General features: G+C 37.8%; 6 protein-coding genes across 15 annotated transcripts; 4 read left to right on the forward strand and 2 right to left on the reverse strand.

The window, feature by feature from the left end:
• Positions 1–10,965: 10,965 nt before the first annotated feature.
• LOC113358626 (protein MANNAN SYNTHESIS-RELATED 1-like) lies at positions 10,966–14,722 on the forward strand. 4 transcript variants are annotated; one of them, XM_026602229.1, is made up of 7 exons: positions 10,966–11,268; positions 11,455–11,582; positions 12,298–12,436; positions 12,597–12,661; positions 13,014–13,099; positions 13,237–13,804; positions 14,043–14,722. In XM_026602229.1, the coding sequence occupies exons 2-7, from the start codon at positions 11,472–11,474 to the stop codon at positions 14,331–14,333; spliced, it is 1,260 nt and encodes a 419-aa protein (XP_026458014.1). In that variant the 5' UTR covers positions 10,966–11,268; positions 11,455–11,471; the 3' UTR covers positions 14,334–14,722. The 4 variants fall into 4 exon arrangements, with proteins under 4 accessions (XP_026458014.1, XP_026458013.1, XP_026458015.1 ...); XM_026602228.1 differs by having other exon boundaries at positions 10,966–11,146; XM_026602230.1 differs by having other exon boundaries at positions 11,157–11,273.
• Positions 14,723–15,335: 613 nt separating this feature from the next.
• LOC113358627 (choline monooxygenase, chloroplastic-like) lies at positions 15,336–18,749 on the forward strand. Of its 3 annotated transcripts, none has more exons than XM_026602233.1 (10): positions 15,336–15,844; positions 16,165–16,210; positions 16,488–16,623; positions 16,866–16,940; positions 17,062–17,274; positions 17,404–17,499; positions 17,645–17,772; positions 17,905–18,005; positions 18,121–18,171; positions 18,283–18,301. In XM_026602233.1, exons 1-9 carry the CDS (start codon positions 15,526–15,528, stop codon positions 18,123–18,125), a joined length of 1,119 nt encoding a protein of 372 aa, XP_026458018.1. In that variant the 5' UTR covers positions 15,336–15,525; the 3' UTR covers positions 18,126–18,171; positions 18,283–18,301. The 3 variants fall into 3 exon arrangements, with proteins under 3 accessions (XP_026458018.1, XP_026458019.1, XP_026458017.1); XM_026602232.1 differs by having other exon boundaries at positions 15,340–15,844; positions 17,905–17,998; positions 18,283–18,749; XM_026602234.1 differs by lacking the exon at positions 17,905–18,005 and having other exon boundaries at positions 18,283–18,749.
• Positions 18,750–19,634: 885 nt separating this feature from the next.
• Positions 19,635–20,510, forward strand: LOC113360631 (LOB domain-containing protein 23-like). Its single transcript, XM_026604122.1, has 2 exons — positions 19,635–19,643; positions 20,166–20,510. The coding sequence occupies exons 1-2, from the start codon at positions 19,635–19,637 to the stop codon at positions 20,508–20,510; spliced, it is 354 nt and encodes a 117-aa protein (XP_026459907.1).
• An 8,681-nt stretch (positions 20,511–29,191) lies between these two features.
• On the forward strand, positions 29,192–30,652 carry LOC113360632. The gene is made up of 2 exons (XM_026604123.1): positions 29,192–29,583; positions 29,731–30,652. Exons 1-2 carry the CDS (start codon positions 29,192–29,194, stop codon positions 30,650–30,652), a joined length of 1,314 nt encoding a protein of 437 aa, XP_026459908.1.
• Positions 30,653–36,354: 5,702 nt separating this feature from the next.
• Positions 36,355–48,574, reverse strand: LOC113358629 (calcium-transporting ATPase 10, plasma membrane-type-like). Of its 4 annotated transcripts, none has more exons than XM_026602238.1 (36): positions 48,210–48,574; positions 47,914–48,016; positions 47,568–47,786; positions 46,567–46,683; positions 46,434–46,473; positions 46,187–46,299; positions 45,966–46,097; positions 45,776–45,865; positions 44,921–44,990; positions 44,700–44,770; positions 44,535–44,618; positions 44,371–44,448; positions 44,219–44,290; positions 43,897–43,980; positions 43,713–43,795; positions 43,532–43,628; positions 43,394–43,449; positions 43,166–43,208; positions 42,995–43,078; positions 42,754–42,891; positions 42,245–42,307; positions 42,064–42,162; positions 41,047–41,157; positions 40,642–40,812; positions 39,841–39,900; positions 39,504–39,668; positions 39,297–39,413; positions 38,808–38,906; positions 38,322–38,459; positions 38,142–38,242; positions 37,833–37,878; positions 37,605–37,733; positions 37,397–37,504; positions 37,215–37,306; positions 36,979–37,083; positions 36,355–36,707 (listed from the first exon to the last, which is right to left on the reverse strand). In XM_026602238.1, the coding sequence occupies exons 3-35, from the start codon at positions 47,730–47,732 to the stop codon at positions 36,981–36,983; spliced, it is 3,219 nt and encodes a 1,072-aa protein (XP_026458023.1). In that variant the 5' UTR covers positions 47,733–47,786; positions 47,914–48,016; positions 48,210–48,574; the 3' UTR covers positions 36,355–36,707; positions 36,979–36,980. The 4 variants fall into 4 exon arrangements, with proteins under 4 accessions (XP_026458023.1, XP_026458021.1, XP_026458024.1 ...); XM_026602236.1 differs by having other exon boundaries at positions 47,914–48,064; XM_026602239.1 differs by lacking the exon at positions 48,210–48,574 and having other exon boundaries at positions 47,568–47,756; positions 47,914–48,128.
• A 24,159-nt stretch (positions 48,575–72,733) lies between these two features.
• Positions 72,734–76,276, reverse strand: LOC113358630 (nucleolar and coiled-body phosphoprotein 1-like). Of its 2 annotated transcripts, none has more exons than XM_026602241.1 (7): positions 75,961–76,276; positions 74,860–74,924; positions 74,518–74,555; positions 73,754–74,361; positions 73,394–73,483; positions 73,209–73,270; positions 72,734–73,075 (listed from the first exon to the last, which is right to left on the reverse strand). In XM_026602241.1, the coding sequence occupies exons 1-7, from the start codon at positions 76,237–76,239 to the stop codon at positions 72,970–72,972; spliced, it is 1,248 nt and encodes a 415-aa protein (XP_026458026.1). In that variant the 5' UTR covers positions 76,240–76,276; the 3' UTR covers positions 72,734–72,969. The 2 variants fall into 2 exon arrangements, with proteins under 2 accessions (XP_026458026.1, XP_026458025.1); XM_026602240.1 differs by having other exon boundaries at positions 75,958–76,276.
• Between the last annotated feature and the right edge of the window lie 67,903 nt (positions 76,277–144,179).

Consider the following 144,179-nt stretch of genomic DNA (forward strand, 5'->3'; position numbering starts at 1 on the left):
TTGCTAACCAAACAGTTCCTTAGACGCTTGAAAAAAATCAGAGTGTCCTCACCGAGCTCCCCTAGGGTATAGAAGGCTAGAACACCCAAACCATAGCCATGCGCAACACACCGGTCCAAGTATTTGGTACGTTTACGTGAAACCGCAACAGAAATAGCCCTACCAGGAGCGAAAGAGCGGACACCATCACCAGTGAATGGAGAGACACCTGTAACATCCATGCAGACATCTTGCTCATTTTCCCAGTTAAGGACAAGGATATCAGCAGGTTTTAGATCTTTGCCATCATCCGACTGAAGACCAAGAGAAACCTCCTTGCGCGTAGGAACATTAGCCTTGTAACAAATGTCTATGACAGTATCACGAACAACATTATGGCGAAATTTATATCCAATATCTTTAGCACAATGAAGCACGTGATCTCTAAAAATATCCATAGACTTGTTGCAACTTGGGCATAAACTATTCTCAACAAACAAAGAAATACCCAGACGATAGCAAAGCGCAACTCTAAATTTTCTAGGTCCAAGGAATTGATTAAGCCCACTAATGGGAACCGCCAAAATATAGTATTGAGCATGCTTGACACGGTTACATTTCCATAGGATGGAATCTCTTGCAGACATATGAAATTAGTCTGGGATTTGCTTCTTAACTGCGTCAAGATAAACTACTGCCAAGGAGTGCATGGAAGGGGGGGGGGGGGGGGGGGGAGTATCATCGACACTGTAAGTAGACGGTAATCCACATACCTGGGTGAAGGTCTGAAGAGCCAACTGATAAGTTGAACCTTTGTCCGTTGAGAATAAATTACCAAGGATCACTTTCTGCACTAAAGTAGTCTGGCTTTGAGAAGCAAGATAACAGTAAGCACGAGTATCAGCCATGTTATAAATACCAAATCCACCATCCTTAATAGTTAAGGTAGCTAATATCTTCTGTAAATGACCAAAACCCGCACCATCCCCAGTAATCAGAAGCCTCAAGTACTGATAAAGTTGGTCCTCAAAGAGATCGGTGACAGGTTGTAGAGCAGCCATATTAGTAGTTCGCATAGAAAAATAAAGTCTAGACACGCCAGTGCAGTTGCAAAGTAAAAGCATCTCACTTTGAGGGTCCTTGAGTTTTTTAATCGTGCCCATTAGTTGAACAGTTTTGTGCACCCTCAACAACATGTCGCTAATGAAGCCCATATCTAAACTCAGTGGACCACCCAAAAGTTTAACACCCTTAGAAGTCCTACCAATATCCGGAGGGAAAACACCATCCATCGTACTATTGGGATCAATAGAAGGCCAAAAGACTTCCGTCTTATTTATATTGAGATGTAACCCCCTGCCTGGTCCTTCAGTTTCAATTATTTGCTAAGCCTTAGCCACCTCTAAAGTATCCCCAACTATTGTACCATCATCAAGGTATCAGGAATGCAAGTCGAGTTTGCATCGAGAAGCAATGTTCTTCACTCAGGGCTGAAGTGTCAATGAAAATAACAAGGGCCCGAGAGGATCGCCTTGTTGCACACCAAGAGAAGAAGACAAAATATATTAGGCATAGTAAAGCTCAGCCGGACGTAAGTAACAAAACTCTACCCAGCGAGAAATACCTGGACAATGAAGGCGGACTTCCTTGATGTGCTGAGATCTTCTCACCATGTTGAAAGCATTAGAAAAGTCAATTAGCAACATTGACATATTTTCCGAGTAACCTTTCATTTCTAAAAGGAGATTTACAGCATGTAAAATACCTTACACTCCTACAGGAACACCAACCCCGAATTGGTAATCTCCTAAATAAGAAGTCATGTCCTTTCCAACAGCAAAAACAGCCACCTTAGAAACTAATCTCCGCCAAACTGTACCGACTGCAATAGGCCTAAGACCTCCTCCCGTCTTAAGCAAAGGAGTAAACGGGGCGCTAGCAATGTATTCGCCCAAAACACTAGGGCATTTTCCAGCCAACCAAAGGTTGACAACCCCAGAGATAGATACAAGCAAGTCATCCGCCACTGTTACCGCCGCTCCACTAAGAACATCAACTAAGTGTTGCGCCCGTAGACCATCCCGACCACACGACCTACCTTTAGGGAAACTTTTAATAGCTCCCAAAACAGCCTTGGAATCCACAAAGATGGGATCCACAATGATTTCGTCTGTGGGAACCTCAGGGGAGGATGCTAACGGATGTTTATCTAGAAAGTCTAGATAAGTATTCTCATCGTAAGGGGCAACACCAGATGAAGACAAAACCCGTATAACAGTTGCGAAGTGCCCTGCGTTGATCTTCCATTGACAGGCTACAATAGCTGCCCCAAGTTGTTTGTCATCTATCTTCTTCTCATCAGTTTTCCTAGAGCCCCACTTAACAGGCTGTTGCAGCAGCTTGTGAATCAAAACTGAACACCCATTTGGCTACTTCCAATCCATAAGTGCCTGTAGAATAACTGCCACTTGTAGTCGTTTACTTACCGGACTTCCGTTCAGCGGAGCTCTTCGCTTGATATAAGGACAGAGTACAAATGGGAGAAAAAGCAATCGAAGCCAAACTGATAGATTACCTGGACTTGCAATAATCCGATTGAGACATACCTTAAGAGCCCTGGAAAATGCAAGTCTGCATTTGTGGGGGATGCAAGTGACTGTAGGGATTTGTCGTTGAAGCACGGCATTAAGTAAATCCGTAGATAGAAACTCAACTGCACCACTGTCAATCCCACCTGAACCTGCATCAACCATAGCATCAACAACTTCAACTCTCACGTCCTGCAACACCTCCAGCACCTCTCCTGGCTTGTCCAAATCGTGGATCAAAAAGTCCGCCCCTTCCCCATTACAGGGACCTGGAACGAAATCATGAACAATCCCTTCTCTCCCCTTGCAGGATTTCGACCAAGCATGTAAATACATACATTTGCTGCAAAACCACATTCGAAGGGCGTAGAGAGCCTTCTCCAAATCACGATAAACCTTCAAATCCCTAGCAATCAAATCACGGAAAATGGCCTTACTGGTTTCCGAGAAGAGGTGTTTGTCATAAAGGTGTTTCAGGAATGACCCTTTGACGTAACCTCTTCCATGAACTCCATTAGGACATCCATGGAGGCTCTTGAAAGGGAAATGGCACACGTTGACGGAGACGGCTGCTGCTGAAGAAGGAGAGTAGTCTGTGAAAGTCATGGAAGAGGTAGGGGAAGCTGGGGTGAAGGTGCGCACAAGGAAGCACGAGAAGAAGAACGTGTGATTCTCAGCATGGGAGCAAAAATAAAACCCTAAATGAAGGAAAAACAGCCTGAACCCTTTATAAAAAAACAGTATTAGGGTTTATTATTATTTTTGTATTTTTTTCTTTTCTTTCGGAAAAATATGGTTTGCTCCTTTTTTAGGTGGTCCCAAGTCAATTTGGTCCTTTCAGAAATCACCTTTTCCATTTGGTCCATAATTATTTAAAATATTAAAATATCTAAATTACTCTTTCTCTCTTTTATATCTTTTTTCTCTTTTTTCTCTCTCTTAATAAAAATAAATAAATAAAAACTTAAAACTTAAATATCTTTTGAACCATATGTCCAAAAATGATAAATTTTATATATTCGGAAAGCCCTCGACGATAGCTTTCCAACGAGTACCATTATCGCTATGTTTCAGAGCTTTTAATTTTTGCCTTATTTTTTAGCTATAAAATGAACTATTATACGAGTTCATTCTACAAAATGAATTACTTTAATGGTAGTTCATTCTAGTTCATTCTAAATCTAGCAGTTCATTTCGTAGAATGAATTCATATATACTAGCAAATTATTTTGTAGAATAAAATCATAGTAGTAGTTCAATTTGAAGAATGAAGTCGCAATGGTAGTTCATTATTATAGTTCATATTAAAGAATGGACTCGTGATAGATGTTCTTATGTTCGAATGAACTCATAATAGTTGTTCATATTGCGGGATTAATAATTCGTGTTGTAAAATGAACTCGTAATAATAATTAAGAATGGTAGTTCATATTGTAGAATGAACTCGTAATAGTTGTTCATTATGGTAGTTCATATTGTAAAATGAACTCGTAAACGGTAGTTCATATTGTAGAATGAACCCGTGATAGGTGTTCATATTTTAAAATGAACTCGTAATAATAGTTCATTATACGAATTCATTTTGTAGAATGAAGTCGTACGGTAGTTCGTTTTGTAGAATGAACTCGTATGTTTTCCTAAGAGTTCACTTTTTATAATGAACTAAGTAGTTGATTTTGTAGAATGAACTCGTATAATAGTTCATTAAAGTAGTTCATTTTGTTGAATGAACTTGTATATAGTTCATTTTATAGCTAAAAAATAAGGTAAAAATTAAAAGTTCCGAAACATAGCGACAATGGTACTCGTTAGAAAGCTATCGTCGAGGGCTTTCCGAATATATAAAATTTATCATTTTTGAACATATGGTTCAAAAGATATTTAAATTTTAAGTTTTTATTTATTGATTTTTATTAAGAGAGAGAAAAAAGAGAAAAAAAATATTTTTGCCAGTATTAAAGGACTGTGACATCATTGATGTCATCATCATGCGTGGGTATTGTCCACCCTTGGACCAAACAATAATATATATTTTTAAAAAGGACCAAACAGAAAACTAACTCTAATATATTATTTTTAGGACCAATTGATATTTCCTACTTTCTTTTTGGACATTTTTGACTTTGGGACATTATTTTTATATTTAAAACCCTACGGAAGGGTAATATTGAATATAAACTATTTGCAGAGAAGGAGGACAATTACGATATTGTCTCTGCACCTTGGGTTCGTACACTGACACAGGAGTCGGTGGCCCGAGTCGACTACAACTGGTTCATTCCCCATCTGGAACGGGAGGTAAGATTGTAAACACCCGCGGATCCCTTGTCAGCGGTTCGATTTCCCACCCCATAGTCAACTCAGCTTGGAAAAGAGATGGAATGAGAGGTATGATGCTGCTACCCAAACGTTTCAAGATCCCAGGATTCGAAAGAAATAAGGGTGACCAGCCCTTACCTTCCCTTGCGGGGTCGGGAAGCTGTAGTCGTCCCTTCTTCTTTAAACAAGGATGGAGATGTCTTCTTCATGTCTTCCTTCGTATGCATATTGAAAATGCGGGGGTACAACAACCTCACCCAATATTTTTATTAGCAATCTGTATGGACTAACTCCAATATAATTTCTAGAGAATCAACTAGACAGCCAGACTCAATCTAGAGAAAATTATATCGAGGAGTTAATATCTCTCTCACTTGATTTGATCTTTACTCAAGCAAATAGAAATATGCGAGTCTTTATCAAATACAAGGATAATAACTTGAATGGTACCAAAGACCAATATCCAAGGATCAATAATTTTACAATCAACAACCAAAGGTTGGATTTCACAATTGATCGATACAACGTACAACCTGTGATATTTCAATTATATAACAAAATATAACGCGGAATAGAAATAACACAGATACCAGAAATTTTGTTAACGAGGAAACCGCAAATGCAGAAAAATCCCGGGACCTAGTCCAGATTGAACACCACACTGTCACTAGCCTACTACAAACTACCTTCGGTCTGGACTGTAGTTGAACCCTAATCAATCTCACACTGATTCAAGGTATAGTTGCGCTCCTTACGTCTCTGATCCCAACAGGATACTACACACTTGATTCCCTTAGCTGATCTCACCCACAACTAAGAGTTGCTACGACCCAAAGTCAAAGACTTGATAGACAAATCTGCCTCACATAAAAAAGTCTATAGAATTGAATAAATCTGTCTCCCACAGAAATACCCAATAGTTTTTGTTTTGTCTTTTGATAAATCAAGGTGAACATGAACTAATTGATAATCCGGACTTATATTCCCGAAGAACATCATAGTATTATCAATCACCTCACAATAATCTAAATCGTATGGTAGCGAAACTAGATATTGTGGAATCACAAACGATGAGACGAAGATGTTTGTGATTTCTTTTTATCTTGCCCTGTCGGAGATATAATATCAAGCCAATTATTCAATTGAACTTGTACGATAGAAAATGGCAAGATCAGATCGCTCAACTACAAGAAAAGTAGTTTCGTCTGGCTTCACAATCCCAATGAAGTCTTTCAGTCGTTGACCTACAGGGTCTCGAGAAGAAACCTAAGGTTAAAGGAGAATCGACTCTAGCAAACCAACTAGTATTACACAAGAGGTGTGGGGATTAGTTTTTCCAATTGCTAGATGTTTCCTTTATATAGTTTTCAAATCAGGGTTTGCAATCTAGGTTACCTTGGTAACAAAGCATTCAATATTCACCGTTAGATGAAAAACCTGATTCAACCAAGCTAATATATTTCAACCGTTAGATCGAAACTTAGCTTTTCACACACACAAATGAAATGCATTCATTTAGGTTTGAGTAACCGTACCTAAACGTGTACACTTAGTTGGTTCACAAATAGTTAACCAATGGTTAGCCATATGAGCACTTTCATATTAACCGTATTCATCTTTCTCATAACTACTTCAAATGACTCATAAGAACTAGTTGATAGAGTTGTTCAATTGCTTAGGTCTTTATTCATAGACACAATTGAAATAAAATAGGTTTGATCAACTTGAATCAATTCATGAACAATATAGCCACGGTTTGCAAAGATTGTATTCGTTATAATTTATTGTTTTAAGTTCATGAATTACCGACTTGAGATATCACCAGCTTGAGTACGCGTATCTTAGCTACCAGATTTGAGTTTATAAACTCAGTAGAAATTTTCGGTTCGAAAACTTCCGTGGGTACACGTATGAGTATGTGTACCTTAGGTGACTGGTTTATAAGTTTGCAAACTACAAACTCAGCAGAAATTTTCGGTGGAAAACTTTCCTCCAGTACGCGTACCCAACCTGTCTCCTTCACCAATACCGTATGCACACATATGCACGCACTTGGCTTCCGGTACATGGATTTATACACTAATGTGCGAACACACTATATATGGTTATATCCATAGATGGTAATCTCAACTCTACATTTCAATCATTGAAACATTCTTCTATAATGTTATAACAGTCGTTATTCACGACTATCGTCATCAAAGCTATTTTCAAGATTCAAACGTCATCATGACTTTCGTCACGGGTAAAGATGAAAATGGTTAAAGCAAAAGCTTACCAACACATATTTCGAGAAAAAGATAGGCGAATAAACTCGGCTCGGAATGGCAAATGTGTATGTATGAAAACTATCATACTTAAATGACTTTGTCTCAAGAGTAGGAGATAGAATAGACTTTTGAGTGATAGATAAGTTCAAGTCTCCACATGCCTTTTAGTCGGATGAAGTTCCACCGGTCCTTCGAGTAGTTCTTCGTCTTCATAAGATGATCTCCATGGAGTCTGGAGCTTCAACTACACTTGATTATCCTAGACCGAGACTTAGTCATAAGTAAACTAGAAATCGAGACATATAGTTTTGATCACTAATATTGACAAACGTGCTTGAGATAGCAACGCATGCGGGTTCGTCCGAGCAATGCTCTAACACATATATGTTGAGGACTGAATACAAACATTTATTCTACAAGTAAATGGAAAGGCCAGACCACACAAGATAAGGGTTTGTATTTCATCACCGTTCTCTTCTTGCCCGCCTTAGTAAAACGATACCAAACGTGAACCCAAGCTTAAAATTTTGACTAGAACGAGACCTATAAGGTAACGAGCTTATTGGAAAGTCATGTAGAAGGACTGTATTGGGTATTTCGCCTTAGGAAAACGATACCAAACGCGAACCCAAGCTAAGAATTTTGACTAGAACGAGACCGATAAGGTAACAAGCTTATTGGAAAGTCGTTCAGAAGGAATGTATTGGGTATTTTGTCAGCCCAACTCGAAGTTCAAGATGAGAACTGTAAGTTTAACTCGTCGCCTTGTAACCCAAGGAAACATTTTTGCCAAAGATGTTTGAGTATCAAAACTCCTCTGAGCTTCTCCTACTTCTATTAAACTTACTTTAATTCAAATCATTTTAGAGAGGTTTGCTAAAACTGTACCTATTTGCCTTTCGGAAGATTAGATGCTAGTCTAGAAACAATTTAAGTGGAGCCATCATGCTTTTTGTTTGCAAGAAATCAATAGGTTTGATTTGGTTGAGTCAGCCTTGTTTTGTGATTGCTTAGAATTCTCTTCCATTAAGGAAATTTCTTCTGTATGATTGAACATAGAAGAGACGCTCTGGGTCGATTTATCAGAAAGAAACCTAGTAATTCTAATAATCTTGATTACCTTAATTTAGAAAGTCCTTTTTACAGAAAATCCAGTTTTGAACAACCGTCTTTTACTGAGGAAAGAACCCTTAATACCCCGATAGCGCCAGAAATGGTAAAAGCTTTGTTGAATCCGACTAGGACCACTCATCCCTCGTGTATCAAGTTAGCTGAAACGAAAGAAAATTATGAACTTAAACTTAGGACCATACAGATGCTCCCAATCTTTTTAGGGAAAGAAAATGAAAACCCCCACTTCCATATTATGGATTCTGAGGAAATTTGTAGTATCCTAAGAATTAGAGGCCTTGATGATGATTCACTAAAACTTAGGTTATTCCCCTTCTCCTTGAGAGATAAATCCAAATGGTGACTATATAGTTTGACTTCCGGATCAATCGAAACATATGAACACCTAAGATCTACCTTTTTCAATAGGTTTTTTCCTAGGCACAAAACGTCGTCTATTAGGACGCAAATCTGCACTTTTTTTCAACAAGAGAGAGAATATTTGAATAGGTATTTGGAAAGGTTCAATGATTTGTTAACACAATGTCCACATCATGGTTTGGAAAAGGTTATCAGATCCTTTATGAGGGTTTAGATTATTCCACAACAACCATGGTATAATCTTTGTGTACATGTGGGTTTGAAAACCAACCAGTTGATGCGGTGATGATATTTTTGAATGACATCACCGAAAAGACCCAACAATGTGAAAATAGTGGGGAACCCCAGAAAAAATTCTTCTAGGCAGAGGAAGCGTTAATAGGGTAGAAGGAAGCTTTGAATCAGATACCATAGCAAAAATGTTAGAAGCTTTAGAATTGGGTCACACTGGTAGTCGATTGTAGCCTTTTTGGGAAGGCTAGAATATTGAAGAGCAATCCAATGCTCTTTATAATACCACTAGGTTCGATAACCGTCAAAATTTTGACCCATATTCAGAAACCTATAATCCTGGTTGGAGAAACCATCCGAACCTTTATTGGTCTAAGGTCCAGAGTCAAGGTCAGTTTATTAATTATAATGCTTCCACAGATTTTGGTAAACAACTCAGTTTCAGAATCAGTCAGATAATAAAATCTTAAGTTTAGAGGAATCTCTCACCTTGTTAACTCAGCAAACTGCAAAATTTCAGCTATCAGTAGAACAAAGTCTACAAGCTAGTAACAAGATATAAAAAAATTTCAGCTATAATTTTCAGAGATTTCCCTATTTATTTATATTTAAAAATAGATCATTTATTGAGTCGACTAAGGAAAATTAATTCCATAGGCATTGCCCCAAAAGGGCGTTTGGTCGCTATCTTCCCTAAAGAATGTCTTTTGATATTAGACTGGAAAATACGTTCAAGCACAATAGCCGTTGTTAGTTTTAAAGTGCGTACCAAAACCAGTTTTAAAATGGGAAACAAAGCTCCGTCATTTTCTCCGACGAACTTTCTTCGTACCAGCTGAAAACATTAGTTTCATCATGTGATTGTTAGAAGAGTTTTCTATCTCTTGGTTATTAAAAAAATTATTCTTCTGAGCTGTAAATCTAGCTTCACCGATTCATGTTCCTCCGTAAAGATAGGTGTTACTTTTCTACGACTACGTTTCGATGGTCCGGTGGAGATTCTGACACTGGGGATTTCCCGTTAATTTATTGAAGAAAAAAGATCATTTGTTGAGTCCACCAAGGGCAATTCATTCCACACGAATTGTCCCAAAAGCAGGTTTGGTCGCGAGCTTCACCCAAGAATGTCTTTGATATTAGACTGAAAAAGCATTCGAGCACAATAGCGGTTGTTAGTTTTATAGTGCGTAACAAAACCGGTTTTATGTATCTATTTCTGCACCATAACCAGAAGGTCCAGAACCATTAAATTGTGTCGGTGCAATAAGACAACACAATTTTATGATACTTTTAGCTGACCTGTTGAATTGTGAGGTCAGAAACTGGTCCACAACTATAGGGATTTAGTTGTTCCGGCTATAACTTAAACCTGAGAAAGCACTGGGCTTTAATTCACAAAGATATCTCATTCAGTTTTAATCTTTCATACTTGACAGTCCAAATCCAAGTGCTAACTTTTCATGATCTTCTTGGGGGAAAATATATAGATCGTATCCTCCATGGCGGAGGCTAAAAATGCCAAACAGAAGCTAAACTATATCCGGTTATAGCAATGTTGTTTTTGGGAAAACTCACATTTTTGACGGATTTGCCAACAACATTTGTCATTGTCATGTTGGACTATGTTTTTTTTCTCATCAGCAAAAAATCTTTGAGCTGACGAATTTTGAACTCACGTCACTGATATTATCACCCAGTGACTTCACTGTATTACAATCGAAAGAAAACAGGTATATAATAACCTCAATTCAGTAAAAAAAAATCTAGTTATTTACCGTATGCATACGTAGGCTATAACCGCTGTGGTGGTATCAACAGTTGGTTCACAAGTCTTATTCAGTCAATCGTAGTCGAATATCCGGATCCCACGGAAATTTGTATTAAACAACTTATTTTCACATGAATAAAGTTTGAGACTTGGGAGGAGACCGGAATATGGTATCCAAAAATCGAAAAACCACATGTAAATGTGGTTCCCATTGGACCGGATGTTTGGGGACTCGCTGAAATCGGGTGAAAATAAAGCTCTTTCCTTCCCTACTTGCCATTCAATATAAAAAGGAAAAAGGAAGAAACAATTATATTATTTTGAAGGAAAGAAAATTATACTGCCTTAACTCAAGGAGGAGAAATATACTGTAAAAAAAGAAGAATAATAACAATTATATTATTTTAGGTGCCTGTCTTTCTTTTTTCTCTATGCTTGCTGCAATCTGGACTGGAGTAGTAGTATTGACTAGTGAGCAGCAGCAGCCAGAGATATAGTAGGTAGGAATTTACCGGATTTCTTCTTTTTTATTTATCAAAACTCTTGAATTTAGTTCCCGGAAATCGTGTGTTGGTTTTGTGGATTATTCTTTCTTGTTTCTCTATCAAAATCTCCAGTCCAGGTGAGGTTAGCTGTCATCATTCATTTTTCTACTAGATTTGTCTAAATCTATAAATCTCTTTAGTTTATCCTTTGATTTCTTTCTCTTTTAGAAACTAAAAAGATTTTGTCGGCATTCTTTGGTTTTTAAGTAGTATACAGTGAATGCAGATCTGAAGAACAAATTTATCAATTTTTCTTTCAACAGAAGGAGGAGAAGAGAAAATGGCTATAGATCCGAGACAGATTTTGGGTGGTATTCTTACCTTCACTATGTTTGCAATGCTTGGTAATATGGTCAAGAGAGATCATTTTGATAATCCTATCATTAGTCAGGTATAATTCTCTTTTCTTTTTTCTTTCCAGTTGTTCGATTGAAGTTTCGTTTTCTTTTTCTTTTTTGATGATTTTTGAGAATGAATTGAATCAAATCTGTTTCTAGATAGTCGGATTTGTTTCAATTATGTTTTATAGTTGAGGTACAGCATAATTGAGGTTAAGATATTCTTGAATCTATAGATTTTGAATCTCATTCATTGGGGAGTTATGTTTTTATTGTTTTAAATTATTTGAATTGATTATTTTAATGGTGATAGATTCTTGGCTTGAATACCAGAATTGCAATCTTTATCCTCATCTGCTTTAGTTTTTGGGTCTTGTATGGTCTGTGATTAGGCGATTAGAGCATACGATTAGTCTTCGCATATCGACGAGGCCTGTTAAGTAGTAAACCCCCCACATCCAGGCGGAATCTAGGTGGCTAAATTGTTGACAATATGGGTGCTAGATGTTGACACGGTAAAGTTGGTCCATATATAGTCAGAGGAAGTGGTGCTTGCTTCTATCTGTCTGTTGGCTTATGCAAAGCAGTTGCTATCTCCTCGTTTCAATATGTAGCTGTTCGCTGTAAATTCTAAAAGTTACAGAAGTATTTTGACTTTAAAGTGATGTATTTCTTGTTGTGTTTTGGTTATACTGGTATCTACTGCTTGAGAATGGATGAGTTCTAGTTTGTGTTCTTACCCTCTTAAGTTTCATTAATTTTTATTAGGGGAGAGTTACGGAGTTCCAAGCAGTCGATTTCGAGAAAGTTGAAGTTACAAAGCAAAGTCTTGTTAGTGTCTCTAGAAATGGACCTTGGCAGGAGGCTGGAAACGAGCTTAAGCAGTGCTGGACCAGGCCAGACTCAGGTAAGCTCAACCATGATCTTCTGGAGTTCGATGGTTAAACTCACCATGACTGTTTTCTATTCTTCTCATCTGAAGTTTGTTGGCTAAAAATGCCATGACTGTTTTTTGTGCTTCTCATTTTGTTTCCTTTTCATTATCTTTCGTGGGGTCCTGGTTAAAGTTGAGCACTCCAAGGGCTTCATCACATTCTCGTTGACTAATGGTCCTGAATACCATGTCTCACAGGTATACCGTGCTACCTTAGCTTGATTTTTTGTACAACGATGCAACAATCTTACTTACACGAGTTGGCATAACTTGCCCTGTAACACAGATATTAAAAACAAAAATGGTGACAGATTAGCTATTTTGTGAAACGATTGTAGGGGTTAAACTAGGCTGCTGTCTTAATAGACTTAACTTTACTGCTTCAGGTTCAAAGGATTGGTAAATATTAGATGTCTAAGTTGATTTGATATTAAGTTTGTTTCGTTGGCTGGAGTGAGGATCAAAGATCGCCAATTCATGTGTCCCAGATAATTTTAGAATTGTTTTCTGCCATCTTCACTTTGTCGACTAACTTTGGTTTATCTTCTAGATTGCTGATGCCGTGGCAATTGCCAGATATCTGGGGGCAAAACTTGTACTTCCTGATATCAGAGGAAGCAAAATTGGAGATTCAAGGTAAATTTTGCCTTAACCGTTATGCTTCTTTACTTTCATTCACTTTAATTGCTTTTATTAGTCTAAAATTATAGTTGGCTGCATTCTGTACCTTACTATTCTTGTCATGCTTTGAATTTTGATTGCAATCGCTTCAGGGACTTCGGAGAAATTTACGATGTGGAGAAGTTTGTTGAAAGCCTGGACGGTGTGGTAAAAGTAGTGAAGGAAAAACCTTCTGAAATCTCAAAGTTCGCTGTTATCAGGGTACCCAACATGGTTACTCAAGACTTCATTGCCGAAAACATTAAACCCTTATTTAAAGCAAAGGGTAACATCAGGCTTGCAACTTACTTTCCCTCAGTAAATATGAAAAAGAAGAAAGAAAAAAATGCGTTGGACTCTGTTTCGTGCTTGGCCATGTTTGGGAGTCTAGAGTTGCAACCAGAGGTTCGTGAAGTAGTTGACTCTATGGTGGATAAGCTAAGAACTTTGAGTCGTAAGTCAGATGGTCAGTTCATCGCTGTGGATTTGAGAATGGAAATTTTGGAGAAGACAAATTGTCAAGGTCTTAGTGGAGAGAAAAGTTGTTTCTATCCACAGGACATTGGTTCGTTTTTGAGAAATGTTGGCTTTAACACCGATACTACTATTTACGTGACTCAAAGGAAGTGGCACAAAAGTTTGGATGCTCTCAAGGAAATTTTCCCAAGAACATATACAAAGGTAAGTGACTTTTGCTTCAACTTACATTATCCATAGCATCTCACTGAGTGTTCTTACAAACTGTTTGTAATGCCTCCATGCAAAGTGAGAATAGTACAAACTGTTTTTACTTTTTAGTCCTTTGATGCAAAGGGACGGTGAAATTGCTCAAAGTTAGCTTGTACTTGGTCATGCAGTTCATTACCTCTTCGTATTGCTTATTTAAGTGGTTAACTCTCCTTATTCTGTATATTTGCAGGACAGTATAATTCCTGCAGAAAAGAAAACAAAGTTTCTAAGCTCAGAAAGTTTAGAACTTGAGAAAGCTATCGATTTCCACATTTGCTCGGAAAGTGATGTGTTTGTGCCATCCATCTCTGGTTTGTTTTATGCAAATGTTGCTGGAAAGAGAATTGCTTCAGGGAAAACCCAAATACTTGTTCCAACTGAACGAGACACCTCTTCTCCAACCACAAATTTCATCTCATCGTACATTTCCAAGAAAGACCACTTTGTACATTCATGTTACTGTGAAGTAGGAGCCAGGTAAAAACCTGTCTCTTCATATAGCTAATGAGTCATTCATTGTGTTGCTTTCGGTTTGTCTCTTTCTGCTAGTATCCGTCCTTACACTTCTCGTATCTGGATGAACAAAATTCCATATCCCGCTTTTGTGTACTGGAAGAGAGAAAGGAAAAGAAAAAGTGTAGAGAAAGATCTGTTGTTTGTTAAACTGTGTTGAATGTGTTATAAGTAAAGCTTATAGTCTCTGTTCACCTTTTCTAATGACTTGGTTACCATTTTAAAGCTTAGTTTTCAGTTCACTGTGATGTACTGTTAAATTTTTGTTTTTCTCATGTTTTTCCGGTCAGAGTGATATGTAAATCAATTGGGCTTGAAACCCCAGAATTCTTAATATTATTTAGCTTCATTCCTTGAGTTACTGCCAGTCCTCCGTTAAAATGATACTGGAAATCTGGCATACATTTAGTCAAAATAACAGTATCACTCGTGATGCTGAACATAAGTGACTGATGACTCGAAAGGTTTTTCGATGTTAAATTCCATCCCATTGAAGGCTGGCTAATTACCCCCCGAGTGGATATTAAAAAAAATTAAAATCACACAAGGATCTGATTCGGATTATAAAGAATGGAATTGCTTCGGCTATTTCAGAAAGTTCACAAGTAAATCAGTGCACAACCAAGGAACTCAGATATTTGGTCTCCTCATGGGATGATGATTAAAGACGAATTTTTAACGAAAATGGTAGATGCACCGAAAGCTCTCACCGAGCTGAACCGTGTGAGAGGGGGAGTGGGACCCACTTCTATCCCAATATTGAGAAACATATCCGGACCATTCAATGCCCACTCGGTGCACACCACGGTGTAGCTCCTCGGTGCATCTATCAAAGCCGAATTTTTAATGACTATCCAAGTACTTGGGCTGTCACCCTGTGGCAGTGGCAGTAACAACTATGACTTCATCCAATCGGCCAGTTAGGGATCCCAAGGAGTCACAAACTACATTGTGGTGGAGAAGCAAAAAAAAGAAGTATCCACATAAGCTTGTCGGACATCCATAACTTTCAGTAGCTCCAAGAGTAATCGCACAAAGAAAAGAAAGGAACCAGGTGGCGGATGCACTCAAAAAACTTCAAGAGACAAAACACACATTCTCTGCAATCTCAGTATCAGAAGTGAAGACGGTAGTTTTTGTACTCTACACTTGAGCCACATATGGCAATTCTTAAACCAATATTATTAGGTCTCCGTCTTCCTCATCTCTTAGAAACCCCAAAACTTCAAACAAAATCACCAAAAAAAACCAATTCTTTGTGTTATAATGATCAACGAAATTTCTTACCCAAACGTAGTATGATCATTTGCAACTCATTATCAGCTGATGATGATACTAGAACTCAAAAATTGGTTAAAGAATTTAACCCTGATATTCCAATTGAAAAAGCCATAACACCACCTAGTTCTTGGTATACAGACTCTTCGTTTCTCTCTTTGGAATTTGATCGTGTCTTTTATCGTGGATGGCAAGCCGTAGGTACGTTATCATCGCATTAATCTGCAAACAAAATTTCATCCTGATCAAAAAAGTTCTTCATTTTTTCTTATAGCATAATTAAGTTTTCATTTCCTTGATGTTAAATTGTTAACAAAACGGACGAAATCGATTTGAATTTTGTTACAAATTTTATGGGTATTGCATTTTGCCTATAATTAGAAAGATCAACAATCAGCTTTAGGCCAATCTTTTTGAAATGAGGTGCTTAATCACACCTTATATGAACAATGGTTACTTTGTATTAGGTGTGGGTAGATAATTTTGTGTCAAATATCTCAAGCAGCTGATTTCATTTTCAGGTTATACTGAACAAATAAAAAATCCTTGCGATTTTTTCACCGGAAGGTACTTCCAATCTTCTTGAAAAGAAATGTTGAGCTGGATATATAGATTTCATAGACACTGCAAATTTGGGTTTCTTAGATTTGCATTACCAGATCTTTCAAAAAGGCTAGTTATACCAACAAAAGAGAGACCTGCGTGTTTTTGCCTATCCATGTGCGCTGGATGCATAGGCAAAAACACCTGGTAGAGAAATCAAAGGCCACCATCGGTCGGTCCTTTTTATTGTATTTTTGGTTCTTTAGAAAGGTTAGTAATGCTAGTTCCATGAAAACTGCAGACTGGGAAGTGTACAGTTTGTGATATGTCGAGATACAGATGGTAAAATTCAAGCTTTTCACAATGTTTGTCGGCATCATGCTTCTCTTCTTGCATCTGGAAGTGGGCAAAAGCCTTGCTTCGTATGCCCTTATCACGTGAGTTCTTATATTGTTTCCTGCTTGGTCAAAACTTTCTGTTATTCTATGTCTATGGCTTACCTTGATTCAGGACTCATTAACAGAAATTTAAAAAAAAAGAAAAAAACTCGATATATTTCATGATATGATTGAAGATTAATGTAGCTCAAAAATACATGATATATATATGATTTCTTATGTGTTGTTTCATTGATCTTTAGTCTTATATTATGGCATCTTCAACATTGTTACTCTTTTAGGGCTGGACTTATGGGTTAGATGGTGCACTCCTCAAGGCGACAAAAATAACAGGAATACAAGACTTTAACGTTAACGTATGTGTAGTGCTGATTTTTATCGTCGTATCATTGATTTATTTCCGTTCATCATTATTCTGGAAGTCCTTGGCAGCAACGTTTTATTTCCTATGTTTCCCCTTCCTGACATGGAGAGTAGGAATTTGGGCTAATAGCGTTGCAAGTAGCTACTTGGGGTCCTTTCGTGCTTATCAATTTAGGTGAAAGTATAGTGCAGCCTCAGCTGATGGCTAATAAGACAGTTGGCAACGAATGGCTTGGCAACTGTTCAGAGATATTCAGTGCAAATGGGGTTGATTCATCGCTAAGTTATGTGGCTAGACGTGAATACACCATTGAATGTAACTGGAAGGTTTTCATTCGATCCCATCTCTTTTTCTATTTTTCATTTCAAATAATGCTGTATCTAAAGTTCGAAGTACAATGCGTATATGCGACGTTTCCGTTGAGTGAAAACTTATTTGATTCTTATAAGTGGCAGGTTTTCTGTGATAACTACCTAGATGGTGGTTATCATGTTCCATATGCGCATACAGGTCTTGCATCCGGCCTTAAGCTCGATGCGTACACCACGACAGTATGTTTACTCTCATACCCTTTTTTTGTATATTGAACTATGTAAAAAAAAACTATCATGGTGACAGACATATTATATAACCACGTAATTTTATGACCTTCATGGAGTACCGTTTTTACCGATGTGTGAATTTGGAGTACTTCAGATCTTCGACAAGGTAAGTATTCAAGCATGTGAAAGCAGTACATCTCAGCAACAAGGAGGAGATGATTTTGATAGACTTGGCTCGAAAGCTTTTTATGCTTTTGTGTACCCTAACTTTATGATCAATAGGTACTTACTCTGTCAGATAGAACCTGTTTTCGTCTGGTTTTAAGATTTGTTCTTCTTGCGTTCATTAATTATGGAATGATCTTTCCAATTTCTTATTTATTGGCACCTAATTTGAGAAACCATAATTCTCAGGTATGGTCCGTGGATGGACACTAATTTAGTACTTCCATTAGGACCCAATAAATGTCAAGTAATATTCGATTACTTCCTTGAAGCTTCTTTAAAGGTAGTAGGTATAATAACCTGCATTACCATTATAGGAATCCCATCACTGCATAATGCTGCCTTATTATCTTGCAAATTCATTGGGCATTGATTACCTGTTGTTCTGATTCTTAACGTGTTTAGGATGACAAGGTTTTCGTCAGTCAAAGTCTAGAAGAAAGCGAAAGAGTTCAGGTAAGACGAGGAGCTAGTTTCATTTGTCATTCAGAGAGGGACCTAGTTATTTGTTCTCTTTTAATATAATGCATAAGAGAGAATTTTAAGGGAGCCAGAGATGTTTTGCAGATGGAAGACATCACATTGTGTGAAGGAGTTCAAAAAGGACTTGAATCACCGGCGTATTCTAGTGGAAGATATGCTCCTACTGTTGAGAAGGCAATGCATCATTTCCACTGTCAGCTGTATGAGGACCTCATGAGCAAATGATCTTCATGAGATTGTACATGGAGTATAGTTTTAGGGGGTCTCTTCATATAAGGACGTCTTCATACTTTTTAAAGTGCATTTGATCATTTCCACTGTCAGCTGACCTCGTGAACAAATGATCTTCATGAGATTGTACAGGAAGTATAGTTTTAGGGGTTCTCTTCATATAAGGACGTCTTCATACTTTTTAAAGCGTATTTGTTAGCATAGTGTGGTACTGTTGTGATCAAAATGAAGGAATGCATATACGCTAACTACCATAGAGCAATTCAGTTAATGATTGATAATGTAGCCAGGCTCTCTAAAATGCCTATTTTCAGACTCAAGTATCTTATTGGCGATCGACTTCTGTGGAATTAAGCTAGCTTTGCTGAAACAATACATCTAAATGCAGCCTGCCATTCTGGTTGAAAGTTGTTATCCATATATATCTGACATGACAGACATTTACAGAAAAACCTACAGAATTAGAATCCAAAACCTCTCAGAGCCCAGACCATAGAAAAGAAGAGTCCTCTGCAGTCTTCACATCTCTTCAGTGGCGTCTAATGCTTCAACTTTGTTCAACTAAAACTTCGTACATATAATGGCAAGAAAATATTTAACATACTCCTATTTCAGCTAAAAAGTAATATTTTTATTTTAAATTATTTTTCCTTACATTTCTAGCTCAAGAGCTTCGGATGTGCATGCGTGCACGACCTAAAAAATGTCAAAGCCAGACGCAGCCTCATTTCACAAAACAGAGCGCCGACCAAATGGCTGCTCGATTTAGGACAAACGGCTAGAAAGAGAAGAACCTTAAATAGAACCATTTCTTGGTAATAATATTACTTGCCACCCATGAAAATCTCTATAATTGTAGAAACATTTTCACTAATACAGAACTAACTTGCCATTTACAAATTACAAACTAGCCGTTGTATAGTATTACCATAATTTTGATTCACTCTCTTCACCCACAATGTTAACACAAATCTTTCTCAAATCCCATATCTCTTTATATTTGAGTAGAAAATCTAAGAAGATCATAAAAATAGAGAATAAAGAATCACTAAGATAATATGTCAAATTCAACAAGATGTGCAGCTTGCAAATCTTTAAGAAGAAGATGCGCTGAAGATTGCGTATTAGCTCCCTATTTTCCTTCCACCAATCCTCAAAGATTTTCTTGTGTTCATAAAATCTTTGGTGCTAGTAATATTACTAAAATGTTACAGGTAAATATATTATTTTATACTATTTAGATTCTCATTCTCTTTATTCTTAGATATTATAAAGATAATTTAGATGTTGATAATCATTTTTTAACTTATTAATATATTGCTAATTTGATTTTTAAAACCAACATTTGTAAAGGGAACCCAGTTTTTTCAACTGAATCTTTGATTCGGAGTATATTTTTTATAAATACTTAAGAATATTTAGTTCCTTAATTCTGATTTAGTTATTATTTGTATTATTATATCATTAATTATTAACTTAATTTATAAGTAAATCAACTAAAGTAAAAGAACTACCTATACCCAGACCGGTTAGTTCGTGTTATAGTTTGTCAATCTCCTTAAAAACAATGTTAAAAACGGCATACATTTCGTACCCGGATGACAATGGATTAGTAGTTCTTTTATTGATTTGTTTTATTGGTGAACAAAGAGAGTTTTACCATAGAAGTTGATAAGAATTATATTAAATCATAATCACAACATTTTTCTTAATTTCAATCATAATCTGTTTTGCAGAGGCTTCCAGTGAGTCAACGGTCAGAAGCAGCGGATTGTATGTCTCTGGAGGCCACATGGAGAGTACAAGATCCAGTTTATGGATGTGTAGGCATCATCTCACAGCTGCAGCAGCAAATACTCATGGTCCAAAGTGAACTAGCTAAAACGCAAGGTGAAATTGCATTTCATAATGCTCAGCAGCAACAACAAACACAATTAGCGCAAGAACCAATAATAGGCGGAACTCAATGGCTATTCCAATTTGGCCAACCATCATCGTCGTCCACGAATATCAATGTCAATCAAGAAGACATGATTAGCAACTTGGATCAACAACCGTTTCTTGATTTTCTTAATCGATAGAGAGATTATTTAAGTGGTTTCCCCTTTTAGTATTTTCTTTTGTACCCATTTCTGCGTACACCGCTTATTATTTTGTTCGTTGATCATGTTTTACTTCTTTCATTCGCCGTGATAATTTTAGTAAAAATAACCATCTAGTCTAATCCACCAAGTAGAAAACAAATCTTTTTCCTTGGCGGCCATTTATGTTTTCTTTTATGTTTTATATACCAACAGAGAAATTTGGAGTAGAGTGGCTCATGTCCTTGTTTAAGGCCCTCTTTGTTAAATGGTTCTTACAAATATGACACCAGTCCAGTTTTAAAATGGGGAGAATACTGCTTGTTAAGCCAGTACTGAGTTGAGTTTTGGTGTTAAGCCAGTACTGAGTTGAGTTTTGGAATTGGTCAGTGGGAGCACTGAGTTTATCCAATTCATAGAAAGAATACCATGTCGTCGTTTGACTCATGGTGGAGTGAAGATTGCTACAAGGTTATCACAGCCTTGGACTTTGTAAGGAATTATTTGCTCAGTTCACTGGGTTAAACGAATTCAAAAAGAAAAAGAAAAGAAAAGGGTAATCAAACAGCTTTATAGAGTTTTCTCTTTTTTGAACTCTGCTGCGTCATTGTGATGTATGTAAAAATTTCTCCAGATGCAATTCAGTGTTCATCTTAGCAAGCTCAAATCAATCACTTTTACCTATCTTTACTTATCAATCTTTGGAATTCTAGAGTCATTCACTAAGACTATCATTTGTGTACATATTTACTCTTCTAATTATGTTGCTACTGAAATCAAAAGAACAAGAAAAATAGACAATCAACTTCATACAAAACAAACCAACACCAAGCACAAGTCTAGTATTCCGGGAATCCCAAATATTTACAAGAACAAAACCAGGGTAATTACATTCAAGGGAAGGAAAAACAAGCAACAGATTAATCCTAAACATCCGAAAGTTTTTAAATTTCATTACAACCCTCTTTACACAACCAAAAATCAAGGTTTCAATCTTGCAAATTCTTCTGACAAGAAAAATTCTACCAGTTCTTCGACTGCAACTCCCAAAGCTGCCTTCCAAACCATGCATTTGTCACCAACAGAACCCCAAAATTACAGTATGCATCACAAAACAGAAACCCCTAACACCCTTCAAATAAAAAACCATAAAAGAACTTACCACCAAATGATAGCTATTGAAACCCCCTCTTCTCCAAGCACTTCTTCAGCAACACTAAATATCATCAATTTCCCCACAAATTTTCACGAACATGTTCAAGAGTATTTTTGACTGACAAGTCCAAATATTCTAGTTCAAAGGGAATTGATAGTACCTTCCGGACAATCATTCAGAATCGTCCTCATCATCCTCAGTGTCGCTGATGTAGTTCAACTCATCAAAGATATAATAAGTACCCTTACCATCATCACTGTCTGAAGTTTTATAAGGCCCTTGAAGTTCCTCATCCTCATCATCATCGCCATCTGTGCAGGGATCCATCGCACTAGAAAATACAGGCTCTCCATCATTATCCAATCCAGGAATTTCCTCTCAGTCAGAATCAACATTTAGCGGTTCTGACATGGTCCGAGCAAACTTACGGGGATTGTGTGCCTTTTCTGCAAGATAGTGTTTATACATCTCCTCCTCATACTCATGCCTCTTCCTTTCTTCTTCTCTAATTTTCTTGCTCTCTTTTCCATTTTCTTGGAATCACCACTACTTTCCTCCATTTATTCTTCTTCCCACTCTTTCTTTTCTTCATTTTCACTATCACTTTCAGTCATACTTCGAGTCTTCCCAAATGAAACTTTTCATTCTCCTCTGCGCTGGAGCCTCCTCTTATGTCGTCGTGCATCAACAACATCCAACTTTCTTAACCATAGTTGAAACTCCTCATCATTCTCAATTCTCTGTCTCTCATACTCTTCTCTCTCTTCTTGCTCTTCTTCTTGGTCTTCTCCAATTGCACATGATCTATCAATCTCTCCATCTCCTCACTGGTCAAAGCTTCAACTGCTCCCTTTGCATGTCGCATTTCATCGGAATCAGGTGGTAAGCCTAGATTTCCTCCGCCGGTGGAACTGGATGCAACATTGGCCATTGTCTCCTCTCCTAATCTCTTACCCTCTTTGTTCTTCTCTTTTCCTAATTTGGTATAATACTCGGCTTATTACCCTGCATCTCTTAAATAAAGGTGGTAGATTAGCCATAAATGGTATTTTATGGCATTTGGTCAAGCATCTTGTGGCTTGGATATTCACGCCACTTCAATGCCATGCGCAACCCTTAGATACCATCATTACCCTACTAAACCCTATTTTCAAAGTCTAATTTTAGACGTTTCATTTGCCTTCAATTCTGTTGGAATTACCTTTAAGAGGAATGCAATTAGGCCACATAATCTTGAGCAGTTTATTTGGGTTTTAATTAAAAATATTGGTTTTATGCAGATTCAGAGCAAGCAGCACCTGTTGGGAGGCATTGTTTTTCATTGGGGTACCAACAACAGTTAGATTATTTCTTTCCAGTCCCGGGAAAGCATGCCTCTTCAAGTCATAGAAAAACCTTTTTTTTTTAACACTAGTAAAATCTAATTTTAACCCTAATAAATCTCAACCTCACCATCAACAATTTTTATTTTCACCACCCACAACTACATTTATGACAGTTAGAAGTTTGTACAAAGTTACTCAGGATTGGTATCTATGGCAAGACAAAGTTCTTAAATACTCACCAACCTTCATATCCATCATGCTTACGCTTGAACTTGACGTACAAAGAATAATGTTATGTAATTTGGTGAAGTATACCACTTGCTTGTTTCTTAGTCACAAATACCACGTGACATCCAAGCCAACGTCCCTTTCCATTGCTCTAATAAAGGGTACCAAGTTATATAGTATCTCTGATAAGAGCTCTTTGTTTAAATATAAAAATTGGGAACCTTTCATAAAACCATACCATTCTCCACCTCCCCACTTTTCAGACTTTATTCAACCCTCTCAGAGTTTCCATTTTAAGGATCAGACTGCCTTTAGTGACTCAATCTGGATGTATCTCCAATGTTGCATGAAAGGACCTTATCACTACCATAGCACTGATACAAGAATCTTTTTCTTTCATATCTTTATTTTAGTCCCAAGCCAACTTTTCTTCTCTGATAAAATCATTATTCTCACCATCTCTATTATAATCTATATGGAATTCCCTTCACCTCAGACATCTACTTCATCTGAAAATCTTAAAATTCAAAACCTCACCAAACAAAAGGCAGAAAAACTTACCCTACCCTATTCTCTTGCTGAACCGGTCTTCATAAATAAAACTGTTATATTAGATGAAGATGATAATAGTTGGAAATGGTTCATGGTTGGCTATATTTGTTGTGAAACTCTTATCCCCACCTCTTCTATTCGTTACTATATCTGCAACCAGTGTCCTTTAGCTCAATCCCCTTCTGTCACTACCTTCAATGGTTTGAAAAACAAAGTCCTCATCAGATTCATAGCAGATATTTATTTCATCAGGGTTAATTCTCAGAGACCTTGGTATGCTTGTGGGAATTTAATGTTTCTCAAAGTTGTTCCACCAAATGGCTGGCCTGCAAAGTGCAAATCATCAAATCTTTTTTGTTGAAGAACTATTTTGGCTCATTCTTTGTAACATTACAAAAGAATGTACCGAGTTTGATGATCTCAAGAAACTTATCTCAAGATTGTGAACTGGTAGAAGCTCAACCACCTTATGATAATCATCCTTTGAAGAAAAATGTCAAGGTCTGTATTAGAGTGTGTGTGCAGAAATCTTTACCAACAGGAAGAGTGCAACCTTTCCTAATTGAATGCAGATACTATAAAGTCCCTAAGTACTTCTTGTCGAGTGTTAGATCATAAAGATGCTAACTGCCCAGCTTGGAAGGCTAAACAGGAGCTCATTCAAGAATCAACTGCTCCAAATTCTAAATATGTTCTCCCAGCTGTTTCAAAATTAATGATGCCAAAACAAATGGAGACTCAACATTCTCTACCCACTACCAATTTGGTTATACAAGATACCATCATGTCTCCAGCCGAAGTCGTACAAGAAACTCAAACTGAGGTCATCAATGCTCATGTTAATACTAACGGAAAATCAAAGATTTAGCTCAAGGCACAAAAAATGTGGTTTAAAAAGGTTTAACCAAAAATCTCCAGATGGGTCCCTTTGTTAGTCGTTCTACTGCGCTAAAAATCTTTGATGTTGGGCAATCCAGCAAAGATATTCTCATTTGAACAATGGTCTTCCAGTTATTTTTAAACAAGTTACTACACAGATTGTCACAGTTGGAACCTCAAGTACTCCTTATGAATCTTTGAATCGGGGCCCGATTCGAACAACCAACTCGTCTAGAAGATTCAAAACGGTTGCAGTTCTAACAAGTCATCCTACCATAACTAAAGAAGAAACAATATATGTTGCTACGGAGCATGACGCCCTATCTAATCTTAAGAGAAAGATTAACCCAAGAGCTGATCTGAGAAAGCGTACCAGAACTAGTAATTCTACTCTAGCTAGCATTGTGGTTATTCCAAATGAATCTGAAACTTCGGAACCTGATTACTAAAAGCTTTGTCCCCCTATTACCAATTTAGGAGATCTCCCTGCCATTGAGCTCTCTAAATGTTCTCTCAACACCCATTATCTGGTTGACCCCTATAGTAGTTATAATGTACCTGCTGATGCTACTCCAAGCAATGACAATGTCCGCAATAATTCCTTTCTTGAGGCTGCTTCTCTGAATCTCGATTCTACCCATGAGACTAATCAAATTGATGGTTCTAATAATTATTCTCTTGATGGTGGTTCTGCTTCCACCACTCAGGTAAATTCTAATCCTTCTCACCCTATCATTGATCCCATTAATGTTTCCACCAACTCCAATCCTTTACCTGTTAATAATGTTAATGTGCTTGGCTGGAATATTAGAGGATTGGGAAAGAAGACGGCTAACAAAGAGCTGATCCTTCTATGTAGAAATATTAACCCTGATATAATCTTCTTGTCAGAAACCAAAATGAATAATGATCTGGCTGCTAGAAGACTGAATTTTTTTGGTTATCCCTGTACCTTTAATAAGGGTGCACAGGAACCGAGCCGAAGAACCGCACCTTGCCGAAACCGTTGGAACCGTACCTGGTTTTGTGCCGAACCGAGGAAGGGGGTACGGGTATCGGTTCAAAAACTGAGAACCGTCCTCTTGGGGGTACATGCACACGACCCTATTCATGTCCCATACCGTCCCATCCCGTTTGTACCGAATAATACTGATCATTAGATTTAGGGATTTAATCTGATGGTGGTGTATATAGAAAAATTAGGTCAGAAGAACTCATTTTATTTTTCCTCCTTCTTTGCGGCTCCTCTTTCTCTGAGAAGGAACACCACCTCTTTCTCTCGTATCTTCTATTTATTATTTTATCACCTCTTTCTCTGTACCGTATTTTTTTAAAATATGATGGGCATTTCGTCAGTAAGTTCAGTAAACCTTTCTTACGATACATTAAGTTTCGTTTAAAGGGGAGGAGTACTGCATCTTAAAACCACATTTTTGTAATCAAACAGGCTTCGTCTATGAGAATTTCGGCAGAAAGATTTATAAAATTGAGAGCAATTGGTGCCCCTGCATCCGTCCTTTGTCTAGCTCTCCAGGGCGTCTTTCTTGGTTTTATGGATACGAAGACTCATTTGTTCTATGTAGGCAAGCGTCTTTTGATGTCATCCATCCTTTTAGACTTGCATGTATATCAATTAATCTTTACTACATCCAACATATTTTCGAGTACATACGATACTTCCTTTTCTTGCAGCTAATATTTGATTTATGTGTACGAGTTGGCAATGTTATATCTATATTAATTCTTGTTTCCATTACTGACATATGCGTTTCGCCTGGGTGTAATTGATTCAGTCATTGCCAACGTTTCATCTCAGAATGTCATTTCGTATTTTACTTCGCTAATTATACAACTGTATTCAACATGGAAATGATTTGAAACTTTCTAATTTGTGGTACTTTACAGAAAGAAAATCTATCTGAAATTATGACAGAAAGTATCGACTGGTACCGGAACCGTCTCTGGTACCGTACTTGTCCCGCGTGGTACCAGAACCGAGGAAAGAGGTACAGGTACCGGTCCAAAAACTAAGAACCGAGACTACATAGGTACAGGTACTCAGCCTCGGCAAGAACCGAGCCGAACCGTACCGTGTGCACCCTTAACCTTTAATGTCCCAAGTATTGGTAGAAGTGGGGGTCTTGTTCTTGCTTGGAAAAATTGAAATTCACCTCAATGTTTTATCTTCTAATTTGAGGGGCATCTATGTTACTTCCACTGACATTATCCATTCTAAGTTGTGTCACTTACACTTCGTATATGGTGAGCCAAATAGTAGTCTTAGACAAGCATTTTGGGAAAGTCAGTGTCAATTACCTCTTTTACCTGTAGAAGAACCTTTTTTTTTATAGGTGATTTTAATGCTTTTCTAGGGACTGAGGATAAAAATGGTTGCCTAGAAGTAGATGATTCTGATTTTCTTAACCTTAGAAATTTTTGTGACACCTTTGATTTTCATGATTATGGGTTCTCTGGCCCTAGGTTTACTTGGTATAATATGCAACAAGGTCCTAATCTCATTATTGAACGTCTTGATAGATGTCTTATTAATCCTACTGCTGAAACCTTGTTTCCTAAATTGTGTGTTAATAATTTTCCTAGAGACTCTTCTGATCATTGTCCCATGCATATTGGTTTTAATTATGATGATATTTGTATGCCTAGGCCCTTCCACTTCATGTCTATGTGGATAGAATATCCCACTTGTAGGGATATTATAGCCAATTCTTGGTCTGTTTATGATGTTGGATCTTCTGCTTACAAGCTTAAAGCTAAACTTTTAAATACTAAGAAAGGTCTTAGGGACTGGAACAAATCCTCTTTTGGTAATATTCAAAATAATATTTCTACCACTAGAAAGGAATTAGTTGACTCTCAGACCATCTCTCCTACAGATTGTAAGGCTATTTCTAGACTTAAAACTAGATTGGAATATCTCTACAAACTGGAAGAGCTTTACTGGAAAGATAAATCCAGAGAGGTGTGTCTCTTGGAAGGTGATAGAAATTCACCATATTTTCATAGAATCACCCTATCCAGGATAAAGAGAAATTATATTAGTTGGATCAAAAATGTTGCTGGTACTATTCTAACTAATAGAAACAGTATTGGCACATCCTTTGTTGATTATTTCAAGAATCTATATTCCTCTCACCCCCAACAACTTCAAGATGAGATTCTTCTTGACCTCCCTGTAAAGTTTTCTGAAAATGATAATTCCATCTTAAATTCTCCTCTTTCTGAAGAGGAAATTAAGAATGTTGTTTCTCAAATGGGTGGAAAAAAGGCCCCTGGACCTGATGGTTTTACTGGTCTTTTTTTATAAAAAAACATTGGGAAATTGTGGGAGAAGTTGTTGTTGATATGACCCAAACTTGCTTTAGAACTGGTAATGTAGCAAAAAATTTTAATCATACCAACATAGCTCTCATCCCCAAAATCCCTCTAGCCGAGTTGGTCTCTCAATATAGACCCATAAGACTTTGTAACTTCATTTACAAGATCTTTTCTAAAACTCTAGATAACAGATTAAAGCCCTTTATGAATAATATTATTTTCCAAAACCAAAGATCCTTTATTCCTAAAATAAGTATTTATGATAACATCCATCTAGCTAATGAGGCCATCTATGCTGTAAACCACCATGATAAAGCTGTTGGCATTGCTGTCATTAAGCTTGAAATGTCTAAGGCCTATGATAAGTTAGAATGGTCTTTTCTGGAGAAAGTTATGAAAAAAATGGGTCTATCTGATCATTGGGTCAAACTCATAAATCAATGTATCTCCACTGTTTTTCTCCTTAATGGTATCCCCACTGGCCTGATCAATCCAGAAAGAGGGCTAAGACAAGGGGACCCTCTGTCTCCTTACCTTTATATTATTTTCTCTGAGGCTCTTTCTTCTTATATAGATGTTCTAACTAGAAAAGGTTTGGTTGAAGGCATAAAGGTGTGTAAAAATGCTCCTGCCATGACCCACCTTCTTTTTGCTAATGATTCCTTACTCTTTTCTAAAGCTACTATTGAAGATTTCCAGACTATCAAAGAGTACCTTCAAAAGTACTACTTGGCCTCTGGCCAAGAAATCAATTTTGATAAGTCTGGTATTTTGTTTAGTAAGAAAAATTCTAGAACACCTTAAATTGCATCTCTCTAATATCCTTGATATTAGTAATAAGGAATTAGGAGAAAAATATTTGGGTACTCCTACTGCTTTTAAAACTTCAAAAATCCAAACCCACATGGATTTTCTCCAGGCTGTTAATGCTAGGATCGCTATCTGGATTCATAAGCTTCTTTCCCAAGCTGCTAGAACCACCTTAATTAAGCACATTGGTCAGGCCATCCCTCTTTATCAAATGGGTGCCTTCCTTATCCCCAAACACCTGTGTAGAAAGATGGATTCTCATCCTTGTAAATTTTGGTGGGGGAAACCCTTGACCCAAAAGATAGAAAACTGCATCTTATGGGTTGGGACATTCTTTGTTCTCCTAAGTCTGAAGAGGGCTAGGGTTCAGGAAAGATGAACTTAATAATCTTGCTATGGTTGCTAGGAATGCATGGAGGATTATTGAAAATCCTGACTGCCTGCTAGCTTGCACTCTTAAAGCAAGATATTTCCCTAAAACTGATTTTTTGAATGCTAAGTGTCCTGCTAATTTTTCTTGGACCTGGAAATGTCTGCATGCTATTAAAGAGCTCATTAAACCCTTTATTTCTTGGATTGTTGGAGATGGTCAATTTATTGATCCTTGGTGTGACAAATGGATTCCTTCTTTAGGATCTGTTGTGCCTAATCTCTTGGTTCCTCCAAATCCAACTATAAAGGTTTCTTACTTTATTAATCTCATTACTAGATCTTGGGATGTAGATAGATTAAACACCCACTTTGATGATTCTTCTGAAAAGAAGATTGTCACTATTCCCTTAAGCCAGTTTTGCACTTCTGATAGGAGGGCTTGGGATCTTTCAAAGAATGGTTGATTTACCTCTAAATCTGCCTACTTGGGACTTCGAGGGCTCAGGCCTTCCCCTTGTAGTGTTCTTTGGAAGCATATTTATAAAATTAATGTGCCTTACAGAATTCAAGTGTTCACTTGGAAAGCTGCCAGAAATGCCTTACCTTCTAGAATTGTCCTTCATACTAGAATGCCAATGAACTCTGTTGATTGTGCTAGATGCAATGATCCTTATGAATCTATTATGCATGCTCTTTTCATGTGTCCTTTTGCTAGTCGTGTTTGGTTCTTATCCTCTTTCTGTGTTAACACTCAATCCTTTAGTAGTAAAACTTTTATTGATTGGATGATATTTTGGTTAGTTAATCCTGCCTCTAAGCACCATGAAGAGGATCAATGCTTGTTTATTGCTATTTTTTGGTCCTTGTGGAAAAGTAGGAATAACCTTATCTTCCAAAATAGCAAAGAAAACTATACTGCAGTCCTGATGAGAGCCAGGGAAATGCTATTAACTAGGAAAACTAGCGCTTCTGCTTCCCTTCTGGGTCATGTTAGTGTTTGTGACAAATGGATGCCCCCACCAACTGGATGGATAAAATGGAATATTGATGGTGCTTATGATGAAATTTCTGGAAAGTATGGTGCAGGATTTGTGATGAGGGACTTCTCCAACACTACCTCCTTTTGTGCTTCTATAGTATTTCAAGTGGAGTCTGCCGAGGAAACTGAAGCCAGAGTTATTTGGGCAACTCTAAAGAAAGCTGTGGAGCAAAAGCTTACCCATCTAATTATAGAAAGTGATGCTCAGAGTCTGATCAACCAATTTTCAGCTGGCTTGTTTGATGGGAACTCTAGAACGGATGTTATTTTTAAGGAAATTGAGTTTTTCTCTTCTAGTGTTGTAGCCTGTTTGTTTATTTTCCAACCACGAACTTGTAATTTTGTGGCTCATGAACTTGTCCTTTGGGCTAAAACAAGCAATTCTACCATGTACTGGTCTGTTCCTCCAATTTGGCTTATGCCTTTTGTTGAGGGGGATCATTAGCCTTTTTGAAGAAGGCTATTATTGGGGCGTCACACTCCAATAGAGGGGCTTCACTTGGATTATTAGTGTCCAAAAAAGTGGTTATGGGATATCCTAACACAAAAACAAAATGTCTAGATTACCCTTGAACTAAAATAAAAACTTAAAAACCTAGTTTTTTTCTCCTCAATAAACCACCGGACGATCAAATTCATCACCAATAACCGAATCAAGAATTTGAAGAAGCACGATTTCAAACTCCTCAACAAGAACCCATGGTTTATGTTAGGTATTAGCCGATAACTCATCTTGTTTTTACTCGTTTTTGTGCTAAAAATAGGTTAGATTGAATGAAATTGAAGTCAAATTAGGGTTTTAATTGCGTTTCTGAAGGTGTTACGGTTGGCTTCGCTAACCGTAATTATAGTTTCTGTAGATATTACGGTTAGGTTTGGATGATTCCAAACCGTAATTATAGTTTCTGAAGATATTACGGTTAGGTTTGGATGATTCCAAACCGTAAATCTAATTTGCATGTGGTATTCCCAGCCGTAAAATTTGTATTTCCAACCGTAGGAACAAAATCTAAATCACAGAAAAATTTACGGTTGATAATGAAAAATTCGAACCTAGCCGTTAACTGAGTTACGGTTTGGAATTGTGTAAAACCCAACCATAAACTGGGTTACGGTTGGGTTCGTAGTGCCATTTTCCCAACCGTAATGGTTCTACGACTGGGTTTTGTCTCATTGATTACCAGTTACGGTTTGGAGTTCATCTAAACCTAATCGTAATCAGAGGTTACTTTAGCTAATTTTGAGCGAAATTGAACTCATTGGAGATAGTTTAGAGGCATATAAATTTTTCTTTTCTTCTCTCTAATTTTTTTCCCACAAAAACTTTGTCCCAAAATTCACCAAGTATATAACAAATTCATTAGTTTAATTTTTATCTAATTAAATAAAATTAACATTAACTAAACGGTCCGCGAGTTATAACCCCAAAGGTGTCACTATCCATATACAAAAACTCCAACAAAACAAATTGTTCACAAAAACCCCATTTAATATAAACTGTCTATATTACCCTTCTAGTTTATATCACCCCAACAAAAACAAAAATCAACCACACTTTAATTCTTATTATATTGTCACCCCCCAACAAGAAATAAACAACTACCAATAAGTACCGCCGCTACCGATAACCACCGCCACCACTTCCGACCACCGCCGCCACCGCCACCACCTCCGACCACCGCCAACGCCACCTTCCGCCACCGCCGCCACCTCCGACCACCACCTCCGCGCCGCCACTGACCACTACCGCCGCCGCCGCCACCGCCACGACCACCACCGCTCCGCGCCGCCACCACCACCCCCGACCACCGCCCGCCACCACGACCACCACCGCCGCCGCCGCCGCCACCGACCACCACCGCTCCGCCGCCCGCCGCCGCCACCGATACTGCGCAATTGCACCACCACTGCCAGCCACCCTACCATCCAGCACCACCATTGTCGACCACTACCGCCAACACCTCCGACCACCACCACCACCACCGATACTACGTAATTGCACCACCAATACCAGCCACCCTACCATCCAGCACCACCGCCGACCAAAACCAGCACCACGACCGCCCACCACCACCACCTCCCAAAAATACGTTTGGTTTCATCATAAATAAGATGAAACCGATTTTGGTTTCATCTTGGTTTCGTGAGAAATCACCTGCAAGAAATTTTTTAAGAGGTATTATACATCTTCATGGATAGAAATACATTGTTGAAATACGATGAAACCGATTTTGGTTTCATCATAAATAAGATGAAACCATAATTGTTTTCTGCGCTTCAACAGCAATACCACCAGTTATGTCTCAAGACCCATTACTCAGCTTCACCTGGTATATCTTTCCATCTAGGTTTACAGGCAATTCCTCATTATATTACAGCACTTCATTGCACCTGCAACTACAAATTCACTTCAAATCCCATACCCACTGCATTACTGCCTTCCATTTCAGTTCAAGCTCATACCTGAACACCACAGATGCTCCATCTCAGGCTCAGTTTGATCTTCAACTGGACCTGCAATATCCATATTAATTAAACCAGAGCAACACCAGTTCCTCCATGGATTCTGATTATCACCAGCTGCAGTTCATAATCACCACCAACATAGGCATCTCAGTTCTTCTCTACACTCTCAACCTGCAACTGTACTTAAAAACCATTCTCAAGCATCAGCTCAAACCATTCTTCATAGAGAACCAACTCAAAGACAACACCAGTACCACCTTCTCTATAATATTAACTTCAGCTGCAACCGGAGCTTACTAGCAGCATCAAATGAAACTCGTCACAAGACCCTGTCACTGCAATAACCATATCAAACCCATCACTGCAATAACCATATCAACAATACCAGCAGCTACACTTGCACACTTCCAATCTGAAAGCAGCGACAGCAACATCTCCTAGATGACTCTACTCAGCTCCACAATCCAATTCACCACCTGCAATTGCCTCCCATTTCAATTCTAGCCATCATTTTTCTCTATTAAACCTTCTTTTGGACCCTCTCCTTCACCTAATTTCAGAATCAGATTCCACTGTTTCCAGAACAGTTTCCTGTTTCTTTTCTTCTTGTAGTAAAGAAGTTTCATCAACTTTATTCATCCCAAGAGCATTCCTTAATGTATCCATCTTTCTCTCCTTTCTAGCATCAATTTGATGGGTCTGACTGAGTACCTGACACCCTGAATCAAACACAAGCAGTTCCAACATATCAGTAATAAGATATAAGAATATTGGCCAACAAGAATAGAATAGTTACTTTTCTCTTTCCATATGCTCAAATCATCTCAAGTAGGTACTCGGAAATTAAAAAGAGCATGTTTTAGGGAGATGCCTCCTTCACTTACGCTGCACACAAGTGTCGGTGCAGGAGTCAAAAGAGGGCCACACTGTGGTACTTATACAAGTTTTCAAGTTCAACAGGGGCACCTAGTCTAACCACTCTAACCATAGATGATAACTATCAGATTGAACTGCAAAATATGACTTTCAAATGTATGCATGGCAGCTCAACATTAACAATCACACAGCAACCACAAGCTCAACATTAGAAATGTGTGATCTATTTCTGCTGCGCCTATTTTCATTTCAACATCCACAACTGGAGAAGAAATGTTGCAGTTGTCTTGGATACAACAACATCACAACAACACAGATCCATGCTCTATGCTACAAACACATATTATCAACTTCCAGCACCACCACTGCCGACCACCGCCGACCACCACCGACTAAAACCAACAACATCGCCAACACCCGCCAACAAGCACCACCACCACTGACCAAAAATTAGATAAAACCAATTTTGGTTTCATCATAAATACGATGAAACCATAATTGATTTCATCAGAATTCATCAGTAGCTGCACTTCATTTAAGCTTCATTTCTTCTCAAGTTTACAACATCATCTCTTGTAACACAGCTCTACATAAAAACAGCTCTACTTTCAGGAAAAACCCAGCTGCACTATCCACCTTCAATTGCTTCAACTCCAGCTGCACTATCCACCAGGCCCTATTCTTTGCATCTTAACCTGCACTTCCAATTCCAACCCTATAATCCACAACTCCACAATACTTTCCTGCTTTTCCTAGCATTCATTTATTTGTGAATCTTCTCAATCATTCATTCAAGCCAACATCATTGTATCAACAACCTCATTCTATTCTTTCAACCACCAGGCCATCAATTCAATTTATTTCTTTCTTCATTCATAGCCTTTGTCCATCAAACCAACACTGCCATCTTCTATTCCATTTCCTTGTCTGCAACACAGACCAACACCATTTCAGTCGCCTGCACAACCCTATTTGCCTATACCACCTGCAGATGCTCAGGTAACCTGCAATTCATTCATATACAACACCAATTGCATTTCAAACTCAGGCCACTTCCAGCTGCATCTCTTTGCTGCCTCAAAAACCTGTTAACAATCACACAGCAACCACAAACTCATTGCACAACATCCACAACTTACTCATTGCAACATCTCATATTCAAGCTTCTGCCATTCTCCAACTCCATTGCACCAAAACCATCTCTAAATCCTCCATCAACTGAATCTTCTCTATGACAAACTCTATCCAAGAGCCTAACCCATAGCACCATCAGTTCACATACATCACATAATTCTTCAGTTATAGAAACCCCCACTTCAATTCAATCATCAACCTCTTCCATACTTCGATTTCAGGAAAAACCTGTTCATAATTTCATCACAACAAGACCTCGATTTCATATCAAATTCGTCGTGGTAGCAGCAACTGGTTCTGCAACTTCATCATCACCACCAGCTACAACTTCAGTTCTTCTACTTCTTCCTTGTAAGCCTTCTCTCAACCATAAATTCCTCCAAGTCAATAAATCCTTACAGTAACAATCAAAATCAAATTCTCAAGAATAAAAACCAACGAAATGTCAAACAAAACGAAATTTGGTATCCAATTCAATTGAAAAATTAGTGAAATGATAAGATTTTTTAATACTTCAAAACTTCAAATTATCATCTAAATCCACCGTTTCTCCCAACACGAGCATATCGTCATCGGTAGTTCATTTCCCACCATGGAATCAATTCCTAGATCTAATTCCTAGACCTTGTTAGAAACGTCACCACTCCATCATCCCTTCCTTGAAAAATCGATCTCAATCATCAATTCGTCACCAACCCATCTCTGTTCTTCAACTGAAGTTAAAATCGCAACCCTAATTTCAACAATTAAGGGTTAAGGGAACGAAGGTGGTGATGGAATTGAAGGAGGCGGACGAAGGTGGTGGTGGTGGTGAGATAAGAAGGTGCTAGTGTGGTCGGGGAAGCATAAAGTTTCTGCTGGTGAGATCTGGTATCGCTGCTGGTGGTGATGGTGGTGGGGAGAAGGAGAGAAAGAAAGAAGAAAAAAGAAAGGAGAGAAGACGAAGATGAAGAAGGGTACGTTTGGGTTTTTTCAAAGTAAAAAAAATTAAATTTGCTAATTATTATTTGAGCTGGGATTTTTGTGTCACTATTTAATGAAACTGATTTAATTTGTTAAAATTAATATGGGTGGTTTTTTTGTTCCTTTAAGTTGGTCACCTAGGGGTTTTGTCACTAGTTTTGTTAACTAAATAAAGGTTATTTGGTCAATATAAAATTATTTGAGATAAGGGATTCTTGATATTACTTATGGGTGACCCGTTTTTGTCCTATTAGGTGACGCCCCTCTAATGGACTGTGACGTCCCAATAATAGCCTTCTTCTTGAAAGCCTTTGCTTGAAAAAAAAAAAAACGAATTCAAAAGCAAAGATGATATAATCAAGAGAGAAGATTTACTTCTAACTGTTTCCACTGAATCACTGAGTCAATGGCTGATTTGGTTTACCCGATATCAAGTCCATAGATTCCGTATCAAAACTCGACACTCAGGCAACAAAGTTCTCTATTTTTTATAGATTAGAGGTGATATTTTCCTATTGGTCCAATGGCAATATGGCATTACAAGCCATTGTATATTTTTGTTTGAGGCATCTCCAGAAGTTTCAGCTGTTATGTGAGACACCAAGACTGCTATTAGAGAGCTGAACTCCCTACAGAAGTACCATCGAACTCACGAAAACTGTTTCACCAACACAATAAAGCGAAGAAAGCAAACAGCAGACGAGAACATGTCGTACCAAATACTACATTAACATAATCACATCTAAGTTTATAGGAATACTTTTTATAAACACTTATATTCTCAGCACTTGCAAAACAAATAACGACAACAAATTCGGGAAAAACTTGACATTCTCTTTTAACCAAGCAACACAAATAGATATTTAGTATGTAGTGATATAAACACAAAAGAATTTCTCCAGGAAGATATTAGTTGTTTTTTGCTAGTTAGATGGTGCCGCCGCCCATGTTCAAAGTTGCAGTACGTGGTGGTCAAAAGACTAAGACTACAAATAAAATCCTGTGAATATAATCCTATACATCTATCGCTAACAAAGCACGCTTAGAGAACCCCGAGCCCCCTGAAAAAATAACATGAGAATGTAAAGTTAAAATCCGAAACACACTTGAGTTCCACATATTTCAGTTTTAGAACTAGAACCATTATACATATAACTTGCATTAGTAACTACCATACTGGATACAGCTTAGACATCAACAGTGGTTCCAGATTGGTTAAGTTTGTTTATTGAGAAGGTGAGTTCCAGTTTTGCTTGTTACGGCACTGGAGTACGTAATGGTTCAAGTCCCTGGATTAAAATGTAATTAGGATAACAATTGAAGGCAACTTACATTCAGGATTTGCAACATAAACATTTGCGGAATAGTCTTGTAAAGTATTGGCTTAGGGGAGTTTCGGGGACTGGTATAAACTTCCCAACGATTGCTAAAGGCCAACTGTACAAAAAGCAAAACAAGGACGAGTTTTGATTACTCATAAAATAAATCAGGAAACATAAATGGAAGGGGAAATAAGAAAGTATAAAAAAATCAGGAATTCCCCCAGCCAAGACAAGTTTCAAACTGACCTGATAACACCAATGATAACAGAGATCAGCCATAATTTCCAATTTAGAGGTACAGTGTCGGTGAATTTTCCCAGAAAGAATATAATAAGGACCTAGAGAGGAGAACAAAGAACAATATTATGAAATTTTTTTATAAGAGGAACACAAAACTGAAATTTGATAATCTAATAAACATAACTTACCTGAAGTACAAGAGTTATTGCAATGATGCCCATAAAGAGGCGATTTTTGGTGATTCCCCCGAAGACGTTCAACTCATCAGGCTTTCTTGCATTGAACTCATTGAATAACTACAAATCAAAACTTATTATTAGCCTTTCCGGTATAATTCAAATAGATTGGGAGATTTTTCCCTTTATGTGTAATTATTGAGACTGTTGGTGAATTTACCTGGGCAAGGACAAACGCATTGAAGATCAGAGTATTCTTCACCTTGATATCATGCTCACTCTTCGTCAGATGCAGCAGACTCTCACCCTTATAGTAAAGGACGAGAAGCACAGTAACTTGATACATAGCCTGCAATTTTCCAGCAGAAGCCAGTTGAAAACATTTTGTGGCAAACAGGAGAAATTTTACCTTTTTAATATAAAAGAAGTCCTCTGCCATGGAACATACCTGTACAAGTAAGTTCCTCCACATGATATTCGTAATGAGCGGTTCCCTAAGAAAATGACCCAGATATCATGTTAAGGTTCATCGTAAATATACATCATAACTGAATTGAATAAAGAATATGAAAAAACTAAGTGTGGAAACATTCCGAGAACTCAATTTTGTTGGTCCATCAAAGGGAAATCTGAGAATCAATAGAGTTAGAGGGGCACAAGTTCAGCCTTAAACAATCACAAACCACTTAGTAAGCAATAGTTGGACTGCGGTAATAACATTGTAACACTATAAGCGAAATATTCTGAGATTACTCACTTTCGACCAACTGGAGTTCTGTCCATTAGATGATCCGTTGGTGGTTCAGTGGCCAATGCAAGTGCTCCAAGAGTATCCATGATCAGATTAACCCAAAGAAGCTGTCAAAAGGGAATCGCAATTTTAGAATAAGATGAAAACAAAACTTTAACTTTCACTGTAAAGAAGCATGTAACTAACCTGGACGGCATTCAAGGGAACTTCCCCAGAGGAAACTGCAGCGACAACATTGATGATGAGAGCAGCAACATTAACTGTGAGCTGGAACTGAATGAACTTTTGAATATTTGCATACACAGACCTTCCCCAGCGAACAACCTACACATTCAGTTAGGGAAAAGGGTAATTAGAATCGAACCAGGAAAAGGAAGCAGTCTTATAACTATGTGATCTAACTTACAATCACAAATTACTTTAGGAGGAAAAAATCGCAAATGCGAGGTGCAAGGCGAACAGAGGCGGACTAGCTAGGATAGGCAAACAAATAGTCCATTTCAACAGATCTCCAGTAGCTTAAAAATGTGACTATAGAGAAGCAACTCATTTGTACAATTATTGTCCAAACCTAAACTGTTAAGCAGTGTGGTTAATATCATATATACCGACTGTTAATAAATTCGGCAATATTTGACACTTCATTGTGGACGAACAACTTTCACAACGAACCTTTACGACCGAAGCAAAATTGTCGTCTAATATAATGATGTCTGAGCTCTCCTTAGCCACTTCAGTTCCTTGAATCCCCATGGCAAGACCTATATCAGCCTGGAAGCAAAATATGAAGAAATTATAACACGTGCCATGAAAGATGATCATCCACTTAGATAACTACATAGTAATAGTAACTGTAGTTAAATGTAGAATCTATATAGAAGTCCATCAGAGACCTACAATTGCACTAAGAGTCTAGAAGTCACTAGGGTCCATCTATTTTCATGAATATCTTCACCCAATGCTCCATATTAAATCTTCAACTGTTTTTCTAAAACATAAACATAATTTGTTTTCATGATAGATATATCTTCTCAGAAAACAGTAACATATTGTCCCAACATCGTCTACATGCATGTGGAGATGGCCTACAAGGTGATGTCAAGACGCAGGAAAATTTCAAGAATCAAGCGGGTGTGATGAAAATGGTAAAAGACTTTGTACCTCTTTCAGTGCAGGAGCATCATTGGTGCCATCACCAGTCACGGCAACAACATGACCTCTTTTCTTCAGTGCTTTAACAAGCAATAGTTTGTCATTGGGAGAAGACCTTCCCATTACCTGTATGCCAAACGTCACAACAGATTAGTCACTGGTAATAAAGATACATTTTATTATGCGTGTTAGACATTTTAGCAGTTTAGATCATACCGAAATTTTTCCAGCAACTTCTTCTCTTTCAGATTCAGATAACTCACGGAATCTCTTTCCTTCTATGAGAGTTGGCTCCGTAGCATCCGCATCAGAAGCAAGAATTCCACATTCCAGAGCTATTGCTTTTGCAGTTTGAAGGTTGTCTCCGGTTACCATGCGTACCTATTGCCAGAAATAATAAATATTCCCAACTTCATGTTAGACAACCTGAAGGACGGATACAAACATGTAACAACCCCAAAGAAGGAGAAAAAAATGTTCTGCAACTGCCAAAAAATCAGAAATGAAAAAGGTGATAGGCATGTGCACATTGATAAGTAAAACGAGATATCACCTTAACACCAGCCTTGGTGCACAGTTCTACAGCTTCTCTAACTCCTGGCCGACAAGGATCCTAGAAAAAAATAGTACGTTTATTAGAACAAGAAATCATTAAAGAAAATAAGAGAACAAGGAAGCGCCAAGGAACTGATTACAAAGAAGTTACAATAAGAACATTCATATGGAAAGAGAAGGAAGAGGAGAGAGAAGTGAGTGATTCATCATTTTAAACTAGAAAAAAGTCAGGGTAGTGTTTTTATTTTTAAGGGGTCAAATGAAAGAAGTTAGGGTAGTCTTTTTATTTTAAGGGGTCAAATGAAAAATCTACCAAAACTACTAGCTGCCTGCTCACAGCTGTATTTGGTATACAGTAATACCAAGAACAATAAGACCAAGACACAACTTTGGAAATGTCAGAACAAGATATACCAAGGTTAAGGTTTTTCGAGTAACAATCCTACCATTTCGTTGATCAAGCAATGTAAGGATTGCATCCAACGAGAACCCAAGTACTATTTCACAGCATTGGAAAATCTACCAAAACTACCAGCTGCCTGTTCACAACTATATTTTGTATACAGTAGTGCCAATAACAATAAGACAGAGACACAACCTCGGAAATGTCACACAAAATATACCGGTTTTTCGAGTAATACTCCAAATTTTGCTGATCAAACAATGTAAATGTATGGATTATTTCCAACGAGAACCCAAGTAATATTTCACAGTATTCTCATCAATTGGACAACCCACTCAGCAAGTTTCAATAAAGAGAAAACAGAAAATAGTGGTAACCTCGGTAGATGGTAAGTACCTTTAACCCGACGATGGCCAACAAAACTAATTCATCTTCGGGGATGACCCACTCTGCCAAACTATCTTCATCTTTTGGAACCTTCTCTATCTCATATGTTCTGTAGGCAAGAGCAACACAACGCAGACTATTTGCAGCCATTTCTGAAATAGCGTCCTTGAAATATTTCGTCTATAAGAGAGAAAATGCAGCAGTTAGTAGATTTTTTTACAAAAAAAATCAACTCGAATCAACTGCGTTTCTTTCTCTATATTCCTCAAAAGTCAACAACATGATTATCTACATTTCATACTTTTATGTATCTTTCCACAAGATTCTGGATAAAATTCATTAGGAGTTCTCGAACAGAAACAAAATGTCAATAGAAACAGAATATCTAGCAATTGAATGGCAAGTGGAATTTACCATGCCCTCATCCAGTTTTTTGCGGGAGCCATCCGCATCAAGGTATTCTGTGCATGAGCTTAGGACTATCTCAGCAGCACCTTTCCAATGAATATGAACTTGAGAGTCGGGCTGCAAATATAAGATCATGCACATCGCTTCATTAAATTCAAAATTTTACATTTAGCAAAAAACTGTCAGCCAATACAGGGAACTATTATATGATGCCAATCGAGAAACATCTTCGAAAGTCAATGACCCATTCTTAACAGAAAGAACCTGAATTGTCAGAACACTATGTGATGATAGAACTTGGTCACACCAAAGTCGACAAATAACGACCAACAAGTTCAGAATATTCAACATTAAACAGTGTTTTTGAATACGTGTACTACGTTAAGGAGTGCAACATTGTTGCTGTCTCCATGTCTCATGCCATTAAATGTGAAATTTAACAATTTAGACGCATACTCAACTCACTTCAAACTGATTGAAATATAAAATTAAGGGAAGGCAAGCCATTAAATGTGAAATATAAAATTAAGGAAAGGCAAGCGAACTCTAATATTTGGAAGTCTTTTCTAGATTAAAATACCCAAAATGAAATTAATGGCAACACGTTGGCCTGCAGTACAAGGAAAGGCAAGCAAACTCTAATATTTGGCAGTCTTTTCTAAATTAAAATACCCATAATGAAATTACCAATGGCAACACATTGGCCTGCTGAAATATTCAGGTACTGCGATACAGCAGCTGAAATAGCCTTCAGTACAACTCGAAGGAGTTTGATAGTGGTCAATGGGACAACAGAAAAAACATGAATACTGCAAAAAAGAATATGGAGGAGCATTGCTATCAACTGTGGTTTAGAAGTTTCGAAAATACCTACAAGTAAGTACCACAGTGATTTTAAATGTTAAAGGTAAGGACATCTGTGACAGATACTTAAGAACACTGCCAAAGAGATCAATCATTCATATCCAAACATGATTAGAACTTACTCCTAGATGAGAATGATATGTGACAAGATAGGATTACCAGTTGTAGAGCAAGGCCTCCTCGTTTCTTCTCCGAGTTAAAAGGAAAAACATGGAGAAGTTTGCATTGCGACTTTAGCTCTTCAAACTTCATCCCGAGCTGCCAGAAAAACGAAGGACAGATGACTTCACAAGAGGATAAGCATCAGAACGTACCCACTGCAAAAAAGGTAGGGAAGTACCTTGACACCCCATGAAAGAATCGCCTTCTCTGTAGGAGACCCAGAAATCTCAACTTCACCACTCTGACAAAAAGCAACAAGACAAATGTTCATAAGAAATCTTCACTGTTATTCATCAAGTACTCGACAGTTCTGCTAGATCAGTGACTAAGAGAGGATACATATTAAACTAACTACATTAGATTACTAACAAAGAGAGGATACATCTGTAACCAACTGCTTCTGTCAGATTTTTATTTACAATTAATAGTATTCTATGCAGGGTATGAACATGTAAACACATGAATATTTAACCAACTACATTAGATTACCAACAAAGAGAGGATACATATGTAACCAACTGCTTCTGTCAGATTTTTATTTACAAGTAATAGTATTCTATGCAGGGTATGAACATGTAAACACATGAACATTTACCAGCAAACTTTAAACAACAATAATTTTAAGAATTTTGACAGTAGCTAATATAAGCCGACTACCTTTCATTTTATTGAACTAAGTGGACTTACCTCAGAGGTAAACACACTTCCTGTGGAGTTCAGTGCAACGCCTTCTTTAATCAGAGAATGGGCAGTGGCAGATAACTGAGAGCTGTTGTCAGGAGAATCAGTCTTCTTTCCTCCAATATAAGCCTCGGTCACAGTCATCTGTGATGCAGGAATATTCAGCTACAACCCAAGTGCTAACCGAAAGCAAGCAAATAAAACCTCACGCAAAGAAATTAAATCAATCACTAGCCGAATAGATCACCTTATTCAGGGTCAATGTGCCAGTCTTATCACTGCAAATAGTTGTTGCAGATCCCATAGTTTCACAGGCAGAAAGCCTACGAACCTGTACCTCGATGGTTAGTTGAACTGCTTAGATAAGTTAGCCCAAATTACGATATCTATTAAAAACCAACTTGTATAATAAATATACCAGAGCCTTGTCAACCATCATCTTCCGCATTGAATAAGCAAGGCTGTATCAGAGTCAAAAAGCAAGGTCAGAATTAATAACGACTAGAAACGGAAACAAGGGTTTCATTCTTTCTAGAAAAAACAGTAACAAGATCTTATGCAGCAGTAGCAAGACACTATCTTTACTTTATAGTTTACTTTATAGGCCATGTCAACGAGATCACAGATAAGTTCACCAAAGACTTACGTCAAGGTAACGGCAAGAGGAAGCCCTTCAGGGACTGCAACAACCACAATGGTGACCTAAAAACAGTTGGAGATTTTTAGTTATCCGATTAAGAAACTTCACAAACTAAAACATAAAAGAAAAGAGGTGCACACACACCGCCACAGTGATGATTTTGATAACTCCATCCACTGCCTGACTGACAGTTGTTTTCCCTTTGATGTATGGATTTAATCTAGAATGGCCAGTGAAATATCTACAGGAGTTCATAAATACAAGTGAGACATCCTGACAGAATGATATAGAGAACAGAATTCAACTGATAAGAGCTCTGAATTACCTGACCAAAAGAACAAGCAGCACAAAAAGAGCCACCACGAGACCAACTATACCAACAAAAGTAGCAACACCATTCAGGCGTACCTGCGATAGGTCATCCAAAGACATTTAATCATGTAACATAATGCTGTTCATACTATACAGTTACTTATAGACAGGAATAAAGCATCCCTTAGAAAACAAACCTGCAACGGAGTCTCTTCACCATTGTCCTCTGATATACTGGCCATCAGCAATCCCCATTCAGTGTTTATCCCAACACCAGTTACCTGAAAATCATACATTCATCTAGTGAATCAATTTGCAAGCAGTAGCTAAGGACTATAACATGCCTACTTCAATTCACCAGCTAAAAATTGATTTCCTATTCACAGCAGTACATAAGATAACTCTTGACATGTGGAGATGAAAAAGAAAATGCAACTACATTACCAATTTATGAGCCAAAAAACAGGAATCAATTACTCATAAATACACTAACTGCATTTGCCATAACAAATGTCTTACCAGCATAGTGCCATAACCATCAGCAATTTTGCAACCAGACATCATAAAAGGACGCTTACGATCTTTTTGAACCTGTACATAAGATCAAGGGTGTTATACCACGCCTGAATCTATAACAAATATAACCCTTTAAAGAAAAGGAAGCAGCTTACAATCTTGCTCTCCCCTGTCATGCTAGATTCATCAACAGCAAGAGAATGACCAGAAATTAGAACTCCATCAGCAGGGACCTGAAAAACCAAGTTAAAGCACAAAAAAAAATCAGCACAGCTACAACATATGCACAACCCAACCACATTAACTAACGTTGAATCACCTGATCCCCAATCTTTAGAGGTACAACATCACCAACAACGAGGTCAAAAATCGAAACCTCGATTCTTTTACCACCTCTAACGACCTGAAACGGTATGTGAATCCAAGTTATTGTACATAAAGAAAACCCAAGAAAGTCAAACACGTTACGTAGTAGAAAACTAACCTCCATATGTATATTCCGTTTCTCATCATTTAAGCTTTGAAACTGAAGGGATTGTCGGTAATCACTGACAGCTAAAGAACAAATAGAGAATAGTAGTATCATTACAATTGAAAGTCACCGAGAACATAACTGAAACCTTAATGCTCTAGGAATTAAGAAGTACACATAAAACCCAAGATTACAGTGTTAACTCATTGGTTACACAAAATAAATACCAGTACCTGTAACAACTATAACTAGCATAACCGCAAATGCAATGCTCCCCCCATCATACCACCCTTCTTTGGGTCCCTAGAAATGTAAAATTAAATAGGTAAGAACATGAGGTTCTTTAACAAAGTTGAAACCAGAAATTGCAAAAATATCATGACCATTTTAAAAAAGAATTAATTCCCACGCATATACATTGACATACAGATGAGAATAACAGAACTACAGAGAGCGTAGTTTAACAACATAGAAATGTTGTTAGTAAACAATGAGCAACATGGCATGAAATTATAAACACACCAAACTTCATTTTACTACTAGTCTAAGATGTTCCTTGGGAATGTTTGTGATCCCTAGTATCAAGGACAGAAGACTACAAAAATCCAAAGAAGCTTGACATTTGCTCAGGAATCTGGCAAGGATAGTTTGATGAGCTTTTAATCAGCTAGAATGCCGAATAAATGAAAGGGTGAAAGTGCTTAAATATCAAACGTCAGCAACTTAACATATAAATGTGTAATGCTTGTATTTATTTTAAAGCGTCTAATTGACGTAAAGTGGGAATCCCACTTATACTAATAGAATGGTGATTTCCTACCTTTGTTAAAAATTTATGACTCCAGCCAGCTGATTTTCAACATCCTAGTTAGATAGAGTGATCAGTTTACTTAAATTCTAATTGACGCAAACACAACTAGCCCAAAATTCTGAACTCTAACAAACTCCACTATATTATTGAGAAGTAAAAACTACAGAACCTGTGAACTAATTATAGGAGTATTATGATATGATCCCCAATCATTCAACAAAAAACAAAAAAAGACCAAAAGCATATATGTTTCCAGCTATACTAGATTTAAACTCACCTCTGACTTTATCCCCAAACCCAAAGATGCTGCTGCGGCTATGATCAAGATGATAAGGGTTAGGTCTTGCCAAGCTTCCCAAAGGAACATCTGCAGGGAAAAAACGAGCCAAGCTTAACATACATTCTCAGAAACAAAGAACAGCGAGATAACATCACTATTTTGGAGAATCTACAGAAAATCAAAATACCAAAAAGGTGCGAGGTTTCTTCCTAGGGTACGTGTTAGACCCAAATATGTTCTTCCGACGTAGAATATCATCTTCATCTCCAGTGATACCCTTATCCGCGTTTGTTTTTAACATTTGTGATAGCCCATTAACCTGATACAAGAACATGATTATAAATTAAAAAAATAAAATGAAAAATGTTTGTATCAAAGAGAGAATAAACAAGACATTGATAGACTTACACCACCATGTTCTTCTAAGGCACCAAAGTTATTATTGCTAGTCATATCAGTAAGCTGATCTGATCCAATACCAAAATCGCCATGGGGAATTGCAGGTTCAACAGGCTTCGGCGCTAGTAAACAGTAAATGAACTTTGTGAGACCAGCATTACTTAAGCAGCCTTTTGTAGGTATATTTACACAGATACTGCAAAACTCTAATCATCAAATGTGGAGCAATTGAGAATTAAACAAGAAAAAGGAGTACCATTGACTTTAAGCGCAGCCTCTTTGAAAAGAATTGCAGCCTAAAATAGCAAAAATGGAGGGATTAAAACACTGCTGGAGAAATGATAACCGAACAGTAGAAGAGAATATCCTAAAAGAATAGGATGCCATACCCGTATGACTTGGGCATGTGCTCTGATCTTTCTTATGACTTTTTCTTTTTCTTCATCCTTTTTCAGGTCCAATGTGTATCGGAACCGACGGTAAGCATTTAAGACAAGTGCAGCTTTCTACAAGATACAATTCCAGATACAGAAACACTTGCATGAGAAACATATTCCAATTTTTAGCACATGAAGTGTACGAGGAAAAGTTTAAAGCAAGATTTAATGTAAAACAAGTTAAAACAAGAATGTTGGCACAGGGTCATCATATATTCAAGTAGTGACTGCAGCTTAGAAGCTTTCAGTCAGTAATTCTTACAGGACAACTAAGATAGGTTTCTGAGTACCCCAGTGGTAACATTAACTTCGGAATGACACTCTACTGAATATCCGTCGTAGTTCTAAGTACAACATATAATATAGTGAGAACTGAGATTACGTCAAAGTCTCTGCAGTCATAAACTCGATGCTGTGCTGAACAATAGACATCAAAGGGGGAAAAGATATAGCATGTCCTCTTTCCATACCTCCTTAGTTACATACAACACAACTAATGTAACAGTAGAATGCCCATTTCATCATCTCCACACAATCCTAATACCTAGAAGTTCACTAGACACCAACAAATAAGTAGACAACAAACCAAACAGCTTCAACAAACAAACAAGTCCAAAACCAAACATCTAAAAGATGGTTCTCCATATTGTTTTCTAAATCAGCCAACCACAGTCTCCATATCCATCTAATTTCCATATCCCCTTGAACAGGTATTCAACAAAAGAAAAGTAAGCTACATTGTCAATAATCTGTTAGGAAATACCCTAGAAAAATGTAGGAGACTGTGGACAAAAATCTGTTAGGTATATACCTCGTTATTATACCTCCATAAACCTAACCTAGTAGAAAAATCAAAAGAAAAAATTCTAGAAAAATGCACAAAAATCACAAAATAAATAAATAAATAAAGAACGAAAGAAAGAAACTCAAGCAGAAATGTAGGAAAAACATACTCTCCATCTTCTGAGCCGATCGATGGAAGCATTCTTAGTAGTATGAATATCAAAAGGACCGCAAGAACCTTCATCATCATGAACAGCTTCACAGTTTTTCTCGTGATTATTACCATTCTCTTCATCAAATTGCCTTCTGTAAGGCGAGCCGGGAGCATTACTCATGATTTTCTCGTTTCTACAGTTACGCTGGAGAGATGATACCAACAACTATTAAATCTGTAACCAAAAAAATCAATTAAAAACAGCTTTGAAGTGTCAAAAATTCTATAAAAAGCAAAAAAAAATGATAGCGGTTTCGAAATGGAAACAAACTAATTGAAAATCTAGGGTTTCGCGACTATACCTGAAATTCTTAAACTGAAAATCGGTTATCCAATATGCTAGATTATTCCTCTATCTCACTCTCTCTCCTGAAACTCTGTTTCTCTCTTCAGAAAATAATTCGTCTGTTTGTGACAGAAGAGGAACAATGAGAAATTTCCTGGAAATTGTTCCTTTAAAACGAAAACAGCAAAACCAACTTTAGATAATTCTGGAAAGAAATGAAAATGAAGAGATTAAATTTGGGAAGGGGATTCAAAAAGGCTTTGTTTATTATAAAAAGAAAATTACAAAATACAAAAATGAGAAACATCATACCCGTTCTACCCCTGTGGTTAAAATTTTACTTATTGTACAGGGTGGGTCAGACTGTGAAAATATCTTTCCGTAACGGTACAGTGCCTCGTTCTCACGATAGAGTGTGCAGGATGTGACGCGTGTTTTTAGTGCTTTTCTGTTTTTGATGGTGGTCGCACCGCTGCTGCAAAGCTCTTGTCGCTAGTTCGAAACCGTCCAAGTGTGGTAATACCAAGGGGTTAAATATTATGAGGAGGAGTAAGTAGAGACAAAAACTCGCTCTGGTCTGGACTCATGCATGCGTCATGATTGCTTTGCTACGAGAAGATGGGGCAGTAAAATTGAGCCAGAGAGCTCTGTATTGAACGCAGATTTGCAAGGAAAATGAAACGCGGCTTCTTACTCATAGGTTTCTCATATTTATATATATGTAGAGGTGACATAAGACTACTAGCTAGTTAGGTTGCCATCAAATCTAATGTCCCATCACATCAAAGCGCAACTACAAGGTAGTTTCGTGAACCTTATACCTGCATTTTGAATTTAGCCGTATTTATGCCGGACCTTGTACTTTGATTTAACATACACCCGCCACATGTCGACGTGAGGGTAATGTTTTTTATATTCAATCGTATAGTTCCTAATTGTGCATTAAGTGCTAATCACGTCAAAAATAAAATAAAAGTTCTTACAAGTTCATCAATATCAAGTCAAATACGTTGTACTAGTAGGTATCTAAAACTTATTATACTTACGAAGTTGTCTAGTGTCTACTACCCACCACATTAACCCGAAGTCAAGCTGATCGAACTGGTTCTTCCTTTACCGGACGATAGAAGATTAGTTGGAATATTTTACATAAAATTGGTTAAAAATACCAAAATCAATAATTCTTGGATGAAAAGGATATTTAGATTTTGATACTGTTTAAATGGACAAAATGTAAAAATAGCCAGGATGTAAACAGTTTCATCCTAGCCATTTTTAAATACTTTTTCTTATTTTTAATTTACATCAGGATGCATCCCGTTTCATCGTTGTTATTTTTTAAGTTTAAGTCAGGATGAATCCAGTTTCATCCTTGCTATTTTTTTTTGTGTCCATTTCTCCCATAATAATTTTTACTCGTCCATTTAAACCATGTTTTAAAAATATTTGGACAAATGACCCATTTTCTGAATATTTTAGCGAATTTTAGTCTTTTGTTAGTCAATCTAACTTTTAACTTTTTCTAGAATAAGAAAAGGCCTAAGTGCTCAAATATTCCATAGACGATCTGCCATATTTTCCATAGAAATTGAAAACCAACTAACTAACGAAACTATGGCTCATTTTCCTACCAAGTACATACATTGCCTTTTCATCTGTCACGTTGACCCATACATACACTTTAGCAAGCACTAAAGTTGTACAGACAACAGGCTTAACTTGTTAATGCAGCATTTGTTAGTTTTGGGTTTTGTTTAAGCAGCACAAACTCTGCTTTCCATGTAATGGGCAGTGACAATGTTCTCAAAATCTTAATCTTAATGGAATTCTATCACTTTTGATGAGGTGTAGAAAGCAGAAAGCAGCCGGTATCAAATCTTTGGGTTCTTATCAAGCCAAAGCAAAGCATATAATGTCTTCTTTTTCTCGTTTTTTTTAAGAATACTTTGAAAACTTTGTCTTAAAGAATTATATGCCTTACGGAGCTTTTGAAAGAAATTCAGGTTAGTGATTTCTTAGGTTGGCTGTTGTTGGTAGGATTCGTTTATCTTAAAATATGTTCTCAACGCGCTATTTTTCTTTTTCTTTTTTGTGGTTGAAGCCTCGTTGTCATCGTATGCCAATAGAACAGGGGCAAATGACTTGTTCCCATTATTAAAAACTTAAAGATCACTCTATCCCAGAATGATCGGCCTGAGCACTTGAACTCTACTTCATCCTTGAAAATGCACCTAGTTCTATGGTACATGATACACAAGCTAACAATCTAACTGTTAACAAAAGAAAAAGAAATCACAATAAGTTCCATGAAACAAACGAGACTTTGAACTAAAACGTGGGTTCATAAAACGCAAACCACCTCAACGACTAGCCACAACGATCAGACTTACGCAAATATTTCATAGTAAATATTTCTGACTTGTGGTTTTTGCACTCCCATAGCGGGAACGACTATTTTAATACTCCGTGCATATTTCAGAAAGGTTACTTGCAAATATCGACGCCATCATTCACTCTTCCAAGCTCCAATAGACCAACACACGGACCCAGTTATAAATCTATGCTCACAGGGCCATCGTGTATTTTCACACAGAGATACAGGAGGCCATTCATTTCACCCAGTTTTAATGTCGATCCATTGCCAACCTATATGAATGTGGCGGGGACTCCTTTTTCCCCTTAATGCTGAGAAACAGTTGCCATGTCTCCAACTTTTACCGCAAGGGGCCGGTTTCATTGGTCATGTCGATCGTGCTGCTTACGGTGCAAATTTTTTGCTGAAGATTTCATCTCTCACTATTTTTACGCTTTCCTCCACCCTGGCACTATAGGATGTGCCTGTAATTTGCTTTTCGTGCTTTTATCCAAGTCGCCGTAATTGAGTGTTCTGTGAGTCGCTCACACTTTCCTCCACTGTGGCACGATAAAATGTGCATGTAATCTGTTTTTGTGCTTTTATCCAAGTCGATGTGTTCCAGTATTTTTTTTTCTTGTGTGTGATATAGATTAAGTTCTACGGGTTAGATTTGGCTGCTAGATTAACCAAACAGTATTGCAATTTAATAGAAAAGAGTGTTGTCTATTTGTTAACACTAGTTCACTCTAGCATTTGCTCGCATGTGAACTAGCAGTGAGACAGTTGTCCTGAATGGTTCGGCGCCACAAAAATTACCTTTTCACGGAATGGTTCAGCGCATCTAGATTTATTTTTTGATCTGAAAGCTTAGATTGGTTGTGATGAACCATTCAACGCTGGGCGCAGTTTGATTCTGCGACTAGCATGCTAGATTGGCACTGTCATAGGACTTAAAAGGTTGTCCTACCTGACGTAAACTGCTAATCTAGCTGCTACTTTAGCACACCATACCATTTAACCTAATGTGTTCTGATCCAGAACCCGAGACACATTATATCAGTGATAAATGCATACACATTACACTGGATTACGTTAAACTATTCTCAAAATATAAATACAGTTTTGGCGATATGTTTTACTCTGGATCTTAGTTGGAAATTTGGCGATTCACAATTTGCGCATATTCACAAATTGACGTTTTCACGTATTATTCGAGTGCAAATACAACCTCAAATAAGAATTGCGTTTCGAAAGACTCCCATGCCTAATTTGTGCGTGGGAGATCGGCTGCGTGGGCTATAAACCACACAATTATCATTTATCCACCGAGCCATTTTCGCTGCCTACGAGAGCGATGCTATGGAACCGTGGTGTTGAGTTGAATGACACGGCCTGCCCGTTATGTAATGAAGTTTTGGAGACATTGGGCCATTTGATGATGCATTGTTCTTTCATATTTAAACTGTGGGATTATTTCTTGAGGTCGTTGGGCACTTCATGGCCTTTGCCAGGCACTGTGATGCAACTTTTAGAAGCATGGGATGATAATGCCTTCACTGGAAGGTGCAAGCATATTTGAAATATACTCCATTTTGCAATCATCTGGAATGTGTGGAAGGAACGGAACCATAGAGTTTTTGGTGGAAGACTTAAAGGTGTGAAAGAAGTTATTGTCCATGTGAAACGATCCCTTGTTGTGTGGAGTTGCGATACAAGTACTTTTCGGAATGTAGATAGCAGTCAAGTTATTCATAATTGGGTGACTGTTGTGCACAATTAGATGCTCTGTTCTGTTTGGGTGACCGTTTTACGCTGAGCAGCTTTTTTTTGCCAGTGTACTTTGGCTTCGATTTGGTAGTGTTTTTGGCCTCTTGGGTCGGTGATGTTCTCTGCCTTTGGCAGTTTTTCTTGAAAAAAAATAACAAAAGATATTGGGAGACTTTCTAAAAATTCCTATGGACTAACAGTAAATTAGGAACTCCCCAAAAGTCCTCTGAAATCTCGTTTGACTATCCTATTACATTTTACTTAGCTGATTAATATAGGATGTTGGCGTTACGAAAAATTGCTAACTAAGCTCCAGATGAATCGAATTTTCGTAAGTAAATTAATTAACAACATATGACTTAGGTATATATAATGGCAGCAAAACTGTGGCTAATACTTTCCACATATATAGTATTTGAATAAATTAGACGCGTTATGGACACCTCATAAAACGATTGTTTACGCCTGTACGAGCTGGACCCAATAACCCTCATTCACGTTGCAGAAAAATAAGGGAGTGATTGTCACACCTCATGCACGTGTACGTTATCATTAGACTAAAATTTTCAAAACGAGAACATTTAGTTTTGACACAAAATTGATTAAAAAGATCAAAATCAATAATTTCTGGGTGAAAAGGATATTTAGATTTTGATACTGTTTAAATGGACAAAAATGTAAAAATAGCCAGGATGTAAACAGTTTTATCCTACCAATTTTCAAATGCTTTTTTTTATTTTTAATTTACATCGGGATGCATCCAGTTTCATCCTTGCTATTTTTTAAGTTTAAGTCCGGATGAATCCAGTTTCATCTTTGCTATTTTTTTGGTGTTCATTTCACCCATACTAATTTTTACTCGTCCATTTGAACCATGTTTTAAAAATATTTGGACAAATGACCCATTTTTCGCAGTTTTAAAATTGAATTAAACCGTTAGAAAGATTTTCTATCCGACCCTGCCCAAGGGACTCGTAGTCATAGCGCTTGAGCACAAAACGAGAAGTTTGTCCCTCTCCGGAAGAGATTTTATATAGCGGTGCCTGTTCTTAAAAGCAACAAGTCCACCTTAATTTTCAGAGCAACTTTGTCTGTACCGGTTGTTCTGTTGTCAAAGTTTTTTCACCCATTGTATCGTAATCGTAAGTGTAACCACAGCAAGGAGAACGGCTTGAACCTCTAAACCTCATTTAGTTTGTGGAAATACGTTCTCATCAAACGTGACATGTCTCGAAATAATGATTTTGTTTGTGGAAATGTCAAGACAACGATAACCACGATGATTGGGCGGAAAACCAAGAAAAACACACCTAGTGGAGCGAGGAGCAAGTTTGTGTGGTGTGGTGGAGGAGAGATTAGGGTAGCAAAGACAACCAAAAATGCGAAGATGAGTATATGTGGGTTGGCGTCTATATAAGATGGACATTGGGGATTTGAAATTGAGGAGTCTTGTAGGAAGAATGTTGTGGAGGTAGACAGCCATAAGAAGAGAATAAACCCAAATTTTGGGAGGAACGGAGGCATGAGACATTAGAGTACGAGTGATATCATTGATTCGGCGAATCATGCGCTCAGCCTTACCATTTTGAGATGATGTGTGAGGACACGAGAAGCGAAAAACCAGGCCGTTTTTACTAGCAAAGTTGTGAAAAGTGGAATTGTCAAATTCGCGACCCATGTCGCATTGGAATGATTTAATTTGGCGTTCGAATTGAGTTTGAACAAAAGATTGGAATTCCAAAAATTTGGTGAAGACTTGGGATTTTAATTTTAGTGGAAAAACCCATAAATAATTGGTGAAATCATCCAAAAATAGAAGATAATAACGAAATCTCGTATCTATATTCAACGGAGACGTCCATAAATCACTATGAATTATATCAAAAGGAGCAATACTAGTAGACTGAGAGTCATAAAAGGGAAGACGAACATGTTTGCTAATTTGACAAGAATGACAAAGATTGGGAGAATTATCCTTATTACATTGAATAAAAGATTTTGTGCGTAAAGCATCGAGGACAGCTTTGCCAGGGTGGCCGAGGCGACTATGCCAAACGGTAGGTGAGCATACGGCAAGAGAATATTGGTGAGGTGGTGGCGAAAAAGAGGATTGCACGGCGGAGGTGGTGATGGGATAGAGCTCCCCAGAACTATCACATCGGAGAATAGTCTTCCTCGAACTCAAGTCCTTCACAGAAAAACCATAAGGATCAAATTCAACAGACACATGATTATTAGTGGTAAATTTTCGAACAGAGATTAAGTTTTTGATGATGGAAGGAACGACAAGGGTGTCGTTGAGGTGAAGAGTGTGAGTTGGAAGATTTATGTACTTAGAGCCACTAGCAGTTACCGGAATGCTATTGCCATTTCCCACCAAGATATAACGAACATAACTAGAATTAAAATTTTTTTGTAATGTACCTGGATCCGAGGTGATGTGTGAGGTTGCTCCGGTGTCCATATAGAAATCATCATCGGGTGTCCGAATGCTCATAGAGCTGTAGGCTTCGGCGATATCTGACGGTTGTAGATAGTCTGTGGTCGGAGCAATGTAGGCTTGCGGTGATCGGCCGGCTGTTGGATGGCGGCCACGACCCCGTCCTCTACCACGGTTCTGGCGGCCTCGTCCGCGGTTGGCAGGTGGAGCAGCATTCCAGGGAGAAGCCCAGTAGGGAGCAGCCGGATATGGGCCAGGTGCAGCAACGTTCCAAGGAGAAGCCCATTGTGGGTAAGGAGGAAATGGGCTTGCTGGGTTGGGCAGTAGTGGGCTTCTGTTCGATCCAGTAGTGGACTGCTGGTGAGAAAGCAGTGGGCCTGTTGGGTTGGGAAGCAACGGCGCTGTGCGATCCAGACTTTGTTGATGACGCTGTGCAGCAACAGGAAGGTGATGGGAGGTGTGCAGTGTTTCGGCAGCAAGGGCAGCATGAGTATTTGATGTGGATTGATGTTCACGGCGAATCTCTTCAGTGCGTAGTTGAGATCGAGCAGTGTCAAACGATGGCATCGATTGTTGAATGAAGGAGGCAACAGTATTATATTCCTCCGGAAGTCCATTGACAAGCTGGATAACTAGTCGTTTTTCATCCATTGGAAACTCGAGGTCACTCAATCGATTGGAGAGTGCCTGTAGCTTATCACAATAATCATCAACGTTGTTACAGTCAATAAATTTTAGATTTACAAACTTACTTTCAAGGCTGGCAGCGCGGTTTCCTTTGTTGTCTTGGAAGAGACGTTTGAGATGGTTCCATAAATCCTTCGCAGTTTTTCCAGTTTTGAGAACAGTCAGCATCAGATCTTTGGTCATGGTGGAGAACATCCATTGACGACATAGGGCGTCAAGTTGTAGAATGGTGGCAGCGTCAAGATCTGGTGTGGGAGAAGAACTATCTATAAGAAAAAGGAGGTTGTGCGCTTGAAGATGAAGTTGAAATAGGAGAACCCATGAAGAGTATTCGTCTTGTTTGATATCTAGTGTAACAGGGATCAAAACTTTGATGTTGGAAACGGCGAAAGCCGGATGTATGGTGTTTTTATTACTCTGTATGGATCGATTATTTGCCATTGATGGTTATTGGTGTTTTTGGTGTTTTTAGAGGAAGAAGAAGGAGGACCGTTTTTGGCCTCGTGATACCATGTCGGATGTTAATGAATCCGTTGATTATTCTTATTCCATAAACTCATATAAATAGTATTACAGGAAATCTGGGAGACTTCATTGCATATCGTATATTCTCCCAGATAAATAAGGTAACATAATTATATTGTCTATTATAGAGGACACCTAACTAATTAGATTCGTAATTTGCTAAAATAATCCACTTAGTACAGTACAAACTGTTGCAGATAATGATATGCAAAATAAAAAATATGGTATGACCGAACACATATGCTTACACTGACGAGTGTTCGTCGCGCAACTCGAGAGAAGATCCTTATACAAAATCTTATTAAAATGCAGTCGTTAAAGTTGTTCGTAAATCGTAATTTGCTTCACAGGTTTAATTGAGTCCATCTGTTACGGACAAACTGACCTACAAACTAGTGTTCGTAATATAATAACACTCGTTTTTGGTGGTTGACTGGTTGTTCAGCGATGATTAGCCATTATCCCTGCCGACATGTTTCTTCAAGGCTGCTAATGGGGTACACCCCCGAGCAAAACCAGTCCCCTATCCTAGTTAGTAAGTTCGCGAATCATTCGCGAATTTTTCCGTATCACGAATTTTACCGTCTTATTCGCGTACGTTTGCAACTCCGAACCCAAATCGCGTATTATGTGGCATTCCCGGATTATTCTCGAATCGTTCACGAATTTTACGTATCCCGAATGATACGTCCGCTTAATTCGCCATAAATTCTTTAGCTTTTACTTTTCAAAGACTCCACTTTTTGGGCTTTACTGCTTCCCGAACATACACGACCGAATATTAGACGTGTTGTAATTTTTATGAAACAAAAATGACTGAAGAGATTTGAAGGTGAAGGTGAGAGAGATCTCAAACTCACTAACCAAGCATCTAAACCACCATACGACGTCCTTTTGGATAACTAATGTTGTATATATTATTAATATCATCATATTGAGTTTATTTTTTCCTTAAATAACTCACACATATGCATAAAAATTGGTCTATGACCTTATAAATACAAATTATTTGTTATATATAGATACCGAATTTTCAGAGCCGAACTCACATTTATAAATCGAATTATACACGTACGTATGCCGTTACGAATTAATGACGAATCACGTCCCGTTGACCGAATTTTAGACCGAATCTGAATTTTACAAAACCGTATAATACTCGTACGTTTTCCGTTTCGTACGTTTGCCGAATCCCGAATTGCTAACTAGGCCCCCTATTAGCAATTTTGGTTTTTCTTTACCTAGAACACAATAGAACCACCGAGTCATCTTTCCACTATGCTCACGGTTCTACAAAGAAATGTGTCATTTAGATAGATTTAATCAAAGAGGAACGAACTGTGTCACCTATAAGTCACCCAATCATTGACGTGCGAACAGATGTCTAACTGGTAAAGAGAATATGTTCGGTGGATAGTGTGTCATTTTCACGGGCGGGTAAGTTTTGAAAGGCTGGGTGAATGGTAATGTTTGGTATATCCACGGTATAAACTCGACTACCTCCACTAACAGAAGAGAAATCATGGTTGCCTAGGCTAAGTCCTATGGGTTAGATTGAACTGTTAGATTGGTCAAAAAGTGTTGCAAATCAAAAAATAATTGTGGGAAAAAAGTTAACACATGTACCTGCTATTTCTCTCTCCTACCATTTGCTCGCAATTTAACTAGCAGCTAATTTCAAAAGTTGAACAGTTCAACGCTCAAAAAGTAACCAAAACGCTGAACCATTCAGCGCTGGGAGAAAATTCTCTGATCTAACGGCTGAGATTTAAAGTGACCGTTCAGCGCTAGATGGTAGTCCCGCTGACGTGGTCTTCTAATCTAGCTGCTAGATTAGCCATCCCATAGGACTTAGGAGGTTGCCCTAGCTAATGTGGATGGCCAATCTAACAACTAGATATTTAGTTCATAGGACTTAACCTAATAGGGATATCAATTTGCTAAGGAGTTTCAATACATGTGTTAGAAGTGGTATGTCTCTTATGAATTTTGGTATACTGGTAACTCCCTATTAGCAGTGCTGAGAAAAATGGTGGATTTCCTTCTTGCCGAGCCATTAATATCGTAGCCAGAGTAGACTCGCTAGTTGGGGTCGATATGAGAAACGGAGGTTATAGTAGTGCTCATTTTTCTCTTTAGTCGTTTGGTTTCGAACTCAGATCACTATCAATCACTAATATAACTGACTAATGACTTTCCTATGGTGACGTCTGTTATTTTTAAATTTAAAGACAATTTACAATGATTTTAAAATCACTGATTTCTGGCTGATGAACTCTTAGCTCTTTGGGAAAAATACTATTCTCTCCTTTTGACAAACAAGCAGGAAACAAACAAACCAAAGGAGTACGTATGTCACTTATCTAAATATAGTATGTAACTGATCCTTTATTAAACACAAAACTCTAACCTAATACAGTAATACTATTTCGTCCAATCTGGTTTTATCTTTTTTTTTTAGCTCGCAAGTTTGGAATGTGTACACATACACAACATCACCCACTATAGATTTGGTAGATAGAAAGTACAAAAGGCGAGATATGGGAGAGTTTAGACAGATGTATGAATGAAGTTATGATTTGATCCATCTATCTGGATATAAGATACGAAGGAAGGGATTGGGAGATGAGATGAACATACCATCCCTAAGAAGAAAGAAGTTGTTTTGTGCATCCAGAATGATTAGCCCATCTAGGATATGCTTATAAGGGGTATCCTAATAATGAGTAGATTACTAAACTACCATTAATTATCTCAAATTATAAAATGTCCTCGTATTAAAATAAAAATAGAAACCTAATCTAATCAAAATCGAAAATCATTTGCGTTCCTAATCTAATCAATAACATACCATTTAAAAAAGAAATCATCGGCTATTAGTCGTTGATTCAAAAATCTTTGATCATCCATTAAAATCGCAACTATAAAATGAGTTGTGTAGAGAATTTGATACGGGACGTATTTAGGATCTTTATCACAAGTCTTGAACTCAGTCCATGTTATCTATTAAGTCTTATCATTTGTTAGGATTTCCAATAAGTCTGTTAGATGATTAGGATAAGCTTCACACGTACGTGAAGTTCCGTTCGGTCAAGGGTTTGTTAGGGTTTAGTTAATTAAATTATAAATATCTATGGTCTCTGTCATTGTAAGGTAGCTTGGTTTAGCTCATTTATCAGATTAATGAAACTATTGAGTTATTTGGTTTACTATCATCGTTTGTTTTCTTAAACTCTTGGATTAGAGTATATTTGCTCATGGATTGGAGTGTTTATGTGTTACTTGAAGGAGTGGATTCTCCTTGTTTTCAAATCGCTTCCGTGTGCCATATCAGGTGGATTCATAGCTACCGTTCGTTCCTGTTGTTATGGTTCATCTGTGAGGTATTCTCTAGAAGAATCGATTGAGGATTCCCGTGCAATCTATATATTCAATAAAAAACAAAAATCATAAAAAGAAAAGTGATCAGTTGAAGATTTTGGTTCTTGTAACCATCCATCATCAATGTGTTCAGTAAGTATTTTGGTTCTTGTTAATATCCATTATTTGTTGTTACTGTTAATTATTTTGTCAAACCCTAAATATCTTTCTTGCGAGGGAAGTACGAACAGACGGACACAAACGAAGTACTTGGATTTTATTCTATTACCCGTTAATTTAAGCCCAGCCACTGACAAATCCAGTCACCTTAGCCATTACTTACCCATCCATATCAAATCCTGTATAAGTTTCTTAGACGACTTAGTTAGCCATTTCTATGTCTAAAGAGTCATTCTAGCACTCCAGACTTCAGGATTAGTTGGGAATCCATTATAGGTAGACATGGGAGATCTTAATATGAAGTTTTCCAAGTCCATGTTTGTTGGAGCAGTTAACAGGAAGGTATGTAGTTTCGTGATCGATAGTCGTTGTGAGGAAAATTTGGTGTCTTTACAAATGGTGGAATCGCTGGGTCTCAACATGGATTGGTACCCCGCATCCGGATCAGATTGATTGTGTCAACATGAGACCAATTGTTTGCATCGGTGCTTGCATATTTCAGTTCTCATTCGGTAAGGTTTATTTTGATTCAATTATATGTGAAGTAGTTGACATGAATACATGTGATATTGTGTTGGGGAGACCCTGGTTAGCCGAAGTTGGTGCGGTTCTTAGCAGTCAAGAAAATGCTTATGAGTTCGGATGGGGGAAGGCCAAGGTTATTTGAATACCACGTCCTAATTAAACCAACCGAAGATTCAATACCCATCAAGATTAAAAATATGTGTCAAACATTTGAGATAAGGGGCTTGCAAGGTCAGATAGTTAAAGGAAAGAACTCACTGGTTGATGCTTTATCTATTGGAAATCATATAGATCCATTTGCTAAGTATTGTGGAGTTCAACCAATTTCCTTGTTGGAGTTTATACATCAGAAGCTAGACATTAAGAAATAATGGGAGCAATTGCCAAGTTCTTATGTGAATTATAACTCGTTTTGCGAGCACTTGGTGATTCCGATGCACAACTCAAGATCAAGCTGTTTCAAAGGATGCGGGAATATCAAGATCCTTTCCTCAACTTGTCATTTCCAATATAAACTTGTCGCAGGAGGGGAGCTTGATACGGGACGTATTTAGGATCTTTATCACAAGTCTTGGACCCAGTCCATGTTATCTATTAAGTCTTATCATTTGTTAGGATTTCCAATAAATCTGTTAGATGATTAGGATAAGCTTCACACGTACGTGATGTTTCGTTCGGTCAAGGGTTTGTTAGGGTTTAGTTAAATTATAAATATCTATGGTCTCTGTCATTGTAAGGTAGCTTGGTTTAGCTCACTTATCAGATTAATGAAACTATTGAGTTATTTGATTTACTACCATCGTTTGTTTTCTTAAACTCTTGGATTAGAGTATATTTTCTCCTGGATCGGAGTGTTTATTTGTTACTTAAAGGAGTGGATTCTCCTTGTTTTCAAATCGCTTCTGTGTGCCATATCAGAATTGCACAATAGATTTATCTCGAGATCAGCATGTTAGAACCCAGATCTTTGTTCTTTTTTTTTTCTCTATTTCAGAAGAACAGTTTGGTTGATACTGTAATATGGTGTTTTCAGTCAAACCCAGTTTGTAATGAAGAAGACCTTTAAGTTTGGTTGATTATCTGATATATTAGTTTCAACGGAACCTATATTATTTCAGAACAAATTCAAGTTTGGCTGATTCAATTATACTATATATCAGCCGAACTTTTAACTTTAATTTACACAAATTTTACAAATGTGAGTTCGGCTAATAATAGATCTCCCACTGACAGCCGAACATCTTTCTGTTATACACATTTTTTTAGAATTCTTAGTCGAACTTTGTTTTTTGTAGCTGAACTTGTATCAGTTTTCAGTCGGACTCATACTTTATTAGCCGAACCTGATCTTTTTAGTCGAACATTTAATATTTGATGTATTAATTACATTTTCTACCTTCTATAAGAAAACAAACTAAAGGTACGATTAGTTTTATTGGAATTTAGGCCAAAAGGAATAACTACACGACAAAAATAATGGGAAACCGAGTTTTAACTTGTTGGTCCAAAATCTATAAATTATAGGTTCGTCTGACAATAATTGCAGTTCGAAATAGCTGGACTACTAATATTTGTGTCATACAGTGACATCCAGCTATAAATTTATTAGCCGAACTGTTTTTCCTAAAAGGTTTGTCTTTTAGGTTATTAACCGAACCTAAAACTGAACAACCAAAAAAGTTTTTAAAAAATTAATCTTCCTTGTAACTGATGTATATTTTCTTGTCTTTACGATATGAAGATTCTCCTTCATCATTTGAATTACACAGTTTTGTCACTTCCAATCACTAAAATTTCAAAACACAATATATTTTTTTTAATTTCTCCTTCTTCTTTTCTAAAATCCCTAACTATCATTCATAAATATGATTTATCTTTTAATCCACCATTAATACTTAACAATCCACCACTAATTAATCATTACCATTAACATGTAATCATAATTATTAACATTAATTAAGTAAGTGCATAATTGGCACTATTAAAATAGGGTGGATAAAGGGTGCATAATTGACACTATTATAAACAAAAAAATCCAGAATTTTGAATACCTTCATAATCGATCTACGTGGACATTTCATGTAATCCGACTCTAATAAGGAAAATTGGCAGTTTTTCTGTAACTTTTTTTTGCCAAGAATCGGATTACATGTGCAGTTTTAGAAAACCGATTGTGGCGAGGAAGATTTTATATGATTTTGCTAGGCCAGAATCGATTTATGTGGACATTCCTAAAATCCGATTGTGTGAATTGATTTCGAAAAAAATAGTCGTTGAGTCCTTATCTATATAAATACAACCTCTTTGAACCACTCCCACATCACACCCTGAGCATAAAAAATTGAATGTGATCCGGAAGAAGATATGCAGCTTGTGAAATCATTCATCCCCATCTTCCACGAATGCCCCGATGAACGATATTTAATGTTTTGGAAGAGAGTCAAAGAGTTCTATTATGAGCGCATCATGAATCTAAAAAACCGTAAATGGAGAGACTTAGCTTTTTGATTCCAATACATAAATGGTTTACTGCGAGAGTATGTTAAAGTTAGCAAAATGGTGAATGACCATCATCCACAAGCTTCTCATCTTGAAAAAGTGAGTAATCCGATATTTTAATACCTATCTCATCGTTTAATGTTTGCTTACAATATCGAATAATTCATTCAATTGCATCTGGAACGATTCAACGGCCTATGGAGAATTCGTAATAGGGAAAAGAAGTTCATTCACCGTAAGGAATTTGTGGTGTTGAGCCGTCGTGCTCGGGGGTTCATTGACGATGTATTGATGTGCGAGATTTAAGAATTCGCATATTGAATTGTCCTACATATGTAATGCGGTAATTTCCAAAACTATTTAATGAATATTTTGTTTCTTAAAGTATGGCACAATCGGATTATGTGGGTATCCTTAAAAACCAATGGTTATAATCGATTTATGTAAGCGTTGACAAAAATCGATTCTGGGTTTTCTTCGTCATTTGAAAAAACCATACCCAGAATTGGTCTGGTACTGCACTAACATAAACCGATTATGGGTCGAGATTCTTTAAAAAACAAATAATTTTTTTTCAAGTTTTGATGATGGATTAATGCTAGTTGATTTCAGAGTTAAACTGTTAGGATTAAGACCTTAGAATTAACCTCACAAGACACTAGTTCTCTGGATCACGTAGAACTAAGGAAGACAGAATAAGATGCACTAAACGAAACAATAAAGACACAAGATTTAACGTGGTTCGGCAATGTGCCTACGTCCACAAATGGATACGATCAACTCTTATTATTTGAATGAATTACAGAGAATTAAACCCCAAATTATGACCAGCAGATTGCTGTTCACAAACACCGAAATAATTTCCTAGAACAAAACGCTCTAAACAATAAAATTCTCTAGTTATGAGAACTCTTCTCTAAATTGTGTTGTGTGTATTTCCTTAAGACTTGTACACCTATTTATATAGGTTACAAACTTGTCTTCCAAGTATATTAGTTATACTAGGAAACCTAAACATAGCTAAGAAAGGAATCCTTGAGTTTAACTAAAACTGGTAACCTCTAGCTATACCAAAATAAGGAAACACCCATATGGTTCTAGAAAATTCTGGAATCTTCCTAAAACATCGACAACTTCTAACAATTCTCCATCTTGCCGATGTTTCCACCAAACTGAGTTTGATCTTCACAAGTTAACCGTAGCCTCTAATGCCCCTAGGGCCTCAACAACGAGCAGTATTGATCAAGCTGAGACACCTCTCAAACTTGACCTTCGAAACGACTTTTGTCAACATATCTGCTGGATTATCTTCAGTATCAACCTTCAATAGTTGTACTAATCCGTTATCAACCAATTCTCGAAACTTATGATGACGAACATCAATATGCTTGGTGCGTGCATGATAAAATTGGTTCTTAGCTAAATGAATAGCACTTTGACTATCACAGTTCACAACAACACTCCGTTGTATAATCCCCAAGTCTTTAACTAAACCATGAAGCCATAACGCTTCCTTAACAGCCTCTGTCACAGCAATATACTTTGTCTCTGTAGTAAACAAAGTTACGATTGGTTGTAACATAGACCTCCAACTGATAGGTCCTCCACTCAATGTAAAACAATACCCCGAAGTAGAACGACACTTATCCCTATCACCCGCATAATCAGAATCAACAAATCCACAGACCTTCAAATTCTGCTCCTTCTCAAACACTAAACCAATATCCTAGGTCCCTTGAAGATATCTCAAAATTCCCTTCACCGCATACCAATGTGCTCTCCCAGGATTATCCATATAACGACTAACTAAACCAACTGCTTGTGAAATATCCCGACGAGTACAAACCATAGCATACATCAAAGAACCTACCACATTAGCATAGGGAACCTTTGACATAAATTCATTCTCCTCAGTTGTAGTAGGACACAACTGTTTTGATAACTTAAGTGTAGGAGGTATTGGAACACTAATAGCTTTGGAGTTATGCATTCCAAAACTACGAAGAACCTTCTCGAGATAGGATTTCCGAGTAAGACATAACTTCCCTTTAGATCTATCTCGAGTAATCTCCATACCCAAAATCTTCTTAGCTTGACCTAAATCCTTCATCTCAAACTTTAAACTCAATTGCTACTTTAAAACATCAATTTATGACTTGCTCTTTGCAGCTATGAGCATGTCATCCACATAGAGTAAAAGATACACAAAACTTCCGTCTGGAAACTTCTTAAAGTACACACACTGATCGTATTTACTACGAGTATACTTTTGCTGCAACATAAACGTATCAAACCTCTTGTACCATTGTCTTGGCGATTGCTTACAACCATACAATGATTTCTCAAGTTGCCACACATAATCTTCCTTACCAGCAACTTCATAACCAATGGGCTGTGACATATAAATGCCTTCCTCCAAATTTCCATGCAAGAACGTTGTCTTGACATCTAATTGCTCGAGCTCTAAGTCAAACTGCGCCACAAATGCTAAAAGGACTCAGATAGAAGTGTGTTTAACTACCGGAGAGAAAACTTCATTATAATCCACACCTTCCCTTTGTGCGTATCCCTTAGCCACTAACCTTGCTTTTTATCGTACACCACTAACGATACCCTTAGAATCTGGAATTCCATCCTTTACCGTATAGGCCCACTTGCACCCAATCTTCTTTCGACCCTTAGGCAACTTAATAAGTTCCCAAGTGCGATTCTTGTGAAGAGACTTCATCTCCTCATCCATGGTTGTTTTCCACTCAATGTCATGAGTATTACTCATTGCCTCCTCAAAGGTAAACGACTCATCCTCAAAATAGATAATTCGTAAGACGCATACTTATCAAAACCATAACGGACTGGTGCACGTCTCTCACGTTGAGATGTCAGTGACGGAATATTCTCAACTTGTTGCTCTGTAGATTCCTCACTAGGAACCTCAAACTCAAATTCATTTTCTACAAGAGTTTTTTCTTCTTTTTCTTCTTCTATAGTATATGAACTAGGAACTCTTTGCTCCACCTGCATCGAATCATTTTCAAAACCGCTAATACTCTCACTTTCAATTTGAGAGTCCCAACTTGTGAACTTCTTTGAATCAAGCATCGCTTTCTCATTAAAGGTCACATCACGACTAATTATGAACTTATTCAATTCTGAACACCATATACGATATCCTTTCACACCTAATGGATAACCTAAGAAAATTGTTTTCTTAGCCCTAACACCCAACTTATCTTCTTTCACATGAAAATAGGCTGGAAAACCAAACCCCTTAAATTAGAATAGTTCACGGGATTACCAGTCCATACCTCCATAGGTGACTTACACTTAATAGTTTTTGATGGTGATCGATTCACCAAATAGCACGCCGTATTCACTGCTTCATCCCACCAAATCTTGTCTAAACTTGCGTTTGATAACATGTATCGTGCTCTCTCAAGTAACGTTCGATTCATTCTCTCCACTACTCCATTTTATTGTGGTGTACCCTTGACTGTGAAGTGCCTAACGATACCTTGTTCCTCACAAAACTCCTTCAATGGGTCTTCGATGTATTCACCGCCATTATCGGAACGTATCTTCTTAACCACACGACCAAGTTGTTTCTCTACCATGGTCTTCCACTTCTTAAACACCTCGGTGAATTCATTCTTACGCTTCATGGTGTAAAGACAAAGTCTCCTCAAAAATTCATCGATAAAGGTCACAAACCACCTAGCACCTCCCTTAGAAACTGTACGAGAGGGACCCCAAACATCCGAATGGATGTAATCTAACATACCATGCGTGTGGTGTGCAACAGTACCAAAACTGCTCCAACATTACTTCCCGAAGATACAATGCTCACAGAAATCAAGCTTGCAAGTCCTTTCACCTCCAAGCAAGCCTTTACTACTCAACACGGACATACCTTTCTCACTCATATGCCCAAGACGCATATGCCATAAACGTGTTGACTCCACATGTTTCTCATCAATTGATTGAGAAACCGTAGCTCCACCATAAACTATATCTCCTTGTAAGAAATATAAATTACCATGTCTTTCACCGGTCATCTTCAAACTACCATTATAGAATACCTTCAAGAATCCATATTTAGCAACATACTTGTATCCAAGAGATTCAAGTACTCCTAACGAAATCAAACTCTTCCTCAAATCTGGAACATGTCTAACCTCTGAAAGTGTTGTGATAACACCATGCGAACGAACTTGTACCGTACCAACTCCAACTATTTTGCAGGCATTATAATTTCCCATCATAACAGTACCACCATTCACTTCTCTGTAAGTAGTGAAACAATCCTTTGAAGGACACATATGATACGAAGCACCGGAATCAAGCATCCGGCCATCATTGAGACAACTCTTTGATGTAACGGTTAACACTTCCTCATCAAAACCAAACATTTGGTCTTCTAAAACTTTACTGCCTTCAGCAACCAAAGCAACAATATTCTTCGAATCTGATTTCTCACGTTTCTTATCTCTTGCCTTAAGCTTGAGACAATCAACCCTAATATGACCATTTTTTCGACAATAATAACACTCAGTATCGCTCTTTTTGGAACGATTCTTTGACTTCGAATTCTTATTACAATTCTTTCCTCTATCAACAAACAAGCCCTCGACTTGTGCTTCATCGCTGAACTCTTGCTTCCTTAATGCCTTAGCTTGTAAAGCAGAGACAACATCATCGAAAATCAACTTTTCTCCATCTTCGTCATCTTCATCGGTTTTCCCACTCAGCAAATAGTCAACGAAAGCATCATAAGACGGAGGCAAAGAACATAATAATATCATGGATTTATCCGTATCATAGATATTGACACTGATATTAGACAAATCAGAACAAATCTTATTAAACTCATTAATATGATCAATCATAGACTTACCCGAAGACATCTTAAAGGCATGGAGTCTACGCTTCAAGTAAAGTTCTGAAGTCAAATCCTTTTGTAAGTAGAGCTTCTCTAAATTCTCCCACAACACCTTTGCAGAGGTTTCATTCGAAAAATTATGAATGATCTCCCTTGACAAACATAAACGAATAGTTGAACACGCCTCCAAATCAAGGTCAGCCCACTTCTCATCATTCTAATCCTTTGGCAATGTTGTTGGCTTCTCCTTGATTGCTTTGATTTGTTTCATACTACAAGAATATCTTTTACATCAGTTTGCCATGATGTGAAATTATTCTTCCCATTGAACTTGATAATATCAAATCCACGCACCTTCGAAAATCCACTTGATGTAGAACTAGACATCTTCACTTCTAACTATGATCCTCTCCACGCTCATCACACCACTTGTTAGGATTAAGACCTTAGAATTAACCTCACAAGACAGTAGTTCTTTGGATCACGTAGAACTAAAGAAAACAGAATAAGATGCACTAAATGAAACAATAAAGACACAAGATTTAACGTGGTTCGGCAATGTGCCTACGTCCACAAACGGCTATGATCAACTCTTATTATTAGAATGAATTACAAAGAATTAAACCCCGAACTATGATCAGCAGATTGTTGTTCACAAACACCAAAATAATTCCCTAAAACAAAACGCTCTAAACTCTAAAATTCTCTAGTTATGAGAACTATTATCTAAATTGTGTTGTGTGTATTTCCTTAGGACTTGTACACCTATTTATATAGGTTACAAACTTGTCTTCCAAGTATATGAGTTATACTAGGAAACCTAAACATAGCTAAGAAAGGAATCCTTGAGTTTAACTAAAACAGGAAACCTCTAGCTATACCAAAATAAAGAAACACCTAGATGGTTCTAGAAACTTCTAAAACCTTTCTAAAACATCGACAACTTCTAACATAAACATCACTTAATTACTCAAATTAGTACTAATTAATCAGGATAATTTTGTCATTAACTAAAATAGTTGGATAAGAGATTATCCATTTTACTTCAAAATATTCTTTTCTCTCTTATAATCATAGGCCCAAATAATCACATTTGGTCCCAAACTAACCAGGCAAATAAGCCATCATCCCAATGGTGAGCCAATTTTTCTTTAATAAAACTGTCTCTTTCGTTGAGAAAAAAAAATGGTGAAAAAATATTTTAAGCTCCCTTCATTCATTATATTTTCTTTTTTCCGAAAAACCATCCTTCCTGGGTGGAAATCATTGTTTTTGCCGACTTCATGTCGACAAAAGAAGTAGCAAGTAGGGCCCTGGAAAAATCGCAATTGCCGGAAGACTTGGCCGATTTCTTAATTTTACAGAACGGTGCCGTCCTGTTCATTAAATATACAAACAACGTAACATTACCGACCAAAGAGTCGTTAACATGTGGCGGATTTTGCTGCATGAATTCTCATTATTCTCATACCAGATTGCAGATACAACATGTGGACAGGTGGAGTGTACACAATGGCTATATTTAGAGCTTAGATTGGGTTTGTTTATTGTTTGTCGTTCGGCTTGATGTATTTTACTTCCACAAAACAGCAAGAGTTTGAAAGGGACACATAATGCCCGATATTGTGATTTGGATTTCCGGATATCAAATTCATGTACACATCTGAAGTAAGGAAATATCTGGATCGGAAAATTTTGAATAGACTCGAAGTATAATGTATATAGAGTTTAATGTTAATATACAGATGTGAAAATATCTAGAGACAAGGACCAAATAGATATTTCTTTTGTACACGTACCTTTAGCGACAATTGGGATGTCGATCCATTAATAATATCCATGCTTAAATTCCTTGGGTTTTTAAGATGTTGGCCGATACATAATCTCTACTAAACATTTTTTCCGGTACATAAAATTAAATGTAAATGAACAATTTTCTTTATCGACTTTTTATTTTGTAGCAGATAATTTCTTTTATTGGCAGCATCTTGCGGTCATGGTAAGTTTTGTCAACGTTATGTCGTCGATCGGATGACTTTTGTGGTCTCGCGAAAACGAAAAATATTGCGGCCAAAATATAATAAAATACATCTTACATCAATCACCATTATATCTTTCTCTTTTACAATTCAGTATGAAACAAGATTAGCTCTTCTAAGGTGAGGCGTGAAGTACACTAAACATAAAAGGCGATCAAGCATATACCAAAGCCTTGGAACGCAACAAAAGAAGAGGAGGGAAAGCCCAAACTACTCCCACCGCATGCACTTGAAAGTGGCGCCAAGTCAAAAGATTGCTACCGACCTCATACGAATTCTCCTGTCGGTGAAAGTGAAAGAAATATCGAAAAACTTTCGGGTAGCTAATCAACCCTTTCACAAGCAAACTTAACCGACAAAATTAATTATCCTCGTTAACCTACAGAATTATCCTCATATTCACGAAAAAACAAACAACTCTTTCCATATTTTCAAATATTTGTATATGTTGTTTCAAATTGCCGAGGAAAGTTTTCTGTCGGCAAATAATTTAGAAATGATGCAGTACCTTCACGCTGCGTACCGGAACTTGTTTCTGGACAAAAGGCTTTCGCTATCGGTACCCGGGACTTGTCCATGGACATTGGAGTATCTTTACCCAGGTCGTAGAACTAGTTAGCTGGGGGTATAGGGGTACTTTCAATTTGGGACATTGGAGTTGTTTCGCTTAATACTTCACATGCACGTAGGATTAAAAGGGAAAGACAATCTTTTTTTTAGGAGTAGTACAAGTTAGGACTCCCTAGGACAGCTTATTACCTTTGGAATAAGAATTAATGTACCAAGTTGGTGGGCAATAACCAGGAAGTGTATGCTACAAGTTAGGGTTTCAATTCAAACCATGTGGAGTTGTTCTGCTCCACTTTCTTTACTCCTCTTTGATTCTTGCTTTCTGCTATAATGTTTACTTATTATGGATGGTTGTTGCTTTAAGTTACTATCCATTTATAGCACCCTACAGTCCTACTGCTAGAAAAAGTTGAAACCTGTTTTGAGGCATACATCTATCTAAGTTTGGCTGAAAAATTATCAGCCGACCCTAGGCAAAAACATAGGTTATCAGCCGAATCTTGAATATGCCTCAAAATATGTTTCAAAAAGTTTACAAGTCTTTCGAATTAACAGTATTTTCTTTTTACTTAGAGAAACTGCTAACAAGTTTCAACAATGGGCTCAATGTTTTGAGAACAAACTTGCGTCTCACACTCTGTGTCCGTGTAAAAAGTGTTAACTTCACAGTCCATTGCATGTCCCATATGTCTTTTTTCTGGATATGGCTGAACAGGGCACTGTCACTTGGCAAAGTCATAGAGAAACTAAGAGCAAATAATGCTAATAATAGAACTTGAAAGTCTCAACTAATTTCAAGTGGAAGCGATAATGCTTCGATGTATAAATAAAACTGACAATTGCAAGGAAACTTCATGGAAATTTAAAGCGAAAAGGACATACTCCTACTTAAGAAATCACAATCAAAAGACTGAAGGAAGAATAATAGAAAAACTTGTACTATAATAAACCTAGCAATCACACTTTAGCTTACGTTTGTTAGTTGGCATGGTTACGACGTTCCCACTTCCCATCCACGTAGAGATTCACTTTCGAACCTAACATTCTTATATATTGAATCAAAAACCAATCTTTCAATCTAAGATGATGGCTTGTCACTTGTCAGCAGCGTCTCCCAAGGGTTTTCAGTATTTTGACAGGGAAATGCAAACTCTTTGAGGGAATTTGCTAAAATACTATGAGCCCTCCATCCCGTATAATCAGATTCTCCATTGCATAGAGTGTTGATTTCGTCTATTAGATGCTATAATTTTTAATTAATAATGGCGCGCGCTATTATTAGTACTTATTCTTCAGAGAGTAGAGTAGTGACAGAAAGAAAAATGCAACTGCCGCCCGTCACCCAATCAACAATTTGTCTCACACTAGTAACGACATGCATCATGCTAGCACGTGGCGGGTTTTGCTGCGAATTTGCATGCAAGTATTAGGGATGCTTTGGCATATACAAATTAGTCAAGACAAGACTCAAGAGCGTTTTGCCGTTGGTTTTACTTAAATCATTAACTTCATATAGTTTAATATATTTCGAGGTGGGAAGGGACAGGGGTTGTCTGGATTTTGAATATCATTCGTATGTCAGTCAGATATTTGAGACTGCATTCTCTCAAGTTTTGAATGTCTGTTGGTTGTTTGTGCATCAAAATATAAACTCAAAAACCACTTATGTTGGATTTTGATAACCTACCTCTCATGGCAAGTTTGAGCAACCATGGGATGGAACATGGACTGGTCAGCTCGTGTGTGACCCCCTTAAAAGTCCATAATTTATAGGCCCATATATTCTCCCAAGTTCAAAACTTTAGATGTTCATTATAGCTAATGTGGGTCTAAAAGTGTTATTGGATGCGAATGTTTTGATTTCTTCCATTGAGATCTTCTTTTTGGGGATAAATTCCTCTGCTTGAATGATGCCAGACCCGAGAACCTGAAATCCGAGAGGCCGACACAAGCTTTCCATAATCTGTATTTCATTTGTTCCGATCTAGCTTACCGGAAACCTCACCCAGCACTTGATCTGACTAGAATATTCCTTGGTCCAAGGTAAGAGTCGTAAGACTCAAGATAGCCATAAAATTCTCATCTCATTGTTGCTTGTTGGACACTACCGTTTTTAACTTTCTCAATAATGTTCTTCAAGTAACCTTTTAATATCAAATTAATTTTGCTTTTTAAAAATTAAAGTGCATTGACGAACAAGTATTTCCTTTTTTGGGGATAACATTTTTTTTTATGCTAAAATCTAAGTTAGGTCCAGCAACCAAAATGAGGAGAAGATATGATAAGGATGCTAAATGAAAGTGGGGTGTGCCAAGGTCCTATTTAGTCTTGCTTTTTGAATAGCAGTTAAAAAATTCGTTGCAATATGAAAATGCTTGGTAGACGAAAAATTACTGTCCAAAATAACTGACTTAAATGCCTTTCATAATAGTTGGTTGTGGTGTTTCTAGGTGAAAAATGTTCAAGCAGATTGCAAGCAAGAAAAAAAAAAAAAAAAAACCAAAATTTTGCTTTGCTTCACAAAAACCAGCTGTGGCTCCGCCGCAAGGGGGGGGGGGACAAAACCTATTATCAGTATGATGACATGAATACAGCGGAAAAAGGGTGGTACCACTCAACGAAGTCTTGAAAAATATTACCACTCAACTATATCTTGGAAAATATTAACAAGTGGGATGACTGATGATAGAAAAAGAAAGTCCAGGGAAGTAGACAAAGAAGCAGTGGGTGTCAAGTTAACTTGCTCATCTGGGAGCCTAAAACTGAATTGTGATGTTGAAAACAAAACTGAAAAGCTATAAACAACTCCATCGAAATTTAATGCAGAATACAAAAATTTGCTCATCTGGGAGCCTAAAACTGGTCGAAATATATAGCACAAAATAGAAAAAGAGGACTTGACAGCTGAAGAAGAATCAGTGCCTTGATAAGATTATAGAACCGACAAACCATATTAATTGACAAACCACTTCATGAACAGTCCTTACTGTACTTAAGAATTACCTGATTGAATGGCGTTGATGAGCAAGTAAAGTTTCTATTTTAAGTAGCCAATAAAGGTTTATAAAGCCCAAAGGGCTATCAGACTCAAACTTATACACCAGCCGCTATAACATTAGAAGCCCAACAGTCTCTCTTTAATGACCTGAAGTATGAGTCTCTCTTTCTAGTTTAGGAGCTCAATTGCAACATCAAGAAAACAAATAAATATAAGCAAAAACTTTTTGGTTCAGATATTCGTCCCGGTATCACTCTTCGTCAGAGTAATTGAATTTGATTGAGTGTGAATCCTGATCAATGATACCTCCTCGGTAACTTCCACGTTTCTTCTTTGTCTTCTCGTGTCTAAAATCCCTGGAAAAAGAAAAGGCCCAACACAGAGTTGATTAAACCCAGAAAGTTGTCAAACTCGGGACTGTATTACAGTTAAACAAAAGCTTGAGTTTCTTTGTTAGTGAAAGGAATTTTGGAAACAGAAAATACTTACTTTCCTCTGACTTGCCCTAGAACTTCTTGTGCTTTTGCACCATAGCCAACGTCAGCACCATGCTGCAGAAACAAGTTTAAGACGTTACTGCCATACAAGCTTCTCAGGGGAGAATGGTTGTACTAAGCAAATTCACAGCAATAAAAATACGAAACCACATATAGACATTAGGAAAATAAACACACCTTTGCCCAGTAAGAATTATCTTGAAGCCTGTCGTCAACAAATTCCACCTTTTCAATTTCAACCCTTCGAAATGCATTCGCCGTCTTTGGCTGCATATAGAGTACCCGGAGAAACATACTTTAGCAAAAGTCATTAACTGCTAAATCAAGTTTATAACAAATCTCACAGTATTATGCAGAAGTTTATACAACTAACATAGTTACAGATGTTAAAAGATCACAGGTGATGCATGCTTAAACAGTCTCACCCAGACATATCTTATTCAGTCTTTGGAGAAAGAATAACTAAAAACAAGTGTGCATGTATTTTGAAGGATATCAACTAAAAAGACAGTTACAAGGGAGAAAGGTATACGCTACCTCGGCAGAACCAATACGTTGTTTCTTCGCGGCCTTTTCAGTTGTAAAAGGTGTAGCATTGAGATCCTTTTCGTTTTCCTCTTCTGAACTTTTTGTCTTACTTTCCTTTGTATCCTTACTCTCAACCTTTTCATCAGCCTGAGATTCGTTCTCTTCAGAACCTCCTCTTTTCCTTTTCTTAGAATCTTTGTTCTTAGAATCTCCTTTCTCAGATTCCTCGGCATCCACAGATGAACTTTCAGTTTTCGATTTCTTTCTCTTCTTTTTCTTGTCTTTGGATTTTAAATCTGTCTCCTCCTCAGTCACTGACTTTTGTAAATGTCCATTTTCAGCTGAACCACTTTGCTCAACACTCTCTGAAATAGGCTCAGATGTAGACTTGGTTTTCTTTTTCTTCTCTTTAGATTTTACATCTGCCTGCTCCTCAGTCACTGACTTTTCTAAATGTCCATTTTCAGCTGAACCACTTTGCTCAACACTCTCTGAAATAGGTTCAGATGTAGACTTGGTTTTCTTTTTCTTTTCTTTAGATTTCACAGGCAAATCTGGTACTGCTCCATTCGATAATTTATCAACACAGACATCAGCAACCACCTCTGTACTCAAATCTGCAATTTCCATGTATCTGAAATCAGAGCTAGGCTTGAGGTTTAAAGAAAAAAATATGCATCTCTCAATTTCAGAAAGGTAGTAAAACATATTACTGAAGTATCAATGTAGCAGACAACCACCATAACCATGCCCATATAGGTATTTGCTCATACCTTGTTTGCCAGAGCTGGTGTTGTTCGCGTCCCCATCACTGCACATTAGGAGCCACACGGCATGAGAAGTCTTATACAAGTTGTTTCAGTAACAAGAAATGAGCATTGGATTTAAATTACAACATGGCAGGATAGAGGGTTTTGGTGAGGGATTTGTGGGACCGTTAGATTGTTGGGGGAAGTTGGATACCTTTAAATTCTAAATGAGGTATAATTATGTTGCTACAAGGGAAGCAAAAAAAAACATGAAGGAAAAATGCAGCTACCATCTTCTTTGCATTCTGGTGTTACGTAAAGAATCCTCCCACTCCTATAACATACATGAAAAATCTCCCATCTTACCTCATCTCTAAGTACTTGAAATACATCGTCTCCACATCCAAGGCATGCCCTTTAACCACATCAAGCTGTAAAACAAATGCATGAAGTCAACTTATGAATATGAAATTTGAAATCCTGCAATACACTGTACGAAAGGGAAACAGTTCGGTTTCATCGTTCAATCATTTTTAACCCTATCCTTTGTGACAGGATAGCAGAATGGCGTGTTCTCAAAAATATAAATACGTTTCCATCTCTCAAACAGTTGAAACACCACGGACAAGGCTCTTCAAAAGGTTTATTACTGGTATAGAGTATATAAAACAACTCATCCCAAAGTAACTGTTTAAAAAACCGATGAAGATAAGGTAATTGGTCCAGCAGGCAGGTCGTACAAGAACATTGAACACTTTATCTTTTTTATCAACCATCTCAACGAATCTTACATGCCAATATTTGAATACCCGGCACATAGGTTCAACTAACTTGGATCCAATGAGGTCTATCTCTATTAGCTCACATCTAGCTAACTAAAATGATCATTTTCCATGAATACCAAACAAACCATGAACGTTGAACACGCTACCTTCCATATTATCATGTCATGTACAATATAATCCATACAAATTTCCAAAGCAACCGATATAGGTACATATTAATTTGCAAAAGAATCACAAGAATGCACTTTACATGAACCATAAAGGTAACAAGTTGGCCTATCTTTATTAGTTCACCCTTACTAACTAAACTGAGCCTTATCTGATGTTAGTAATACGATCCATAGTTACAAAATCATATACATAACAGTGCAGAAAATCATGCACTAACATCATTAGCATTACCAATTAGAATTCCAATGGCAAGTAACTTTGTAATCCCTACTTATAAGATTTTGTTCTTGTTGTTTTACATGCTGATTTCACTAATGTAAAACAATATTTCAAACTCGATTCTGTAATCATATCTAACTTTAAAGTTAAGAGTTTGTCATCTCATGATTCACAACATCAAAAAATTCAAAATAATACCACAATTAAAAAAAATGGAACTTTACCTCTAAAAACTAGATACTAAATCTAAACCCTAAAATAAGAAATAAAACCAGAATGAAAATTTTACCTCCTCCTCATCGGGTAAAGCTTCAGACTTAAATGCAGCAAGGGTTTTAGAATATCCCTGGCGCTCCAAGAAATCAGCTAATGAAAGCAATAAAGGAGTAAGATCTTTACTCTTCTTCTTGTTCTTCTTGTTTTTCTTATTGTCTTTGGTCGATTTTGAAACTAGGGTTTTATCAGGAATGTCTTTTTCTAATGAGGATGAAGTCTTTGTCTTCTTCATGTTTGCTAGAGTTACTTGACGAGGCTCAAATGGAAATAATGATACAGAGAGGTTTATAAGCATACAAGCTGAGAGACTGAGAAAGAGATTGTGAAATTTATAATGGTATTAGGGTTTTTGATAGACGTTGAAAAATCGGAAGGCACGGGAACAAAGTATGCTGTCGGTTTCGTGGAAATGACAACAGACAGTGGTTTAGTCCGTCTAGGTGTGTGTGTTTTTGTGGTTTTGAGCGACTGAAGCGGTGCGAGTATAACCAAAGACCAAAGAGGGAAAAAAAAACCAAATTTTGAGTTTAGTCTGGTGTGTGACGCTACGGTGGAAAGACTAAATTTGCCAGACGTACATTATACGTTCGCCTGGTGTGGGGCGTGGACTATACCAACGTCTGGTGTGGGACGGGGACTATACGTTCGCCCGGATAAGAAAGATTCAAAAAAAAATAATAAAAAAGAAATAGAAAAAATGGGGAGGAGGTATTAAGCCCGCCCCATGCAATTTGAATTTGTAAAGAATGGGGCGGGGTATAAAGCCCGCCCCATACAAAATTAAAAAAAAAAAAAATGGGGCGTAGACTTTGCGTACGCCCCATGTGGAGCGTAGACTATACCAACGCCTGATGTGGGGCGTGGACTATACGTCCGCCTAGTGTGGGACGTGTACTATACGTCCGCCTGGTGGTGGGGTATACCAACACTCGACTATATTTGGGTTTAGTCTTGGTCCCAGACCAAATATACTTTGGGTTTTAGTCGTCGATCAAAATTTGATCGATAGTACGTTCCACTACATCTGTTCAAAAGACCAAATATTTGGGTTTAATCGCCCACTGTGGACGCTCTTAGTCCGAGCGTCCGCAATCATGAGACGGACCAAATACCAAAAGTTTTCCCCATTTTCCATCCTCATTTTTCCAATTTCCCATCCTTTTGTAATTTAGGTTTTATTATCTTGTGTACTCATGCACAAGACACCCAATCGTCGTGTTGGGAATGTGCAAAAACCATTAAAAGAATAGGAGAGATGGTTTTCACTTGCATTGGAAAATGCAAATTAACATAAATTTAACAAACATGTATTTATTGGGTGTTCTTTTTGCATTATTCAATGCAAGTGAAAACCATCTCTCCTATTTTTTAATGGTTTTTGCACATTCTCAATGTAATGATTGGGTGTTATTTTGTGCTTGAGTACACAAGATAACAAAAACCCTTGTAATTTCTGGAATCAAAATTTTTTAATTTTGGTTTTTCCTATATACCACCTATAAAAATCAAATAGACATTGACTACGAATATACCACTTTTATTTGGTTTCTTCTTCACAAATCTCTCCTTTTTACTTAACAAAATCAAAAACTCTCAAACGTACACAATATCCACGCCTAACATACATACGGTGATGCAAGTAGCGTATGGTGTACAAGCGCACGTATTGACAACGCACGTCCAAACATTAATTGGACGACCAAAAAAAGTCCCTATGTGATGAAAAAAACCAATGTTGTCCGTCACGACAAATGTGCATAGAAACTGAAATTGGTTTTTTGGATTTTGCAATTTCATCAAATTTACATTCAAATTGAGGTAATCAACTAAATTGGTTGCGAATTCCATTCAAGTCTTATCAAAGAAATAGAGTAACAGTTTAAGATTTCATAAGATATCCATTACATCGATCAGAATTGATCCATCAGGAAATCAAAATCTCTTTTCCAATTTTCCTATTTTTTCTAAATCAATCATATTTAGATAATTAAGACAACTATATTTCATTCATTTTCAAAACCCACATTTATAAGTGAATTAATAGTGAAGGAATCACTGGTTTGTACCATCGAAAATGTTACATTTGAAGAAAATATGTACGATCAGAGTTGATCATCTATCACAAAAAAAAAAATAGAGTTGTTCTTCAGCTTTTGGATTAACAGGCTGGAGTTGCGGTTTGGATACAGTCGCGGTTCGGTTAAAACCCGACACCCATAAACCATTTTTTTATACTTCTTCTTTATACTTTCTCTTTTGTTAGGCTAACCTCTATGGGCTAGATTGGCCAAAAAGTGTTGCAAATCAAGAAAAAAGTATGGGAAAAAAGTTAACACTACTTCTGGATACTTCTCTCCTAGCAACTGCTCGCAGTTCAACTAGCAGCGAGATTGAAACGCTGAATGATTCAGCTTTAAAGAAGTGATACAAACGCTGAACGGTTCAACGCTGGGAGATTAATTTTCTGATCTAACGACTGAGATTTAAAGCGGCGCTGAACCAAACAGCATTATATAGTGGTCCCAGATTACATGGTCTTCTAATCTAGCTGCTAGATTAGTCATCCCATAGGACTTAGGAGGTTTCCCTAGATGACGTGGACTGCTAATCTAGATGCTAGATTAGAAGATCATAGGACTTAGCCTTAAAGGGAACTAACGGTGTATTTGGCAAGCAGTACTTAGAAGAATTTCGAATACAACGAACGCAACGCAAAACGATATCAGATAGCCTTTTTTTTTTTTTATGTTGAGCTAAATCTAAGCAAAGGTATGGGGTTGTTAATCAACATCGTTAGTGACTTCTACTACTATGAATAGTGAAAATATAATTTATATCCTAATTTCAAGTGAATGAGTGATTTTGAGAAGTGGGTGCAATGTGTCAATTTGACTAATACAGATTTTGTATCTCTTCAATCACTTTTTATGACTCCTAATCAAATTTGCTCCCATGTGCCAAAAATAGGAAGAAAACAGTATTCATCCAATCTGTTTGATAAAATGTCTCAAAGAAAAAACTGTACTAGAAATTACCACGGATATGTTCTGCATGGCTTTGTTTTTTCTTCACTTTCTAAATGTAGCCTATGTTTCCATATGTTTTTGCAAGTATCAATTCACTTGTTAGTTTCTAGTGGTGTTTTTTTTTGGTCGGCCCTCACTGTTGCAGCAGTAATCTAGTTATATTCGCGCCTCACACCAGATGGATATTCTTGTGTTCGCTTATTGTTTCTTTTTTCTTCTGCGGTCTTCTATTACTCTTGTTCTACATCAAAGCCGACGAACCTTAGGAAAGAAAATAGTAAAAAATCCTCAATAATTTTTGAATTTCCAGTCAAAAATCCTCGTACATATGAAGATTAAGTATATTTAATGAGGTATTAACCGAAAAATAATTTTAATCAATTTTAATTGATTATTGTGGGTTTTAATCAACGATTCTAATTTGTGGCATTGTTTCTTAATTGGGTATGCACAAATATGCTTGAAGATTGAAGGCATGTTTGTGAAAGTTTGTAAATAGGTTCAGAATTATTGAATGAAAATTTGTAATTAGGTTTTTGCACGTATATTATCAATGATGATTATTGATTTAGTAGGTTGATTTGTTTAAAATTGATTTCTTTGAATTTAGAATGGATTAACTTGAGTTGGGTTGTGGCTTTTTTGTATGTTTATGGATGAACATGTTTGTTGTAGATATATAAGAGATAATTTGCGTTTATGGAATTATGAATGTTACAAGAGATAATTCGTATTCGTGAATATGTTAGTTTTAGATGTTACAAGTGATAATTTGTGTTTATGGATTTATGAATGTTTATAGAGGTTATTATATGTGTATTGTGGTTAGAGGATTACTCTTCTAATGATAAAACTTGTATTTATCTTGTGCACCGATGTCAGACAAAGTAATATCGAGATACTCAAAAAAATGAACATGAAACGTGAAGGTGTCGCGGATTCTGGAGTAGACCCTATTGTTAGAGATGTGGAGGTCCTTGTTGCCGGGTTTGATAAAGGTGACAAAGGTGAAACAACACATTCTAGGGTAATCCTAGACAACTACTATCTACTAGAAAATGGTGACAAACACACTTTCATGGATACTACATATTCAAGCAATCCAAAATGCAAGTATGTACATTGTGGTTCACTCTTCACGGTCATTGGCTACTATAAGGAGATTAAAACATACAATACATCGGTTAAATACATTATTGAAAAGGCAGGATGAGGACATTTATTGAGCATGGAATTAGGAGAAATCTCATATTCATTGACTGACTATCTTGTTGAGTGTTGCTTGGATACCACGCGCACTTTTCACTTCCCTTTGGTGAGATGGGTTCCACACTGTTTGATTGGGTAATGTTGACAGGATTAAGCATCAGTGTTAGGGTTGATGTTCCGTATAACCCAGTATTGATGGTGGATTTTCAACGAAGGCTGGATTCATAAAATCGCATAGAAAAAATATGTATCTCTAACCACCATAAGAAGCATAAAAATTCATGCTTTCACATTCCACAAGAAAACTGAATTGCAATCATGTAACCTCTTTAAAGCAATAATATATGATGACGATATTAGGATCTTGCCTGCTTGAGCTTTCAATATTCCATATATTTTTTCATTTACGTTGCACAACTTAGTATCTCTCTTTGTATTCGAAATATATCTCTGATGCTTGTTGCAACTCTTCTCGGATGTTTACTAGTACAATCGTTTCCATGGTGGGAGGGCCGATGGAAGAAGCTAAATATTGGGTTTGTCTACGAATACTTTTGCCCCGTTTCAGAAAAAAATGATACTTACACCTTGTTTTTTAAAAAAGTAATACCTTCGCTCCGTTTCAGAAAAAGTGATACTTTCACTCCGTTTCAGAACAAGTGATAGTATCACTTTTTCTGAAACATAGTGAATGTATCATTTTTCCTGAAACAGAATGTGAAAGTATCACTTTTCCAGAAACGGAAAATTAGTCGACTATAAACCAAAATATGGTTACATGCTGTGTTATGCATCCTTTATAGTGGTTTGCGTAATGGTAATGCATTCAATTTTCGAGAATTGTGCCTAAAGTGAAAGTATCACTTTTCTTGAAACAGAGGAAGTACATCATTTTATTAGTTGCAAGGGAAAATTAGTTAATGCATAAACCAAAATATGGCTACATAAAGTATTATGTATCCTTGGTTTGCATAATGGATGTACATTTAATTTTTTAAAATTGTGCCTAAAATGATAAGTACCTCCGAATTTTTCGTAAAAACTCTATATTTGATATTATTGTTTGTACTCGTTGCGCAGTCTTTTTTATAACCTTTCCAACGAGATAAAATTTGTAAAAGGCACGGATTTTTAGATATGTTATATTAAAGTTTTTTTTTCCAATTATACCCCTAAAAAATTAGATACATAAGAAATTATAGTAATTGGACTAAAAGGGAGGGACAATTTCGTCTAGTGAAAAAACGACCACCAAAAGTTTGTTTACACCAAATCCAATCTTTTTATGTCAATCCATCACTTACACATTACAAAAATGTGGACATATAGTTCTCCCTCGCTTCGCTCGGTCGGCCTAATAATAATACAGAATAATATTAAGAACGAATATAATGTTTCTACCATCTCATATCTCGATTCTCGAATCAATTTAATGCTCCTAGACAGATTGTCTGCTAGTATAATGTGACTAATTAATTAATTCTAGTGTTATATTCATTAAATGAATTTCAATAAAATCTTCATATTCCATTACTTCAATTCATGGTTTTTCTCAATTGAATTCCATGGATTAATGATGAATATTCGTCTTTCGGGCATAAGGCCACCACTGAGTAAGCCCCGAGAAAAAGGCACAGGTGTACTTAGTATTAATGCACCAAAGAGAACCCAAAAGCATGGATGAAATAGGATGTGGAAATACTCATCAAAAAAGGAACGTGGATAGACAAAATATAATAAAATAATAAAAATAAATGGAATCTTATCAAATATTGCTTCATGGATCATACGGTTTACAAAGCAAGTGGTCCCGCAACCATTAGGTCTTTACACCATAAAAAATATTACAAAAATATTATTTTAATATTTCCTAATATTAGTCTTCAAATAAAAAACCTACTTCCTCTTCATAGGAAAATCAAGAGTTTCAGTCAAGATCAAACTCTTCCGAAAATACAAAGGGCTCGATGAATCATCAGAAATACTATAACACTAAAGAATGATCTCCGGATATTATGGTGGCATGTGCACCACCATGATCGATCCCTTGGCCACCAAAATACGGTCCCACTCCATTGATCATCCTAACTAATCCTCTACATGCCATATTTGGTTCAACCTTTTTGCACCAACTTGGACCATCATCCATGACCACCTAGTCGGTCCTACCACCATCAACGAATGATCCTATACCTATTGGTCGGTCCCTCTATCTACCATAATTAGGTTTTACTACCCAATGCTCTGGAGAGCATAATTTTATTTATGATTAAACACTAATTAATCATCTATATACCTAATCCTCTGCAACTGACTTTGGCGAATCCTCTGCAAAGCACTTGGGCGCCACACAACTAGTCCATCACCATCAGTGGTCGGTTCCTATGAAGCACATATACTTCAAAATCGGTGACGTATCAGTATCTGATGATTGACGTCGTATCAACATCAGAGACTTGGGGATACGTATCGGATACTTCATGAAAAGTATCTCTTTTTATTAATTACGAAAAGGGTAGAGGATACTTTGGGATACCTTTCGGATACTCTGAAGAGGGGATGCTTCTTACAATATAAGAAAAATTTCTAAAAAAAATCAATATATTTTTATGTACGAAAGGATAAAGTAGAATGTGGGATATCGGTGGAGATGCATTTGATCCATTAGACGGTGTGGGAGACTTAAAATTTCAAATCTTTCACTTGAGGAGCCAGAACTAGAACGGTGGTCCTTGATGAAGACAATATTGATGAGTGATGATGGATGACTGAGATGTTAGATAGCTTTTATCTTTTTTTTTTTAATAATATTCCATATACTATTTTGGAATTTTCTTATTTTATGTGATTCTTTTTACTAAAATGAATTGTTATTAATTTAATATTTTTAATGAAAACATGTATCCCAACGTATCCCCTATCCCCATTTTTTATTGAAAATTGTCAAATCCTTGTATCATTATCCGTGCTTCATAGGCCGCTCCCCTTTGACCCAATGGTTGATTTTCACTAAATCATTCATTTTGATCATTCACCGAATTAGGGTTAATTTCGAACTTAATGCTCAGCAAAGCATAATTCTGAACAGGTTAAAACACCAATAATTTTTTATTGATCCATCTATCAATGTTTTAAATAATTATTTAGTATTAGGTCCAGCTATCAATATTTGATTGCTCTGAGAAGATATCAATATTTCATTGGTTCATCAACCAATATTTAGTTGATTCATGAGTTAATATTTTATTGGCCTGTCTACCAATATTTTAATACAATAATCTCTCTGCTTCTTCGTTCAAATTACTCATGACATATGTCGCGAGGATAAACCTTCTATGATCATTCAACGATGTTCATCTTCATATGACTTCTTGTCAAACGCTTGACACATCAAAAATACATATCGGTTTATGGTCGATCCAACAATCTCATTAAACCCATGTTTATCAATCCAAATCATTTGAAAATTGCCCCAGTTGCCACAATTATATGTTACAATCACCAGTAACCCATCAAACTTAACGTTTATGGTCTACAAAACATTGTTGTTGTCTCAACAAACACTTCATACTTCATCCGTATGAATTACAAACCATGTTCAACTCGTCAGTTAAGACTTATAGTCTTTCTAGGTTAATGATTGACCACATAAATATTCGTGTATGGTAGGTGTGAAAAACACCCTAATTACTATCTATTGTTTATGCTTTCTTTGCTATTTTTCTTGTGAATTTTGTATATTACATTTGTTTTTAAGTGTTTAGATACTTTGGAGTCATGTAGAAGAAAAGAATAAGAAATTGTCCAAATTGAGCAATGAGGGAAAAATAGTCATTTCAAATACAAGGAATATTGTTAGTTGAGCGAAGGTTAAGGGGTAGCCAGTTTTTTTCTTAAGAAAATGACTAAAGACACTGAGTTACTCAGAGAAACCAGAGAAGTTTCAGAAGAATGGTAGCCCTTGTTCATTGTTGTGAGTGCCTCTAGCTGTTCCATTACATATATACCCAAAACTTAAGTCAATCTCTCATTTTATTTCCTTCCACAATTCTATTCTGCGGCTGAGAGAACAGTGAGAAAGATCAGATCGAGATGAAAGAAGAGAAGAATTTGGATGTCTATTGTGCTCGGAGAAATCAGCTGATGGAAAGTAAAGAATGAATGCGTTTGCTGTGGTTCAGATTTTGTTGGCAGCGAAGAACAAGGATTTGATCGAGTTAAGGAAAAAATCTGTAGAAGAACAAGAATTATTGAATAAGGATGGCTTCTATGTTGTGACGGTGGTGATTTGAATGGGTAATGAAAGATAGATTAAACTCGATTTGAGTTTTTATTGATGAAAAAATCGGTTCTTTTTGATTGATTCGAGAGATGCGAGGAAGATAGAGGTGGTTTCAGATGGAATCAAAGATTTAAGCTTAATTTAGACACTGGCAAGAAATGAATGGTGATTCTTAGTTCAAAAGAGAAATGGGTTTTAGGAGATTGGTGGTACTGATTTCAGTAGAAGGAATAAAGCAGGGAAGTGGAGATGGATCTGAAATTAAAGGAGAAAATGGAGGCTTGGAGCTGCTGCTACTGTTGATAATGAGCTAATAGAGAAATGAATGAATGATTAATATGTTAGATATATGTTGGGATATGAATGACTGCATGGGAAATGAAGAATTGTCCTGAAAAATGGCCGGAATACACCTGCAAATAGAGAAAACTCTGACTATGCAACAAACACGTTGTAAACAAGCTTAAGGATCGCTTTTATCGGTTGTGCCATATGAGAATTCGAATAGTCAGAATCTCACATTGTCGTTAACCAGAAGTTTAATGACCTTGAATTATTTATGCTTAGGCATGTATGGTTGGACACCCCGGTTCTACTAAGATGATTAAAACGACACTAAATGCTCATATGAACATCCTTACATAACTTGAAGTTTCTGTCCGAAAAGTATATAAATTATCTCATTTATTTCCTAAGATATTTGACTCTTTAACTAGCATTAACAAAAACATTATGGTAACTCGTTGAATAAACAGTATTCCTACAGAAGATTTGAGGTGACATTTATATGGCTTATTTAGCCTACATTATGGACAAATCTTTTCAAAACTTTGCTATAATGATAGACACATTTACTAGATGGTATTTTGTTTATATTAACACGTAATGTTGTGTTTGCCAAACTGTTTATGCAAATTTTATGGTTGCCTATCTATTTTTGGACTTTACAATTAAGCCCATTTATCTTGGGGGCAAATTTACAAGCTTTTGATGTTTTTCCTTCAGTTAGTACAATGTCGAGTACCAAATAGCACATGTGCACATTCAACATGGTATAGTTGAGTTCTTTGTAAAGAATTTTTAGTTTATTGCTCGACCAACTATTTACCGTCAATCTTGTTTTGGGAAACAACCTTATATTTCATATTTACGTGTTTATTCATTAGCGTCACCTAGATATCTATGTTGGTTTCGTTCCATAAGACATTTAAAACCGTTACCTCTGTTAGGAAAAAAAATTTCACCCTCCTCTAAAAAACGATATTCACGACAACCTCTGCTGCTTAGATCAGCTTTCATCTGAGCAGTACCAGTCTCTAATCCTCCCTTATTAGCTTAGAATAATCTATTAGATAACCTATTCAAAAGAAAGGGAAAAATCAAACCCTAATCTCACCTTAATTTTCATCATCGATATCAAAACCCTAAATAACCTTCATCAATTTAGCATGACTTATCGGATAAATCCTCGACTCACCCGCCTTTAGCTTTCAATTAGGTTGTTGTTGCTTTTAATTAGTGATACCCCTTTTTTATTCATGAAGATTTTAACCTAATTTTGTATGTTGTTGATGAGATATGAAATTTCTATGGATGTTCCCCTCGGATCTGGTCTTTAACAACAATCCTTTCCAACCCTGGTCTCTAACTGCACTTCGTTATCACAATGTTGAGGTAAATTTCAGTTGTTTTCAAAGCTCAACCTCCTGCTAGTCGTAAAAGTATTTTTAGTTGATACCTATACATAAACTTTCTTTTTACTGGTGTTGGATCTTGTTTTCCTGCCTTTTTCTTTAAACCTGAGATCCCCCTTATTTGCTTTAACTTCCTCTCTGAAAACCCAATGGTCAATTTTTAAAATCTATCCCTTAAACCTTGACATGATCTTTAAAACTTACTTTGTAAATGTTTAGCAATTGCTTCTGATTCCTAAAGTTGTTCAGAGCCTTTCCTAGGCTAATGAACCCCTTTTACACCTTATGGCAAGTTGAACGACAATTTTCTTTCAAACCAACAGTTTAATTTCAGCTAGTAGTGTTGTTCTGGTGTTGTTGTTGGTGTTCCTCGTGTTGTTTTATTTGATTACCTTGTTTATCCCCTTTAGTGTTGCAAAGTTTTCTTGTATTTTTATTATTTATGGAATTCAGTCTGTTTAGGTTTGTTTGGGTCTTTTGGGTGAAGTTAGTCTTATATTCCAAAGTCCTAGAATTATCATTGGAGTGTACTTTGATCAGGAATTGAATCATTTTAAAAGATAACCTTGAATTGATTTTTCCAAACTAGTTTATGGGTCATTAGTATTGAACTTTAACTTGGGAATCCAAGGAAAATAGCAGCTTCAATCTGCAACCTTTAATAGTTAATCTCTCGTCTGCACCAAAATAAGAGGTAGCCGGCTAATGGAAAGTTGCAACATATTTTTAGTTCTCTTATACAGCTTCACATATTCGTTTGCAATGTCTTGACCAAGGCAAAATGTAGCTCACAACATGCAGCATAACAACTTCTCCCATGGAACCATGAGTTTAGAATTTTATGACAACTCCACAATTACTTTTTTCATAGCAGCAACAACAAGCACAAAACCTAATTATGCGAATGGGCCGGTGAAATCGACTCCTCTACTCACATTTAGTCTCAGTTGCATTGGTTTTCACTTTGAAGCAACTTTGTTTTTTCCCTTTTAATTACATTAGTGTAATTTAGTTTGAGTTTGTAATTCTTGTTACTTTTATATGTAAGTTTTTAATAGCATTGTTAGTAGTCATAACCTCTGTCTTCTCTGGAAACACCACTTGATGGATCAAGACGGAAAAAAACAGTTAACGGTCGGGCAATAAACCTCAACATATGGACGCAATTGCATGATTATCACCTTCAATCAAGCGCATAGAACACCTCTTCCATCATCGACACTCTTATGAACTCTACCGTGTCCATCAAAAGTATAGCTTTTCTTGCGAAAAACATTGAACGAAGGCCTTCCAACCTTCGACTCCAACATCTCCCCCCAATGCAACTCTTATCCAAAGGCTGTTACTCATGCTTTGTTCCTCTATTTTGCTTCTTTAGATTCATGGCATAACATTCCAATTATAACTAATGAATCTTTGGGTTTTATATACCTTCGTGTAATAACCCTTTAGATTTTTTAATAAAATCCATCCTTAAAAAAAGACGTTTAAAACCCTAAACTGGTAATGTCTTACTACAGATGAGACTTTATTCCTATCGTTAGGGGAGGAAGTAAGTTGTTACAATAAATGGCGTGAAATATCTCATCTTTTATCGAGATTGCAGCTTTTTTTGGAATATATTTTGTATGGTTAAATTAACACCCCAAAATAATCATGAGTAGAGTTGTACTTGAAAATTATACAAAATTATGGAACCAAAAGTTTCTAAAAATGAGACAAAGTAATATTTCCTCCATGATCAGGAAAACTAAAATGGTACCATAAGTTTGCATGAAAACTCGCCAGCTGAAGCTGGCATGAGTGAGGTTGATAACCTTTAATAAGGTTCTCCCATTTTAATCGGGTGGATAAATATCATCACTAGTTTTTGATGTGAATTATGTTGATAATTATTATTTTTGCCCGCCTTAACCAGTGAATGGCACATGTTATGTCGATAATTAAATATGATATCCGGTTAAATTTTCATGATAATCATAGAAATTTTGGCTGCCACTAGAAATTGGCGTGAAACTGTTTACATTTGCTTTCCCACACCAAGACATTTGATGCAATTGAGGTGTTGGATATCACTCATAATTTAAGCATATAGTTGCAGTAGCTATTGGAAAATAATATTTGTAATTTGCTTTAGGATGCAGACACGAAAAGTTGTCTCAGCAGGTTACATCATAAATCTCCCAGTGACCAAGTCGTTAGTTAAGACATGCTTAAAACGTGAATGGCTGCCTCATAAAAGTGTCTCCAGTCACCTTTATAATATGTAGTGCTCTCGAAGAGAGACTACAAATAGTGATCGTGGAGACCATCATAATATGATCTACATTCTCTAAATTTATACCTCCTTACTAAAGAAAAGGAGATGATAATGCCATTGGTACCACTCTGTGAAACTTCTATTGAATGTGCATGCACTAGAGAAATGTGTGAGATACATATGATTGACAATTATTCATTTACAATGGTGGTTATATGCCCCTCCGCAGGGGAACATCGATATCGTGATTGGTAGACATATAATCCAATCCCCTCAAACTAAGGTAGATATTAAAATCTCTCGAAAAACGTAAAAGTTCAGATCCGACTCACACCGTAAAATTTTGAGGCAAGAATGTTACAGGTTGGTATTTGAGATGAAGCGTAGAGAGAGTAATGTAATCCCCGTAAGTGAGATTTAAGGGTTTCATGTTGAACCCCAGGATCGCTTCTATAAAATTAAATTATTCTCCTAATGCACTTTAGCATGGTATTCCCTGAAGGACTCAGATTACATCTAGATATGACCAGTGGTTGGTGATTCTGATGAATCCTTAAAGGATTTGAATTCATGACTCATGAAGACATCTGACTTTTTGAATTATGTCAGGCTTGATATTAAGTCATAATCACCATATATGATATGTTTGTGAACAATCCTTTATGTGTTTTACGTTCTTAGTAAAAGATCAAATCCGAATAAAATCATCTTTGGCTTTTTAAAGAGCGCTGAACAATGCTAAAATCTGCGGTTGAACTAAATTATGATATTTCATTGAAACTAAAATATTTGCTCGACTTTAAGTTCAAGAACATGCTAGCCTAAATTTCATCTGTACAGAATAGAGTATCCATTTTGATACTTGTGATACTTATTGTTCTACTAAATTAGCAACATTATTATGTGAACCCTTAAAGTGGAAGATGATCAATCTATATGTTACATACGTAGAAATAATACTTTATGTTCCACAGTTTCCATATACGAATATAATGCGTGCATTATCTTATTTTTGTTCTAACTTTTCTTTTGTAGGTTATACTTTTAATTGCTAAAATTGATTCTACTGTATATATGAGTTTACAAGAAGACTTTCATTGTTATGCCCGGAGTTAAAGCGCCAAACTAAAATTATTGTGCAATGTGTATAGGATATAAATGAGAGGTGTACAGTTTTGGTGGTACATCCGGCGTAAAGATCTGGTAATCAATCCTTCATATACTACGAATAATGAAGCAGTTTCTTTGAAAGCTATATAATGTTTGCACCACCAACCGCTTCAAGAAAGTCATACTTTGGGGAGTGTAGTTACCTAAAATCAGTGAGAGGCTAAAGTAGGATTCTAGGGTTTCTGAAAGTGAGTTACAGGAGGTTGAGAACGAACATTATTCGCCTAAACCACGCACAGTGGCCGTTCAAATGCTGCTTCAGTCACATGGAAGTTTAGGGCTGGTCATAGGGAGGGAAGCATATGAAGAGACAAATTAGAGAATTCTGGGGTTTGGAGAAGAATTGATCAGAGATTTTATGGGAAAGTTGTGTGTTAGCTTGGAGAAATAGAGGACCTATTTATAGCTGAATTCTCTAATATCGGGTAGGTGAATAGATAGAGATAAACTAGGTTGAGATTATCTCAACCTAGCTTGGATTGCTTGTCGTGCCGTGCGGAACAATTCTTCCGTCTCTTCGGGAATAGATAGAGATAAACTAGGTTGAGTTTAACTCATTATTCACCGCCTTTACTCTCTTCTGTGGTAAGAAATATGAACGGTATTTCTCACATGTGCCATAAACCGCCAGACCAAAACCCTAATTGATATCCCCCATTTGTGTGAACCTGAGTCAGCCTTTGTGATGATGTGTTGAGAGAGACAAATATTTTATTTTAGCCGAGTTGGCCAAGATAACGAGATATTCCCCGATGAGTCACCTTCAACTATGACTCATTGAAGATTCTGATCTTTAATCCATTGCAGAGAATTCAACAGAACCATAGCCTCAACTTGCATTACATCTCTAGCTACTGCTGAGAAGGCCATTTCCCCCAAGAAACCTTATGTATAATTACAAATTATTAGTGCAAATCCTTCTTTAGAAAAATAATATGGTAGCATCGATGTTAATTTGCCAACCTTCAGGTGGTTTCTGCCATATTTCAGGATTTCTAACTTTCCTATTGCATAAGTTATCCTTGATACTTATATTTGAGTTAATATATAATCTAATTCTCTGGATAAATTCCCTAGGATGATAAGTTCTATTTTAAAAAACTTCTTCACATATGATTTTCCATAGATACCATAGGGTGCAAGCAGCTAAATTGGAAAGATCGGTATTGTTGGTTTCCAAAGAGAAATATTCTCTTTTAGCCGAGTTGGCCAAGATAGAAAGATATTTTATGATTTGTGAGAATGACTAGGATGAGTCATAGGAGCTTAAGTTGAGCTCCCTCTCTACATGGCCGGTCACAAATGTCACATGGAGACTGTATTATTGCTTGTGGGTCCCTTTGTTGAGCATGTGGAGCTCAATAGAAGTTATCCACGTTTTTAGATAATCGTGTACATTTCAGGCCCAATTTACTAGCCGTGAGTGTGTTTGAGACGCCGAGAAAGAGGCTTGAGGAATATATGAGGCTTGTGCCTAAGTCTTGTACTTGCATAAGACTTTTTAGACGAGATGGATCATCTCTGATGAGGCCACCTGAGATTTAGTCGATGCAACTGAGGTTGTCTGAGATTTAGCGGACGTGTCTAGAGATGTCTGAGATTTGGTTGACGCGTATGGAGGTGTCTGATATTTGGATGACGGGTTTGAGACTGTCTAATATTTAGCTGACAGATTTGAAACTGTATGATATTTGTCCAACGAGATGGAGTCTATTCAAGACTTGGGAAACACGATGGAATCTCTCTGAAGTCATCTGGGACATGTTTTTGGGAGAGAAAAGAAGGCTTGCACGCCTAATAATGTCTCTGAGAGACTTCAGCTCCCTTGTCTTTGACCAACGTATCTTGCAGAGATGTGCTAGGAATCAATTGTTTCCGTATCTATGGGGCCGACATAGCCGGTGTATCTCGAAAGGATTTTCTAGGAATCTGTCGAAAGGGCCCAGAGGCAGAATTACCAGCGTATCCCGCGGGGATGTCCTAGGAATTAATCGAAAACCTCAGTAAGTCGAGTTAGAGCCTAGAGTAGACATGACCAGTGTATCTCGCGATGATGTACTAGGAATCAATCCTTGATCTCAAATAGGATGAGTCGTTCTTACAAGAGACATGTATGTCTACACTCTGGATCATAAGTCCGTTGGGGTTGTTTTTACGCATCTACAGAACCTACATGACAGCAGTATCTCGCGAGGATGTATACTAGAAATCATGGCATCACAATCAGCTGCGTCTCGCGAAGATATTTTGGAATTGTGGCTGTTCTGGTTCTGTCACGAACGTTTTACCCTCTATAGAACCTATACGTGACCAGCAGTATCTCGTCGAGGATGTGCGCTAGGAATCACGACATCACGACCAGTAGTGTCTCGCGAGGACATATACAAGATATCGTGTCTATGGGTTCCTTGAGGACCAAAATATCTCCCGTGGGAGTTGAGTTTTGTCTATAGTCTTGAAATGGCACTAGTGCCCCTTATCCAAATTTCACCATCTACTTTAAGTCCCCTATTCAGAGTAGAACCTTGATTGTTCTATGATGAGTATATAGATGGTGAAAAATCGCCCGGATGCGAAATTATAATCCAGTCGTTCCTTGAGACTTACAAAGTCCCCGGATTGATACTTATTCTTCATTCGTTCTGACTCTAAACTCGAAGTTGTCTATGGACTTGGAATCCTTCTGTTTGTATTAGGAGACGTTAATGACACAATACTAGAGTCTTGATGAGATAAAATTTCCGTCTTGATGGAATGAAATTGTTAATTAGGATTTATTCGGCCAAAACCCTAATTTTCTGTCTTTGTGTATCCTTGAGCTTCCGAGTTTGTACAGACGGAAATGTGGGGAAGAGAGAGTTTTGAGCGGCTCCTTGGGACTGGAAGAATGCTATGAGAATAAATAGGCACTTACTTTTGAAGTCACCGAGTCTGGATCCCATGTAAATTCTGAATTCAGGCTTGTACAACACCTAAACCTTAGTTTCTCTTTTGTTTGTGTCTGACTCCTTCAGACACTCTAGAGAGGCTTGACGAAGCTTGGAAAATATGGATCTATCTTGTTGGTTCGGCACCTTGTATGATGAGAGCTTGTTTAATTCCTTGTATCAATCAGATGCCTCTTTATTAGACAAAATACATACTTTTGAAACTAAGGGTATTTTCATCAAATACCATTATGAGATTGATTTTCTTTGGCAAGAGAGAGGTCGGGATATTCCCTAGGCATATTCACGGATTGAAAGAGGGAGAGAGGCACGTGTAAGGTCCTGGTTTTGGAAATTATGAACTTGAACTTCCCTGTTTGAGCTAAATTCTGCTTTTCTGGGTTCTGTTTCAATCCCGTTCTTCTCCAAACATTTATAGAACTCAATATTCACATTTATGAGGCCTTTGGAATGAGTAGATGAGAGCTTGGCCGTTCTCTGGCTTTATTAGGGTCTTTTTATTTTAAAATACTTAAAATTGTGAAATAACGGTATTTTGGTCAAAATTCCTTATGAGCTTGTTTTTTTTAAAGAGTGATGAGATAAAAAGGGTTGAGATAGGTTTAGAGAACCTTCCAAGAGAGTGGGGAGAGGATCGGCCCCCTCTCTTTTAGAATGAATCCCTTTCTCTTCAAATTCTTGAAATTAGGGCTATTTTCCTCAAAACCCTAATTCTCTTCGACTTTGGTCCCTCTGAAAAAATTACGATAAAATAACTGACGTCCCAGTGGCCTAGGAAACCATTCTCACGCATATGAAGGGCTTGGCCGCGACTTGGAGAGGTTTTAGAAGAAGGGAAACCATAGGTTTCCTTATTTGAGCCAAAACCCTTTAATTTCCTCTTTTGTCTCTAATTCCTTTTCCTTTTTGATTTGATAGCTTCCCCTTTGAAAAAAAACTGAAAAGAAAGTTTTTGGACATGTACTAGGTTTAGAAACTGGCCCAGTATGTTCCACGAATTTTATTCACAGTAGAATTCCTTGTTTGAATTGAATTCCTTTGCCTTCTCCTAAACTCCTTTCCTTGCTTGGCTTGAACTCTAGTTGGAAAAATGTGTGTATGGTTTTGGTGCCATTATTGGATAATAACTTGATCACCTCTCTTAGCTAAATCTCATTTTTCTTCAAAAATAGCCAAAATATCGAACTAAGGGAACTTCTGTGTTTACTTCTGCTTTTTCCTCGATAAATCTGCGTTCAAGGAGGTGGAGAAACTTTGGAATGACTTGTGATTTACTTGGGTGAGGATAGGAAAAAGTTGAACAGATCCCGAACTCTTTTCGGAAGTTGGTTTGCTTGTTTAAGTGAGATTCATCCTTCTATTTGAAGTAGAATTTGTATTGCATTCTGAAGGAAGTTCGCGTGCTAACTCTTAATGCTTGATGTATTTGAATTAAATTCTTGATCATGGCGTTCTGGGTGATAGCATCTTCCTTTTGCATATATGGAAACCTTTTTCTTCTTTCAAAACGATATTAATCTTCAAACTGATGACATAGAAGTTAACAAAAGTACTTATCATCTTGAGTTTGCTGATGTAGATACCCATCGTTCGTTCTTCGTTGACGCATCCTTGTTAAGTCTTGAACTTTATCTTTCCTTAATCATATATGATGTATACTTCTTAGACCATTAAATGAATATAAGTAGTCGTATTTGTCAATAATTTTCTTCGTTTAGGAGTTCGTTAAAAAACTTCAGATTTAAGACACTTAAAGAGAATCACTTTGAATACTTCATACGGACTCTGATTTGAGTCCCCAGACCCAACAAGGGGATAGGATTTCTAATGAAAAAAGAATGACTTGATTCCGAGTTTGTTTGGCCAATCAAATCTGTGTATACTTTTGATTTCAGAAATCACGTATAAAATTTCAGGAGTTTTCAGATGGGCTTTTTAATAAACTGGCCAACTTTTCAAACTATAATTAAGAAGTTGGCCGTTTTTTTTTAATCTTTATATAAAGTAGCCGAGTTTGACATTTTCCATCCCATTTTTGGAAGAAAAAAAACGGATAATTGCAGTTAACTAGACAGGTGTCCGTTATCCTACCTAATAAAAGATTTAAAGCCCCTAACCGAACTTTGACTTTACATTTTTGTCCTTAATTCATCACATTTTCTTCAACAGCAAACAACAACTCCTGTTTCGATCAAAACTCTTCCAATCCAACTACAACTGACTCTACCAGTTCGCGCCAACAACCTCCGTGTCTCTGTTGATGGACAAACAGAACACAAGTGCTTTTTCTTCTTATACATTTAGAGTAACAATGAATCAATTTTGGTCACGTTTAAAAATTAACATACATAAAAAACCACATTCTACATGATCAAGTTAATAAATACTCAGCAAAAAGTCACCCCACCATTACTGAAAAATGAAAAGAAAGCAATATAATTTTTACCCTTTTTTCTCTTTTTACTGGTCCATCATCGAACACTTGATGTGCATTTTTGTGTTGGTCCTGAGATGTGTTTTTCCTTGTTGTATTGAGCATTTTCTATCTCCTTACCTGCAAATTTGAATCAGGAAATAAACTTAGGTTGAATATAAACCTAAGTTTAGAGAGACATTCTCTGACTTGTGAGAATGACTAGGATGAGTCAGTGAAAAGTGCATCAGAAATCGTGTGTAGAGTGTTAGAGGAGCTGAGGTTGATCTCCATATCTCCATAGCCGGTCACATATGTTACGTGGAGACCGTATTATTGCTTGTGGGTCCCTTTGTTGAGCATGTGGAGCTTAAGAGAATTTATCCACGTTTTTGGATAATCGTGTACAGTTCAGGCCCAATTTACTAGTCGTGAGTGTGTTTGAGACGCTGAGAAAGAGGCCCGAGGCCTAGATAAGGCTTGTGCCTAGTCTTGTACTTGCATAAGACTCTTTAGAAGAGATGAGGCCACCTGAGATTTAGCCGACGCAACTGAGGATGTATGAGATTTGGCAGACGCGTCTGAAGCTGTCTGATATTTGGTTGACGGGTTTGAGTCCGTCTGATATTTGGATGAAGGTTTTGATACGATATTTGTAGAACAGGATGGAGTATATTCAAGACTTGGCCAACATGATGGAATCTCTCTGAAGTCATCTGGGACATGTTTAGTAGAGAAAAGAAGGCTTTCACGCCTAATAATGTCTTTGCGAGACTTCCGGCTCACTTGTCTTTGACAGGCGTATCTTGAAGAGATGTGATAGGAAACAATTGTGTCCGTATTTATGGGTCCAACATGACCAGTGTATCTCAGAAGGATGTTCTAGGAATCTGTCGAAAGGTCCCAGAGGCAGAATAACCATTGTATCTCGCGGGGATGTCTTAGGAATTATTCAGAAAACTCAGTAAGTCGAGTCAAATCCTAGAGTAGACATGACCAGTGTATCTCGCGATGATGTAGTAGGAATCAGTCCTTAATCTCAAATAGGATGAGTCATGCTTGAAGAAGACATATATGTCTCCGCTCTAGGTCATAAGTCCGTCGGGGACGTTTTTACGCATCTACAGAGCCTACATGACCAACAGTATCTCGCGGGAATGTATACTAGGAATCATGGCATCACAATCATCTGGGTATCGCGAAGACATGCTGGAATTGTGGTTGTTCTAGTTCATAAGTCTTTCGAGGACGTTTTACGCTCTACAGAACCTATGTGACCAGTAGTATCTCGTCGAGGTTGTGCACTAGGAATCACGGCATCACGACCAGTAGTGTCTCGCGGGGACGTATACTAGAAATTGTGGCTATGGGCGCCTTGAGGACCAGGGGCTTAATATCTCCAGTGAGAGTTGAGTTTTGTCTATGGTCTTGAAATGATACTTTTGCCCGTTATCCAAATTTCACCATCTATAGGGAGAAAACGCGAAGGAAAAAAGGTTTTGTCCATTTGGGTTTTTCCTATACGTTGTACTCTTTTTCCTTCGCAAAGATTTTGTCACATGGTGTTTTTCCTTGTCAAGGTTTTAACGAGGCAGCATATGTATATCCAGTACCATTATCGGGCGATGTCCGTTGTACTCTTTTCCTTTGGTCTGGTTTTGTTCCATGTGATTTCCAAGACGAGGTTTTTAACGAGGAAACATGCTTATCAACGTCGGGATTATTATAAATTTTAGTTGCTCTAGTTTTGTCCCAAGTAGTTTTCCTGGTGTTGATGGTGGTTTTTAGTATAGGGCGAAAACTGTAAAAGTGTATCTACCTGACCCGGCATCAGAAGTAGTAGACCTTGATATATCTATATTCCGCAGGGAATTTGAAGAATATATCAAAATCTGATAAGTGCCTATGTCTCTCTTCATATTCTATTGAAACTCAAGCTCCTAGATGAATTTTTCACTAGTATAGAGCCTAATGAGTATATAAGCTCCTAGATGCATTACTCACTAATGTCGGAGCCTGCCGAGTATTTTTCCTATGCTATGTTCCCCAGCTGAACCCTTAGTATTGGTATGATATGACAATTAGTGTTCGCTCGCAGTTGAGTAGCATGAGTTTCCCGAAGTATCAAAATTAAGGTTTGCATGAAAATTCTCAATCAGAAGATGCGCTAACTGCTCTCTGAGAATAAAAGAATTTTGTGTCAACACATAGAATTTGTTAAATTTGTTCAATTTTGTGATAACTCACAAGATTCAAGTTTTCAGCCTAACTAATTTGCAAAAATTAGGTCTTTTTCACCTTGTACAAATATCTCGAACTCTATTGGTCGAGGCCAAACCTAGATAAGCTGGGAACTGATCCGCCATGGAGCTAGTAGGAGAAAAGTCCTACCATAAAACAAGAAACAAAAGAGGAACTGCAGCAAATAGTAACAATGACAAAGGAGGCGCGGCCACGCCACATAGCCGGCCAAATCCGCTCCAATAGGCGCCGCTTGTGGCCGTTGGCCACGCTCCATGTATCCCTTGACGACCCTCTTTCCCATCGACCAATTAGGTCGCTCTAAATGCGCCACACGCTTTTGGAATGAGTACGGCCCCATGTTTCTTTCCGTCCCTCTTTCCCATTGACCAATCAGGTCGCTCTAAATGCGCCACACTCATTTGGAATGAGGCCGGCCTATGTTGCTTTCCGGCCCCCTCTTTTTTGCCATCGACCAATCAGAGAGCTCAAAACCCGCCACACACACTTTTAATAAAGTTGGAAGTTGGTTGGTCGGTGCGCCTAATTCCGTTAGGAACCTAATCTAGATGGCCCAATCCAGTCTCCAAAAAACCACGGCCGCACAGTTTGGCCGCTCCCCAACGCGCCCAAATAGCCATCACCGCCGGCGCCATGCCAATTGGCTAGTAAACCTTCCAAATCGCATCGGTATGCCAATTGCCAGGCCATGCCATACCGCGCCACATAGTCGTGCACGTTAGGGTTTTGATATGCCAAACCCTAATTAGGCCAGGGTCTAACACCAATATGCCAAGATATAGTGGTCGCGTCCACTGGCACGACCACATCACCATGCCACTGGCACGACCACATCATCATGCCACTGGCGCGGCTACATCACCTTGACGCCAGCGCGGCTACACCACCATGACACTGGTGCGTCTACATAACCAGGAAACTGGCGCCACATTGCCATTGTGCCACTAACAGGCGCCACATTGTCACTACGTCACTAACAGGCGCCACTTTGCCACTGTTTCACTATGCAGACGCCACTATGCCATTATGCCGGCTAGCTTGCGTGCGATTGGTCAGAATAACTAGGTATTGCAGAATAGACCCATTCAGCAACTTGTTGCACATTTACCACGAAACACTCGAGACATAAAACATGTCACAAACTGGGGGATACTCATCATGGTATTGGTCTGGCGGTTTATAGCGTGCGGCATACAATACGCCTGTTTGAGGGTAAAAACTGATTCTGCTGTTTTTGGTAAATTTGGGGTGTGTGTATGAGAAACGAATTCAAACCCTAAACAAATGCACTGCACGAGAGTACTTTTGTGATCGAGAGATCAATCTGTAAGACTCTGGCTTAAACCAAGAAATGGTTGTCCCAGATTCAATTAGGTCACAAGGTGAAGGAGAAGGGTTGATCTTAGGGAGGGAAGCGGAGAAGGTGTTTGAGATCAGAATGTTGAATTTATGAAGGTGTGGCTGTTTATGACTTGTATCAAAAAATAGTTTCTGGCTACATGTGTTGATAACACTTGTGTTCTTGTTGTCGAAATAGGTTAAAAACCTATTTATACAAGTCATTTGAGCGCAACCCTGAGCTCGTAGGAAGTGGAGAAGATTGAGTAGTGGAGTAGTGGGGTTGTATAAGAGGTGGTGATCATTACGCGGTCACATATTCACCCACTAATCTCATCGTTGTTAACCGTTCGTCCCTTCCTGAACCGTTCTCGTAATGGGCGCGTTGCACGCTGTAAATCGCCAGACCAATACCCTGTGAGCATCCCCCAGTTTGTGACATGTTTGATGTCTCGAGTAAGTGGGTTGAGTCGTGGGACTCGTTGCTGAAAGCAGCACATGGTGATTTTTGGTTAAATAACAAATTATTTGTGAAACCAATATTTAGAAAGTATTGCTTATAATCGATGTTTGCAAAGCATCGCTTTCGAATAAGCAGCTGAAAACAATCGATGTGCTAGAAGCATCGCTTTTTTTGAACTCGATCGAATCAGTCACGGATTGAGCGTCTTAAAAGGGTAGCACGACCGGCCACCTTTGGGTGATCGTTCAAGTGCCCTATGGGCGAACTGCCACTTGGTCGATCACTCGCTGTGGAGGAGTGATAGCCGGTGGTCATAATGCTACTTTGTTGGTTTTCTGAAAATAAATCTACACCGTCCAACTAGGCTAGCGAAGTTGGATGTTCGTGATCGATTTGCGGCAGCTGTCTGCTGCCGTTGACGCGATTTTTTAGGGTTTTGGGGCCGAGCATCCAACCCCTTTTGGGCGAACGATTCGAGACACTGCATAATAGTTCGAGCAGGTCGATCAACGTCATGTAAAGATGGGTTGCCGGTGAGCATGTTGACATCTCCTGGTCCATCTAAAATTAGATCTAAGCCACTCAAATCAGCTGGCAAAGATGGATGGTTGTGATCGTTTTGTGGCAGTAATGTGTTGCCGCAAAGAAATTTTAGGGTTTTTTAAACAGCGTTCACGCTACTTTGGGCAAGTGATTCAATGCTCTTTGGACTTACCGCGGACAGGTCGATCGACCAAGGGAAAATTCGGTGAACACGTTGGCACCTCTTTGATCGCTCGGGATGCAATCTAAGCCGTCCGACTAGGCCAGTTAAGTTGGACGGATGCGATGGGTTCTTGAGACAGTTTTTGCCGATCTCAGCTCGTTTGAGCTTGTTTTTACACAGCGCAAACACCCATATTTAGGTCGGCGTTTGAAGCACTTGTGAACGAGTAAAATAGGACTCGATCGACTAGGGCACTAGTGGTCCCGTCGGTGGTCACTATGGTGATTGCCTAGTTCTGCTAGTAGTAGTCTAAGCTTGTTAAACCGCGTGGCCAAATCGTGTGGCCGTGATTATTTTTTGAGACTGATATGAACAGTCCAGCTTTTCCTTAAGGAATTTAAGCGTGATCGATCTAACTTAAAAGTGCGTCGATACAAAATTCTCTTTGTTAGAGAGTGATGCAGCCTATGTGGGTACTTCCATGAAGATCTCAATACTGACGCTTCGGGAGATTCATGCTACTCTGCTGAGAGTGAACATCAACTGTCATGTCATGCCAATATTGAGAGTTCAGCTGGGAACATAGCATGGGAAAATAGTAGGCAAGTCATGCATTAGCGAACAATGCTGGTAGAAAATAGAATTCACAGAATATTTGGGAATGCTGCTACACACACCATTCTGAGTGAATTTCATATATATATATTGAATTTCTCAATGAGCGAAGAGGTTTTTTGCACTCATCACTTTTAAGTGGCTTTATCCCCTTGCAGGGCGACAATGCATTAAATGCAGAGTTTTACAATTTTAGCCCTGAACCAAAAAACCACCATCAACAACGCCCATTACAAGAAAGTGTCAGGAAAGAGCGGACGGTTAAATAACAGTAAGAGAATACTGGGTGTAAGTCTGACCAGTTTCCCTCACAATGGGAACGTGATGGTAAACCGCTTCTACACAACCCAACTTCTCCACTACTTAACTATCTCCACTAACTACGAGATCAAGGGGCTAAATGACTTTTATAAATAGGTTTTCAACCTATTTCGACCAACAAGACATTTTTGGTTAACAACAACAGAAGTATCCAGAAAAACACCAAGAACTGATAGCTTACATTCCATAAGCCAGTTCCAAATTTTGATGCAAGTTATAAAACATCCACACCCTAATATTTTGATCTCAACACCTTCTTCGCTTCCCTCCCTAAGATCAACCATTCTCCTTCACTTTGTGACTGAAACAAGACTGGAACGGCCGTTTTTTGGTTTAGGCTAGGGTTTTACAGATTGATCTCTCGAATATAAAGTACTCACGTGCAGTACATTTATTTAGGGTTTAAATTCGTTTCTTGGTGGCACACCCAAATTTATCATTTCAAGCAGAATCAGTTTTAACCTAAAAACAACTGGCGACCATAGTGGGAGATTAATCTCTCGGTTGCAAAATCATTTTCTCACGATTCATTCCATTTTTCTCAATTTCAAAAGGGTGGATCTTAGATCCAATTCAATCATTAAGCTCAATTTAGGTTCAACAACCAATTTCAATTCCGGTGTTCCGTTCGCTACGAAGCTTCACAAAAATGCTACTTCAAGCAATGCTACTGGAAATGCCTTGGATAGCTGAGCACCAGTAAATCTCCCAGAAAAAAGGACCATAAAGCTGCATAAAGACACATGAAGACGTGATTACTACTTAGGAGGGAACAATGGCTTCTCTTGAGGTCCGAATGGAGCATCCAAATTTGCAACACCGTAAGTGTTATATGGAGCAAGCCGGAAACGCCTCAAAGTTATCACCGATATTAATATCTCCAGGGTCCACACTCAGGGAGATAAAAGGAAGATTCGCATAGCCGTTTTTCCAGTATGGAGATAGTCGACAACAAATCTCAACACCAGTGGAGTCCTAGAAATGCACCTGCAGAGATCAAAAAATCAAGGGTCTATCTCCATTCCACCACTACCACCATTTTATGGTCAGGAGTATCCGCTATCATTTCATCAGCAAAATGTGTAGATCCAGACCATGGCGCAATTATGGGAATTCGTACATCTACAATAACAAAGGAGTCTTGACACATCTTCAAATTATTCATAGAGGTTCGCATATTATGCCGACCCAAGCAAGAGCAAGCCCTTGACATCTTCAAATCTACTGGAGCCAACACGTCAAGAGAGCAGCCTCAAGAAGATAACGGTGCCCGCAACATCATGTTAGGAAAGAATCTGCAGCCGAGATAACTTCACGCAGAGGAGGATTCGAGAAGTTGCTGCACCAAAAGGGTCCACGTTTCCCATATTTCCTTTGCTCAGGGAAGCGGGCAATGCTGAAGAGTTTTCCAAATTGCCTACCGAAAGAACCTACACCGGGATGTTCCAGCAAAATAACAAGCATCTCGATGACTACGTTAAGAGATCCAGAATTGAATCCCTCGATTTCCAAATATACTGCTGATGCTAACACATCGACAGATAACTCACAAATAGAGACACCGCATCAAAAGCGTCACCCACGGACACAATATGTGGTTTAGAAAGGTTACGGGTCGTTTTGCAAGAACTCCGTCAGAAACGTTTTTACATTGCCCTCCGGAAGAATTGAAACTGGTGTTAAAATGTGAAGAATCTGGAGTGATACATATACCAAAAGATTCGTATGGAAGTCTTCTACAAAATATTAAAAGGGCACATCAATCCTACGAATGATCTATAAATGGAAACCGAAAATCTCGACTACGCGACAGCTGAAAACCTACAGAATTCTTCCTGGAAAGTTCTGAATTTTCGGTGTGAGGTACTTTTCACCCCCCAAACGGACTCCGAATGAATAAATTCTTATCGCAAAAGTTAGATATTCCTCTTATCAAAAGAATAAGAGGTCAATCACCTCATTACGATATCAGACGAAGAGTTTGCGGCCGTTTTCGAAAGAAGACACGAATCTGAAATTTTCATCAAGTCAATACACCAAGGTCGCAGGCAAGCAACAATAGTGGTTGCGGCCACATTACCATGCCACTGGCGCGGCCACGTCACCATGCCGCTGCCGCGGCTACACCACCATGCCACTAGTGCTGCTACAACACCAGGTAACTGGCGCCACATTGCCATTGTGACACTAATAGGCGGGCGCCACATTGTCATTACGCCACTAACAGGCGCCACTTTGCCACTGTGCCACTATGCAGACGCCACTGTTCCATTATGCCGCCTAGCTTGCGTGCGATTGGTCAGAATAACTAGGTCTTGCACATTAGACTCATTCAGCAACTTGTTGCACATTTACCACGAAACACTCGAGACATCAAACATATCACAAACTGGGGGATACTCATCATGGTATTGGTCTGGAGGTTTACAGCGTGTGGCTTACAATACGCCCATTACAAGAAAGTGTCAGGAAAGAGCGGACGATTAAATAAAAGTAAGAGAATAGTGGGTGTAAGGCTGACCAGTTTCCCCTCACAATGGGAACGTGATGGTAAACCGCTTCTACACAACCCCACTTCTCCACTACTTAACTATATCCACTTCCTACGAGATCAGGGGGCTCAATGACTTGTATAAATAGGTTTTCAACCTATTTCGACCAACAAGACAGTTTTGGTTAACAACAACACAAGCACCCAGAAAAACACCAAGAACTGATAGCTTATATTCCACAAGCCAGTTCCAAATTCTGATGCAAGTCATAAAACAACCACACCCTCAAAATTCAATATTTTGATCTCAACACCTTCTTCGCTTCCCTCCCTAAGATCAACCCTTCTCCTTCACTTTGTGACTGAAACAAGACTGGAACGGTCATTTCTTGGTTTAGGACAGGATTGTACAGATTGATCTCTCGAATCTAAGGTACTCCCGTGCAGTGCATTTGTTTAGGGTTTAGATTCGTTTCTCGGCGGCACACCCAAATTTACCATTTCCAGCAGAATCAGTTTTTACCCCGAAACACCATGCACAATTCTAATGAATGAGGAAATTTGTGCCGATGAATAACCTCATTCTGAGCTCAGGTTTTGTCCTAAATGGGTCTCCTGACACAGCTTTGATAAAGGGAGAAAGTTCGTCACAACAACACCAAACTGAAGGCTCCAAGTGTTGTACTCTTTTTTCTTCGACCAATTTTTATCCCAGTTATATTTTTCTGGCAAGTTTTTGATTTGACGAGGCAACAAATTTTAGCTCATATTTTGTCCCATCAAATTTTGCCAATAAACCTCTAACGAGACAGTATTTTTAGAATAGTGGGCTAAAGGGGAGCGTTGTGTAAACAACCTTAAGTTGACGAGCCACCATTTTAGGATCGAGAATAATCGGATATTTTCTGGATTTACTTTTAGGATAAGTTAAAAACTAGACTCAGATAAAATTAGCTTATTTAAGTTAGGAGAATTGCTTAATACCAATGCATATGAACACGTTGTTAACATGTGTCTTTGTAAGGTAGTAATTTACAATGTATGCTCTAATACGACGTGTGTCTTCTCCTTTAATTTCTATTTATTTTTAATTTTTATTTATTTTCTTTTAGAGTTCATGATCTTTAGAATTAGTGGTCCGCGTATATCATTATTATATAACGTTCGTGGAATGGCCTTGTAGGGTTTATTATCGCTTCAAATAGACTTTTATTTGTGAATGGCCTCACGACTAATCACTAGGAAGACCTAGTTCCTGTACATTTTTCGCACATTTTTCGTTTTATTTTTTAATTTTATTTAACCGAGTAAAAAAAGGAAAGTATGTCATTACTTTATAGGGGGATTCATGAATAACAAGATTGTCCATATAAGATTGTCCATGAATCCTCCCTATATAGTAATGATATATACAGAACCTACAGGATAGTATTACTCTAACTTATATGCACATCATCTTACAAATCTTATTATTACTATTTTAAGTTAGAGCAATATTATCTTATTATTATTCTAACTAAATAAGAGGAGGACTCATGGATAATTTCATATGCACATTATATTATAAGATTTGACCAAATATGTTTATACAATCCAAACGATAATGAATTTGAAACCTATATTTTGGTGATACATTGTTCTTATGAAACTTGACAATCCTAAAAAAATATGAGAACAATTCGAATTGTATAACACCACCGTCTACCGTTTTGAATATCAATCGTTGAAAATTAATGGTCGAAATTAAAATCAGTAGATGGTGGTCTTTAGTACTTCGTATTGTGCTCATTTTTTTATAAGAATATAGAGTTTAATAAGAGGAACGCATCGTCAAAATATTAGTTCAAATTCATTGTTGTTTAGATTTTAAAGAAAACTGATGCAACTCTTATACGATAGTTCCAATTCCGTTTTTGACGAAATAAACATAGTAACATATAAAAGTTGGTTGTTTTTCTCATTCTTCTCCATTTTAGTTTGACGGTCATAAATTATTTTTTCTTTCACATCCTAATTGTTTTTTACCAAAAATTTGGGTGGGACCCACCCTCCCCACTAACAGCTCCGTCCTTGCCACCAAACAAAAATTTATTTCTCCAAGACCTAGACCACATGATAAAGGGGTGCAGTAACCAGAATTTCATCCGTCCATGTAAAAAAAAAAATTTTGAGCAAAGAAGAAAATTCATCAAGACAAGAGAACATTACAAAGACAACATAAAGACATCATAAGACTCTAACAACTTTCAACTGACTCTAACAACTAACGTAGAAGTATGAAGCTAGAGATTTTGATCACATTCCCTACTGAAAACCTTACTGATAATGTTAGGTGGTGATTCCCACCAAATCTGACTTTCAATACTTCTTTTAGCATGTTTAACAAGCAAATCTACTGCATGGTTGCATCCTCTCTTTTAAAAGACACGACACTGACTCAAAACACTAAGTACTTTTTGATACTCAAGAATAACATTATGATCTTCCCATGGAAGACCATCTCATCCACAACCTACATATTATCACCTTCAACTAGGACTCATTTAAGATTTTGATTTGTAATCCATTGCAGGGCTTTCAACAGAAATATAGGCTCAACTTGCATTACATCTTTAGCTACTGCTGAGAAGGCCATTGCCCCCAAAAAAGCTCATGTACAATTATAAATTATTAGTGTAAATTATTCTTTAGAAAAATCAGAGTTTATGGTAGCATCAATGTTAATTTTAATCCAATCTTTAGGTGGTTTCTGCCATATTTCAGGATTTCTAACTTTCCTATTGCATAAGTTATCCTTGATACTTATATTTGAGTTAATATATAATCTAATTCTATGGGTAACTTCCCTAGGATGATAAGTTTTATTTTGAAAAAAAATTTCACATCTGAATTTCCATAGATACCATAGGGTGCAAGCAGCTAAATTGGCAAGATCAGAATTGTTGGTTTCCAAAGAGTTTTTGTCAGAGAACCAAGAAGTAATCCACTGCTGAAGAGAGGTGTTATTTCATTTGAGTGAAGAAGATATGAAGAAATGCCAAACCAAATAACACCTGCATATTGACAGTTGAGAAGAAGGTGAGTGCTTGTTTCTTCTTATGTGTTATACATGGGACAATAACTGTTGATGTTTCTGATTTAAGTACTCAGCTTCTTGTTAACTGGCGGAATATCATGATTACATTTTCATAAGAATTCCTGGATTTTATAAGGAATATCCATATGCCATAGATTCAACCAATCTTGTTCCTTCATGTTATTTGGTGATAACAACTGATGTTTGTTTTTCGCAAGCTCCTTGTAAACAGAATTTGTAGTGAATTTACCACATTTAATGGGAGACCATCTTAATTTATCTTGACCTTCCACTGGAATTCTTATGGGATTAATCTTCTGAGCAACACTCTGATCAAAGTACTGATACAGAGTATTAACATTCTAAGTTTTTGAATCTTCATCAATAATTTCAAATACTTTTACATTTTTTATGCCTTGAGACTGAATACTATTATGACCCATAGAGTTATCATTTTTTCTTACCTAATTATGCTCAAAAGCTTTAACAGAAGTACCATTACCAATTTCCAATATGTAGTGTTCTTTAACCAACTTAAGGCCATGTTGAATGTTGTTCCAGACCCAATATGCAGTTTTTTTTTGAAATGTCATCAATCAAAGGACATTTATTTGGAAAATAAATTGTTTTAAGAATTTGAACCCATTTTGCTATAGGTTGATTCACCATCCTCCAAGCTAGTTTGGCAAGCAATGCTGAATTATACTTTTTTGAATCCTTGAAACCAAGACCACCATATCTCTTTGGCTTACTTATAGAAATCCAATATTTTGAACAGAAGTACTTATTCTTCTTCTTATACCAAAAATAATTTATTTTAATTTTATATATTCAATCATGAGTTTTATTAGGGAGGAAAAATATACTCATTTGGTATTGAGTTGTTGAGCTCAAAGAAGACTGTATCTATGTTGTTCTTCCTGCCTGACTTATAAGTTTTCCTTGCCACCCTTGAAGCATATTGTTGATCGTGGATTTTCAACAAAGGCTAAAATCGTAAAATCATGATACCGCATGTTTCTGACCCGCTTCACAAATATATGTGAAACTCATATTTTATGATCCGTGAACTATTTCACGATCTCTGACTGAGCGAATATCCTCTCAGAGCTATGATGGATATGTTTCTGAGCTTTCGATGCTCCAAATATTTCATCATCACTTCTATATAGAATCAAAATGATTCGGTGGATCCTAGACATATTTCATGCTAGTATAGAGCCTAACGCCTTTAGGACGTCACGTTATTTGTTGTTCCCTGACTATGTAGAGAGAACGTGTATAGAATCTCCCAACGATTGGGCGGGTCCTAGACATATTTGTATATGGTGGATTTTCAAAAAAGGTAAAAACCGTAAAATCATGATACTACATGTTTCTGACACGGCTTCAGAGATCCATGTGACCATTCGTGTTTTACGAAGTATGATGCATATGTCGCACGAAAGGCCTCTCCGGAGCGTTCGACACCGGGCATTTCATCATAGCCTCTATGTAGAATAACGTAATTGGGTGGTTCTCCGTAATATTGAGAGCTTAACGCCTTCAGGATACCGGTGACACTCATTGTTCCCTGACTACATAGAGGAATTAGCCTCTACATAGAAGAACAATTGTGCGGTTCTCCGTAAGATTGAGAGCAATAACGTCTTCAGGACGGTGATACTCACTGTTCCTGACTATGTAGAGAGACCCGTGTATAGACTCAGGCGGTCCTCCATGAATGAAATGTTGATAGGGCAAAACGTCTTCGGGACATTAGCAACACTCGCTGATTTGCTGACTATATGCAAGAGATTAAATTCTAGGTCATATTCACCATTGAATTCCTAGAAGATAATATATGTTATCTCATTACTCCTATTTCATGATCGAAATGGTAATAGATAAATGTATTACTCCGATTTCATGATCGAATCCACGACTGATCTCATGAAATGGTAATAGATGTTACTCCGATTTCATGGTCGAATCCACGGCTGATCTCATGAAATGGTAATATCACAACTTATTTTATTACTATGATTTCATGGTCAAGTCTGCGATTCCATGAGATGGTGATGAAATTATTATTTTATTATTCTGAATCCATAGTCCAATCCGCTGCTGATTTTATGGATTGATAATGAAATAACTACTCATCTTATTACTCAGTTTCATGAATTATTCCTCACTGAATTTCATAAATCAGTAATAAATACCCAACAACAGGGCATCTGGACCATCACTGAGTAAGCCCCACAAAAAATGGTGCGAGTGTACTCGACAATGATGCAAGACTGAGCACCCGGATGCACGAACGAGTGTCCAAAAAATATGAAATAATGAGGAATCCTTCGCAAAACAAGAGAAAACAATGAATATTAATAAAATAATAAGAGGCGCCCAAGGCCGGGCCCACCAGCCGAACGGACGGCCGTGCCCTAACCATGGTCGGTCCGTGCCTCTCCCATTATTTTCTTTATTTTTTGTTATTTCGTGAACTCACGAAAACTCCTTGGTTTTAGCAACTTTCCTTGTTTTTGCAAAACTCGTGAATTCTCCATAACTTGGTGGATTCACGAAATAATATTATTCTAAAATAAGGAGAGGTGTGCTGGACAGGGCAACCTAACCGGCCGGCCATGCCTAAGCGGTGGCTGGTCCCACACCTCATAATCCTTAGCCTGTTATAATTATTATTCCCTAATCTCACTAAACTCATCCGTTTCAACAAAAACTCGTGGATTCTCCATAACTTCAAGGATTCATGAAAAATAATAAAATAGGGAAAGGTGTGCGGGACCGGGAAACCTAGCCGGCCGGCCATGCCCTTGCCATGGTCGGTCCCACACCTTGCAATCCCTAATCTTGCATAATTATTATTTTCCTCAATTCATGAAACTCCTGGGTTTGAGCAAAATTCATGATTTCTCCATATTTTCTCAAATATTGCTCAAATCACGAAAAACCAAAAGCCAACATAATCGCACGACTGGCTAGCCTCTCACGGTAATTTTAAATGTTAAAACACTTTTATTTTAATATTTTCAAAATATTGATGAATTGAGCAAACATGCTCATTCCAACAAAAATCGAGAATTCTCAGTCAAGATGAAACTCTTCTGAAAATTCACTATGTTGCTCGAACGCGCATCCGAAAATACTGAAACTCTCAGTACGGAAACACGGACACCACGACAACACATGCATGCCTCCATGACCGACTAGAGTCATTCTTAGGGCTTGCACAAAGCCGGTTCCACATGTTTTCGTAATTCTGACCTAATTTGTTCAATTGCTCATACTGGGCCCGAACTCTCTCAAACCAACTGGAGAACCCTTCAAATGACCAACAACTGGTCCCGTGACCACTAAGAGCCGGTCCCATGCTATCTTGTTCGGTCCTCATCTCTCATACTTAGGTTTTTCACCTAACGCTGAATCCAACAATATTTCAATAAATGATGAAACCTGCATTTAATCGTCGTTCTTTCACCAACTCTCAAACTGAGAACCCTGGTGCGTGCTCACTCGAGCGCTGGGCATCACATGGACGCTCATCATCCCATGTGATCGGTCCCTCTTCACTCATGACCAATTTTCAGCAATTCACCAATTGTTGAAGGATTGATCAAAAAATTAGGGTTTCGAACAAACGCTCCACGAATCACCATTCTGAGCAAATTCAAACACAAATTTATGTTGATTCAGCAATCAACATCCAAATTAATAATATTCGGTAATTCACCAATATTTTTTATTAATATTTTATTGGGTCACGTCACCAGTAAATAATTCTATGAATTGAGCAATACTTGCTCAGTTTCTCGAATATTGATCCAACCATCAATATTCGGTTATTCATCAGTAGTTTGTCGAATTTAGAAACACTTGCTCAATTGCACGTCAAATTATCAATATTCAGTGTTTTGGTGAATTGAGCAACACTTGCTCAGTTGCACACCAAAATTATCAAATTCGTCGAATTGAGCAATACTTGCTCAGTTGCTCGACGAACTCTCAATATTCGACAATTCGTCGAGTTGAGCAATACTTTCTTAATCTCTAGTCAGTAATTCATTGACATATAAAAGAACTACATGTTCAATCCATGAATCGCTGAGCATTCACCACTTATGCTCGATTCAATAAAATTAGACTCACAGTCTAAATCAGTCAACAACTGACCAACTAATACACGCTTTCCTTGCAAACTCCACGATTCGTGAAATCTCAATCACGTCACAAATGAGGGATATAACTCAGGATTTTGGTCCGGCGGTCTACGGCACGTGGATTCATCCACAATGAGAAATGTGCGTAAGTCGTGTAAACGGTGGAAGGAGTTAGCAAAGTAATGGGTGCACGATCAGTCAAGTCTCCGCACGACATGGAACTGACTTTACCACGATCTTCCACTTTCCCACTCTTTCACTCAAGAAACCGCCACACTTACATGGATCAGTGGTACATAATTCTTACAATATAAATAAGTCTAAATCGAGGACATCAGAGAGGATCAATCGAATATCATCAATCATCGATTATCATCATTATCCGTCAACAACTCGATATAAACTTATTCACAGAAATCAACTTCAGCAGTTCAGCAATATTGCAGAAACCTTCAACACACCCACAATCCTTGATCATCACTGATCCCACACAACTCTCAGCTTCCCTCCTACAGATCAACCCATCTCCCTCTTTGCGACCGAATTGACTCTGGAACGGCCATTGTCTTGGTTTAGGCCGGATTCATACAGATTGATTTCCCGAATCTAAGCACCCCCTTTGCAGCGGTGCATCTGTGTGAGGATTAACATTTTGCCTGGCTGAGGAGTCTCGACAGCACGCTCGACTCTCCACTTTCCCAAAAAACCGGCGGCTCGTTTTTCCCCATCTACAGATTGGCGACCACAGTGGGAGATTAATCTCTCGGTTGCAATTTCACATTTTCACAAAATGTTTTATCTTAGGTCAGGTTGAGTTACAAATCCTAACGCAAACATCGCTAGCTGATGTAATTTCAAATTTAGTTGTAGTAAAAAGTTCGTTGAGACTTGTGAAAGCAATAGATTTTAGATTTAATTTTTAAGACTAAAAATATAGCAAACTTAAATAAAAGTGATATGAAAAATATGGAGAAGACTGGGACTATGGAATCCATTGTTTACCAATATCAAAGTGATTTATATTCTCTAATTATAATCGTGCAAATCATGCATTCAAATTGATTCTTAATATTTCAATAGTTGATTTTTTAGAAATAACAATTGTAGATCGAAAGTATGGGACATCAAAACCCTAGGCTAGCATGCTCCATCAATTGAAATGACAATTTCTTAACAAAAACCATTTTATCAATTTATTATCTAGGCAAATAATTATATAATAATTGCATAAATTAGAGATTACCACTTTTCATTGGTGAAATAGCTTCCTCCTTTGCCCCATAGGATGGGTTTAGCTCATCATTGTGTAAACACGCTCAAAATATTTGTTCATTGCTTCAAAAATTGTTTACAAAGATGAAATGGAGAGAAAATAATGAAAATCGGGTGTTTGCAACGTTTTTAATTGTTGCAAAACACTGTTGCAGAGAACGATAAAAGGAAACTGTCGTTGTCACTGTAGCTTGTACGACTGTCAAATATGTGTCGCAATCACTGTAGCAATTACGACTGCTCCTTGTGGTCTTATGTTCTTCGTATCTTCTTCAATGACAGCAGCAACAATTCTGTCAAACTCGCATTTCTTTGGTCTGGTCTCTCCCCCGATCACTCCTTAACCCTTCTATGAACCACATCAACCTTTTTATACTTCTCAGGCACAAGAAATCCTCACCATAACTCCAAATATCTCTGTAATGAATAAAACATATTTTCACGGGATTATTTCCTTTTGTTGATCCTTCACGCGTCTGTTGTGTTTAAAACTTTCCAAAATCAACTAATACACATATCAGATGGTGTTACAGAAGCTTCAGACACACACCATCTCCCAAATAGCACGGAGAAGAATATAGTAAACCCGAGATATCTTCACCCCTGTTTTATCCTCCACGTGCTTTCCTCCTCCATTTTTATCGATTCAAATTAGTCTACCATTCCTGTTTGACCAAAATAGGTCATATCCAACCAATACCGACGAACGGATTCACGAGAATCTGTTGCATAATCGTTCCCAGAAAATCTCAGAAGTTACGCAAGTGAAAAGAATTTTTTCCCGCCAATTTTTTTCTTTTCAAACGAAGAAGAAGGGTGGCCCTCTAACCAGAGTGGGGGTGCCGATAGAAAATGGATGCTGAGGACAAATTTGGGTGCCGAGGATGAATTTGGGCTTCGCATAACCTTGGGAGCCCCTTAGCCAAATCTGGGGTCCGTATAGCAAATGTCCTCCAGGGGTCCAAATAGAACTTTTTGAGCAACTTTTTCCACACAAGTGTATTTCTCCAAAAACACCTACACAAACATAAAAACACCATAATAAGTACAGAATCAAGCACTAACAATAGAGACACTGAGGACAATTCAGACACAAAAATGTTTCTATCACTAGCACTAGCAACAACGGTGGTATTCCAGAAACCATTCCTGCTTCCAACAATGGCGGTGACACTACTCCTCCTCGAACCAACGTGGAAAACCATCCTCTCTTTGGCCGGTTTCCCGAGGAAATCAGGGAAAATCCGTCTACCATAGGTGATCTTATGAAGGTGCAAGAGACTCTTGCCAAAAATCAGATTGACATGGCTGCAACACAGAAAGAGCTATGCAATTATCTCAAAACTCTCACTGACAAGTTGTCATACAAAACTCAAGAGAAAGGAAAAGACAAGGAAACGTCTCCAACTGCTGATCCCGAAGTTATTCCAGTCCCTGATAATGATGAAACCCGCAAAGCTGCAGAACCTAAACCTGCCAGTTTCATCACCCGTGAAGACCTGGAACGTTTTATGGAGAATCGAGGAAAAGGCCATGCACCGTCCGTTCACCGTCACCAACCTCCATATCCTGCTGCTACATAAAAAAATTTCTCTCCCAAAAGGTTACACTTCTCCAACGTTCACACTCTACAACGGAACGGGGAATGCCCGAGAACACGTCTCTCGATTCTTGGAAGCATTAAGAGAGAATGAACACAACCATGTTGTCCGCTTGAAAGAGTTTTCAAAATCCCTGACGGGTCGAGCGTATACTTGGTAAAACAACATTGCACCAGGGAGCATAGCTAATTGAGGAGAAATGATCAATGCTTTCTACCGGAAGTACTTCTTTGTCTCTGAGCAAATTAATCTTTCTGACTTGGGAAGGATGGCTTAGAAGGCTGCCGAAAATCCGAATGATTATGTGAAGAGGTTCAGGGTTCAAGCTTTCGACTGTCATGATCCAAACGTCACTAAACAACAACTGATGGACTTGTGCATCAAAGCCATGATCCCAGTTTACAAGGCTTTGCTGGAGAATCTTAGCTTTCATACCTTTTCAGAACTTCATGAAGCAGCCAAGCGATCAGTGACTACTGCTCCCACCTTGCTAGAAAGAACGAAAACTCTCAAAGTAGAGGAATCGAAAGACAATCGAAGCGGCAATGCCCGACGTATGATCAAAAAATAGTACAATGTTGAAGCCTCCATGAATGTTGCTGAAAGGATCAAGAGAAAAACCGAGGCACAACAACATAAGAATGCTTCTTCAACGTCTCACCTTCTGAAATCTTCAAGGAAATACAACTAGACTAGAAATGCACGACCATCGAATCAACAGGATGATCAGGAAGTACCTGACTTCCCTTTTCCCATTGAAGAAGTGATCGAACTACTAGAAGTCTGGGTCCAAGATGGTGCAATCAAACTACCTCCTGTCAAGAAGGAACCAACTGCGAAACAAATGGAAAACGCACGTTACTGCCATTTCCATAGGTACGTCAGTCACCCAACAAGTGATTGTAGAATTTTGAAACGCATATTCAAAGAGAAGGCCGACTCAGGAGAACTGAGGACTGAAGGAGTGCATAGAAATCATCTCTCATCAGAACATTCGCACCCTCCGAGCAGCCAGTCAAGAAAGCGGTTCAATCCTTGATTGAGCACGTATGCGAGTTGTTGTACCTGTCAAAGGCCCATAGAGATGATATGTTTGCTGTGCTGAACCATATTGTGTCTGGAAAGCGGATAACAATCTAACAAACGCTCCCTGAACCTCCAGTAATAAACAACAAGATGTACGACTGGGAACTTCTCACCATGGTGCATCTCAAGGGAAATGAATTCAAACGAGCATTAGTTGACGTTGGTACTGCTGTTGACATCATCCCTTTGAAAACCCTCAGAGTTGCTGGCATCACTCGACAAGAAGAGACTCATGCTCTTATTTCAGTCAGAGACCACGAAGGAATCTCCAGGGAGGCTTACGGTTACATCATTCTCAACATAAGAAACGATTCAACCTGGACAGAAACTAAATTCTTTATAATTAAGGAAGATCCGGGATATGACATGATTCTTGGGCAAGCATGGATTCATGATGGAAGAATTTCTGCGGTATCTTCATCTTTAGTTGCACAATTCTCCGTCGAAGAAAGTTCTGACTCGGAAGATGATCCACCTTTCGAGCATTTGGAGAAGGTCCAATCCTTAACAGGACTCACACAAAATCCCGAGGAAAGCGTACATGAATTTATCAGGAGATTCCGCACGCAGGCAAGTTTTATTCCCCCTCATAATTTCATATTAGCAACTTTAAAATATGCTACCTTTATCCGGAGACTCAATCATACTCATGACCAAGATATCATCAAATTCTATGAGTGGGTAATCTCTCCTCAGCAGTACTACACTAAATGGTTGGAATCTTTCCGAACTGAGGACCCCATTGTAAGGTTCATCGCTGAAGATATGGCTCGGTTCCACAAGCATTATCCTACATACTCTCCTCTACGTGAATGTCCACATGTGCCGCAAAATTGGAAAGCTCCACCAATGTGGAATCCACGAGGAATTCCAAACCAGCAGAAGATATTCAAATCACGCACAACCAAGCCTAACAAATTTCATGAAGGAGATTTAGTTCTCAAAGCAGTCAAACTCAAAGAGCGTTCAAGGAGGAAGCCTAACTGGGAAGGGCCTTTCATGATCACCAAATCCATGGTCGGCAGGTACTACAAGTTGATCAACATGGATGATAAATATGTTGTACCAGTAATTCGTGAGAAATGGCTCAAAGCTTTTGAAGCCTAAGACGTGGACATTTGAGGTAATGGAGTTCAAGACGTGAACGTCTAAAACATCTGGATTTGGCATTTAGGATTTTCTTTCATTGTATTTTCAATCCCTCTAAAACGTTTGCAATACTTGCATTCAGTATTTGAATTCAGCAATTTATCAAAGTTTTTTTTCTTTAAAAAAATCCCTATCAAGTCCAAAAGAAAATCCTCAATCATTTACCTATCCAAAACCAATCAAAAACCAAAACCGAAATCTAGAAGCCTCACATCTCTCGGAAGTTCAATGTTCATGAGATTATGGAAAGGAAATTAAAGGAAGCCATCGAAGTATGACTTCTGCTTCTCAGCATTCTCCAAGACTTGCAAAGCCGCTCTCTCCAACTCCAGCTTTTTGGTCAGCCCAGTAATCTTGGTCATTCTCTCCATCACAGCATTACTAGTAAAAGGGATTTTCTTCACTACTGCATCCTTGATAATGTTGATCTTCTGACGAAGCCACTTCAAGTTAAAGCCAAGTCTCTCAGAATTCTCCAAGTTGTACTCTCAATCAAAGAGTACATCTCGAGTAACATTACTTATGGCCCTGGTTCGTATGTTATCTATAACACGCAATATGTTTCCCAATTGCATTGTCAATAAGTAGCTACAATCAGGATCCCTGGCAACAACAATATGACCATACATTTTCCACAACTTCTCATACATGTTGGCATACCCAGTAGGAACGCGGAATCCACCAACATACACATGATACGGGAGTTGAGCACCAAATGGAGGCTCAAAAACAATCCCTGCATTGGTATATTGGTGTATTACTACACGATTCTCAACTACTGGAGCATCCTCCATTGTCATTACAACATCTTCTTCTGGGACAGACTCTTCTGTTCTTTGCTCGGTTTCAATAGCAACTGGAGTCTCAGTTTCCTCTAAGTCTTCAACAATGATATTCTCATAACCTGGAGGTGGATAGTTGGTGATGTTACTACTTCGATTCACCACATTGCTCGAATCTTCAACATTAGTTCCGTTATTCTCAACTTCGGTATTTGGTACCTAATACGAAGATTACATGAGATTAGAGCAGGAAAATCAAAGGCAACCATAAAATTCAGAATATAAGTGAACTAACATCATCTAAGTTCCTTATTTTGCACCCAAAACATGAGCAAATGGTGTAGAATCCATGAAACGCGTTTTCAAACAAGCTCATCTGAAGAGATTCTACACTTCCCTGTATTAAACGACGAACTGGGAGCAATTAGTAAAGAATTTGAGTCTAGGTCATATACCATTCTCTTTGTAAGGAAGTCCTTTACAACATGTCAAAATTTCATAACGATCGGATGAACTAGCAAGGATATGTGGCCAAAACATTGGACAATGTGCAATCTGGAAAAGTTCCGAAAATCTCCTGGAAGTTTACGGTTTCGCCTTTTCCAGGCCCTAAACATGCTCAAAAATCAAAAATCTTCTATGTTAAAGCTTGGAAATTTCCTGGGCTTGAAGATACATATGCAGGCATCGAAAATCCGACTCCAAACGAGGATTCTACGGTGTTTTTACTAAAAGCTGAAGTCTGAAATTTCCTGGTGGCGTATTTCGGCAAAATTACTCGTACACTCGCATGGACTTTCACCCATTCATTCATAAATCATCAATATCATATATATATGAAAAGGTCACAAGAGGTATACTTACTAGGGGAGTCTCTAAACCATTTGAAGGCTCAGCAGTGTTGGAATCTCCGTTGGCAACTCCGTTATCTTCATTCGGTTCGAGATTTCGGGAACTCTCCATATCTCCATGACTCAAAGAAGAGTGTGCTTCATCAACATGCGGCTCATCTACAATGATTTCCTCCTGGATACATCAACAACGATCATCATTAATTCATCCAAGGCGTGTTACACTGATTAGCTTGAGGAGGGAATACTTACGTCAACTTCCTCGTCAGTGTTGTATCCCTGAATTATTCGACCAGGAGCAAAACGAAGACCATCAATAACAGTGGAGCAAAATTCTGAAACGAATTAACAATATTCTTTTAAGATCCTGATCACAGGGACGAGAAAGTCGCAACAATGAAGAAAAGTATTAACAACTCACCAAAGAAGCGGCAGGAGACTGTATATCGTTCGGGATCATCCTATGAGATGTCTGATCCTGCCTTCTCCTCCTTGAGGACTTTCTTGAAGGTTTGGAGAGTTTCATCAACTCGAAATCTCACAGCACGGCCGTCCTACCATGGAGTCCACAATACAATAAGAAGTGTGATTGGCGTACTTTGGCTAAAATCATGAAAAAGGTACTCACTGTGTCGCATTTAGACACCTTCCTTTTGTCGCCACTGGAAAGATATCTCAGCCTGGGTCGATCAGAAATCATGTGAAGGAGGGAACTCTCGAACTGGGACTTGACGTCCTTGCAAACTCATACACACGCTCAAGTTGCTGACGCCAGAAATCTATGTAACCCGGAGTCACGAAATTAGCACGATCAGAGTATGGGAATAAATACTCACTTCCCTCCACATGAGTGCAGTCCAGATTAGTCTCAAAAATATACTCAATTGATGGTTGTTCATTCGGTGAACCGAATACACTGATCACACCCATCTGTGAGCCGCTCTAAATCATATTGTATTCTTCAATTCTTCTAAATCTCTTCTCTACCCATCTAATCCCGCGGATTCTCCATTCATTACTGATATCAAGAAACCAGGAGTAACAACTCAGAATAAGATCTCTCTCCTTCACTCAGACCAGCACCAGTACTCAACGGATGTTCTCGTCAGTAGTATTGAAAGTGTAAACTGTGAGCAACGAGAAGGAACGACGCCACCCAGGGGGAAAATTGACTCGAGTCAATGCCAAAAACGTCAGTAATGCATTCTTGTATTGTGGTTTCTTTCTAGACCAGCGCATGATCCTGGCGTTATTCTTCTCAAGGAAGGAGTGACGAGTGTCGACCTTAGGCCTTGCAAAATGCTGCGGGGAATCGGGGCGTAACTCTCGAGATTCTCCCACATCAAGGCTTGGAGGAACATGGTATTGGCATACGTATCGACTTTCATGAAGCCATCAGAATACTGAGTCTATAACTAGAGAGTCTAAATTGGCGAACAACGAACCCAAGAATAGACTGCCAATGGGAATTTTCTCACCTTTTGCCATCTTTATGGCAAAAGCGAATCACAAACGGCTTCAGCAAGTGTCCACAATCTTCAAAGATATCCCTGGAAAGCCACAGGCATAAGAAAGCAGCAATTGTTAAAGCGCCATCAACCGGTTCTTCAGGAATTCTATCTCTCGGCCACCAATGTGATAACCATTGAGCATAGCAGGGCGGGTGACTCATTGAATTCGTGCATCTTGGCCTCTAATATGTTAGATATCTCCTTCTCCTCTGACGAAAGCTCTTCAGGGAAATTACCAGTAATTGGAAGGTGCAACAAAGCAACTACATACTTTCTAAAGTAATGGTGAATTCTCCCCATCTGCATATAAACGTGTGAGTAGGAACACACCAACGGGCGAGCAAGGCTACCATACCTGGTATATCATGGTTGATGATTAAATCTCCAGCAGCTTGAATGGCTCGTGTTACCTGGGCACTATCCAATATGGTCCTAACACGGCTATGACCCAGCATGTGTCTTGCCCATCCAGAGAAATGCATCAGGGGTTTCGTGAAAGCTTGAACTCCACATGAGAAGCCGAAAAGTGTTTTCCTTGCAAACAAAACCGGATTACTGCTTGAGGAGATACCAATTTATGCTGAGTAGTGCTCCTGGGATTTATTAACAACCGAAACGAGGAGCCTAAGGGACGCTTTTCAGGTCTATATAGATACGTAAAGAACTTATCCTCAGCAGTTGGAATGTTCTTAGTCTTGGGACTTCCCTCTTTCTCCTTGGAAATCTCAGAATCATCATTTCTGGAGGAACCATCACCTCTGGAAGAGGCGTCTGTGGAAACATCCTCTCTCGAAGAAGCATCATCTTCAGAAGCGCTACGGGACTGAGCCATTTTCGCAAAGTTGTGTGACGTCCATACACAAATTTCAACAGAATTGAAGCAACAAGACAATTATATGCTCATATCGACGTCTACAAAAATGGTAATCCTCAACTCTTACCTATTTACGATTTCACGAACTTAGTGATAACAGCGTAAAACCCCAAAACTTGCTCGTTCTTTCAAACCTGCAAAGTCGAGCATAAAACATATTATTCAAGAGTCAACACTGACTTTTCGAGAAACTATGAATAATTCACATAACTTTCCATGTGAACATTCGCTGGTTTTTACGTGTACATACACTATAAAATCACTAAACTCACACATACACTACGAATTCATCGACTCATGAATTATTTTGCTTTCAACAATTTTCATAAATCAAAACTTGATTTATATTCAATAAAACGTGAACAGGTCACGTACCTTAAAAAAAATCGTGAGTTAATAACTCACGTAAATATATAAAAAAAAAATATCTTTTGCTCAATCGAGCATCCGTCTATGAAACGAGAGTCTTTTCTATTTTTGCAAAAGTCTACATATTTCAAACAAAATTTCGAAAGTTCTCAAACAAATTTTCATCATGAACTCCAGGTCTTTTCGAAATTCCTTTAACCCTAAGGATCGTTATTTATTACTTTTACGAACAAACCTACGTTCCTAAAAGTATTTGCAAAGCTCATGCTTCGAAAAACAAACTTGGGTTTTCATGAAACCTAATAAACAAAACTTTTACTACTGCAACTAGACCATGTCTATTCAAAAGTTTATGAATATCTTTCATGTTAGGGATTTTTGCTCGTTCCTTCAACTAACGAACAAACGGGCATATACATACGTTTTCTAAAAATCCTTCATAAATCCTACGCATGCATGCAACCATGGGGTTTTTTTTTGTTTTGAAAACTCATCAATCATAAAACCTACAACAAAAAAAAAATCGGACTTACCTGGTCGGCGCGGTCGGAGCTTGGCCGGACGGCAAACGGCGATGATCGGCGGCGACTAAAATCCGGAAGAATTTTTTCTTCCCTGCTGCAACTCGCGTGAGAATGGTGAAGAGAGGGAGGTGCTGGTCGACCAAAATAAAGATTTTAGGGCTTCTCCCTTTTATATCAAATTTATTTCCAAAACCTAATAAAAACATGGGTTTCCTTTTTTGGGCTTGGGCCCATATGTCCTAAACCGACCATAACTAGGCTTCTCAACACTCAAATCAGCAGTGCCTCATCTCTCCACGCTCACTGACACTCTATCTTACTATCAGGGTTCTCATCTGTGCATTTGCTCGTACATGACATCATTGGGGTAAATCGAGGATTCTGAAACTACCTTTGTAGACTGAGTTCAACCACTGATCTCGTCGACTGAAAATCACCATTTAATGCTTACTGCGGAACATGACTGTTCCTCACTAAGCAGGGGACTTAATGTAGATGGTGGATTTTCAACAAAGGTCAAAACCGTAAAATCATGATACTGCATGTTTCTGACACGCGTCATTCAGATCCATGTGACGATTCGTGTTTTACGAAGTATGATGCATATGTCGCTCGAAAGGCCTCTCCGGAGCGTTCGACACCGGGCATTTCATCATAGCCTCTATGTAGAATAACGTAATTGGGCGGTTCTCCGTAAGATTGAGAGCTTAACGCCTTCAGGATACCGGTGACACTCACTGTTCCCTGACTACATAGAGGAATTTGCCTCTACATAGAAGAACAATTGGGCGGTTCTCCAAGATTGAGAGCAATAACGTCTTCAGGACGGTGATACTCACTGTTCCTGACTATGTAGAGAGACCCGTGTATAGACTCAGGCGGTCCTCCATACATGAAATGTTGAGAGGGAAAACGTCTTCGGGACATTAGCAACACTCGCTGATTTACTGACTATACGCAAGAGATTAAATTCTAGGTCATATTCACCACTGAATTCCTAGAAGATAATCTATCTTATCTCATATACTCCTATTTCATGATCGAAATGGTAATAGATAAATGTATTACTCCGATTTCATGATCGAATCCACCTGATCTCATGAAATGGTAATAGATGTTACTCCATTTCATGGTCGAATCCACGGCTGATCTCATGAAATGGTAATATCACCACTTATTTTATTACTCCGATTTCATGGTCAAATCTGCGATTCCATGAGATGGTGATGAAATTATCATTTTATTATTCTGAATCCATAGTCCAATCCCTGCTGATTTTATGGATTGATAATAAAATAACTACTCATCTTATTACTCAGTTTCATGAATTATTCTCCACTGAATTTCATAAATCAGTAATAAATACCCAACAACCGGGCATCTGGACCATCACTGAGTAAGCCCCACAAAAATGGTGAGAATGTACTCGACAATGATGCACGACTGAGCACCCGGATGCACGAACGAGTGTCCAAAATCTATGAAATAATGCGGAATCCTTCGCAAAACAAGAGAAAACAATGAATATTAATAAAATAATAAGAGGCGCCCAAGGCCGGACGTGCCCTAACCATGGTCGGCCCGTGCCTCACCCATTATTTTCTTTATTTTTTGTTATTTCGTGAACTCACGAAAACTCCTTGGTTTTAGCAACTTTCCTTGTTTTTGCAAAACTCGTGAATTCTCCATAACTTGGTTGATTCACGAAATAATATTATTATAAAATAAGGAGAGGTGTGCGGGACCGGGCAACCTAACCAGCCGGCCATGCCTAAGCCGTGGCCGGTCCCACACCTCACAATCCTTAGCCTGTTATAATTATTATTCCCTAATCTCACGAAACTCCTCCGTTTCAACAAAAACTCGTGGATTCTCCATAACTTCAAGGATTCTCCATAACTTCAAGGATTCATGAAAAATAATAAAATAGGGAAAGGTGTGCGAAACTGGGCAACCTAGCCGGCCGGCCATGCCCTTGCCATGGTCGGTCCCACACCTTGCAATACCTAATCTTGTATAATTATTATTTTCCTCATTTCATAAAACTCCTGGGTTTGAGCAAAATTCATGATTTCTCCATATTTTCTCAAATATTGCTCAAATCACGAAAAACCAAAAGCCAACATAATCGCACGACTGGATAGCCTCTCACGGTAATTTTAAATATTAAAACACTTTTGTTTTAATATTTTCAAAATATTGATGAATTGAGCAAACATGCTCATTCCAACGAAAATCGAGAATTCTCAGTCAAGATGAAACTCTTCTGAAAATTCACTATGTTGCTCGAAAGCGCATCAGAAAATACTGAAACTCTCAGTATGGAAACACGGACACCACGGCAACACGTGCATGCCTCCATGACCAACCAGAGTCATTCCTAGGGCTTTCACAAAGCCGGCCCCACATGTTTTCATAATTCTGACCTAATTTGTTCAATTGCTCATACTGGGCCCGAACTCTCTCCAACCAACTGGAGAACCCTTCAAATGACCAACAACTGGTCCCGTGACCACCAAGAGCCGGTCCCATGCTCTCTTGGTTGGTCCTCATCTCTCATACCTAGGTTTGTCACCTAATGCTGAATCCAACAATATTTCAATAAATAATGAAACCTGCATTTAATCGTCGTTCTTTCACCAACTATCAAACTGAGAACCCTGGTGCGTGCTCACTCGAGCACTGGTCATCACATGGACGCTCATAATCCCATGTGATCGGTCCCTCTTCACTTATGACCAATTTTCAGCAATTCACCAATTGTTGAAGGATTGATCAAAAAATTAGGGTTTCGAACAAACGCTTCATGAATCACCATTCTGAGCAAATTCAAACACAAAATTATGTTGATTCAACAATCAACATCCAAATTAATAATATTCGCTAATTCACCAATATTTTTTATTAATATTTTATTGGGTCACGACACCATTAAATAATTCTTTGAATTGAGCAATACTTGCTCAGTTGCTCGAATATTGATCCAACCATCAATATTCGGTAATTCATCAGTAGTTTGTCGAATTGAGCAACACTTGCTCAATTGCACGTCAAATTATCAATATTCAGTGTTTTGGTGAATTGAGAAGCACTTGCTCAGTTGCACACCAAAATTATCAAATTCATCGAATTGAGCAATACTTGCTCGGTTGCTCGACAAACTCTCAATATTCGGCAATTCGTCGAGTTGAGCAATACTTTCTCAGTCTCTATTCAGTAATTCATTGACATCTAAAAGAACTACATGTTCAATCCATGAATCTCCGAGCATTCACCACTTATGCTCGATTCAACAAAATTAGACTCACAGTCTAAATCAGTCAACAACTGACCAACTAATACACGTCTGCCTTGCAGACTCCACGATTCATGAAATCTCAATCACGTCACAAATGGGGGATATCACTCAGGGTTTTGGTTTGGCGGTCTACGGCACGTGGATTCATCCACAATGAGAAATGTGCGTAAGTCGTATAAATGGTGGAAGGAGTTAGCAAAGTAGTGGGTGCACGATCAGTCAAGTCTCCGCACGACATGGAACTGACTTTACCACAATCTCCCACTTTCCCACTCTTTCACTCAAGAAACCGTCACACTTACAGGGATCCGTGGTACATCATTCTTGCAATATAAATAAGTCTAAATCGAGGACATCAGAGAGGATCAATCGAATATCATCAATCATCGATTATCATCATTATCCGTCAACAACTCGATATAAACTTATTCACAGAACTCAACTTCAGCAGTTCAGCAATATTGCAGAAACCTTCAACACACCCACAATCCTTGATCATCATTGATCCCACACAACTCTCAGCTTCCCTCCTACAGATCAACACATCTCCCTCTTTGCGACCGAATTGACTCTAGAACGGCCATTGTCTTGGTTCAGGCCGGAGTCATACAGATTGATTTCCCGAATCTAAGCACCCCTTTACAGCGGTGCATCTATGTGAGGATTAACATTTTGCCCGGCTGAGGAGTCTCGACAGTACGCTCGACTCTCCACTTTCCCAAAAACACGGCGTCTCGTTTTTCCCCATCTACAATATTGCATGCTAGTATAGAGCCTAAAGCCTTCAGGACGTCATGTTATTCGTTGTTCCCGGACTATACACCCCCCTCAGAATGAGCATGATGCTTCCATTATATCATATCTTGATTCTGCAACTCATAGGTTAGTTCTAGCGTGTCATTCATCAATTGAATTCCTAGAAGATTAACCTATTTATCTAATTACTCCATTCCATGACTGATCCTCAGTTGGATTCCATGGATCAGTAATAGATAATTATTTCATTACTCTGTTTCATGGATGATTCCTAGCTGAAATCCATGAATTAGTACTAATATTCACTGATCGGGTATTTGGGGCACCACTGAGTAAGCCCCGAGAAAATGGTGCGAGTGTACTTAATAATAATGCACGAACGATCACCCAAATGCACGAACGAGTATTCAAAAATATGGACGAACGAGGAAACCTATGCAAAATAGGGAAGAAAAATAATATTAATAAACTAATAAAAGAGGCGCCTAAGGGACCGGGCCCACCGGCCGTCCGGTCATGCTGTTGTGGCCGGCCCACGTGTCTCCCACTATTTTACCATTATTTTATTATTTTTCCTAATCTCATGAAAACTCCTTCATTCGAGCAAAATTTCCTTGTTTGAGCAAAACTCTTAGTTTCTCCATATTTTCCTTCAGACGATGAAAAATAATAAAAATAGGGAAGGATGTCATGGGACCTGATAACCTAGTAGGACGGCCATTCCCTACCCGTGGCCGGTCCCACACCTTATGATCCCTTATTTTATTACTCCAGCGTTTCAAAAAGACTGTCCTCTATTCCATTTTCGTCCGTTTCAAAATTGTGTCCAGCTTCTATTTATAGTCATATTTTTCCAGTGAACTCTCTAACATACCCTTAAATTTTTTATATTCATAAATTTATTTTTTATGGAACTGGATCTAAGATATTAAAAAAATCTATATAATTAAGGAAACAAATATATCCTTCTTTCCTTTAAAGAAAATATATATTTTGCTCCAACAATTAAATTCCATATAAAGTTTATTATCCATAAATTTGACATCTTTAATTTTCCTTTTATATTTCGCATTTTTAATCCTTCTATCAATTTTAGGTAGTTTTTATCGTCATCATCTTTATCAAAATAAAATAGGTAAGTAACTAAGGGTAGTCAAGTAAAATACTACCGTCTCCTTAATATTTTGACAAAGTCAAAGCGGACTTTCTTTTTGAAACGAAGGGAGTATTATTATTATTTCCTTCATCTCATGAAACTCCTCTGTTTGATCAAAAACCCTGGTTTTCCTTATTTTCTCAAATATTGCTCAAACGGTCAAAAGCCAAAAAGTCAAATGGTCATGACCGGCTAGGCTTCTCATGTAAATATTAATATTATTATTATTTTAATATTTTTAAAATATTGGTCGCACGAGCAAAGTTTTACTTGCTCATTCGAGCAAAATCGAGAATTTCAGTCAAAGATAAAACTCTTCTGAAAATCCAAAATATTGCTCGAACGCGCACCAGAAAATACCAAAATTTTCATAATTGAGACATGGACACTATGGTGGAATGGGAATGCCACCTTGAACTACCAAGTTCGTCCCTTATACTTGCAAGGATCCGGTCCCACATACTTTAACAACTTTGACCTGATTACTCTTTATTGGGTTCAAACTCTTTCCAACCAAGTTGGAACTTGTTGAATCGACCTTCAGCTGGTCCTGCGATCACCAAGGGATGATTTCATACCTATTGATCAGTCCCTCACCTCTCTATAATTAGGTTTTATTGCCTAATGCTCAGATGAGCAATATTTCAATAAATGATTAAACCAGCATTTAATTATCTTTTCACCAACTGGTCTACAAATGACTTTGGTGCATGCTCACTCGAGCACCTGGACGTTACATGATCGACCATCCTCCCATGTAGTCGGTCCCTCTCTCACTCAGTGATTGATTTTTCAGAAAATCATTAATTGATCAACTATCGATCAAAATTAGGGTTTTGAACTGAATGCTCTGCAAATCATAATTCTGAGCAAGTACAAGTACTAATAAATTTATGTTGATCCGACAATCAACATCTTGATTAGTTATATAATATTCGTTCCAGCTGCTAATATTTCAAATTAATATTTTTTTTGGCCATGCTACCAATAATTGTTTAAACGAGCAATATTTGCTCAGACTATCAATATTGACTCAACTATCAATATTCAGTAACCCATCAAATGAGTAATATTTTCTCACGGCTAGTAATATCAACGTTTGATAATTCATCAATCGAGCAATATTCGCTCAAGCGAGCAGTATTTGCTCAGGCTATCAATATTAATCATGTTGATTCAATTATCAACATGCATTCGAGAACTATACGTACGTCCCAGCAGACATATTCAATCCATGAATCAAAGAGCATTCGTCAATCATGCTCGATTGAACAAAACTTAGACTCATCGTCTAGTCAAGTCAATAACTGACTAATTAAATACACGTCTGCCTTGCAGACTCCACGTTCGTGAGACATCAATCATGTCACATGGGGGATATTAATTAGGGTTTTGGTCTGGAGGCCTATGGCATGTATGTTCATACACGATGAGAAATGTGAGTAAATCGTGCAAGCAGTTGAGGGAATTAGCAAAGTAATGGGTGGACAATCAACCAAGTCTCCTCACGACCTAGAAATGGTTTAACCACGATTTCCCACTTTCCCACTCTTTCACTCGAGCAACCGTCACACTTACTAGAGATCAATGTGTCTACATTCTGGCAATATAAATAAGTATCTGAATTCATGATTAAGAACAACCTAACAATCGCAAATATACGAGAATTACCAAAAGAATTCTCATATATACAATCACTCTCAATTGAGCAGAATTCAAACTTATTTGAACCTAGCAGTTCATTTGTAGAAACCTACAATACATTCACAATCCTTGATCACCATTGATCTCACACAATTTTCAGTTTCTCTCCTACAGATTGAACCTATTCCCTCTTTGTGGCCGAATTAACTCTGGAACGACAATTTCTTGGTTTAGGCTGGAGTCCTACAGATTGATCTATCGAACTCAAAGCACTCACGTACAGTGCATCTGTTGGAGGTTAAGTAGTTTGCTTAGTTGAGGAGTCCCCGTCCGCACGGTCAGCTTTTCATTTTCTAAAAACTCAGTAAATTGTTTTCTCCTATCAACACATATATGTATTGTATTTTATCAATAGAAGCATCATCACTTTGGTGTTTATCTCTGGAAATAATAAGATTGATACCAAGGTGTTTCTCATTTAGATCTATTTCCTTCATCCGAAACATTTAAGAGATATTTTGACAAGCCTCTGGACTCAAATTCTTAACAAGAAAGATACTTGACTTACTCAAATTAAACATTCGACCAGAAGATGAAGTAAATTTCTAAATGATCTGATAGATCCCCCAATTGCCTTTGTAAAGAGAAAGCAATCATCTGCAAAAAATAAATGAGAGATGGCTGGCCCAGATTTTGCAGGTCTGACTGGAATGATCAATTTTTCTTCAACTGCTTTAATGAGTAATCTGCTAAAACCTTCCATGCACAAGATAAACAGACGGTGAAATTGAGTCTCCCTGTCTTAATCTTCTAGAAGAAAGAATTTTTTCAGTTGGTTTACCATACACCAAAATTGAGATATAAGAAGTATTGATACAATGATGGATAAGATCACACCATTTAGAAGAGGAACCCAAATGATCCATGATTTGAAGAAGAAAACCCCACTATATTCTATCAAAAGCTTTAGACATGTGTAATTTAACTCCAGTAATACCATGAAAATCTTTAGTTTTCTTCATAAAATGAACCATTTCTTGAGCTATGATAACGTTATTCTGTATGTATCTTCCTGGGACATATGAAGCTTGTCAAGGGAAGTAATTTTATGCAGGAATGGCTTAAGTCTTGTGGATAATATCTTATTTATGATTTTATATGAAATATTACACAAACTTATGGGTCTCAACTCCTCAGGTTTGTGGCTACTTCTTTTTTTGGTATTAAAACTTGAAAAGTTTCATTTATCGGGGGAGGAAATTCACCTGAAATGAAGAAGTCCTTGATGAGATGAATTACTTCTTTGCTGACTATGTCCCATGTTTGTTGGTAGAAGCCTGCTTGGTATCCATCTGGACTAGGAGCTGCCCAATAATTAATAGAAAAAACTACTTCTTTTATATCATCCTCTGTTGGAACTTGTATGAGATTCATATTCTCTTCCTCTATAATGCATGGTGAAAATACGAGAGTACCCAAATACACCACAATCTTTTATTTATCCACCTATAAGTCCTCTACCAAAAGTGATTGTCTATGGACAGAGTCGAGACAATACAACGGATCGGTTCACATTTCATGTGATCGTCTATGGATACGAGATCGAGACACCACAACAAGATAACTTGTGTGATTGACTATGGATACAAGATCAAGACAATACAACAACGAAGTAAGATACTTGATAATAGATTCAGACTTAACCAAACTCTATGGGATCACTATCAAGTATGTACGGAGTTAACATTTGTGTATTTTACTTCTAATTATAATAAAACAATTATAATTGCGGAAATAGAAAAGTAAAAGACACATCAAGATTTTGTTAACGAGGAAACCGCAAATGCAGAAAAAACCCGAGACCTAGTCCAGAATTGAATACTCTCAGAATTAAGCCGCTATACAAAATCTAAACCAACTTCGTATAGCTGAGACCAAGCAACTAAACCTAGTTCACTTAGTTTCTTTAGTATCCCTACGCTTCCGACTTTCAATAAGTGCACGCACTGGAACAATTCCTTTGGATCGTATTCCAAAAAATAAAGGAACAACAAATCTGTTTGGTAACAACTTTCTTGATTCTTTTAAATGAAGATATCTCAAGTCATATGCAAAGGCTCTTCCGTTTAACAAATAAACTCCTTTTCCTGGTTAAATCAATCTATCCAACAACTACCGAAGTAGCAGAGTTAGATTTGTAATAATTCAATATAGGATCAAACAAGAAACTATAAGGTGATGCCGATCTTACACAACTAATCAATCGAATAAATCCGATTCTAGTTGGATCCCAGCCGATCAAGGTTTGTGCACATCCAAAGATATAAAAACCAAATCAGAAATATTCTTTGTCTTCAAATCTTCTTTAATCTTCAATAAACACCTGCACAACACCACTTGAATCTCTTGTGATCAATCACACACAGAACGGAGTCTGTTAACAATGAATTACCACAAGATGTCTTTAGATCTATAAACATTTCTAAAGATCACGTCGATACTTCGATCTAGTTTGAGTGAATCTTATATCAGAAGAGATGATTCTCAAGAATAAACAAACCAGGTGCAATCAAAGTTCAACAACCGTTAGTCAATCAAATCAATCGAAAACTAAAATAAACTGCAATTATCTAGTTTCCCACCAACGGTACTCGTAGAGCATCTTGATCCCATAGAAGTCTTTAAACGAGCGGTAGTAAGAGATTTCGCCTAATTAGGGTACTTTCCTCTCTGAATAGACGGCTCCACCAGAAAAAACAAAAAGATGAAGTTTTCTTTGCTCTTAGGATAGTTTTTTAGAAATGAAAACTTGGATATTTATAGACCAGGGATGTTTGGACACCAAGGAATTTCCAAAACCGAATTATTCTCAAAATATGCAATAAATGCCCAAAATCGGTTTTCATAATTCCTGGAAATTATTTGTCCAATATTTCCGAAATCTCCCAAGAAAATCTCCAATTAGTAAATGCACATTACTAATTTTTATTTTCTAGAGATATGCATTTAATTGCTGGTAATTAAAGAATATAAAACTAACAACCTTAATTAAAAGATTCTTAATTTATTTCGGTCCGGCATCTCCTTGAGTAATTAAGGAATATCTTTGAACAATAAAAAGATAACATTTACTGATCATGTTCAAAGTATGTTGACATCTTTATCTTTGTAAATCCTCTTTCATATTTACAATCTTGGAACCGATTATACCACACTTCCAAACAAGTTATAATTGGTTCATCTGTATTCTAAGACAACTATGTGATTGATCAAATATCAATTCACTAATCATGAGTTTACGGTTCTACCAAACCCAAGGATCGGTTCTACCTCCATATGGTTACCAGGATCGGTTACGTCAATTACCATTACCGGTTACCATATACTCATGGTATTACTTTTGATCGGTTACACAAGTCACTAGGATCGGTTACACCAATTACTAGGATTGGTCACACCAATTACAAATATCAATCATACCATTTTACGTGATTACTTAGGATCCTTTATACTAATAAAAGTCATATCAAATCATAAGTCAGGCATTGTGACTAGTTATACCAAGATACATAATAAATTATGACCGGTTCTACTAACTCACACAAATTGGTAATCCAAAGATATGCAATGAATAACAATACCAATAAGCCTAGCGGTTTCCCTTGCGATTCACAAAACAAGTTCATGAATGCACTTCTTTTCCTAGGATGAAATCTTCACCTTTACCCATACACATAATCACAATAGCATTCATACGATTATGTTGATGTCATATATACGCAGTTAAAAAGATAAGCTTTATACTTCGTATCCTAATTCCTTAACACTATGATCATGTGATCATGTCTCAGTACTAGAATATAATCATTTAGAGCTTCGCAGTTATATTTTTAATATAACACGACTTGAAAGATACGTTAGGAATGAAACAATTGTTGATGGTGGATTTTTGGCAAAGGCTAAAATCGTAACCTTACATATACCTGATCCAGTAGTTAGATGAATATTAAGACTTATGTCTCTCATTGAAGCATGAAAACTCATGCCACAAGAACTTCTGACTGAGTATATTGTATCTCAGAGCATATATGAATATGCAGTCTCTCAATTGAGGCAACGACACATTTCATGAATAATGATCAATTTCAGTAATCACTTTTATATATAATCGAACGATTGGACGGCTCCTAGACAGCTTTCCTGCTAGTATAGAGCGATAACGTCTTCAGCACGTAACAATGTTTTCCCTGACTATATAAAATACATGTGTATAGAATCTTAATGATTGGACGGCTCCTAGATAGCTTTCCTTCTAGTATAGACCAATAACGTCTTCAGGATGCAACAACGTTTTCCTTGACTAAAGGTAATAAATAAATATGACGCTTCAACTAGCTCATATCGCTCAATTCTCGAAATATTTAATGCTCCTAGAAATGTGCTAGTATAGAGCCATCAATTATTTATTTCTAGTCATTAGATTCATTAATTGAATCTCTAGAAAATATTCTACGTTCTTTATCATGTTTCATTACTTCAATTCCCAACAAAATTCCATGGGTTAGCAATAAATATTCAACGTACGGGCATCTGAGCCACTATCGAATAAGCCCTGACAAAATGGTGCAAGTGTACTCAACAATAATGCATTAACGAGAACCTGAATGTACGAACGAGCATTCAAAAATACGAAGGAATGAGGAAACCTATGCAAAATACGGAAAATAATAATAATAATAAAATATTAATTGAGGCGCCTAGGGGACCGGGCCCACCGACTGCCCGGCCGTGCCGCCGTGGCCGATCCCGCGCCTCTTCCCATATTTTATTATTTTCCTTGATCTCATGAAATCTCCTTCATTTTAGCAAAACTCCTTCGTATGAGGAAATTCCTAAGTTTCATGATATTTCCTTCACATCAAGGAAATAATATAAAATTAGGAAAGGTGTCACGGGACCGGCCCACTAGACGGCCGGCCATGCCCTAGCCGTGAACGGTCCCACACCTTGCGACCTCTCATTTTATTATTATTTTTATTTCTTTCATCTCATAGAAACTCCTTCGTTTTAAAGAAACTCCTTCGTTTCAATAAATTACTTAATTTCATGATATTTCCTTCACATCGTGAAATAATATAAAATAAAGAAAGGTGTCACGGGACCGGGATTACTGGCCGGTCGTCCATGCTCCGTCCTTGGCCGGTCCCGCACCTTGTAATTCCTTATTTTATTGTTACTACTTCCCTCATCTTATGAAGCTCCTCAGTTTCAGCAAAACCTTGATTTCTTCATATTTTCTCAAATGTTGCTCAAATGAAAATATCAAAATTCTCAGGACTGAGACACAGACACTCTGGTGACATGGGCATATTACCTTAATTGACCAAGATTAGCTCTTTGGCTTGCAAGAGGCTGGTCCCACATATTTTCATAATTTGACCTAATTTGTTCATATTAGGTTCAAACTCTTCCAAATAACTTGGAATTTCGTCAAATAATCGTCCGTTGGTCCCATGAAAAACCAGAGCCGGTTCCATGACTTATTGGTCGGTCCCTCACTCCGTCGTAATTAGGTTTTATCACATAAGGGTCAGACGAGCATTATTTCAATAAATGATTAAACCAGCATTTAATCATTCTTTCACCAACTGGTATTCAAGAGACTCTGGTGCAGGTTCACACGAGCATTTGGGCGCTACATGGTCGGCCCATCATCCCATGTAGTTGTTCCCTCCTTCATTCCGTGGTTGATTTTCAATAAATCATCATTTGATCAACAATTGATCAAAAAATTAGGGTTTCGAATCCAAGGCTCTGCAATGCGTAATTCTGAACAGGTTCAAACACTAATAAGTTTACGTTGATCCCGTAATAAACATTTCAATTGATTATACTCGGTCTAGTTTCCAGTATTTTAAATTAATACTTTATTTGGTCCTGCTACCAATAGTTCATAAAATGAGCAGCATTTGCTCAGGTGAGCAATATTTACTCAGACTAGAAATATTGGTTCAACTATCAATATTTAACAATTCATCGAATGAGCAACATTTGCTCACCTTAAATATTAACATTCATTCGAAAATTATACTTCTGTCTCAACAGACATGTTCAATTCATGAATCCTAGAGAATTCGTAAATCATGCTCGCCTCAACAATACAAATACTCATCGTCTCATCAAGTCAACAACTGACTAATACGTCTACCTTGCAGAATCTACAATTCGTGTCACATGGGAGATATTAACTAGGGTTTTGGTCTGGCGGTCTACGGCACGTGTGTTCATCCACGATGAGAATGTGACTAAGTCGTGCAAGCGGTTGAAGGAGTTAACGAAGTAGTGGGTGGACAATCAACCAAGTCTCCGCATGATGAGTAACTGGTTTTAACACGATTTTCCACTTTCCCACTCTTTGACTTCAGCAACCATCACACTTGTTGGGATCAATGTGTCTACTACTTCTTGTAATATAAATTAGTCTCTGAACCCATGATTGAAACAACAGAAGAACTGATCTGAGCAATCACTCTCAAGAATTCGATCAATCAACCAGAAACTTATATACAGAACTGAACAGTTCATATACTTGGAAAAACCTTCAACACATTCACAATCCTTGATCATTATTAATCTCACATATTTATCAACTTCCCTCCTACAGATCAACCCATCCTCTCTTGTGACCGAATTAACTCTGGAACGACCATTGTCTTGGTTTAGGCCGGAGTCTTACAGATTGATATCTCGAATTCAAGCACTCCCTTTGCAATGCATATGTGTGAAGTTAAGAAGTATAACGCATGAGAGTAGCACATCGGCGTGGTTGGCATATGCCAGCAGCATAGTGGCGCAAATAGCGCTGGCGTAGATGTGGAAGCTATGTTTTGGCATATTAGTGTCAGATCCAAATATTGCTCGGCAACATTGGCTCCAGTTGCCGTATCAAACTTAATGCCTTCGGGAGCATTACTTGGCTTGGTTGGCGTGGAAACCTTAGCTAAATTAGGGTTTGGCATATCGAAACCCTAATTAGCGCGTGTGGCATGTGGCCGCGGCACGATGACGTTTTTTGTGCAAACGACGCCATGGCCACGCCAAAGGAATTATGGCGAAGACGTAACATGGGGCTGGACACAAGAGCAACGGCGGCTATGAGTGGCCATGGCATGACGATTAGCACGTTGGCATGTTACTGGGCGGAGTGGCATGTTGGCATGACGATTAGCACGTTGGCGTGGCATGGCACGTTTGGCATGCCAATTATCATGGTGGCGTGGCAGGGCGCGTTTGGCATGCCAATTAGCATGGTGGTGTGGCATGGCATGTTTGGCCTTTAATGCATGTGGCGGGTTTAAAACGACTTGATTGGTCAAGAAAAGGGGCCGACTAAACATAGGACGCGGCCACACCTCTAGTGCTCGTGGCGCATTTAAAGTGACCGTCGATGGAAAAGAGGAGGGCCGGCAAGAAGCATGGGGGAGTGGCTGTCTGCAGGTGGAGCCGGCTGGCCTATGGCACAACCACACCTCCCCTTGTTGAGGCTCCTATTTTATTCCTCGTTTTCTGATTTCGGGTAGGACTTTGCACCTACTAATCCATGGCGGATCAATCGCCTAACTTGCCTAGGTTTGATTTCGACCAGTAGGGCCTGATATACTGTGCAGGGCGCACAACCTAATTTTTGCAAATTAATTAGGTTTATATTCGAATGTTGTGAATTATCACAAAATTGATTAAATTTGGTGAGTTTTGTATGTTGACACAGAGTTCCTTTTATTTTCAGAGAGTAGTTAGTGCGTCTCTTGACTGAATACTTTATACAGACCTTAATTTTGATACTTCGGGTAATTCATGCTACTCTGCTGCGAGTGGGCATTAATTGTCATGTCATATCAATATTAAGGGTTCAGCCGGGGAACATAGCACAGAAAATATCCAATGAGCCTTACATTAATGAATAATACAGGCATGATGTTGAAATTTACTGAATATTTGGGATTGTTGCTACATGCACCATTCTGGAAATATACTGAATTTATCAGTACACGTGCGAGTAGAGAGGCCCGGGAACTCTTTGGATCAGTTCTTTTGCAGACGGCGCATTATATATAGGGTTTTACATTTTTAGCTTTGAACTGAAAACCACCATCAACACCAGCAGAATCAGTTTTTACCCATACACAACTGGCGACCACAGTGGGAGATTAATCTCTCGGTTGCAAAATCAATTTTGAATTTCATTCCAATTTTTTCAAATTCAAGATGGTGGATCTTAGGTCTGGATCAGCAACGAATCCCGATATTGTTAGAGCATTGCTCGGTCGAACTCACATGCGTTTCTATCTTAAGCATGTTTGTCAATGTTAGTGATCAAAACTATAAGTCTTGATTTCTAGCCTATTTGTAAATATCTCGGACTAGGACATAGATATTATAGTTGAGCTTAAATCTCTCGACGTTCATCTCTTGAAGACGAAGAACTACTAAGGGGAGCTTGTGGAACTTCTTCGAAAAAAGGTATATGGAGACTTGAACTTATCTATCCCTTGGAAAGTCTATTTCTACTATCTCCTATATTGAGACATAAGTCGTGTTACGATATAGTTTTCTCTATACACATTTGAGATTTCGAGCTGAGTATATCCCGCTTACATATTTCTCGAAATATGTGCTAGTAAGCTTTCGCTTCGACCAAGTTCATCTTATATCATGAGAAAATTACCGAGTAACATCTTACATGGTTTGTGTGATGCAATCATTTGGTGTAAGACTTGGAAGGTTTCAATAATGATTATTTCAATATCTTGAAAATTGCTTTGATGCTTATAATGTGTGAAAACGACTATTGACATTATAGAAGAATGTTTCAATGATTGAAATAAATATTTGATTATGTAACCATCTTTAGATATAAGCATATATAGTGTGTTCGCACATTAGTGTATAAGTCCATAAACTAGAAGCCAAGAGTATGCATATGTGTGTATACGAAATTGGTGAAGGAGACAGTTTAAGTATGCGTACCCGTATGCATACTGGCGGAAGTTCTCAAACCGAGAATTTCTGCTGAGTTTGGTTTTGGAAAAACTCTTAACTAGTTACCTTAAGCATACCCGTACGCATACTGGCGGAAGTTTTTGAACCAAAAATTTCTGCTGAGTTTGGGAACTTTACAAACTCAAAAACCGGTTGCTTAAGTACGCATACTTAAGATAGTTACTTTGTCAAATCGGTCAATTCCATGAAATTAAACATTTAAATCATAAGGAATGCAATCTTTGCAGACTGTGGATGTAATATTCATGATTCATTCAAGTAAATCAAACCGATTTGATTTCAATTGTGTTTTCTAACAACTCTTAACTAGCTTCATTTGAGTTATTTGAACTAGTTATGGTTAAGATGAATAAGGTTGATATGATGGTAATCATATGGATAACCTCGGTTAACTATTTATGAACCAACATGGTGTAAACGTTTAGGTACGGTTATATAAACCTAAATGAGGGTACATTTCATTTGTGTGTAACAAGCTAAGTTCGATCTAACGGTTAGAAGATATTAGCTTGGTTGAATCATGTTTTTCATCTAACGGTGAATATTGAATGCTTTGTTACCAAGGTAACTTGGATTGCAAACCCTGATTTGAAAACTATATAAAGGAGAACTCTAGCAACTGGGAAACCAAATCCTCACACCTCCTGTGTGTTACTAGTTGCATAACTAGAGTCGATTCTCCTTTAACCTTTGGTTTCTTCTCGAGACCCTGTAGGTTAACGACTAGAAGACTTCATTGGGATTGTGAAGCCAGACCCAACTATTATCTTTGTAGTTGCGTGATCTGATCTTGCTATTTCTATCGTGTTGAGTGCAATTGAAATGATTGGCTCGAGATTTTATATCTCTGATAAGCAAGATAGAAAAGTAATCACAAACAAACTTCGTGTCATCGTTTGTGATTCCGCAATAACTTGTTTCACTAGTCGATTAAGTTTATTGTGAGGTGATTGATAATACTGAGCTGTTCTTCGAGAATATAAGTCTGGTTTAATCAATTGGTTCCTGTTCACCTTGATTTATCAAAAGACGAAACAAAAACTCTTGGGTATTTCTGTGGGAGATAGATTTATTCAATCCTATAGACTTTTCTGTGTGAGACATATTTGTCTAACAAGTCTTCGACTTTGGGTCGTAGCAACTCTTAGTTGTGGGTGAGATCATCTAAGAGAATCAAGTGTGTAATATCCTTCTGGGATCAGAGACGTAAGGGCGCAACTGTACATTGAATCAGTGTGAGATTGATTAGGGTTCAACTACAGCCCAGTACGAAGTTAATTGGTAGTAGGCTAGTGTCTGTAGCGGCTTAATACAATGTGTTGTTCAATCTGGACTAGGTCCCGGGGTTTTTCTGCATTTGCGGTTTCCTCGTTAACAAAATTCTGGTGTCTGTGTTATTTATTTTCCGCATTATATTTTGTTATATAATTGAAATATCACAGGTTGTGCGTTAATATCAATCAATTAGAATATCCAACCTTTGGTTGTTGATTTACATTGATTGAAACTTGAACATTGGTTTTTGGTACCGTTCAAGTAACTCCTCTTATATTCAATCAGGCTCGCAGATTTCTATTTACTTATTGCGGATTGAATTAAGAGTTAGAGATATTGAACTTTTTGATATACGTTATTCTGGATTGAGTCTGACTGTCTAGTTGATATTCTAGAAAGTGTATTGGAGTAACTCCTCTCAGATTGCCAAACGAATTGTTGGGTGTGGTTGTTAGACCCCCGCATTTTCAATTAGTATCATAGCAGGCAAACACATTAAATACCTAATAAGTCTGTGTTTATAGCGATCTGATATGGACAAAGGTGTTATCTCTATAAACGTACCACCAGTCTTCGATGGCTGTAATTACTTGTGGTGGAAAATTGCTATGTGTGACTTTCTTCAAGCGCGTGATTTTCAATCATGGGTTTATGTAGTTAACGTATATGATGCTCCTGTTGTGGCAGTAAGGAATGTGAACGTTCCAAAGAATATTGGTGAATACAATATTGCCGAGATACTTGCTGCAAAGCAAAACTACAACGGTTTGAATACCATCATACATGCCATTGCCCCAGATCTTCAGCACCGTGTGAATACGTGCACTAGGTCTAAAGATGCTTGGGATATCTTAGAAATCATATTCTAAGGTAATACCAGTGAAAAGGAAGCTAGGCTTCAAAACCTTAATTCTGATTGGGAAAACCTTCGTATGGTAAATGAAGATTCATTTGATGAGTTTAATCACAAAGTGTATGAAATTGTTAATACATCTTTTGCATTGGGTAAGACTATTCCTGAAAAGGATATTGTGACGAAAATTCTCGGATCGTTGCCATCTAGATATGATTCTAAAAAGCATGCCATCGTTGAAGGAAATAACCTTGATGATCTTTCCAGAAACACGTTGGTTGGAAATCTAAAGATCTTTGATCATGAGAACACATCCAAAATCGGAAAAGATGTTGCCTTCAAAGCACAAAAGAACACTAAATTACTTGACAAAAGTAAAAGTGTTTATGTATCTGAGGATGTTCTTTCTGAGACTGATTCATCATATGAAGATCTTGACAAATCAGTCTCTATGATCACAAGACAGTTTAGGGATCTTCTATTGAAGAGAAGTAAACGGTTTTCTAGAGACAAACCTAGGTCGTCAGTTAAACCTCACAATCGCGTTCCTCCTAAAAACAGGGATGCTGAAGAGGCTGATGACGAGGATATGCCATGGTTCTTTAAGTGTAAAGGTTTTGGTCATTTTTCGAATGAGTGTCCAAATCGTAGAAAATACACTGGAAACAAAGGTCTTGCTGCGACTCTTGATGAAATGTCTGATCACTATGATTCCAATGAAGACGAAAAATCAAGTATTGCACTTATTTGTGAAGATATCAATTTTGATAACTGTAGAAATACATACATCAATCTTTATATTCTTCCAGAAAGAAACTCAACCAATCTGGAAGAAGAAATTAACCTTTCTATTGGAAACTCTCTGTCTGATTTTTCAGGTTCCACTTTGTGCCTAGCAACTTGCACATCTCGGGAGTCTGAATCAGCATATCCATTGACATGTTATTATTGTTCACTCAAGGGTCATGAACTTTGAATGTGTTTCAAGTATAAACACAAGATGAGACATGTCAAGAGACTTCAATGAAGAGCAAATCTCCTAGCAAACAAGCTCAAACTTGTTCAAAAAACCGCTGAGGTATGTAAGATTTTATCCTCTTCAAAGAAGTTGGTTTCCAAAGATAGGTCAAGACCACTAGAGAAAAGAGTATGGTCTAAACACTTTGATATACATGGATCTATGAATTCCTTTCAAAAGGGTCATGGTGGACAAATTGTTGTTCACCACAGCACAACTTAATTGTGTTGTCTTTGTGCATCTTGTCTCATGTGCCTGATTAAAAAGAGACAAGAGATTGCACACCTCAGGCTTAAAAAGAAAAAAAATAAAAATTTTCGTTTCACTTTTCTTAGATTTGCCGTATGATTTGGAATTTTTCATATCTAATTGATATTGTAAGGAACCTCCCTGTTTATCGAAAGATAGTTATTCTCGTCTATTTCACTCTCTTCCGGGTCGTGAATCGAGCGTGCGTGAACCTATATAGTTAAAAGGTTTCATAACCCTACATTCCCTTTTCCTTCTCTGAAACTCTTTTCATCTTAAGACTGCATGTTGAGTTTATATTGTGATTTCCTTTCACAAAACCATACACGTATGGAGACTCCAAGCATCATTTGTTCTGATGGAAAAGATGTTAATATGATTGTTAAGCCATTAATATGAAGGAAAAAGAAAAATCTTAGTTGCCTCCAACCTTGAAAAGAAAAAGAAGGAATGTGAGGAAGCCAAGAGTTGTTCCTTCAAATTCTCAGAAGTTTTCTGATGTTATTGAAGAGTTGAAGGAAGCAAGGAAGGAGATTCAGCAAATAAAGGCTTTTGTTGTGAGAACTCTCAAAATTCAGAAGGCCTGGTTCGACATCATCAACCTAGAAGGTTCGTTGGAATCAACTTCTTTCTCCATGAACCCTATGTACCTATTGTTAGAGCATAGCTTGGTCGACCTCGCATGCTTTGTTATATCAAGCATGTTTGTCAATGTTAGTGATCCAAACTATGAGTCTTGATTTCTAGTATATTATAGCTAAGTCTCGGACTATGATAGAAAAGTATAGTTGAGCTCAAGGACTTCATGGCGATTCATCATACAACGACGAATATCTACTCACGGAACCGTGGAACTTCATCAACAAAAAGGTATGTGGAGACTTGAACTTATCTATCACTCAAAAGTCTATCTATTCTATCTCCTACTTCTTATGAGACAAAAGTCGTATGCTATATAGACTAGATCATACACACTTGACATTTTGAGCTGAATATACTCTACTTATCTTTTTCTCGAAATCGTGTGTTGGTAAAGCGTTTCGTTTTGATCGGGTTTATCTTCACCTAGTAACGAAAGTCATGAAAAGTTTCAATTACTTTGGAAATTGCTCTGACAAGAAAGGTCTGTGAATAACGTCCTCTGAGAATGTTTCAATGGTTGGAATGAGAGTTTAGGTATATATAACCAATGATGGATAAGTCATATTCCTTAATCCGAAGTTTTCGAACTTTTTTGATTGAGAGAAACCGGAGGAATTGGCTATTGCCAAGTCCGTGAACTGACGGAAGTTCTCTTACCGAGAATTTCTGATGGGATTTCCAAAAACTAGTTTGCATGTTTAGTCCGCGAACCTATTCCGCGAACTGGCGGAAGTCTCTTTGCCGAGATTTTCTGCTGAGTTTGGAAAACTCTGCCGGTTATCTTAAGTCCGCGAACTTGTTTGTCAGCTTAAGTGGTTATGATCTAAAGATGTGCTCTGAACATGAAACTTAAATTACTAAGGAATGCAGTATGCAAACCGTGGCTATAAAGTTCATGAGCCGGTTCAATCGAATCGAATCATCTTTGTTTCAATTGTGTCTTGTGTAGTTACATAAGATCTCATAGCAATTGAACAACTCTCTAACTAGTTCATTTGAGTCAATTGAACTAGTTATGATGAAGATGAACAAGGTTAATATGAAGTGCTCATATGGTTAACCTTTTGGGTTACTATGTTGAACCAACACACACGTACACGTTTGGCACGGTTTTCACAAACCCAGTAAAACGTATATCTCAAGTGTGTGTGACAAGCTAAGTTTTTGATCTAACGGTTGAGAAATATTAGCTTGAATCTAAATCAGGTTTTTATCTAACGGTGAATATGGATTGCTTTGTAACTAAGGCAAAACCCTGATTTGAAGGCTATATAAAGGAGACATCTAGCATTAGGCAAAACTAATCCCCACACGTCTGTGTGATACTAGTGCGCTCGCTAGAGTCGATTATCCTTTAACCTTTGGTTTTCTTCTCTACAAAAAGGTTAACGACTTAAAGACTTCATTGGGATTGTGAAGCCAGACCGATACTACTTTTATCGTAGTTGTGTGATCTGATCTTGCATCTTCTATCGTACGAGTACAATCTATTGATTGGCTTGAGATCGTGAGAGTTCTCCGATAGGCAGGATAAAGAAGTCACAAATATCTTCGTCTCACTGTTTGTGATTCCTCGACATCCTCTTGTGTAGTCAAGAAAGATTGTTGAGAGGTGATTGATTAATCTAGGCTGTTCTTCGGGAATATAAGACCAGATTATCAATTGGTTCCTGTTCACCTTGATTTCATATCATAAGACGGAACAAAACCTAGGGTTTTTCTGTGGGAGACAAATTTATCCTTTGATAGACTTTTCTGTGTGAGACAAATTTGTTTATTATCAAGTCTGCGATTTTGGGTTGCAGCAACTCTTAGTTGTGGGTGAGATCAGCTAAGGGAATCAAGTGCGCAGTCTCCTGCTGGGATCAGAGGCGTAGGGAGTACAACTGTACCTTGAATCGGTGGGAGACTGATTGGGGTTCAACTATAGTCCAGTCCGAAGTTAGCTTGTAGTAAGCTAGTGTCTGTAGCGGCTTAATACAATGTGTATTCAATCTGGACTAGGTCCCGGGGTTTTTCTGCATTTGCGGTTTCCTCGTTAACAAAACTTCCGGTGTCTGTATTATTTCTTTTCCGCATTATATTTTATATAATTGAAATAATACAGGTTGTGCGTTAAGATCATCAGTTGGAAATCCAACCTTTGGTTGTTGATTGATATTGATTGATCCTTGGATATTGGTCTTTGGTACCGTCCAAGTTATTCCTTGTGTTTGATTAAAGACTCGCTATTGTTTTAGCTTGAGTAAATCAAAACAAGTGAGAGATATTAACTCCTTGAGATACTTAATCTAGATTGAGTCTGACTGTCTAGTTGATTCTCTAGCAAAGTATTTCGGAGTTAGTCCATACAGATTGCTAAGCGAAATATTGGGTGGTGTTGTTAGACCCCCGCTTTTTCACCTATGGCTGTTGACGACAAGGAGTTCGGGGACGATAAAGAATTCTTCAGAGGTCTCAATGTCTAGTAAATCTTCCTTTTATGTTTTTAAAAGAATAATTAGGGTTTGTGTTAGCGCATAGCTCGGTTGAACCCACCAAGCGTTGGTATGTCAAGTTTGGTTGTCATATTTTAGTGAATCAAAAATCATGTTAAGAGTCGCTTGATTATGTACTAGATTCAACTTCGAATAGCTTAGCTTGAAAGTATTAGGATTTGAGACATTAAAAGTATTGCGAAGACTTGAATATGTGAAGAAGCAAGGAGCTACAACGACAACAATCATCCTTCCACTTGAGGTTAGTGATATTTGATTTGAACTGTTTCATTCCCTAACGTATCTTTCAAGTCGTGCATATTGAAAACAAAACTGCGAAGCTTGTTTGAACTCTAGTTAGACATAGTATTAAGGAATACAATACGAGGTTTATTGCTTAACCATTAAACTTTGTAGATAAGACATCGCCATAATCGTTTGAATGTTATTGTGATTATGTATAGGTATGGGGTGAGGATTTCATCCTAGGGAACAATGTTTTCATGTTTTCTAAGGAATTAAATTCATGAACTTTGTTTGTGAATCGAAAAGGAAATCTCCAGGTGTTATTGTTTTTGTTATTCATTGCTTATCTTATGAACAACCAATATGTGTGATTAGTAGAACCGCTCATGACTTGTTTGTGTTCTTGGTAAAACTATTCACAAAGGCCTGACTTATGTATTGGTATGACTTTTATAAGTAATCACCTGAGATGGTATGACCGGGTTTGTGACTTTTTATGTCTGACCAAAACTGGGAAAAGGGGAACCGATCCTAGTAAGAGGTGCAGTACATCACAAAGGGGAACCGATCCTTGTATGAGGTGCAACACTTTTTTAGGAAAAGGAGAACCGATCCTATGGACATGTGCAACACATATAAGTTAGATACCATATATATGAGAGGAACCGATCCTAGTACCTAGTCAACCGAATTTTGGAAAGCTAGTGTGACTGTGCACAGTACTCACATGGAGGTAGAACCGAAACTTGTTTTGGTAGAACAGTTAAACCCATTATTTGTGATTGAATGTTATTTGATCAATCGCGTAGTTCTTGAAAGTCAGATGAACAAATTTTAAACTTGTTTGGAAGTGTGGCAAATCGGTTTCAAAGTTGTAAGTATGAAAGAGAACTTACAAACTTAGGATGTCGACATAATTTGAACACGTGCTGTGAATGTTTATTATTTAATTGTTCAAAGTTATTCCTTAATAGTTAAGGGAAGAAAATCCCAGGATCGAAACATAAATAAGTTAAGAATCTTTTAATTAAGGTTATTAATTTCATTTTTTAGGAAAATAATAATTAGTAATGTGCATTTACTAATTAAAGATTTTCTGAGAGATTTCGAT

The sequence above is a fragment of the Papaver somniferum genome, chromosome 3 (genome assembly GCF_003573695.1).
Source record: "Papaver somniferum cultivar HN1 chromosome 3, ASM357369v1, whole genome shotgun sequence".
In the NCBI taxonomy this organism is placed as follows: Eukaryota; Viridiplantae; Streptophyta; class Magnoliopsida; order Ranunculales; family Papaveraceae; genus Papaver; species Papaver somniferum.

What these genes read in the sequence shown, in the direction of transcription:
- LOC113358627 (XM_026602232.1), top strand. Translation starts at nt 15,526, where the DNA reads ATGGCAATTCTTAAACCAATATTATTAGGTCTCCGTCTTCCTCATCTC. An exon ending in TCGTGGATGGCAAGCCGTAG is followed by an intron (nt 15,845 to 16,164) that starts GTACGTTATCAT and finishes TTTCATTTTCAG; the next exon opens with GTTATACTGAACAAATAAAA. An exon ending in CCTAACTTTATGATCAATAG is followed by an intron (nt 17,773 to 17,904) that starts GTACTTACTCTG and finishes CATAATTCTCAG; the next exon opens with GTATGGTCCGTGGATGGACA.
- LOC113360632 (XM_026604123.1), top strand. Translation starts at nt 29,192, where the DNA reads ATGGTTGCTAGGAATGCATGGAGGATTATTGAAAATCCTGACTGCCTG. An exon ending in GTCACTATTCCCTTAAGCCA is followed by an intron (nt 29,584 to 29,730) that starts GTTTTGCACTTC and finishes TGTGCCTTACAG; the next exon opens with AATTCAAGTGTTCACTTGGA.
- LOC113358630 (XM_026602240.1), bottom strand. Translation starts at nt 76,239, where the DNA reads ATGCTTATAAACCTCTCTGTATCATTATTTCCATTTGAGCCTCGTCAA. An exon ending in CACCAGCTCTGGCAAACAAG is followed by an intron (nt 74,362 to 74,517) that starts GTATGAGCAAAT and finishes TGGAAATTGCAG; the next exon opens with ATTTGAGTACAGAGGTGGTT. An exon ending in CTAGGGCAAGTCAGAGGAAA is followed by an intron (nt 73,076 to 73,208) that starts GTAAGTATTTTC and finishes TTCTTTTTCCAG; the next exon opens with GGATTTTAGACACGAGAAGA.
- LOC113358626 (XM_026602229.1), top strand. Translation starts at nt 11,472, where the DNA reads ATGGCTATAGATCCGAGACAGATTTTGGGTGGTATTCTTACCTTCACT. An exon ending in CTGGACCAGGCCAGACTCAG is followed by an intron (nt 12,437 to 12,596) that starts GTAAGCTCAACC and finishes TCCTGGTTAAAG; the next exon opens with TTGAGCACTCCAAGGGCTTC. An exon ending in AGCAAAATTGGAGATTCAAG is followed by an intron (nt 13,100 to 13,236) that starts GTAAATTTTGCC and finishes CAATCGCTTCAG; the next exon opens with GGACTTCGGAGAAATTTACG.
- LOC113358629 (XM_026602238.1), bottom strand. Translation starts at nt 47,732, where the DNA reads ATGAGTAATGCTCCCGGCTCGCCTTACAGAAGGCAATTTGATGAAGAG. An exon ending in CTCTAAAGATTGGGGATCAG is followed by an intron (nt 44,449 to 44,534) that starts GTGATTCAACGT and finishes TTGGTTTTTCAG; the next exon opens with GTCCCTGCTGATGGAGTTCT. An exon ending in CCTCTTGCCGTTACCTTGAC is followed by an intron (nt 43,209 to 43,393) that starts GTAAGTCTTTGG and finishes ACTCTGATACAG; the next exon opens with CCTTGCTTATTCAATGCGGA.